The sequence below is a fragment of the Protomyctophum parallelum genome, assembly GCF_964188405.1.
Source record: "Protomyctophum parallelum genome assembly, chromosome: 3".
Lineage (NCBI taxonomy): Eukaryota > Metazoa > Chordata > Actinopteri > Myctophiformes > Myctophidae > Protomyctophum > Protomyctophum parallelum.
In genome coordinates, this window is record NC_139698.1 from 42,951,390 (window position 1) to 43,095,043 (window position 143,654).

The window sequence follows — 143,654 nt, forward strand, 5'->3', positions numbered from 1 at the left end:
GGGTACTGCTCGACTGCAGATGGATTTGGTGCTCTCAGCGTACAACACAGGCAGCCAGCGTGCTTCCTTGTTTACAAATGAAACCGGAAACGGAAGACCGCATTGCAGCTTCAGTGTCCCTCCAAACAAAATAGTACCTTTATAAATATACGTTAAACACGAAAATAAAACCGCATGAGTTTTCCTGATGTCATAAACTGTCAGAATCAGCTTTTGTTGCGTTCGTTCATGTGCTAAAAGAGTGACTTTGAGAGCTGTTTCCCCGTTACAATGTAAGTCAATGGGGCTCATTGGGCTGGTATTTTTATAAAGCTATTTTCTATAAAACTGCACAATGGAGCGAAATAACTCCTGGACTGGACTAGTTTGAACATAATAAGCTAAGAAAACAACCCAAACCTCAAAAAAAGTTGTCTTACCCTTTAACTGGAAGATGACCGTGCTTGCATCACGGTCAAAGGCTGCTGGGTGTCAAAAGCATGGTGTAAATGCATATGCCACCTTCTGTTAAAACTACAGTATTCCACCTTCTGTAAAAACTACAGTATTCCACCTTCTGTTAAAACTACAGTATTCCACCTTCTGTTAAAACTACAGTATTCCACCCCACTGTAAAGTATTTTAAATGGCTTTGTCTTACCCCTGCAAACCCTGCACTTGTTCCTTTCTGACACCTTATTGTGGTGATATGTTTTGGGTCGTAACTTTTGCTGAAACAGTTAAACAGCAACACAGACTTGTGACTGTTTAAAGTAATGGATTTCCCAAGCATAAGTCAGACGTTATCTGGCTTGGTAAGTATTGGTAAATACAAATCTGGTGTTTTGGATTTCACAATCTGGTGATATATTTTGCAATTCTACTTGAATAAGAATATCATCATCATTGCCATCATCATTATGAACTGTACTTGTTTATTTATTGTAAAATACAGTTTTGGATGAATATTTGTGAATTATAAGGGCAGCATTCACAAAGTATGGTGAATCAACTTTGGGAATAGAAGCAATACTTCCAATTATTTCATACACACAAGGAGAGCATTGTATGAATGATTTATGACCGAATATACACAAGTACAAGCCTGTGCGTTCCAGCAGTATACAAACACATTCTATTCACACACACACACACACACACACACACACACACACACACACACACACACACACACACACACACACACACACACACACACACACACACACACACACACACACACACACACACACACACACACACACACACACACACACACACACACGTGTGACAGTACAGTGACAGTACAGTACAACCCCCACACGGAGTTGCACCACTCACTTCACACAGGTGTGATTTTTTATCCTGAAATGCTAGCATGTTCAGTGAGAAACCACACACAAACACCCTCACGCTTACTATTATATTCTTTCACTTACAGATGCACAAAAGTTAACCCGCTCTCTCTCCCCCTTTCTCACACACAAACACCATTTCTGTGATATAATGATGAGCCCATCTATCAAGACAGAGCATAAGAGCATCTATTCTACTACCTCTATACCTTATGTGCAAGGCACCCACAAACACGCTCACGCACACCGTGCCTATCGCGGCTTGGCCATGACCCCGTTTTAGATTACTTATTTTTGATGCAATTACCTCCCAAGCTGCAAGGGTTATGTTGGCTTTTTGTTTATCTGACATTTGTTTTCTTTCACTCTACTCTCAGGGGCATCTCCACAAAGACTCTATGACCTTGCTTTCCATTTATCCGCTACTCTGCCATGTAAATAAATAAATAAAACACAGGCACTACCCCGACAGGGAATGCACAATTGGAGAAATGATTCCCAATGGAAGCAGGAGAATAGAAAAGGAAGAGTATTTGCTGATGTAGAGTGTGTGGTATGCACGAACGTGCAAAGCTACACATGCACTGTATATGCGAGGGCACACACACTATTAAAAGCATAGTACTGTCTGTGTGAAAGAATATGAGAAAGGATGCGAGATCTTTATGTTTCTTTTTATCTTTCTGTGATCCATGGTCATTTTAAAATTGCCACTTCTTGGGGATAGGCCACAGGAAAAGTGCTTTTCTCAGCACTTGAACAAGTTAAACAAGTTACAAAGATATACCACAAACTTTGCCACGCTTCTCTGAAAGTCTCTTGGTAGATGCCGTGGCGTGACAACTCGGTTGTGGAGAAGTGTGGAAATTCTGTTGAATAGATGTGGGTTCCTGATTCTAGAAAATGGCAAGAGGACAAATTTCCTAACCCTTCCTCTCTAAAATATAGACAAAAGACATCTCACAGAGACTACCGACTCACCGAGTCAATACATGATAATGGTTTTCACGAACCATCTGTCATTTATGTCGCCTCCCAGCGTGTCCTCACCACACTCACAGCAGTGTCCCAATGTCACACACCTGCAGACAACACGGTTAAAGTGTGAAATTGACACTTAATATTTAGAGGGGTTATTGACCTTACACATTTGCATCATCCTGACATAGCCACACAATACTGACACGCAGCATTTATATTAAATACATTTAAAACACTTCAGCTTGAAGGTACTGATCATTGATCAAGTGACTACTAGTATGTACCATATATTTTCTATATGTATGAGGAACAGATGGACGGACCTGTCAGATGAATAGACCAACAGGCAGAGAGACAGAAAAACAAGAACAAAGACAAGACAACATCATTCTTCAATGATAGTTGCTTGGCCACTGAGCCCGTTTGGTGACACATGCAGTGTTAAATCGATTTGAATGAATAAATAAATAATACGTCCGTTGAGCTGGCTAAGCCTGATAACTCCCTTAAAGATAACATACCGGAAATAGAATAGAAAGAAAGTGTGTTTAGAAAGAGAAGAGAAAATAGTGTGTGTGTGTGTGTGTGTGTGTGTGTGTACTACTTGCGTTTTACATACAGATTCAATAAACAATAGCAAGTACACACACGTCCACAATAATGCCTGGTACAAAGAACAATACAAACACTGCCAGTGCAATCAGACAATAGGAAAACAACCAGTTACACACACACACACACACACACACACACACACACACACACACACACACACACACACACACACACACACACACACACACACACACACACACACACACACACACACACACACAGTCATTAATTCTAAACCAAAACATTATTATTCAGTCACCAACAGATAAGGCAAGGATGATCCCCTCAGCGTTGTGTCACATTACAGTTGTGTTGCATCCTGTCTGAGGTCAGACTAAGTTCAACTGTGTCAAATTAACAATCACAGTGTTGATGCGTCATGTGCATTTGGCGATGGGGAAATCACACAATATGAGGGAACGGGTACATGTGTATATTATTATGTATGTATCGGTGTCTGTTTGTGTGTGCATGATTCAGTGTGTCTGTGTGCGTGCGTGAGAGTACACACTGGACTCTGTACACAAAACCACGTTAGAGCTGTCACAAGCAGAGCTGAAATTGGATTAGTGTCACCCATGATAAGACGAAAGGGCAAAAAAGGGAAGAGGAGAAAATTGGAAGAAAGGAAACGGCTATTTCAGCACCACGACACCCTCCCCCCACCCCCGCACAATAATTTCATTTCGAATTCCAAGCACTGAATGCATAAGTGCACTGCCAGGCCATTATGGAGCCGGCTGAAGTTAATGGAATATTTATATGCAGGCTGTAGAATCCCAAATTCCCTTTATTTTCAGAAAGGTCTACCCCCCACCCATGCCCACTCCTCATTCCTCCGATCTTTCACTCCAGAATTGCCTTTGTTGGGACTGACACACAATTTTTACATTTTTACTCCATGAGTACTGTATTTCCACCACCTGCAGTTGAAAAGGCCTGCAGAGAGAGAATGAATGAGAGCTGCGTTTTGTTAGGCGCTATTAGCTCCACCACACTGCACCACATAGAAATCAATGCAAAGGGAGTAACAGGCCTCCCCATGTCCACATTTTAAATGGCACCGGAAAATTCAATTACGGTAATGCGGAAAGAGGAAGGTAGAATAAGGCTGTATTGGCCAGTGATGTATTAACATAACTCTCAACAATAACATGCCCTTATATGACCACAGTGCTGTATAACAATGATGGAAGGGAGCATGTAAATGTGAGGCATGAGAGAGTGAATTTAACAGCAGATGGAAACTCAGAGAGTGCAGTGACTGAAAAGAGGAAAAAGTAGGGGGCGGAAGGAAGGATGTTGAGGGAAAGATAGAGACGCTGACAGGTGAGACTGAATAGAAAGAGAGAAATGGGAGCACAAGAGGGAGGGAGCTCAGGGAAGATATATAAATACAGGAAGAGCGAGAGGCCCTCCCCAGCTGCATAAAGCTGAAATAAGTCAACCTGGTGTCGTTAGCATTCAGCCAGGCTGGCATTATAGCCATGCCCCTACTGTGTATACTATAAAACCAATAAGAAAAGGGTATCATCGTGGGATTGTGCCGGGGAAATATGGTACACTGTTGTGCAGAGGGAGGAATTGCGCTATTGAGGAGATTGAGAGATAGGAGGCCTAGGATACAGCTAGACTTCCATTACATATTCAACCACGGACCACAGGAGTTACAGCTCTAACACAGAGCTGGCGATTTTCATTTTGCTCCATCCCGGGATTCATCCACATAGTGGTTGTGCAGTCACGTTGCTGTTAACAGCGAGGGATTTTAATTTTTTATCAGCGAGGGGGCAGTGGTCGCAAAGGAGATGCAATGAATAGACATACTGGTTCAACACCTGGTGACTTCCCAGTTTAGCACAGTGGAAATGTTTGAATAACTTACTATATGTGCTTCATGCTGATCATGACATGACATGTCACGTGACTGAATGTCTTTTTCTTATCTAAACCTGATACAAGCTTCATTGGGGCACACTTTTTGCTTGGGCTCAATAAGCTAGACTAGTATGCATAGTCTCTCCACTGCTGTCCGTGGGACTCTCCTGAGATCACATCAGGCCGTTAAGCTGGCTAAGCCCGATAACTCCCGGAAAGATAACATGCCAGAGATATATACCAAGTGTGTATGTGTTTATGACAAAGAGACTGAGAGAAAAATAGCAGTGCGTGTGTATGTGTGTGCATTATATCTATGGAAGGCTATGTATGGTATGAGTATCCATGTGGGTCTGTGACCGTGTGTGGTCGATACATCAAACAGAGGATGGGTATGAGCTATTCTCGCCAGCCGCCAGTTTGCCTTTTTTATATTCTGATGGCAGCAGCACCTTTCCAAACAACAGCCCCTCTTTCTGTCTAGGGTGGAACTTAGGGGGGATGTAATGTAATAGAGTTGGGACTCTGTGAAAGAAGATGAGTCATGTTAATGGAGGTGCCCAAGGCAACCGTGTGGAGTCGGTATATGGCACCATCAGCACATTGTTATCTCCCTCTCCGTGTCGCAGCTAAGAGCCAGCCATGGACCTCCTGGGTCGCCGCATGGCACCGTCACACAGTCACACTAGAGGCCATTTAACTAGACAGCAGTACCTGGCAAATAGGAGGCTAGGGAGAGACGGGAACCAGGGGGAGAGCAAGACAAACCTCACAGGGAAAGAGTGCTCATCATCACTCAAATCCCACACTCGGGGTTACACAGTAGAATCCATGATGTTAATTTAACTCAGCTATAAGGGTCCATTTGGTTACATTTCTTTTAGAATCACAAGCAGATAAATTGACTTTCTTTTCTTTTTTTTTCACACCAGTGGTAAAATCACTATAGTTCTATGCATGGTGGCTACCTAGCCTCATCACAAAAATAAAGAAACTTGCTCTGTGACTTGAATAGGTATTGAACTTCTTTCTGCTTCTTCCTTTTTTACTGAATTAAAATATCATTTCATAATGAGTTTCCTTTGCTTAATGTTTTATGTAAAGCACATACAATGTGCATACAATAAACATGCCGCACCTAACTTTTAGGTACTGTGATGATAAGGTTTGTGTTTATTTATGGGAGAAAATCTAAGTATCATTGGATCACACACAATTCAAGAGTCATCTCATAGCATCTTGCAGTTTCATGCCTGCAGAATATAACATTGAACAGAGGGTGTTATAACACTGCCCCCTAATGTGCACAGAGAGAAAAGATAAACTTTTACACCAACTGCTAATACAGTTTATCCACATAAGTTCACATTTGAAACTTTGCACCAATTATAGTTCTAGTGTCTCTTTTTTAACCCACCCCTCCCCTCTTTTTCCCCCATTACACATTTGCTACGCAACACACCTGCAAGAGGTCTGAGTGTTGATGAAACCAAACAACACTCAATAGATGATTGTGATTTTTCTGCTTACCCACAGTAAAATCACATTGCAATTGTTCCCGTTTGAAATGCAAACTGCAGTGAAAACTAGGGATGTCCCGATGACGTTTTTTTGCTCCCGATCCGATCATTTGATTTTGAGACATGCCGATACCGATTTTTCCCGATCCGATCTTTATATAATATACAACACTTATGCCATGTGAGAAATGTATGTCTGTCTGTTTCTGTCTCTTTCAAAATATTCAAAAGGCAAAAATATTTATAAATAAATATACTTTTATTAGAACTACTGTCATTGTGGATTTGTTATTTTTTCATGTCATATGAAAGCAAGGAAGCATAGCAAAAATAATGATGTATTGGTTAATTAGATTGAGTGAATCTTGCAACTACAGCTTATGGAACTGAAGTCAAAGTTAAAACTCTTGTAGAGGAAACACCATTTGCATGGCTTTGACAAACATTCAGAGATAGATAGTAAGCCTACGGTCAGGACATTATCATATCATGCATAGTGGGGGTTGCATTACTTTGTTTTCATCATGGGTCTATTTCACGCCTCTGTGAATGTCTTTGTTGCATGATCTTTGAGACCAAGGTGGTCTTTACACGAGAATGGTGTTCATAGAAAACTGCAAAATAAAGTATAATTTGCTGGTGTCCCGTTTAGACGAAAACTGTGTTTTCAGGAGGTGAAAACGCAACATAGTGAAACCACCTCCCAGAGTGGAAATCTTTGAGAACGCCGTTTTATCCCTTCTCCATTTAAACAGGCAAAACGGTGAATCCGCAAAACTTATGACATGACTCAGGTTGGCTCACAGGAGTGCATATTACACATTGAGCCATACATATGTGATATATGGAGTTCCTGAACAAGCCTCCCTCCTCGCCTACAAAGTGAGACTCATCAGCGATGGTGAATGTACAACCATGATGTAAATAAGATGCCTTGCGATAGGCGGCAGCAGCGTTTATGTAGCCTAATGCATTATAAAATAAATATATATAACCATCCCGTGGCGTGCTCTGCCTGCATGCATGCTCTGTGCTGCCTGTGTGTCACCTCGATGCGTTAGTAGAAAGCAAATCGAGTAGAAAGCAATATATAAACAAATATCATTGTTTATACATCTTTCTTTGAGATTTACATTAGACATAAGCCTATTTAGACACACTATTTTATTGAAATAAGAAAAGAAAATCTCAGATTTATTTCCCCCGATCCCGATCATTTGAAAATGACATGATCGGCTCCGATTTATGATCACCCGATCTGATCAGAACATCCCTAGTGAAAACGGTTATGACCTAATTGTCAGTGCAAAATGATTTAACAACAGTTATTTGGCTTTTGAGTGTGCAAATTTGTAAAGAGCAATCTGATTGAGAACTTGAGTGTAGGCTATGCTCAGGTTCACAAGCAACAGCTAACATCTGCATCAGCAGCCTGCCATATATTATCTCAGTGTCCTCCTGAAGCCAAAAACTAAACCATTCGTTGGAAGGCCATACGGGTGCTACCAGTCTGAAATGTAACCATGTTGTAAGGCAGCTAAAGCTCACAACATGCTATGTTATTCTTGTGTGTGTGTGTGTGTGTGTGTGTGTGTGTGTGTGTGTGTGTGTGTGTGTGTGTGTGTGTGTGTGTGTGTGTGTGTGTGTGTGTGTGTGTGTGTGTGTGTACGCTTGTGGTTAAAATGTATTTTTTGGAAAATGAATGTACAAATTACTGATATAGTAGATAATACAATCACTCCTATTTTCTTAATAGATATAGAATAGGCGAATGGATAGCAGGATTCCAATTGTAATGACAAAGTGAAACGAAATGTAAATTCAGGCCGAGTTTCAGGCTATCAACAATATACAGTATCAGGAAAAGTATTGTCATGTAAATGGAGTATTACTCTATGGACCGAGTGGGGCAGCCACATGCAGTATTGTATAACCTCGGGTCACAAAGATATATTGTATATCGCAATAATAATGTGTGGTTATATCAAAATCCCAAGGGACTCGTCTCACAACACACCAGTGCCTCTGCACGCCGTTTGGGAACCACTGCACTATCCCAACCTCCGCTCATTGTTCTGCTGTCATTTACACCTACTGTACATGGGAGGGGGGGGGGGGGGGGGGGGACAGCAACACGCTGAACATATCAAGCACAGGAGGTCTATGGTTTTACAAACAATTCCCATCACCTTTTGTTTGGTACCTGCCAGAAACATGCCTCTAGGTGGCTATTTTGACCCGAGTGTCAGGAGAGAGGGGAACATGTCAGCAGCAGGTGGTCTTTCTCAGCAGGAAGGAACATTGTGGCTGCGCTAGGCTGGCACAGTTGAATCCAAGAATTGTACAGAGGGACTGCAGGTAAGGGGACTTTTCTTTACATCTTCTTCACCTTAGCTCGATTACAGCTGTAGCGTAGAATTATGCAACGTGTTAATGTGCAGTTAGTTACTACTGAGATAAAATAAATTATGTGCTAGACTTACAGTTTTCTTTGTTGTGGTCTACCCTGTCCTAGGCTAGCATATCATATCAATGGGCGATATACTGTAGTGCACTGGTTCCCAAATGTTTTAGCTCGGGACCCAGATTAGTAAAAATAGCCGATCTACAAGCTCACATGTTGTGAGCTTGTAGATCTGCTATGTTCACTACTTATTTTAACCCATGAAATGTTATTTTATTTTGTGATTCTTTTTTACATCTTTTGAAAAGAAAAAAGGAAACAAGAAATAAAGGGGTCTCACAAGGTTACTCTATGTCTCAGATAAATCCCTTTGATGAAGTTGGATTGTATGGACCATTTTGTTGTTGTTTTAAGTTAAAGCTCTACTATATAGGTACAGTAATCATTGCTACAGGGTTATATTAAGATTCCCAGGCTTGTTGTGCTGTGATCACATGCGGAAGGTGTAAACAATGGAGCCTGCAGTAGCAAACAACAGACGAGAACTTCACTTTTCCAGCACTAATCGGCACTATAGTACATCGATACTAATTGTAATGTCGTCCCAATGTATATTTTGGATGTTGTTCCACACCTTTTTAAATTCCTACATTCTTTTCACTAAGCTGAGCAGTCAACCTGGACATAAATCTGGAGGTTTCCAACCCTCTAAAGATGTATGGCCTATACCTGGAGGCAGTAAATGACTACATCAATGAATCCTATGGGGAGGATGTATGGAGACTGATTGAGGCCAGAGCAGAGATCCCCCATCTCAAGTTCATCAGGCACCAGATGTACAAGTATGATATTCTTGTTTTCACATTAAGCTGTGGCACTACATGGTGATGGCAATGTTTTGCGACCTACAGGTTGAACGATTTATTTATTTATTATTATTGACTATAATCCTAATCGACCCCAAGAAATTACATCTGGCCACAGAAGATCACAGGATCTACTAATTGAGAAGGTAGCCTACTGGGGGGGAGCCACACTGTGCGTCATATGCTCAATATGTCAGTTTGACACATTCAGTAGATCCTGTGATCTTTTGTGGCCAGATGTAATTTCCTAGGGTCTAGTAGCTATAACTAAAAATACATCGCATGGATGCACCTGGGACGTATACTCAGTGATGTATCCTGAGGTCAACAGGGTTTCGGCCGATCATACCCCTCACTCATGCGACCCAGCCAGGGTGATCAAGTCCCAACTTACGTCCCAGTAGCTACCCTCAATCAGTCCCACTAGGGCAAAACCAGGGCCACACAATCTGTTGGAACTACTCCAGAACTACTCTGCCAGGGCTGGGAGCTACACTTCTGGTGCATGGAAGGACTAGGCTCTGTGGGTTGTCAACTTGTCTCCTATCCGGGTCCCTCCTACGTCTCACCAGGTCCACTCCTGCTCTCACCAGGCCCAGGACCTGTGCGTTTCACCAGAGTCCCAGCACCAGACAGTTCATTCAGGAGTGGTGGGAAATGGTTCCGCAGGGAAATGGTGCTGCGGCTCTGCTTGCTGCTTGCATGTCCCTCCTAAAGGCCTCACCGAGGGTTGTTGGGCTTCCTCCTCACGGAGGACACAGGCTGGGGCGCTAACCCATAATGCTCACCCGGGTGCCGTCTACATTCCGGCTGTCACCCGTCTCTCCAGTGGTCACCAGACTATACCTGGTTGTCACATAGTCTATTCCTATGAGTCACTATAAATAGAAAACTATAACAAAAAAATACATCTCATGGATGCACCTGGGACGTATCCTCAGTGATGTATCCTGAGGTCAACGGCGTTTCGGGTCTTCCAACATCATACCCCTCACTCAGGCGACCCAGCCGGTGTGATCAAGTCCCGACTTATGTCCCAGTAGCTACCCTCAATCAGTCCTACTAGGGCAACACCAGGGCCACACAATCCGTTGAAACTACTCCAAGGACTATAGTAAATAATACAAAAGGAAATCGCTATAAAATGTTGTAAAGAAATACATATTTAGCCCCATGTTCGAATGAACCCGCCCCCAGTAAAAAATAGCTAAAATCCCTAAAACGAAAGAAAGCAGCAAATTAAAAAGAATTAACACTCAGCTTTAACTTTCTCTAATAACAACCTAAAACATGAACCTTGGTTGAAAAAAACTAAAGTTGTCCTTTAATGTGTACAGTCAGTATATGTCTGGTCATGCCACTTTGTAAACAACAGAAGAAACTAGGCTACACATCTTCGTCTAGGTCTTTCTGTGCCCACTGCCCATATATCCTCCATTATCTATATGGACACGGAATGGAATACATTTAATTAACAGCATAAAGAGGCCTATTTTAATTTGGTTAGTCTCTGTGTGGGCCTGCATTATGGGAAGCCGTTTAGGCCATAAATGCATAGTCAACTCGCACATACATGTATACTTCTCTTGCACATACATATATATTGGTACTTCACTTGCACATACATGCATATCTCACATACACATACATGCATACTTCACTTGCACATACATACATTTAGGTACTTCACTTGCACATACATACATACTTCATTCGCACGTACATACATACTTCACTTGCACATACATACATACTTCATTCGCACAAAACATACATACATACTTCACTTGCACATACATACATACTTCATTCGCACATATATAAATACTTCACTTGCACATACATACATACTTCACTTGCACATACATACATACTTCACTTGCACATATATACATACATACTTCATTCGCACATACATACATCACTTGCACATACATACATACTTCACTTGCACATACATACATACTTCATTCACACATATATAAATACTTCATTCGCACATATATACATACTTCATTCGCACATATATAAATACTTCACTTCAAATACTTGTGCGTGTGCGTGCGTGCGTGTATGTGTGTGTGTGTGTGTGTGTGTGAGAGAGTATGTAGGTATATGCACAAAAGTATGTATATAACAGGAAGGCAATTCCTGGAACAGGAAGCTCGCAAGATCTTCGCAAGGAATTTTTTTCTCCCCGAGTTCTGTCGGTAAGGCTCAATGCTTTTGTCACATGATAGCGCAGCTGATTCGAGGCATCACATTAGGGGTAAAAAGGTACCACGTGTATATAACAATAATAATAATTACTATTATTATTATTAATAAACCATAGTATTAATTAACAGGTTACATGCAGGCATCACTTTAGGGGTAAAATGTACCTTTGCACATAATAATAATAATAAACCATAGTATTAATTAACAGGTTGCCATTTCCTTAAGGTTTACAGGTTAAACACTTCTTATTCTTATTTTTACAGGTTAAACACTTAACCATAAACATCCCCTCTTTGAATTTAAATGTAAGGCATCTGTACAATTAATAAATGGCTTATTGAAAGTTAATGCATTTTCTTGTATTTAGTATTATTTATTATTTTATTTAGTTACGGCTAGCTGTATCATTCTCTGTAGTGCACTAGATGCATCTCAATAAACTTTGGAAGAAATGTATAACAAAGTCTATTGCCATTTAAGACATTGATTTCATTGATTTCATTTTGACATTGAATCAAAACAAAAATCAAGTGGACAGTCTTCATTTTTGCACTACCTCCAGTTCAGCACCCAGCAATTACAGGCCTGTTCCTGACTGTTGCATTTCCATTAGCTTTTCATTTGAAATTCATTTGTTATGGCAAAAATGGTGTCCTGGCGAATTATGTGACCATCTTCAGGGTTTCCTGCACAATGTTGTTGGTATGGCGCTGCGCCATGCTTGAAATAAATCGCGACATGCCAAGCTGTGAAAAAAAAAAAAAAGGGGGCTAGTGAATCATGGTGTGTGTGTGATATGAAATGTCCAGTACCTCCCCAGTGCCGCCCCAAGTGCCACCCCAGTGTCTGCCCTGCAGTGTCTGCCCAGTGCCTCCCCAGTGTCTGCCCAGTGGCTCCCCAGTACCTCCCCAGTGTCCCCCTGAGTGCCTCCCCAGTGTCTCCCCAGTGCCTACCCAATGCCTACCCAATGCCTCCCCAGTGCCTCCCCAGTGTCTCCCTGAGTGCCTCCCCAGTGTCTCCCCAGTGCCTCCCTGAGTGCCTCGCCAGTGCCTGCCCAGTGTCCCCCAGTGTCTCCAATAGCAATACAAGAGCAATAATATGAATTCATCTTAATTTATTAATCTTATTAATGAATTAATTAATCAAATTAATTGACAATTGACAGCACCATGACAAAAGTTTTTCCTGCAGGAAACACTGATCTTACAAGCTTCCTGTTCCAGTAATTGCCTTTCTGTTATATACATACTTTTGTGCATATACCTTCATACTCTCTCACACACACGCACGCACACACACACTCACGCACGCACGCACGCACGCACGCACGCACGCAAGTGAAGTATGTATGTATGTGCGAATGAAGTATGTATGTATGTATGTGCAAGTGAAGTATGTATGTATGTATGTGCGAATGAAGTATGTATGTATGTGCAAGTGAAGTATGTATGTATGTGCAAGTGAAGTATGTATGTATGTGCAAGTGAAGTATTTATATATGTGCGAATGAAGTATGTATGTATGTGCAAGTGAAGTATGTATGTATGTGCGAATGAAGTATGTATGTATGTGCAAGTGAAGTACCTAAATGTATGTATGTGCAAGTGAAGTATGCATGTATGTGTATGTGAGATATGCATGTATGTGCAAGTGAAGTACCAATATATATGTATGTGCAAGAGAAGTATACATGTATGTGCGAGTTGACTATGCATTTATGGCCTAAACGGCTTCCCATATGATTTGCTGGTCAATAAAGGACAAAATATTCGCTGATTGACTGAAAGTAAATAAACATCATCAAACCACTTCGACCATTCAGGAACAGGTGTGACCTAATATTGATTGACGTTAGTTTCTTACCTTTTCAACACTTGACAGTGCGCCGTGTACTGTAGCTAAACACGTAATTTATGTTACACAAAAAAAACAAAAAAAAAGGTGATATCGACTGTTTCTCCTCCTCCCGTCCATCGCTCTCACTCGGCATAAAAACAGCACACAAGTGACAATACCAGTACCACGCATACTGACACGCGTGACGCGAAGGTTGTACAATCAATGAGTTACGAGTTAAGGACAAAAAGCTGTATGAGGGGAGTTTCTGGTGGGTTGCCAATGTCACCCAATCAGGAGAGAGTACGCAATTATCAGCTACAATTCTATGGTGTTCCAGTTCCAATTTTGTCTTTTCAATTTCACGTGTTTTATCATGTATCCTGTATGGGTTATGATGGTTATCTCTCCTGAGTCCTGATTAGACACCCAAGGTGTATTCCAACCTTAGCCCTGGTACAATGCATCAGCGACAGCGAGTCTCTCACTCGCTGACGCACTGGACCAGGGCTATCCCAACCTGAAACATACAATTTCTGTTTACTAAAGAGCTGGAGAGACAGTGAGCCCCTGTTACTGAACAAAACTCTATGACAAATACAATCAGAATATAGAGCTAACATTTAACACATATTAGAACAAGACTATCAATTTAATGTTACATTAATTCCACCAACATCATTACTTGCGCAAGTAGAGCGTGCAAATACTGCTGGGTATGTAGGTATGTCGGTGTTGTCCACCGGCCAATAAGGGACCACCATTCTTGATGAAGTAACTAAGGTACGTTTTGTGATCGGCTGGGTATATGTATTTGGTTAAAATGGGTAGGGTTTAAAAAAAGGCAAGAGCTTGCTCTGTTGCACTGGCCTAAAAGTGGGTCCTTAAAAACTGCTAAAACTTCTGAAATGTATGTATGTAGGTATGTATGTGTGTATTTTAAAAGGGGGGGCTTTTTGGTAAAAATCCCTGCCCGCAATACCTTCATATATTTAAAATTAGTCCAAAATAGGGTTACCAGTGAAGGGCCAACTGCCTATTCACTGGGGACTATGCAAGGCAGAGGCGTCCACCCCCCTGAGTCCAAGTTTAAGCTAGACCGCATACCTAAACCATACTCTAAAACCCAATGGTAAAATGGATATAAAAAAGGACATTAATAAAACAACCTAAAACCAAACAGGAGTAAAAGTTCACAGCAAGGCCTGGATACCATTTATTTATTTTACATAAAAATGAACAGGAAGGGGATATGTATGTATGTATGTATGTATGTATTGGTAGGGTTTAAAAAAAGGCAAGAGCTTGCTCTGGTGCACTGGCCTAAAAGTGGGTCCTTAAAAACTGCTAAAACTTCTGAAATGTATGTAGGTATGTATGTGTGTATGTATTTTAAAAGGGGGGCTTTTTTGTAAAAATCCCTGCCCGCAATACCTTCATATATTTAGTCCAAAATAGGGTTACCAGTGAAGGGCAAACTGCCTATTCACTGGGGACTATGCAAGGCAGAGGCGTCCACCCCCCTGAGTCCAAGTTTAAGCTAGACCGCATACCTAAACCATGGTCCGAAACCATACTCTAAAACCCAATGGTAAAATGGATATAAAAAAGGACATTAATAAAACAACCTAAAACCATACAGGAGTAAATGTTCACAGCAAGGCCTGGATACCATTTATTTTCCAAGCGTATGTACTGTACTGTACTGTACTGTACTGTACTGTACTGTACGTTAAAAGGGGGGCTTTTTAGTAAAATCCAAGCCTTAAAAACCAAAGTTAGGTTACCAGTGAATAGCAACCTGCCTATTCACTGGGGACTATGCAAGGCAGAGGCGTCCACCCCCCTGAGTCCAAGTTAGACTAGACCGCATACCTAATGTATGTATGTATGTATGTATGTATGTCAGGGTAAGAATGGTGGTCCCTTATTGGCTGTTGATGGTGACGTAACAAAGGTACGTTTTAAGGTTAAGGTATCTTAACTGAATGTAAGATACCCACTGTACCATGATGTTTTACTAAATGGCTTAATTCATTTGTATCTTTGATACATTTGGAGAGGTTGCGATGCAACAGCCAGGACAGTCTAGCAACATTTGATTCCACTGTGTAACTGCTAGTCTGATTACTGTTGTTTGAGGTTGATGTTTCATGATTGTTGTGTTCATATAAGCCCATGCTATCTCATCATCATCATGATAGGTCTGCCACTCGTTTCTTATACATTGCCCAGTCTGGTGTATTTGTTATGTATGTCTTGTTTGTCAGGTCTATAAAAAATCCAATAAAAACTAATATAACAAAAAAAGTGGTTAAATTAAATCTTATTTTTATGTCTACAGTGACAACTTGATCCTGCGGTTGGCCAAGGCGGCAGGTGAGGTGCTAGGCAAGACCCACGATGAGCTGATGTATGCTTTTGGGGTCTACATGGTCAAGAGGATCGGAAACTATGGCTATGAGAGAATTCTGAAGGTGATCCATGTGTGGTTGTTTAATTTCACAGATGGGTTGACAGTTTCGGTTCCTTTGGTGATTCAAAATGTTCTGTGAAAAATGTAATATTAAATGTCTAATTTAATAACGTTTTGAATTGTGATCAAAAAGTAAGGGCTAAAAACGAATCTCTGCTTTTCTGTGTTTCGTTTCCTCTTAAGCATTTGGCTGGTTATTGCATATATAAGCCACTGCTCATGCTAATATCTTAAAACTTCATATTCTCCAGGTTTTGGGTCGAAATGTGCGTGATTTCATCAATGAATTGGATAACCTGCATGAGTACTTTCGCTTCTCCTTCCCAAAAGTGCAACCTCCAAGCTTCTGTGTGGAGGAAGAGTGTGAGACCAGCCTCACCTTGCACTACCGTAGCACGCGCAAGGGATTCACCCAATTTGTCAAAGGTATTTGGGATGTAAATCGGGTCATAATGTTTGTGTTTGGAAGTAGGTCAGTGGATTGTAATATTAAATATTTTATTATTTAATATTTGTACCAATAAACCTCCATAGGAGTATGACACGTGGCTGGTGGAAGGCATTCCACATTTTTGTGGAATGCCTTCATTCCCATCTGCATTCCCATCCTGAATCTGGGGGGAATGAGATCAGGGGAGCTCCCTCTGGTGTTTCTCATCCTTTTGATGTAGTTTGACAGGTACATTGGTACTGGTCCCTTGAGTATCTTGAAAACCAGGCCCATTGCAATTTGCTGTACTCTGATCTCTACCCTGAGCCATAGCATAATGAGTAGGGGTTATGTGAGTCCTAGGTGTGAGGTCTGGTCTAGTAGTAGTAGTTTCTTTTGAGAGGTTTGTAGTTTTAACTTTAGTGCCTTTGAGGTGCACTGCATGAATAGTTAAAATGACATTGCTTGAGACCTTCAATTAAATCTGTAGTGTCCGTCACCGTTATGTTGGTATAACTTGGTTACACAACCCGAAATACTAAACAGGTTTGCAAAGAGGATAAGGAAAACAAATAGCTTTGTTTGTATCTGGAATAACAGCCGTGCTTCCATCCGACTCTGCTTGCCCCCTCGCTATACTCAAGACAAGACCGCAAACACAACATCACACTTTACTAAGTGTAGTTGACCTTGAACTACAGCATGTGTCACACAGCATTGGTCAAGTTCAAGGGGTCAGCGGTCCTGGTAGATATAATTCTGTGGCTGAAGAAAATGTCACTGGCAGCCAGTCATGAAAGCATGCAATCAATCAAGTATCAAATAAACCGGTTGCAACAGCTGACATGCACGCAACAGCACCAAGTACAAAACTAAACCTGTATGTCACACCTCCTTGATCGTTGCCTGAGATTTATAGCTGCTCAGACAGACGGACTCAAAGACAAAAACATAATCAATGCACCCGGCTGTTCCGCCCCAGTGGAGATTAATGAATCATATATTACAGAAAGATCAAAGTAATTCAGTGCAGTGTTCAAATTGCCTTTTTTGCTCCAATGTGTTATATAACTATTTGAATTAAACTTAAGTCGATTTGAACACTCCTGGTGTGTGTGCTCACTGTGCTGGATTACTTTGATCTTTAATGTTGCATTGTTCCTGTACTGGATGAGTACAGCACCCCTAGATTCTCCCCATAAGCCATGTTCTCCCTCTCTATCAGTTCATTGACAACACTGCATCCCACAGGACAACTCTCTCAAGTCGGAAGGCAATTCTACAACACAGACATTAAAGTGGAAATCCTGTCCAAAGAGGAAACTGAGAAAATGACATATGTGGTATGTACTATAGGGCTTGGGTTCAAGTAAATTCCTAATTATGGCAACCACCTGACTTGACCTTGTATCATTTACAATTTAGGCATTTAGCAGACGCTTTTAATCCAGAGCGATTTACAGTAAGCAAGAACAACACATGGTAATACATCAAATAAATAGAAATAGATAGTTAAATCATTCCATCTCCTTCAATGACATGCTAGTTGTGATTCTCGTTTATTCTTGCTTATTGTACAAAGTTAAGTGTTTGTTGAGTTAGAATATGGGTAGGCAGCATTTGTCACAGGGTAACTTCTGTGTTTTGCAATTTAGTACCCATTTTTATTATGTCTCACCTAGATGTGTTTGCTCAGTCTCACACAAACACTTAACGCGTCTGAGCCCAGTATTTCAAAATCTGTGATGACAGGCCTCTTTTTTCTTCTTTTAATCTATAGAGTGCTCTGTAAAGAAGCTGCATTTAATGTCATTCCATAAATAAAATAACCTTGATTTGATCACAGAAGTGTCACCCACTTCTTTTTGTCCAGGTTTACAAGATGAATTTTGACAATGCAGCCTTCAAGCACCGCATGCCTCAGCAGAAGACAGCACCTAGCTATGATAAGTTGCCCATGAAGCGAGGCATCTTCTTTGACATGTTCCCCTTCAGTGTCATCTTCCGCCGCGACATGACCATGTATCGCATCGGCGACGGCCTCAAGGAGGTCTTCTCCGACCTGCAGGGCAAGAAGGTGAATGAAGAGTTCACCCTGGTCAGACCCATGCTGGAGTTCAGCTGGGACAACGTGAGTTGGACAGGGCACTGACTCTTATGGTCAAGTTGCTTGCTCATTTATTTTGCTTTTTCACTCAACACTCCACATTTCTAAGCACACTCACTTATCCATTAATCCACCTGCTTACTTGTTTGCACACCGTCAAGGCATTTGTCATCACTGTTAAAGAACATCTTATCTTCACCTGCTCTCTTTAGATCTACACTCATCTGAATAATGTATTTGAGCTGATGTCCAAAGCAGTAGTGGAAAGTAAACAGAAGGTCATACCCAAACTGAACAAGGATGAGTCAGAGGAGAAGGAACAGGATGAAAAAAAGCAAAGGGAAGAAAGAGGTATCCACCATCTTAGAATCATACTTATTCATGTTACACTATATCCGCTGACTCACAGGCATTATCCTCTCCCTTTTTCATGAATCTGAAAATGTCCTGAACGCTCCATTTCCGCTGCAGAGCCCAAGTCAATGGAGGAGATGAAGAGACAAGATCAGGAGTATAGCAGTACTATGACACCCCAGTACAGCAGCTCTGCCATCTCTGGAGAAGATATTGAACTGCTGGCCTTCCAGACTGTCACTGGTTATATCTCTCTCTCTCTTCCTCTCTCCCTCTCTCCCTCTCTCCCTCTCTCCCTCTCTCCCTCTCTCCCTCTCTCTCTCAACTTTCTAAACAATGTTTCCCTGATCTTGGAATCCATGAAACAATGCAAGACTTCCTCATAATCCTGACAGTCCCTCCTTCTTTATCTTTCAGGGAAGTGCAGTGAAACCATCTTTGAGGACATGCGAGAGCCTCCAAAGAAGCCGCTTCATCTGAAGGGTCAGATGAAGTATGTCCCCCAATGGGACTCGCTCATCTTCCTGGGGACACCCATGTAAGGCCGTAGGCGATACCAAAACCCTGCTTGTGTGGTACAAAAGAGACAAGGAGCATAAAGGCTAAAATATAATTTGATGCATTTTCAACTGAAAACATGACATGTCAATATTACTCTCAATGAGCTGCCTGTCAAGTGAGAGAGCCATGTGAACTATAGCCTTAAGTCTCCTGTATTGGTTTGTCAGATGAAAGTATGCAAATTGGGTAAATTGAACACATCTGTTCACATTTCATTTTATTTAAAGAACAAATGCTTCTCAACTTATTCCTCCAGTATTGAGACTGTGGAGGACATGATTAAGATGGGGGTGTATGTAAACGACCTGAATCTGCATGACTCGAGCAGAGAGCTGATTTTGGCGGGCACACAGCAGTCAGCTGAACTACAGCTGGCCCTTGACCAGGTGACAGGCAGATAGTGGGCCAAGACAAATATTATTACTTTATCATATCAAGAAGAACCCGCTAATTTAAAGTATTGTAGCATGCTGCAGACCATGCATAATGCATACATATTGTATCTATACATTGAACTACATGAATAAATAAGCACCTTTGACTATTCACATAAATATATTATTAATAGCATCAGATACAAGTTTAAGTCAATATTATTTCCCTAGAATACATAGTAAAATCCTCAGTGTATTTATCCATTCATAACTGTGAAAGTGTACAAATGTGTACATTCTAAGAGTTTTAATGAACACTGAGGACTTTACTGTAGCCTATATCGTATCTCAACCCAAATCCTTTCCCATGTATGATACTCCAGGAGCAACAGAAGTATGCCCAGCTACAGGAAATCATCAAGAAGCTAGACGAGGAGAAGAAGAGAGGAGACTCGTTGCTGTATGCCATGATTCCCAAAGCTGTGGCAGACCGCCTCAGGAAGGGCATCACGGCACTAGAGACATGCCAGGTACAGGAAACCATGAATGCTGATGGCAATTAAGTGAAAATATATTATAACCAAACAATCGAGAAAGAATGTAAGCCTAAACTTTTTTTAAATAGATTTGCTATAGCAAACTTGTCTGCTATAGCATGGGTCTAAGGGTCTTCCTCAGGGGATCCAGTACCCTTAGGTGGTCCTCAGGGTTACTACAGGGGCAATCTGAGAACCCATCATCAGAAAATAAAGGAAAAACAGCACCCTCTTTTCCTTTGAATTTGTGAGTCCGTCTGCTGGAGAGACTACTACAGGGGTGTCGCCAATATTTGAACCCCAACATAATAGCAACCAAGCAAAAAATGAATAAATAAAAATATGCTCTGTGCTGTCAAACAAATGTATGAAGCCATTAAAACTATGAGACAATGAGCTAAATTTGGTGAGCTATTGAAGGCTTTCTTAAAAAATATATATATTTGAATATGCAAGACAAATACAATGCGTGATACTACTTAATCTCTCTCTACTAAGGGGTCCTTCACCTGAAACATATAAAGGCCCCCTGTTCTATAGTAGTCAAATGGACAAATATCAAGACCTTGAGAGTTCTGAAATGTAGCTTAGAAAATGTAATGAGACCTCTCCAAATCAGCAGATGAATGGATTTAAATATTATTTAAAAAATTATAAAATGCATGAGGTGCTGTTGATTATAAATAAATCTGTGCACCTTTCATGCAGGAACTGTGATTTTATTTATTAGGCAAAGATCATAAATAGTTTCAATGTCAAATACATGGTCAAAAGGTGAATAGAATAGAAGAATGCTGGATTCCTCAAACTTATTAAGCTGGCTGCTTATTTCCATTTGGGTCTATAGAAAGTAGCAGTTGCAGTTTTATGTAGATATAGCAATATATAGTATACTGCATCATTTCATTATATAGATATTCTTCTGTTACGTTCTTATCTTACGTATGTATGATTCATGATAACTACTTTTATCCAATGATATTATATCCAGGTTCTATGTTCCATATGTGTGTGTGTGTGTGTGTGTGTGTGTGTGTGTGTTCGTGTTCTAGGTTTTCCCAGATGTGACCATACTCTTCAGCGATGTAGTGAAGTTTAATGAGATCTGCATCCACATCACACCCATGCAGGTGGTGGACATGCTCAATGAAATCTACATCGTCTTTGACACACTAAGCGAGAAGCACAACGTCTACAAGGTCAGATGAGAACTGGTAAACAGTACAAGCAGCTCTAGCTTTCTTTGACTACCCTCAGTCAAAGAACTGTAACAGTAACTGTAAGAAGTCACATGAAAACAGCAGCACTACAGAAACAGTACTATTACATTTATTGAAAATCTATATGCAGTGTTAGCTTGTGCAGTGAACTCTCATTGACGACCATCTGAGACAGGATGCTACACTACAGCATCTTGTAGAGAATATAGCATAACATTATTGGCCTCCACCAACAATTGTTCTGTAGGTGGAGACCATCCGGGATGCTTACATGGTGGTGGCAGGTGTGCCCAACAAGACCACTTTTCATGCCCACCACATCTGTGACATGGCCTTGGACATGCTGAGCTCCATTGACCACCTCAAAGACCCTTCTACCGGGGACAACATTCAGATTCGAGTCGGTGAGAAGAGAAATTCAAGACCATTTTTTTTTCCTCTGGTAATTTATTTATCCTTTCATGCCAGTGGTCTGGTAATTTTAACGAATTAATTATGAGACACAGCATAGGCTACCTGACATTGCTGCTCAGCCAGCTTCCAATTTTTGTAATTCAAACTTAACGTAACGTAACAAATTAATTTTCATCTGCCCTCTGCCACATTGCATGGTCCATTTGAAGATTTTCAATTGAATGAAGTATAATGGGCCATCATGATGAGTAAGTCGGACCTGTACAATTAAAATATATCATTATCTAAATACCATTACTGGAACTCGGATTCCTGAGAAACCACTTGCTGACCGGCTGTCTTTTATAGGGGTTTATATGTGACCATAAAAAAGACTATACCAAATGTCCCACTTTAAACAAAAGAAGCCTGTCGGCTGCTATACTATAAAGATATAAATGTAAGATAAAACTAAAGCCCAAGTGTGAATGCGTGATGTTCAGTCCAATCAGTGAACTACACCTTTATTGCCACCTCAGGTGTCCACTCTGGTATGGTTGTAGCTGGAGTGGTGGGTCTGAAGATGCCTCGCTACTGTCTGTTTGGTGATACTGTCAACACAGCTTCGCGGATGGAGAGCAATGGAGTAGTAAGTATGCCGATGATAGCTGTGCTAAATAACCCTTGGTTACCCATGAATTACTGTTAACAAATACAGATTTTCTGTGTAACAAGACCGCTGTATGTGTTGCATTTTGGTTAATGATAATTACATCATTTGCTTCCCATTAGTTTTAGTAACAACAAGACAAAAAAATGTTTCTGCTTCACTATGCTCTCCAGTTTCAGCTCAACTGTTTAATTAAATGAACTACAGCGTAATGCTTTTGTAAATGTTATTAAAAGAAGACAACATCCCTGCAGTGTAATGTCATGTCATTCTAATACTGGAAATGGTGCCGGCAATTACAATTAGACTTGGCTCTCTGATGTCTATAGATAGATATATTTTCTTGACTACAATAATGATTTCTTAAAAGATTAATACATTTTAAATGTGAGTGTCTATTAACTATCTTTCGATCTAGTAACACATCCTCCCTCCCTAAATAAATGCTTGATACGTAAATTAAATACCCGAGTAGGGAACTAGATGAAAGATATTGTAGGCTATTTACAGTGCAGTCACTGTTCTGTAGGTCTTGTGGAAGTTGTCAATTACAATTACTGTTCCTGCACCAATATTATATGGCAACTAAGATGCTTCTGAATCCCTTATGAATGAATAACTGAACACTTAACAGTGACTGTAAGTTTGTTTTATCCATCTGTCCCCATGCTGCAGGGCATGCAGATCCATATTAGTCAAACCACTAAAGACCACCTGGAACATGAGCCATATATTATTGAGGAGAGGGGTAAGATCTTTGTGAAGGTGAGTGGTGTCTAATAATAGTTTTCATAGTCACAAGCCCTGACAATAATATGCAAACTATGAAGGTTTCATTGAGACATCGACCAATATGTGGACACACCGGCTGTCCATGTTGATAGGGGCCTTATATCGCACAATGGGGCTTAAAAAACAAAGGTGACAGAAAGTTCACTTTGTTGAATTACCAATCTAAAGCAAGATTCATGTCTAGCTATGACTTTCTTACTGTAAATGAAATAAATGGAAACCAATGGCTTCCTTCCTTGTCAATAAAACAAAATACAAAAATATGTATAGTTTATATACCTTTGGAAACAGACCATCTCCTCCGTAGCACTGTCTGCAAATTGTTGTATGGTCTATCTACACATACAGTACGCTTGCTGGAAATGAAAACAAGATGTAGTGGGGGTACATGTCAGCATGTGTAATAATAACCATTCTTATTGCAGCAAATATGTATTAATCTATGCAATTGCAGGGTAAGGGCTACATGAAAACATATTGGCTGAAAGGGAAGAAAGATCTGTCATTCAAGACCCCAGCAGAGCTGCGCTACAGCAGTGAACAGCAGGACTTTGAGGACAAGAGCTCTGAAGAGGGGTGAATATGTATCAATATTCACTATTAGACTTACTACACTATTAGTATTAATATATAGAACACAGGATGCTGTTATTTGAGTCAGATCTGAGTCAAATCTATGGCACTAGACAGTGAATATTGCCATTTTCCAGTGTTGTAGTGTTTCATGAGAAAGAAAAGCACCTGCTAAATTATTCCTTTATATTGTGTATTTTATTCATTTTATTTTATTATAGTTCCACCTGCAATAGCAACAAGCGCTCTGTGTCCAACCTAAACTACCCCAGCGAGGAGAAGACGTGGGACAAGCCTACCCCCAGACCCAGTGAACTTCACATGGATACCCTGCTTACACCAGAGGGCACCACTGAGCGTCAATCAGCAGATCCCCTGGAGAAGGAAAAGGCTAAAAAGACTAAGAACAGCAGGGGGTCCAAATTGGAAGTACTTCAGGTCAATGCAGTACAGGAGACAGCACCACCTGCTGTTGTTGTGGAAATCCCCTGTGCCCAACTCAACAACAAGAGAAGCAACTTCAAGCTGCAGTACGGTAGACTGCCCACCAATGTGCCTTTACGCAGCACCACCTGTTCCATACTCTGATAGGTATATCTAGGGTTTGACATGATGACACGTGATTATGACAGGGTGCTGTTGTAAGATTCCACCAAACCCCTGCTCAAATGTGAGTAAGGTATGATGCCAAAGGTATCATGGGGATGTAGTACAAAGCAAGAGAGTGGCAGCATCAACCCACATCAACATGAAGGACTTACGAGTTGTAATATCTGGGGACTAGTTCTATGGACTCTTATCAAAGCTCGACACCTGAAAACTATTGCTTTTATATATACACACCTGTCTTTTCTCAGTACACCACCTGACGAAGGCCACGGAGGCCGAAACGTTCTTTGACTGCTCTATTATTACATTACTTTTGGAGCATGACATAACTATGTCATTAATATACCTTAGAGTTGTGTGGAAATATATATATTATATATATATATTATATATTATATAGTCCCTATCTTCTGTGATGAACCTGTGGTCATGTGATCAATGTGTCACTGATCACAAGTTCTGTGTAGCCTAGAACACCAAGTTCCAGACTACACAGAACGGGGGGAACTTTTTTAAATAATTTCCACACATCTTTAAGGTATATTAATTACATAGTTCAATGTTGAAAATGAGTGGTTCCCCTTTAAGACGGTGTGCAGACCTACTTTTGTTCAGTTTATCTATTTTGATCCAGCACCCGTCAAAATGTTTGGATGTGCGTGTACCTCTTCACCAGTATATATCACACCTGAAAACCCACAATGCCTGTGAACTGAATTTTCTGTCCATGTGATTTAACCACCATGTACCCTAAGATCACATAGTGACACACATGTCTTACTATAAAGTGTAAGTGCAGCATCCTCTCCGCAAACTCACTACACATGTAGAGCACTGAAGACGTACTGTATGATAGCCTATACATATTGTAGAACTATGATGATAATGACTATCTACCTTCTCATAATGACTATAACCATAATGATTGTATATACTATCCCATGTACTACTGTACAGGTTTATACACCATTTATGAGGCCATTGCTAATTTAACTATTCTGGCATAATGTGTAATTACAACTACAGTGATAATTAAAATTAAATTACCCCATTTTGTAACATGGTTTATGGGATTTTCAGTTGCTATGGGTGCTTCTGCAGAGACTAGATACAGTACCATCAGACGTTTTAAGTAGACTTGATAGGCATTTGGCTGGTTATTCACTACATTGTTCATGAGTTTTATAATAATAATAAAGCTATATTTATCTACTGTATGTGAAGGATTGCATTTTTCACTGTTATGCTAGATTTTATTTATATAGAACTATGTGTATAGTCATTGATGTTTTTTTATTAAGAAAATGAATGAACATATATTTGTACATATCATCAAAAGTAGGAATTGGAAAAAATCCCCAAAAGGTAGCACATAAAAATAAAATATATAAAAGGACAAAGTAGCCTACTCACGTTTCCACTTTTTGGCACACACCAATAAACAAATGCGTTTCAGCTGGGTCTTCAAAAGTATAAAAAACTAAAAGGCTCAAGAGCTTCATTATTTCCATTGTCCCCAACATGTATTGTGTCCAACTATGATTGTTTATTCTAGTGAGGAAAACGACATCATACCTTCTCCTTTTATTATCATTGTATTATTTCAGTCTTAACTGTATTGCTACCATTGATTGATTGATTGGAATTGTAGAATGGGTACATTTCAAACGAAAGCACAAGTCAATACAAAAATGTCTACTTTGAGGACGAAACCATGAAAAGCACTAGACTTGTTTACATCAGGGTCGTCCATTTTCAATTAATCTGAACATTTAAAGACGTACAAATATACACTTCTATGAAAAACAGGAAATCATCAAGAAAGTAAAAATGGAAAAACATGTAGCCTACTAAAAGGGGTGAGGGGGGACTTTTTACAGGGGCCAGTTTCAAATTGTAGCCGTCTATAGGTGCTCTTTGAGAGTGGTTTTGAGGGAGTCAAGGGATTCACATTTCTTAATGGCTGTTGAGGGCATTGCACATTTTAGTGGCATAGGAGCCAAATTAATGTAATCCCTTGTTTGAGCCAAATCTGGGTTGGATGTGTTTTGGGTAAAATTATTTCTTGAACAAGTTCCCAACATTTTCAGTTTCAAGACTAAAGACTAAAGTAAATAATGGAGTTGAAGGGGCATTCCACTCATATTCAACATTTTACTATGTCATTAATATACCTTAGAGTTGTTGTGTGGAAATAATAAAACATGGTGTTTCACCATGTTAATTCTTTTTCAGATCTCCAGTTCTAGGAAGCACAGAATGGGGGGACTTTTTTGTTGTTTCCACAAAACAGCTCTAAGGTATATTAATGACATAGTAAAATATTAAAAATTAGTGGAATTCCCCTTTAGGAAACTAGGTAAGGTAACTCAGAATCTCAACAAATGACAGTGTCTAAAAAGGCAGGGAGCAGTGCGGCAGGGCATAAAGACCACTGTGACTGTGGCTTCAGGCAGGGAATATATATTTTTGAGGGGCGCCAGCCCCTCCAATACACAGGTTGAATGTTTGTCTTTAGTTCAATGTTTGTTTTGTAAACGCCATTGAAGGGAACATTTACATCATAATGTGCCTCATTACATCATATTGTCTCTTTATTGTTATTGGCGTTTAATGTTTGTTTTACATCACCATTACATCAATAAAATCAACATGAGTAGTTTATCAAACACAGGATAAGATGTAAATTCCTTTGTGCAAGCACATACCTAAGAGTTTAGGTTAGTTAGCACATACCTACAGTAAGAGTTTAGGTTAGTTAGTTAGATATTAGCGTCCCGCACTTCACACAGGTGTGATTTTTAAGAGATATGGCCTAAGGCATAAAGCCAAACTATGGGGTTATGGCCTTCTTGAAATTCCTGCCGTGGTAATGGCCTACTATTTTATTATAATGACAGTTATTCAACAAACATGGTCAACTCTATAGTAATGTTGAATTTATTGAACACTATGGAAACCCATTTTCTCGTTTATCGTGGTGTTATTTAGCGAAGAATTCTTCAGCAAACTTGTTTTTCATGGTACACTCTATAAGAACAAAATAATGTTATCCATAAACGTTTTCAGTCAAGATTTGTTGGACATTCTTGGGAAAGAGTTTGGCTACTGTCATATTTCTCTCTTTCTTTTTTGATGAAAATGTGTTGCAGCTATTATCCAACTAATTATTATTTGCAGGAACTGATGTAAGTTGTGCTTTGGAGCTTAGAGAAACCCTGGTACATTCACTTTGGTCTGTTCTTGTCAGAGTAAATTATTATGATTTATTGCTGATCATGACTGTCTCACATTACTTCAGAAAAGATTATTGTTTGAATATGGCAGGAATTAATCTCTGCTCCCAGTTCCATTTGATTAATTTGCTTACCAAACCAAATTTGGACAATCCGAACACCATTAACTTCTTTTTGTATCGTTACCTTTATTTAAACAAATAACCCCATGTGAAGTGAGGGGCGCTTTTATCATCTTACAACATGATGATGTAAAACAAACATTGAGAAAAATGAAACATTAAATTCTCTTTATTGTCAATGGCGTTTTTAAAACAAACATTAAACCTGTATATAGGAGGGGCTAGCGCCCCTCAAAAATCATACAATAATATAAAAATCACACTCATGTGAAGTGAGCGGTGTTATGATGATCATAGCCCCTCCTATGCCCAGCTTTCCGGGTTTATGTAAACAAACATTGAAGACAAAAGTGAAGACGTGTGTAAAGTGATGCAAATTGTGATTGGCCAGATTGAGATTATGTATTATGATGTATAATTATAAGAGCGCCTGGGCATGAGACAGGGTTATGTCTGAGCCATAGTGACAGTTAGGGATCTTTTTATATGGGCATGAGACAGGGTTATGTCTGAGCCATAGTGACAGTTAGGGATCTCCAGCGCTCTCGATCTTCTGCTGTGCAAAGCAGAGTTTGGAATCTGCAGCCAATTCAACGATTGTAAGCAACGTTCAAATTGTGACTTCAAATTCCTTTATTATAAAAAAGTGATTTTTCAAACATTATAGAACATTGTGAACAAAATGTTATTTAGTGGCAGCGCGCACAGAAACTATGGCATAGATTTGGCGCTGACAAGGATTTGACATCATGTTCATGCAAAGGTCTCAATTAGCTGGCCTCCGATGGCCTCCTCTGAACCAACATTCCTTTATGCAGAGACTTTTCACTGCTGCATATTCATCTCATAATAGCCAGGTAGAGGGACAGCACAAGCTCAGAGAGTAGCCTAGCTTAACCAATCTATCCAATTAAGGCCCCAAATCTTCAGCCACAATTCACTGACCTATGAGGTTGCTCAGGGCGATAACACAGTGCCATTATGTTTGACTGTCATTGTCAGGTTTTAGGTTAGAAAACCCTTGTGATCTTTTAATGAAAGATAAGTGGCATAATTTGTGTTCCACTTATGATCTCATAACCAAAAATAGGTGAGTGCGTAGCTGTGCACTCACTACTGTGCAGGTGGCATGCAGGTAAGAGCTAATTTCAATGAGAGTGCACCTTCTCCACACACACAAGCAAGCACACTCACAAATACACACTTGAACTCTCCCTGTAGACATTTCCTCATGAGATGTCATTACATGATAAAGAGGAAGTCATCAGGAAACCGCTTAAGCACTATACTTCCTGTCTGTTGCCATAGTGACAGCTAGGCCTCATTTTGCAGTTGCACAGTTTACCTTCCCTACCCATGTTGGAGAGAGTGACAAGAGCAAAAGGCAAGACATAGAGGTCCGCTGTATCCTGTCCAGTCCCTCCTACGCTATGCATGTGGTCCAGCCGGGTCTTGGCTTCACCTACAGCATCACTCCAACATCTGACAGCAATTACTGTCTCTATTCTTTGGCCTGATTGGCTAGTTCCTTTGAATGAATTGACTCTCGGCCAGCGGGTTATCATTCACAAAAGTACTGATAAACAAAATTAAAGTGTTATAGAATCAATGGTCTGGCTGCAGACAAATGAATCAGTGCTTTGCCTCAGCAAAGCCATGCAGGTAAGGTTCAATATCGGTTACTTTGGAAATTGTCCAATATTACCCTCATATGTGTATTTATGTCAAATAAGATAAGGAATTAGAAGAGTGATAACTTATATAGCAACCAATGATGTCATACAAGGGTATACTTTAATATACTGTAGCTCCCATGCAAAAGACCATCTCCTCAAGTCCAGCATTTAAAGCACTTTCATTACAAATTGTGTGATGTTCGTGCGTATGCTCATGTGCTTATCAATATGTGCATGAGGATGAGAAAGAGCTTAGAACAAAACCAAGACCCTTGTGTGTATTCATAGATGGAAATAGAGACACAGGGAGAGACATGGTGCTCATGAGCACCATGTCTCTTCCTGCGCTGCAGCGCTGACATGAGCCACATTCCAACAAAGGTGAACACAAAAAAGGGTTAAGCTGCTCCCCTTTCAAATGGCTGCATCACTGGATTATTGTTAAATTCTTTCTGGGCTGTTCACTTGTCAGAACATGCAGAGGCACAACGTCAGCATATGGAGACAGAAAGAGAGAGAGAGAGAGAGAAACAGAGTAAGAGAGGGAGTGTCAAAGTCTGGGGAAGGAGAGATACTGTAGTTTGAAGTCAGTATTTGAATTTCAGAAGAAAACAACAGAGAGAGAGGGAGGGAGAGAGAGAAGCTCACTGAGGGGTGTGTCATAGCAATTTAGTTCCTCAAGGAAGTACAACTGAGCATTATCTTGAGTCAGGGTGGCAAACACTGATACAGGCGCCATAGGAGGGTTGTTTTTATTTTTCTGGTGTTCCTCGTGGTAAAAAAATGAAGGGATCTCATTAACCGACTGGCCTGTACTGTCAACCTGAGGCACGTGCAGAGGGAGAGAGAAATCTGACACAGAAGAGGAGGGAGGGGGACTCCAAACACACACATACTCTGTACACAGGTGAGTTACTGTTCCTGTTATTATATTATTTCCTGTATGACAGCTACCCAACACTATATGTGCACAGATATTTTTGCTGCGTTGAAAATATGGTTAATTTTGAGTTCCTGTAGGATATAAAATGAATGGGAGGATGACTGAAACAAATACGTTTTAACTTTTCTACACTTCCCCTTTTTTGAGGGGCACTAGCCCTGTCCAGCTTTTAGTGTGTGTAAATTGTAAACACAAACATTAAATGCCATTGAAAATAAATGGCCAGTTTTGAGTGTTTGTGTAAACACAAACATTGAAGACAAAAGTGAGGACGGAATTTGTGACTTGCCAGAATGAGATGATATATGATAAGAGCGCCCCTGACTTTTTATTCTATTCTTATACTGTATCTATTTTATGATCAACACTTTATTTGGGTTTAAACATATAAACATGTAATACAATTATTATCCAATGAAAATCAGAGTAAGTAAATGTACACTCTTCCCCTTGCACACACAGTCATGCTGGAACAAGTACGATGCAATGCTCAAGTTCCGAAACTTTCTGGAGTTGAAATGTTTCAACTGCTGGAAGTTGCGCAATCCAAACTTCATCACTGAGCTTTCCCTTCGCTTTTGCCCTACTTTTATTTAGGACTTGAACGGTTCCATTTGTACACTATTTAGAGTTGCATGAACACTAAAGGATATTACTGTGTGAAAGGTGGTGGTACTGTGGTAGATCAGGCTGATAGTTTCAAGGCTGTATTGATAGTTACAAGGCTGTAGTAGGCCTATATGCTCATCAGACACAAAGCCAACTTCTGCCCGTTTCGCTTCCCTTTTGATCCTTACAGATGGGCAGCAGACCATCTGTGAGAACAGTTGCTCAGAATTGAGCAACCTTGGAAGACCATATTTCAAAATATATTACTGACTTTCAGTTAATGAATGTATAGATGACAGATTGGAGGCAACAGATGAGCAAATTTTATATGAAACCTGCTGACATTATCCAAACTTGTAGAAGTTCAAGCATGTTAGAATATTGACAGTAACATTATAAATAAATAAACAAACAAACCATAGCATTGACTGCTATAGAACCACATCTTAAGTGGAACTTCAGAACAATACCCACCATCTGTATGTCATTGCCATCGCTGAGAGGACACTTGTTTTTATCCTTTTCTGTACCCCTAGGCGTCACAGAGAAACGATACACTGGCCAGCCATTCATGCATGGGCTTAGAACACACTGTTCCACACTTTTACATACTATTCTGTTGTGTTTTTGAACATGTGCACTACCAGCTCAGTGCTGCATTATCCAGAACACCCATTTTAATAGTTGTGTTCTGAATAATCACCTGACACCACAACCCCGCCCGTGGCCTAGTGATGACAATGTGACACAAAGCCTGGGACATCTGTCTGTGAAGCTTGTCTCAGCAAAGTCCAACAGCCCTGCAATGACAGCAGTACAAGGCACTGGCCAAGTCAAAATAACTCACTTCAACCCCCTGCTAAGCCCTGTGAGTTTAGGGGGATTTACCTCGACACCCTCGCAAGAATGAACATGACAAAATGCACACACATACATATGCACACACAAGCCAGGCAAACACAATATGAAACACATTGACACTAAAATACACATCTGCATTCACAAGTACACATGGACACAGATAAACACACACAACCTCAGGCTACACCGTGAAGTAATCTGTGGAATGCTAAATATTTACTTCTCCTGTCCCAGTCCCACCAATCAACACTCCCCATTTCAGTGTTCATCAGATGAACATACTTTGCAACTTTCAACGAGAAAAGATACCTTTTACAACAATAGGTCGACAGTATGCTTTAGTTAGTTATTCTCTGTTAGAGGAAGTGTTGGATTCTAGTAGTCACAAGGAAATATAATGTACTCCCTCGGTCCCTCCATAAGCCGTCGCCTCAAACTGAATGCTCAACATTAAAAGCATCCTTGCATGGTTTTACAGACTGCCCTTTACAGAGAAGTGGTTTTGTGGAGCTGTGCATTGGTGACTCCGTTTTATTCAACATAGACATATACACCCCTCTCTGAACAAATTCAACCTCCATAGGTTTGTGTAAAGCAAACAGCCACAATTCTTTGTTCAGTGCAAGCCAAACCATACTGTCTCCAGCTGTAAATTCATATTTCACTGTGTACACTATTGGCAGACGGCTACACAATACACACTACGCAGTACACACGTACCTCAAATCACAAGTCTTCTTAGCAAATAAATGAGATTGGAACCCAATCTGAAATAGCTATCACGCTGCTCCATTTCCATTATCACCGTTATGGAAAATTAATCTCATGAATGTTCTTTAATTCCCTGCAGGGAAACAGAAGCTTTGTATCGAAGCAAACCATTAGAAATGTGACACTTGTTCAGAATGAATGGCTGTGCATGTAATAAAGAACCTAGTAGGATGTCCTATAAAATGAGCATTTGCTTATTATGCATGTTGCACCCAGGGTGGGGCCCACACAGGGGGATGGAGAGAAACACAGCTAGCATAGCCTATTAGCATGGAATGATCATTAGTGTGACTGTATAAAAAAATCATTAGTGAGCCATGAGGTCGTTTGGCAACAGTGCTGACTGAGCATCATGGAAGTCAAATAGTGAGAACATCGTCATTTGAACAGCAGTCCCCAAAATGCATAAAAGGCAATGAGAGGGGAAAGTGCCAGCATACAGAGAGACATTCTGTTTGGCAATGTGTCACTTCCTGTTGGCCAAAACATACTCAGTGAAGGTCCCAATCTCTACCTTAATTATAGTCTGGAATCTAATTGTGTCCTACAGTGTAGGACCAGTAAACAAGGTAGACATTGGGATCAGAATACTTGACTTCCTCGGTTAGCCCTGGTGTTGCAGCAATCTGGAAACATCAGGTATGGGCTTGCCTCAGCTATGCAGCATCCCTGTCTCTCTCTTAAATGCCTGTCCACACAGGCAAAAAGTGGGATTCAGCATGTAACTTTCTCCAAATTCTGCTACTACACCAGCTGGTGCATAGGGCAGTTAAAACCCCTCCACTTCCTTCCGTCTTTGGCCACATTGTGTAGTGTTTAATGGAAACCCAGTCAAAGTTTTAGTCTGACAAAAACCAAAATGACATGTAAAATAAGTTGTTTGTGTTAGTTGTGTTTTCAACATTTAGGCCCCCCCCCCCATCTCCTCCCTCCCTCAAGAGAGCTTGTCTTTTGCCTGGGTTACTGAGGATTTAGAATAGATCATCTGCAAAAAAAGGAAAAACAGCGCCCTCGTTCTGTTCTTCATAGATTAACTGTATCATCTGTATGGAAGATTCCTACTGTATATTTGAGTTTATTTTATTATTTTGTCTGGTAATTTGCTAATCTCAACGATGTACTCCAAAACTATGCAAATCCATTTTGGGAATACAGCCCGCTGTGCAAAGTGGTCTACTGTGTAACAATTGTCTGTGTACATACAGTACAACACCAGTCTCCCAAGGGGCAGGGGATGACTCTTCCCTCTACTGCTGGATGCTAGGTGTGGAGAAAAACCCAAAGGGACAACAATGATGACTATTTCCGTTTGGAATTATGCGTCATGTGTGTTTGTATGATACACATTAGTCATGATATATTTATGTTTGATAGAAAAACAAACATTAAACCTGACATTACACAACAGCACAATAGAGCTTCTAATGTGAAATTCTTAAAGGTTTTATGACATTCATTTTCATTTCTTTTTCTTTTTCTTTTTTCTTTTAGGTTTTATGACCTCAATTACACCCAAAAAACCTGAACTTTGAACATTCAGTGGATTTTCTGTGGTCTGAAGTTTTCTTTGGGGTTTGGAAGGCCTTTGAGCTACAATGAAAACAGGCAACACAGTGAAACAGTGACATCTGCTGGCAAATCCCATTGACATATATGGGATTTGCAGTAAGTGATGTCACTTACTGCCGGCAAATCAGAGCACCTGTTTGAGCCAGAAAACCCCAGATCACAGAAAATCTACTGAATGTTAAAAGTTCATGTTTTTTGGGTGCAATTGAGATTAGAAAACCTAAAAAAAATAAGAACAATTCCAAAACCTTTTTTTTAATGTCACAATCCCTTTAAAGGTTGAAAAAAAAAAAACATTTGAGGAATGAAAGCTTTCGTAGCTTTCATTTGGTCAGGACAAATATATTGCTGTGCATAACTACTATATTCACTAAGTAGGGGGTGGTGGAGGGATGGTATAATTGTGGGAGAGACAACCTGAAACCTTGAGAAGCACTATTATGACTGGAAGGTGTCCAGTTCAAACCCTGCACCAGCTGGGAAAGCTGGATGAGAGAGATGGACATGTGTTGCTAAATCCTCTGCCTCCATTAACTACCAATGATTTGTCCTTGAACAAAAGCACTTAACCGCCAAATTCTCCAGTGGAGCGGCCAGTCATCTGGGCCAGAGGTTCTCTTTCATGTCTATGACCCCCCCCCCAAATGGATGTGTATTTGGGGTAATTAAAATTAATGTAAATTTTCCAACTCTTTCCAGATATAAAAACATTGTTAAAAATTAGCAGATGTACAAGCTTGCAGCTCTGCGAATTTAAAAGTATCTGCTATTAAAAATTTATTAGTGAAGACAGGAAAGTGGGAAGGAGAGAAGGGGAGCAAAGGTCGTCATGAATGAGACTCGAACACACAACGCGCTGTCAGGCCAGAGCCTATATGTGGCATGCACCTGGACCACTAGGCCAGCGGGCACCCATCGGCCCGGCTGGCTGTGCACGCGCGAGCGTGCGTGTGTGTAGTTCTTCATTGCCATCACTACCTCTGCCAGACTGTAGCTATAAACAAGAATGTATTCTTGGGCCCTTATGAGAATTTAAACAAAGTAATTCTGCACCAAAACATCAAAAGCTTTTTAGTTGGCTTGAGGCAGTTCCTGAGTCGTTCATCAATAGTGACCTCATGCCATGATCACCATCGGTTTAACTCTCATTTACTCTATTATTTAGGAAAACATGGAGGGCTTCAGCTCCAAGGACATGGCCATGAAGGCGCAAAAGAAGATCCTCAGCAGCATGGCTAACAAGTCATCTGTCCAGATGTTCATCGATGACACCACCAGTGAGATTCTGGACGAACTCTACCGTGTCTCTAAGGAGCACTCAGGCAATCGAAGTGAGGCCCAGAAAGTTACCAAAGACCTCATCAAAATAGCAGTGAAGATCGGCGTGCTGTTCAGACACAACCGCTTCAGCACAGAGGAGCTGGGACTGGCCCAGGACTTTAAGAAGAAGCTGCGGCAAGGGGCCATGACAGTTATCAGCTTTTATGAGGTAAGCATGGGGCTCTGGTCTTTTATATAGTTTATAGTTGCACAACAGGGTCTGACAACCATTATTTACTGAAATAGAATGTGATCAAGCCACAATTCATTGTATACCGTAGTATATCCCAAGCTAGTGCTTAAGAGACACATCTCTGCTTGTTCCAATTGTCATTTGTGGCCCTTTTGGGACATGTTTGTTATGACTGAACAACTAGAACACTTGACAAAATATATTATAGTAATTAATTATGCTGTTAATTATCTCCCTCCACAAATGATGCAGGTGGACTTTACCTTTGATAAGGCAGTTATGTCTGAGCTTTTGAGCAGCTGCAGAGACCTGCTGCTGAAGCTAGTCAACAGCCACCTCACTCCCAAGTCTCACGGCCGCATCAATCATGTCTTCAACCATTACTCTGACCCAGAGCTGCTGACCAAACTGTATGACCCAGAGGGACCATTCCGCCCCAACCTCACAAAGATCTGCACCGGACTCAATAAAATGGTGGAGGAAGGGACATTATGAGAAATTATGAGTGAAGCAATGTTGATAGACACTGGGAGATCGACAAGGAGAGTTCTTACTGGCTTACCGGTTAGTAATGGGGCGAGAAAACAGTTTACAGCCATTGAGAACTGGCAAGATGTTTGAAACGTTTTAACCTCAGTGGTACAATGCTGTACAAAGGACAAAAGGGAAAGTGGGTAAAAAAAACTTTCCATGATACCCGATCAACATTTCTAAGGGAAAGGTCTTGAATAGTTGATAATTGAGGTCCATATACTGAAAAGTGATGATCAGACTTAAAAATTGGTTCCTTTATGCTGTATCACCAGGTTTATAAATAATTATAATAATATAATTAAATATTTTATATTTGAGACCTTGTCACATTTACAACTACTGACGTAATGTATTATGGGGAGGAGTCATTGTAGAATAACATTTACAACTACTTAGTATATGAGGAGTCAGTGCAACTCAATAAAAAACACTGAGAAGAGGGACAATGCAATGTAATACAGCACTGCCATCTGGTGGTCAAAGTGATGTTCCAGCCGCACAAATTTGTGCACAGCTACTGAGATGCCAAAGAGTAATAATTTACTTGTTTTACTTATAATTTTTACTTATAATAATAATAATAAATATAATGATAAGACGGATGATCCAAAGTTTTTCACTTTGTAAACATGTTCTCAAATTTTAAACAGCATGTTAAAAATGTTACCTTTTTTATTACATTTATTTTACTTGGATGTCAAGTCTCAATTTGATGTTTACTGAGTATTTCATTATAGTTCTTGGCAGAACTTGAGAAATGTTTTACTTCTGACAAAAACTAGTATGTTTTTTACAATAAAGTACAAGATTACATTTCAACAATCAATGGAAGGGGTGCACCGACTACAGTACACAACAGCTGACGTTAACTACTCCTACTACTTAACTACTTTCTTCCTCTAGCCAAAATGGGGACAAAGACCAAGTTAGTGAGTCTACAATGTAGATTACATTAATTGATTAGCATACACTAAAATAACAGATTCTCACTTGTTAGTATAAAACCGAATGTCCACATGATCATCCTCTGCTAGAGGGTGATCATAATGGTTTCCGTGTGACATCAATCAGCCATGAATTAACTTTTGTAAGAGCCAATGTATGCGAGTCTGAAAATGAAAAATAATGTCCAGTTGCATCTAAAAATAGACTTGCAGATGTATTTTTTATTTGCCATCCAGATGTCATTCCATTCACTAAACCAAATGAAAATTGTTGAGTAAAAACTAAATTGTGTAAAATGTAAAACTCTCTCAAGTCTATGGCAGTCTATGGCTTTGACTAAATCAGTAATACTATAATTCATCAGCAGTAACACAGACAAGGTTCTACTTGTTGGCAGTTCAGTGGTCTATACATTCTTACAGTGAATTTAACTAGCATAACTAAAAAGGAAATGTTAACGGTCGACTTCACCACTTTGCAACGCATCTTCATATAATTGGTCCTCACTAATGTTCATGATAAAATAGCAAAATCTTTTTCTACTCGGTCTGTGTCTCATGTGTTGTTTTTGTTTAAAAAAAAATCTGCCATGGTGAAGTCTAGCCTGGCTAATAAGCCAGACCGAATCAGCCGTTGGCAAAAACGGCCTGCCGGCGGATAGACAGTGTGATTTGTGTCTGGGTTATTAGCCAGGCTAGGTGAAGTCATCCTTTAACATAAAATAGACTGTCCATGGCTAAGGATTCCAGTGAAAAGAAAATGTAGAAAGATCCATACTCACACTATGAGGTAGCATTACACATATGCCCCTGCTCAGCTGACCACATGTCAGCAGTCATATGATTTTATGCTCATATTGACTGTGTGTGGAAATAACCCTAACCCAGAACTGTAGACATGATTTTCTAAACTTTTCTCAAAATAAATAAATAATGAAGCATTTGGAACACATTATGTGCTTGAGAAGTTAGCAAATTTACATACTTTGACCAAAGTAAGATGGCCCATCATATCGCATTGTCAATTGCATTGTCTTCAAGTCTGAAGTCCACATTGTAACAACTGATTTGTAAGGGGTTTACAGTTCCTTTCATTTGGCTTAGTAGTATTTCATCATCAGACTGAAATAAGAGTAGAAAAATCTCACAACTCAAAGATGTCATCCTCCGTTTCTCTGAGATTTTTGGTACGTTTTGTAATGGTAAGGGGAACCGCCCCCAGCACAGACTGGTGCATTCTATGAGAGGAAATGGTGAAACTCTGTGACCTTGTAAGTCGATGCCTGTCTGGTGACAAACTGGTACAAACTGCTTCCAGGTCAGCAAACCTAAAATGGGTGAAGAAAACACAATATAATAGACAATTCTCTCTGAATGTGTGTCAGTTCCCATAGGCGTCATACAATTCGGTGTGGCTTAGGTGGAGATTATGGCAGAAGAGGTTGGGAACTTGGGACCACAACGGCAGTGTCATAAAATAACATGGTTGAAGCTGGACATGCTAGGGACTTAACTCCGGGGGGGGGGGGGGGGGTCTTCACAAGCAGTTCATAAAGCACAAAGTGTTTAAAACATTTTACATTCCTACTGTGAACCTCCAGTTGCATGTCCCCATTCTCAAGATTCTTATAATTATGTAAGAATGCCGTCAGGCGGATGAACCGACATAATATGTCTATGAAAACAATTAATGAAAACATGCTGTGGGCCATATAACATTTAATATACCTTTTCTCTCCCTCCTCACATCCTTTGACAGCTGCCTGCTTGGATACGCTTATCGAGTGATCCATTCGTTTCAGGAAATCCATTGGGGAGAGTTCTGATTCCCCATCGACTTGCATCCTTTTAGAAGAGCTTGCAGATTTTCCATTTTGAACAGGGACATGGTTTGGGCTCTCATCCGAGTCATCTCTGGCCATCTGACCACTATAAGCATCAGTGTCTGACAGCAGAGGTATACACAGGGTCTTCTTCAGGAATATTGAGTCATTGGTGTACAGTCTGTTTGTCCTTTTGATTCCCTCTGTCTGAAAGAGGGGAATAACTTGTCAATACAGAATACAGATATACGGGATTCCGGGAACCCAGTCAAATTTGGTTGACAAATAGTTGAGATGAATGAATGAATGGTTTATTTCGATCTATTCAGTTTAGACAATTACAAAACATTGTACTTTTTTTTTTTTTTAAACACGATCGAAAAGGAATAGGCAGAAGCTTAAAGCTTATGTATGCCTATCCTCCTTACATAAGAACGTAGTTCAGAAACAATAGTAGAACATAGAACATGTACTGGGTCTACAAAACAATCAACATTTGGACGAAACATAAAAAACAAAGAACAAGACCACAAGAAAAAAGAACAAACAAAACAAACAGACAAAACAGAGAAAAACAGAGATAATTATGTAAATTGATATTTTAGATGCTGCTGCTGGTAATCACATTTATGGGTAATACTAAAAAATAACTTACAGACACTCCATATTTTAGTGCCAGGCCTTGCAGTGTGTCTCCAGGTTGCACTGTGTGTTGGATCCTTGTCTGCCGTACCGGACTGAGTGACGACTGGACCAGACTACCGTAGGACCTCGTTCGGCTCCCCCGGAGGAGGTTGTTTACACCGGTTTGACCATGTGCCCCTTCACCGGCAGCCATCGATCGTGGCGGGGAAACTATCTTTCTGTTTGCAGCTGGCGTTAAACGTTCGTAAAGATCACATTAACCAGAGTAACGAACATCGTTATCGTTTGTAACACAGTTACACATAGCAGCGTAGCTGGGTAAATTAGGTTAACGTTACCTTAGTCACAGTGTTCAACTCTTGTGAAGGTAGTCGATTTACTTACTCTCAGTCCAAAGTAACCATGATCAATAACGACATTTAAGTTCTCCAGCGATTTAAACTAGTCCACTGTCCACTCAAGTCCAGTCTTCACTAGAGTCATTTGTTGTCGCCATGACTGCTGTGTTCTCTTCTTGTTTGTTCTGTTGTAGTGAGTGACTAATCCCATGATTCCTTCCTCTGCGTTCAAAAGCAGGAACTTCCCAGGAAGCCTTTACAGTTTGGGTAGACTCTGGGGTCAATTTGCTTTTCATGTTGCACATCCGGTCTAGAGCGGATACAGCAATGGCTTTGTATACGTGTGTGCATGCCTTTTGACCGGATATGGTAGGCGGGTTCTAGATCGGATCAGCACTGAACAGAAACCAGCAGTTTAGTGCGAGGTTGCCGTGAAGTCCGCGAATCAAGTCCCGACACGCATGCATGTTTGTCTCTTGACTTAAGTTACACATACCGGTACATTAATTAGGCACGTTGTTTTAAAGTGTGCCTATTTATATACAATATTTAAGTGTATATTTCCGAGTCCTCGCCGAGAGAGTTTTTCTGGAAACATCGATCCTTGGAAACAGTAATGTTGGTGAATTGAAAATGGTGGGCCCTATTGTAAACAAGTGTAATGCTTTATGGTGTCGTCCACTCAGGCACTCACAGTTAACAGTTGTTGTATTGAGTTGTACTTGAAATGTACTGTAATTCTGCAAACTGTTAATAAATCAATCAATCAAAAATTGGCGTTACAGGGCAGATCTGAGATGAAACTGCATGCCCGACTGCCCGTGTGAACCTGGTGTGCGTTAAGCGTTTTGATTGATTGATTAGTTTGTAGAATGGGAAGAAAGTACAGGTCAATACGAAAACGTACTCTTATCATCAAACATCACATTCCGTGCTCAGCCAATCGAATCATCACAAATGTCTTCAGCTTAAACATGGAAAGCTGGGCACCCTCAAAAATCATCAAATAGACTACCAATATTAATTATTGGATGTCCTGTCTCATAATCTGCTTAAATTGAACTAATAGTAATAATAAAGCCTGTTCCACTCTTTCAAAGCGTAGCCTAGAAAAGGCGCCGGTTTATTAGTTTCACGTTTAACGGAATTAACACCATTTCAAGGGTCTCTTTGAATGACGAACAGAACACACATGCACCGTTTTAAATCATGCCTGGGTTGAGAGAAGCGACACATGGTCTTTTGTAATAACCTCTGTTGCACTGAGTGATGGGTATGCACTATATGGACATATTTGTCTTCAGAAGAGAACATTATCAACTAGTGCATGCATAGTCAAAGAAACCTACGAGGGCTCCTGTTATGGTCTTCAATGTGTTTTTGTTGACCAGTGAGGAGATCCTGTAAAGTAAAGGAATCTTGTTATTTGGTTGACTTTTTTGATTACGTTGGTGGCCATTTTATCACCGGAAACATTAGCCTCCAGGATGGAACCTAGGTAGGTAATCTTTTCGTATGATAATATTTTCACCCACTCTAACCAAGAAGCCATCTGCCTTGCGAACAGGAACAAGTTGCAGTCACAAGCTGATGTCATGACGTTTACATATATTAAGAACAGTAAAGGCCCTATAGTATGCTTCCTTGTGGAACGCCACAGCTCACTGGGAGGGGGGGGGGGGGGGACAGTGTTCTGTTCACCTCCACCATCTGTTCTAACTTCTGTGAGGGTTGTTGATTAACCCCGATAGCCAATTAAACGTCCTTTGTCCCAGAAGTTTCTTTATTAAAGGATGACTTCACCCATTTTCAACCTTTTCAATCTTCATATAATTGATCCTCACCAATGCTCATGAGAAAATGGTATACCATTTCTGTCTACTTTGTGTCTCAGGAGGGCTGACTTAAAAAAAAACACCTACCACCAGTGACATCATTAATTTTTCAAGCATTTTTTCCTGTTCACATCTGCTACAGAAACAGGAGCTGGGTTCCTGCTATTGGCCACATAAGGCTGTACAGTGTGGGCAGTGTACTAAAGTTGTACATTTGCCACTGCCTGTTGACTGTGAATGTATGCTTGAAGTTGTCTTGTATTAGCCAGTAATGTCATATTACCACTGTAGTCTAGTTCAATGTTTGTTTTAAAAACGCCATTGACAATGAATGGAAAATGTACGTCATCTTGTCCCGACCCTAACACAAACGTTAAATCTAATACCATTAACAATAAAGAGAATTTAGTTTTAGTTTGTTTTGTCACCGTTTGTTTTACATCCCCATTACACCAGTAATAATATAATAGCAACATGAGTTAAACTTTAATATATTAGCGCCCCTCACTTCACACAGGTGTGATTCTTTAGGGAGACAAACGGGTTGACGAAACAGATCAGTAGGTGGCGGTAATGCACAAAATAAAGGTGACATCCGCCATGAAACATGAAAAAGGAAGAATATGTTTGTTTACTTACAGCACTGTGGGACAGTGGCACTGTTAGTTTGCAGTTTATTATAATAGTAGGCCTATTATAGTACGAGTGATGTCCTTTAAAAGGGAAGGTGATGACCAGAGTCAGCTAAATATACTGAAGGTACTTTTCCTCCCACCTTTTACTTGGTTCAAGTTGGTTGTTTTATTCAGCTGAGTCCTTTGTTAGCTTTTAGCCAAGTAGCTCTTAACTAAGAACTCACCAATCAAACAAATGTTGTGTTTTGATCGATTCTAGAAACGACGGGTAGCGGATCTCCTGTCTCATTTTATACCAGAGGACGAGGCTGCGCTGTTGAAAAATGGAAGGTGCCGATCCACCACACAAAATAGTCTCCAGTCCATATTGTTAAAGCCACGTAATCGTATTATTATTAGCTACGCATTTAAAGCGATGTTTATTTACTTCCAGGTACACTTGTCTCGTGTGCTCCTACCGGCCCGTGTTTGATACAGTAGATATGCTGACAGTACACAGGAAAGGGAAACGGCACCTAGAAGGTAGGCTATACTGTAGCCGCAATTTGCAACTCTAGATTTTTTTACAATCTGTTGAATCTAGAGTTGCAACACCCTCCATCCACTTCCTATTCATGATTTTCGGTTTCTGATCTGCTGGTCTTAAATGACGTTAAACTCACCAACATGGCAGCTGTAGTCCAAGCTTGAATTATCCTCTTTCAATCTGCCGAGCTTGTTTTTCATAAAAATCCCCCGTAGACATGTTATGAGTTACTTTCTGTCCAAAATATTCCAAGAGTGACATTTCCGAGCCGCCATTTGTATTTTTGCAACGTGCCGTAAAACAAGATGTGAGGGGGAGCGCTTGTTTAATAGAATCTTACCTGCGCAGGTAAGACACCCAAAGAAGAGGCAGACACAGTGCGACGCCCCATCACACACAGCCTTCTATTAAACAAGCGCTCGCCCTCACATCTTGTTTTACGGCACGTTGCAAAAATACAAATGGCGGCTCGGAAATGTCACTCTTGGAATATTTTGGACAGAAAGTAACTCATAACATGTCTACGGGGGATTTTTATGAAAAACAAGCTCGGCAGATTGAAAGAGGATAATTCAAGCTTGGACTACAGCTGCCATGTTGGTGAGTTTAACGTCATTTAAGACCAGCAGATCAGAAACCGAAAATCATGAATAGGAAGTGGATGGAGGGTGTTGCAACTCTAGATTCAACAGATTGTAAAAAAATCTAGAGTTGCAAATTGCGGCTAGCTATACTGTAACATCCATCTTCCAGGAAGAGTGAGTGGCCAGGAAAGTGTCAACAGAAATGCACCAAATGTAGCCTAATATACAGACTTACCCTCCAAGTCAAGAGGCCCACTGTATTAGTCCGTAGATTTTCAACGTCTGTGTCCGAACGCCATTCGTTAACTTCCTGTTTACATTTAGCGTAATTCCGGCCTTCACCGGATGCGCTCCCTCACTACTGCCATTTATGGCCATTGGGAACTTTCGACAGAATCGGCCACAAACTGGATTAAGACATTTCTTTATGAAAACTACAGACTAATACATTAGTATACAACCCAGTATGCGTCTCTAACATTTGGGGCAACAGGGTCAGCACCTTTATATTTGGCATTTGTACATTTTTGAATCGGAGCTCTGCGGGGCAGCTGGTGCCATTCTCCCTCAGGGAAATGAACACGAAAATGTCAAAATCGATCAAACACGACAGTCTAAATTTTAGGCTACACCAACTGTTTGTTTATCAAAACTACTAAAATTGTAGCTCTACAATTGTTTCTTCCACTTTGCACTGGCCTTGTTCAATGTAATATTAGCCTGTGGTGTATGCTTTCTACCTGCTACATTAAACTTACCTAACTAATATCACAAGTCTGCAAATGGTCCATTAAAGGAGTATAACTTGGAAGAAAACCACTACGCTTCCTAATAATGTTTTTTTTTTTTTCAGGATTAAAATGGTTTTATGGCAAGAAAACAGACCTGAAGAATGAAATGACAAAAAGGCAACATGAACAATATGTCCAAGAGGAAGATAGCAGACAGGTTGGTAAACTCTATCACAATGACTCTTAGACGTATAATAAAGTATCTAAGAGTCAATGTGTTATTTAATTGTTGCTGCAACAAGATCTTCATAAAGTTCTTAAAGGTCTTTAATGTGTTTTCAGGAACCATCCAGTTCAGCCCCTTTATTAACACAGACGAAGAAGCTTACACATCATGCTTTATTGAAGACTGTACCATATAACAGTTGTCACAGAAAGCCCAGGTACTGAATGATTTCCACTGCTGATTTTTGAGGGGCCCCTCCTGTATATTCCTAGTGTAGATTTCAGTCCTACACAAACATTAAATTCCCATTGAGCATTGACAATGACTAGAGTGCCCCTCACTTCACACAGGTGTGATTTTTCAACTGTTAAACGGCTTTTAACACATATTCCTTATACATTTCAAGCGCAATGTTTGAAAGAGGATCAGTGAGTAATGGCTCAGGCTCCAAAGGAAGCAGTCCCAACTTGATGGCAACTGAACAGCATACAACCACAGAGGCAGACACATTACCACCAGGTATTTATTGAGGCTGCATAGTCTAGCGATGTTGCCTTTTTATGCTTGATTTGAAACCAATCAAGCCCTCATTATGTTATATAGTGTTACATGTTTTGTCTTCACCAGCAAATAAGCAGTTACACCCATCCAAACATAAAAACGGATCTCAGCCAGGAGTGGTACAAGACGCAGAACCTCTAACAGCTCAGAGGAGACAAGAGTTGGAGCACTACCTCAAACTGAAAAGGTATTTGGTAGATATGTAATGAGGAAGTTTACAGAGGCAGTTCAGCTCAAAATACAAAACCTAGTCTGTCCATCCACACATATAGTTTGGGTGTGATTTACTGAGGTTTGGCGATGTCTCTAATCATAGATGACTTGTCAATGAGTACTTGCAATTTCCTTTGTAGAAAACAGTTATTTGATCAGAACAAGGTATGTGGATTATCATAAAGCCATGTCTTGATTTCTGGTTTGTGTTACTTGAACTGCCCCTTGATTAGGAATGATGCTGCAGTTGTCTACTGAACCCACTAGATGTCAGAACAATATCTTTGAGTTTATTCACATTATGATTCTTTCTTAACTCTATCCTGCATTGTGCTTTTCTTAGTGATGGGTGGATACAAGACAAGAGTGGCCAGTGGATTAAAGATGAAAATGTGGAATTTGATTCAGATGAGGAGGAACAACCTCCTCTTCCCCAGTGACTGACTACAGAGGAAGAGTAGCAACATTAAAATAATATGTAATTGTTTCTGGAATATCGCTTTGTTTTACCTTGCCGGTAGCACAACGTCTGTGTGAAATAGTTAGTATCCTATTTCATAGCACTTAACGTAAAGTCACTGTTTGACTGAAATACCCCCACTTAAATTAGATTATTTGTATGTGGCAGATTGGAAAATGTATGCATGATGCATTGCACAGTATGCAATTCACTACTTGTAACTTGCTAATCACGTGGTCCTAGTAAGTGATGAGTGTCATAGTGGCATCTGAATGAGACCTGTGAGTATACCGTACATTTGTACATACTGCATAAAACAGTGCAAGAGACATTGTGACTGATTATTTAGTTTAATATACCTGTAGAGGTGTGGGGACAGGAGTGCAGACAAAGGGGGATAATCTAACATTACTGACACCACTGAATGTCAATGGCTGCATCCCAGAGCCCTGCTCTATATGCCTATATTTGGTGTGCTGTTCAATCTCTGCCACTTTCTGTCCCGTACTCAATAGGCCATTACTCTTAAGAACTCACACAGTAAAATGAGATACTTGCAGATTGCTGGCCATTGGATAATGTAAATGGATATTATGTTTCCATGTTGACTTATGTCGGGAAAACTATGGAAATGCTGTATCTGGACATTGCTGGCTATGAATGGGATGATCGGAATGCACTGCTGATCTAATGCATTTGTTTATTAGTGAGTATGAATTCAGCAGTTGGTATGAATTTGATAACACTGTCACTGGTGGTTTAGACTGGATAAAGACTTGTCATGGTTAGTATTGAAGACATTAGAAAAAAGTGTCTCCCTGACACTATTAGGCCTATAGATCATTTTCACAGCAGACATTTTGACAGGTAAACAGTTTATACTGTTGTTTCTTTTACATTACTGGCACTGCATGCTAGAATAGGCAGCTCCTGAGCAGTTAACTTCATAGTGAATAGAAGCCATTAAACATCCACACCTTAACATTATTACATTCAGCAGTGTTTTATCTGTCAAAATGTCTGGAAAAAAAGGGTCCATTTGAGGGTACATGACACAGAAATTAATTTTTTTGATGGTGCCATATCTGGAAGTGTATTTTGTTTTGTGGAGACGAATGGTTGTGAACAGGCAATAAAAAAAAGCAATAAGCAAGTTTTTATTATGTGTCATACTTTTACTTTATGTTGGTCTGATTAACAATGCACCCCCTCCCATAGTAGCCTACATTACGCAAGTAGTGTAGTACATTATACTGCTCTTACGGTACTATGATTGGGTTGCTAATATACAACATGTCAATCACACAACGCATCACATTGCACCCAGCATTACAGTGCAAAAATATACCTGTAGGGCAGGCCTATATAACTGGAACAAAGATCAAAGGGGAAAGGATTTGCTACATTAAAACTGACCTTATATCATTAGAACATGCCTTCCAGTGCCAAATGTCACCATGATGAGCATCACAGCTAACACCAACATGTTTGATAAATGTGACCTTTGGGAAATATGTGTTGTTTATTACCAGTGCTCTTGTCAAAGTTGACGTTATGCTATAGTGAGATTTAACCATGCCCTTTATTTGAACACTTTAGTTTAGAGAAACCAAGAAATGTATTAAAGGTCTGTTGAAAAGGAGTGGAGTCACACACCCTTGACCGTTGGAACTCCTACGAGGTTAGCAGCTGCTTCTATAAAGGCTCATAAATCTCCTTTGCTGCACATTGAATGCCCACCGCCCCTCCCCCTTCTAACCCTATAAAAGTTGGTAAATATATTTGGAGCAGAGTAACTGAAGCTTTGAAGACTAGGTTACATTTGCCATGGCCAGAATGGGATACATCATGGCTGAGTGGGATACAGAACTAGGGCAAATGCTTGTAGGAAGTTTGAGGATCAGGAGACTCATGGGTTATGTAGTTTCTTTATTTCTTTAATTCTGTATAAACAAATAATTACCTGAACCTGCATCATTCAGTATTTATGAACGAGACAGGATCCTCCATAAAAAGGACATCATGTCTACTATCATACGATAACATATCTTTTCCCCCCTCCTTTTTCTTCATAAATGGCGGGATATATCAATGAGGAAGTGTGTAGAGAGCTTTAACAAAACAGATCTACAGTATCAGGATTTGCTCTAATCGACGAAATACATGAATGTAATACTTTGGTGCAGGAGCGTGCCTATGTTACCCTCAGCCCTACGTTCCCTGAAAACTAACACTAATCCAACACTAACACCAATAACATAAGCACGACCCCCTTTGGTGTAATAACTGGTACTGTAACTGGTACATGTACATGTAGCACCATCATTTGTAAATAAATATCCGCATTTGGGTATAAAATCCTCATGTTCACGTGAGCTGTGGAAATGACAAACTTGAAATTGCCACCCATTTAAAACAACAAATATATATACAGCATATATATATTTATATTTATTTAAAGTATTTACAGTTCTTTTTTTTAAAACATTCTATGTATAGCACCACATTGAAAAAGCATGAATGAATCGATCACTTGTTGGGGTGGATGTTGCCATTGTGCACACTAGAAGCACAAAAAAAGACACTTCACATTTTGTTTTGCTTGTGACCTAATACATGCCTTTATGAAGAATTCATCAGTCTACAAAAGCTGGCTGTGGTTAATGAAATGAAATGCTTTGACATTATACATTATGGTTTGTAGGCTACAATGCATGCTACAAATTGTAGCATGCAACAACAACCCAGTCTTGTGAGGAAACATGAGGGGTCAGTATGACGTTTGTTGCGCCCCTTTGAAAAGATAGCATGAGGCCGTCAATGGTGGTCCTTTGCTCACATAAGCTCCAAGGGTGATGAACTGAGAGGAGAGCTTGGGTCTGGTTGCTCTTTATTCCTCTCATCTTATTCTCTGCTGGCGAACTGGATGAGGAGGAAAGAAAGAGGCCATAGAGAATGTTATCATCCATTAGCTGTGGTATATGTTTTCTTGAATAATTAAGAACAACGTGTGTACAAGTATTACAAAACTGGACAGACAACGCAAATCGTTTCTAACATAGTGTAAATACGCTGAAAAATGTTTACATCAGCGTGTTGGCACAGGAAATATATGTATTGTAAATTGTGTCTGAATAATCCCGTAAATGGGCTGTGAAAGGCAGCCAGACATTCGTACATAGCACCTTGTGGTTGAGTAGCTCCTCCTGATACTTACTCATGTCATTGTTTCTGGTGATGGCCATGGCGGCCCTGGCACGAGGACCCTGTTGGGTGAAGTGGTAGCCAAACTTAAGAATGCTGGAATTGTTCTCCAACATGGATGCAATCTCCATCTCTACTGCGTCTCCCAGCTTTTGACTCTGTAAGAGGAAGCAAATCATGAGGTAATTAATCTAGACGTCCTCAAATCTCTACCATTTGTATAGTGTTCTAAGAAAATAATAATCATAATTATATTATTATTATTATAATAAATAAACCCACACTAAATAACAAATACTACCTGCCTCCATTTATACTAACAATGTTGTACCTGTGTTAATTACGTCTTGGAATAGTAGGCTACAGTACAACATAACCACATTTTTTGTACGTTATGGTTTCTGACCTGGTTATCGATCTTGAGCTCCACCAGTGTAGCATTTTTGGCCACGGCTTTGATGATGGCCATAACGCCGCCAGAGGTAATGAAGTTAGACTCAATGTTAAGACTCTGCAGGCAAGTGTTCTCCTGCAGCATCTCGGCACAAGCCTGGCGAACACACATACACACACGTATTTTATACTGTATACTGTATTATATACTGTATTCCAAACATGAAGAGAATTGCACCAAGCTTGCTCAAACAGAAACATAATAACCCTTGTTATTCAAAGATATTATATTATTTAGAGATTACACTCACATAGGCCACAGGGTCATTGCTACGGGTTGCAGCAATGCTTAGAGACTCTACATGAGAGTTCCCCTTCATCACCTCAAAGATCTCTTTCAATGTTGGGATGGGAATGTCCTACGGAAGTAAGGGACATTAATCAATGTGTTAGACGTTGTTGTTTATCACATAGGGTGCATTGTGTGGCGTACCATAACCAAAGCCACGGGTGAGTCTTAATTGGCCACATATGTCAGGCTAACGGGACGTTGGACTAACACGGCCGTGACCCCTGGGTAAAACTAAAAAGACAAAAAGGTTTAGCAGAGATTTACTTTTCATTCAATTGTTCAAATGTGACATTATGAACCAAATTATGGTCTAAATATTTGTAAATAATTTACATTTCTCTCCTCTTCCCAAAACTACAGTAGCTATATGGCAAGTGTTATCTATCCCCAAAGTCTGTGTTGCCTGCCTGCCTGCCTGCCTGCCTGCCTGCCTGCCCGCCTGCCCGCCTGCCCCTGTCCCTTTATGCCAGAGATTTCGATTCTCCCATGTTGGTGCGTGACTGACGTTATAGGCTGGCCTCCAACAGTACTCTGATAACAAGTACTAGTGTGCGGTACATAGTAGCCTATACCGCTGACAACGGACCTGCAGCACTAGTGTATATAATACTGATATGGCTTGGTTGCGTGCCCAGTGAGCTGACCTTGATGTTGTTAAGGTTGACCTCTGTCAGCTTGCTGTCATTATTGTGAATCCTATCGAGGGTGTCCTCCACATTGGTGGTGTTAGGTGGCTCCTCTGGGAAGATTTTGAATGGATCTGGTTTTACTACACCTGGAAAAACCACAACATGTCAAATGTTTCATACGTTTATCTAATAAAGACATGTACAAATTGGTTCCCATATAACAATAATGGTGTTTTATTTATGCAGAGTGGGTGAATATTGGTTACGTACTGTTGATCCCTTCTGTGTTTGCGATCACACCAGTGGAACCCAGAGCATCGTAGTACTGCTTGTTGCTCATCAGGGTATACATGCCCAGGATAGCTGCAAGCACAGGAAAACAATTCTTAGGACAATTTATGCAAACACAATCTCCAATATTTTTGTTAAATTCCATATTGTCGCTTGTAGGCTATGTCTGGAATTGGAGCCAACATGCATGTCAGTATACAGAATCACTATGTGAATTTAAGACAGCCTATTTCCTCACTAACGGCATCTTGACAAATTGTACTTATTGTGCTTAGTCAATTCATTGATTTTGACTGATGGCCGAGCTACACCAAGCGTGTGTATGCGTAATACGCAGACACGCGAGCCTCGCCTACACACAGACTTTAAAATAGGCCTGGATCTAAAAGTGCCTGTGTGCATTTGTGCGTATAAGCCCACACACGCTTTGAAAAGCCTGGTGTATATAGCTCAGCCGTTAACTACATTCACAGGCATTATGAGTTTGTTTGAACAATAGACACCCTCCCCCTTTATATAGTTCTACTATGTCTGCTTGACCAGATAAGGATATTGTTGACTACGCACTGTACGCAGTCTCCTAGAGACAGAATATCACTCAGTCACTGGCCCTAATCACTCATAGTCCAGGGTCCCCAAGGACGTCATAATGCCATGCATTCATGTGGGTGTGGCCTGGGTGAAATGTTTTTAAAAATGATAATACAAAAGGGAACACCTCTAAGTCCAACAACAGCCAATTAGCTACTACAAACATTATGCAACGCTCGGCCAATCGCAGCCGAATTATTGAGTTCATATTATTGACAGTTCACACTTCTTTGGCAGTACTCTTTACAGCCAGCAGGAGGCACAATGTTAAATGCCTCTCTGTTCTGTCATGTTTCAGCCAGCCAGCCATTCAAAACCAAACTGTGTCACAGACCACCTGCTGTGACAGCACCCCCCCCAACCCCCCGGCCCTGGAGCCGGGGGGTGACCTGGAGCAGGGAAGGGCCTTATGTGAGGAGAGTGACACAGGGGAGACAGCTGCCTGCTGGGGGGGAGGGGGGGATGTGTGCGTCACATCATCCAGCTCCGCCCTGAGAATAACCTTTGGTAGCTACACTAGTGCAAACTAGACCCCTGATAGCTAAAATACACAAAATACTTTAAAGTATTAATACCATGAATAAAAAGAGCCAATTAGGTCTCCATGGTGACCCTCTCTCTGGCCTCCACGGAGCTGACTAGTCAGGCTATTGTGATCCCATCCCCACTTAGTCGCTTTGCCAAAGAGCCCAAACAAAAGACAGACAGACAGAAGCTAGCTGCGGTTTAATCCTCCACTGGACTCTCTCCAGGGTTAAAACGGTGGCCTCCATGAGAGTCCACTGACAGGATAATCTAGCTAGCTGGATGCACTGGCTACCCGACTTTCCTCTTCTCCCTTTTCAGATGTCTGCTTACCCCACTTGGACGTTAAAGGAAGTTTGTTTTCCCGTTATATACATTGCTTGCATGAACAAAATGTCAATGTTCAGGTTTACTTTGCAAGCACATCTCTTTCATGCAAAGGATTGACAGTGAAATAATAATAATAATGCCGTTATGTTTTTCATATGCCCACTAATTAAAAATGTGTATTTCCTGGGAAACACCGGGAAATCCTAAAATAATCTGAGGGGGTCCCTGAAGCTCACTGTTAAGAGACACAATGCTTAGACCAAGGGTTCCCAAACTGTTCTGGCCGCGTCCCCCACATATCTGAACTGGGGACACCCCCACCCTGACAAGCATGTGGAATTGTAGGCATTACATTCCGTTTGACTTGGTTCCACCGATAAATATAGCCAAACTACAATAGCAACTAGCTACTATGATAGCATAATAACTACTAGCTCACAATGCCGTTGTGAGCTTGTAGATTGATCTTTGCATCTTTCTTACCTAATAAATATTTGACAATTTGTTGAATTTGGTTAAAAGTCATTACATTGTAACTTTCAAAATGTGCAGATACCCTGCATACAGTATAAGTGTACACTTATACTGTATGTTGGTTTGTTTATTTTTGAGTGAGAAAACAATGTTGCATGTTCTTTTAGTTTTTTTGGTGGCTTGTCTGATTGTTTTGATTTTCAGTAGGCCTATGCCTTGTTTAATAAAAAAGAGAGAGGAATTCTGTAAAGTGATAATGTGTACATTAATTGTCAATACACAAATCTTTAAAAAACAAATTAAACAAATCATCTGGGGACCGCCCAAAATAATTTGGGGACCCCCTGGAGGCCCAAACCCCCAGTTTGGGAACCATTGGCTTAGTTAGACTGTAGTGGATGAATGAAAATCAATATAAATTGGAGATATGAGATATTGAAGAATGTTGATACTATAAATGGTGAGACTACAGACAAAATGAAATGGTAATTTATTATTATGTGATCAAGCTCAAGATCTATTGTAGCCCAATTCTGAATTAGATATTTCACAGTGAGCTATAAATAGATCATGTTTAGATCACATTATTTATCAGTTCCTATGGATATAAATGAAGCCAAAATGTTGCCTTTCTGGTTTCCACAGTATGAATAATAATCAGAAAGATTAAAAAAGTTCAAGAAATGTGTAATGAAAATTGAATGACTCGTTTATCTTCCTGTAACTTCCTCTAGTTTGGCTTAAAAAGATAAGTCTGTGCAGGGCCGCGCCCATTCCACTCCTTAGCTTCAATAACTCGTGGCCAAGCATATTTATTTTTGTGTTGCTGAGCATGGAGAATTAGACCCCAACTATGCCATGCTCTATATTTGAAATCTGTCCATGTCTGTTAGCATGTCTTGAGGTGCCAGTTAGACGACACAATGCAGCACAAATTAAAGCTACATAATAGAACTATGTGGGTCAGAGCCACAATAATTAAACACATAGACCTCACTGCACTATGGCATGTCATGTTGTGACAATAGGACCTGCTACTAGTGACACATGGTCAGTATGTACGGTGACAGAATGAGTACACTACATAATAGGAAATATAGTGTTGCATCACAATGGAAATTGGTTTACATCACAATGACTTTTGTTATCAAGCCTTACTCAAAAATAACAGATATACAAGCTCATAGCGCCTCACTTCAAGCAGTGCTGCGAGCTTGTACATCTAGTATTTTTGAACATTTTAGAAAAATCTTTGTGAGAACAACTGATTTAGAAGGTATTTGTAGAAACGGCCTCAGGTCTTAATGGGTAACACTGCATGCATGTATGGAATCAAGTGTGTATAAAATGTGGATGTATTAACCTGCAATATCACACATCTCAGCATCGGTGGCATTCTTCAGAGCCTCCTCCAGCTCAGGCTCCAAGGTGATCTGCTCACTCTGGGGGATCTGGCCTGCTCCAGCCTTGGGTTTAAAGGCCTTACCTGGAGACCAATAGAAATACATGTTTGAGTCTAGAGAAAGTTAACAACATGAAGAGGGTGGAAACAGAGAGAGAGAGAGAGAGGGGGGGGGGGGGATTGATTGATTGATTGATTGGAATATTTATTAACAGTTTGTAGAATTTACAGTACATTTTAAGCACAAACTCAATACAAAGACTGTTAACTGTGAGTGGACGACCCAATTAAGCATTATACTTGTTTACAACAGGGTCCACATTGTTCAATTCATCAAAACATTTAGAGACATACAAACATTTAGAGACATATACAAATAGACATTTCTATGTAGCTAAAGAGGAAGGTAATTGCTCAATAAAACAGTTTTCAGCGTTTGGTTTATATAAGAATGAAATAATTGATCGATCAAAAAACAAGTATAAAGTCTACTTTCCACTGTTGTTTTATTATTCATTTACATTTTAATATTCAAATCATCATTAATGCATAACTCACTAGAAACACAAACTGACTTTTAAAACAACATACCATTTTTTTGCACAGTCGAACCAAACACATCTTAAGCCAATGCTCTAGAAATAGGCTATACTTAGGTGTCTGAACATGTCTACCCACGCAAATGCAATGGAAATGGAAATGGCACCTGCAGAACCCAGAAGAAGTAATGAGCCGCAGAAACCCCACACAGACCTGTAACTAAAAGTAAGCACTGCTGTGCAGTGGTGCATTACAGAGTACTATTATGTACCTTGGAGCTGCCTAGAGTCTTTCCAGTCATTTAACAAGGCTGAGCTAGCATGCTTAAAGAGCATAAAGTATGTCCGATCTTCAGCGAGATCTGGAGAGCAAACATTACTGGTGTAAAGGAGATCAGTCTATGCATGAATCAAGCACATAAGATACTAGGGCTAAAATTATGGATCAATATGAATGTGATTGGGGCACGGTGGCACAGTCGGTAGTGCTGTTGCCTCACAGCTAGAAGGTCCTGGGTTCGATTCCCGCTGGGGACGATGTGGGCGTGTTCCCCACACCTGAGGTGGGGTTGGCGAAAGGGCCTTTCTGTGTGGAGTTAAACATGCAGTAATCCTGGTCTCTAAAACTACCTCCCCCTGGCCAGCCGGGGCGCCTGATGGAGGGGAAAGGAACTGGTCGGAATAACGTGTTCCTTCCACACGCTACGTCCGGCCAGGGAAATTCCCCCCCCTGTCAGGTGAAAATAAGCAGCTTGGACTCCTCATGCATAGAAGGAGGCATGAGGTCAGTCCGCTGCCCCCCCCAGGTTGGCAGAGGAAGTGTAGCTCCCAGGATTACATTAGATAATTGGCACTGGGTGAAAAAACTGGGTTGCAAAATCGTGGGAAAGAAAATATATGAATGTGATCCATAATGTCATTATAATAAATCTGAGGATATGCTATGCTACACTTGTATTGGCTCCAAATCCCAACAAGCTTGAATGAGAAGTTGAAAAATCTAACGCTGAATAGAGACTAAAGTTGGACAATGAAACAAATTGTTAAAACTGTGAAGTCAGTGTGCATACTATGTGCTCATTTGCTTGTAGTTCCATTGGAGTTTTCCACAAAATATTTGTAATCTACTGTATATCTCTAATAGACTTCAATTGGGTTTTGTCTTTAATCTTTTTGTTATTTTTTAAAGTAAAAAAATCACACCTTTCACACCAAACCTGGAAAAGACGCAAACTACATTTTCCTCACCAGGTGGAATGATGATGAATTTGATGAATTGAACAATGTGGACCCTGTTGTAAACAAGTGTAATGCTTAATTGGGTCGTCCACTCACAGTTAACAGTCTTTGTATTGAGTTTGTGCTTAAAATGTACTGTAAATTCTACAAACTGTTAATAAATATTTCAATCAATCAATCAAAGGTGGGCGGGACGTTCGCGCTATAGTTAGTTAGAGTCCACGTGACGACAGAGGCGCGCCGTCTCAAGCGAACTTGAGCAATGAGAGACACAGAGCGAACTAAAGCGACCAAGTTGCTGTGCCGAACGTTGCGCTGTTCGAGTTGTAACACCAATAGTATTGAATAGTAAGGAAGGAAAAGACGAGCTTAAAGGCTCGCTAACACAAACCTCCGTTAATTCTTTCAAGCTGTAAGCAAGTATTATGCATCAAAACAATGGATAGCCATTATCAGTTAGTTTTCTTAATATGTTAATGACATGACATCAGCATGCATGTAACTGCAATTTGTTCCTGTTCACGGATGACTCGGAGTTATAGCATGGGTTCCCAAACTTTTCAGCCCACAACCCCAAAATAATGCTGCCATATTGACTCGAGACCCCAACCTAACCCTGGAGATAATTTTATGCACATAAACATGCATGGTTGGTGCTCATTTGTCCGCACATGTAATGTATTAAGCCTATAGAGCGCCGCAGTCCCTCCCCCTTTCAGAACAACGAGTGGCCCAGGAAATGATTCTCTATTCATTTTCTCCATAGGTTTTTCCTAAAGTATTTATTTAAAGACGGTTACGCCGCGGACAAACCAACTCGGATCGTGAAAAATCATGACAATGAACACAATGTTTTGGGCCGATCGAATAATTTATAAGAAGAAAAACAACAAAAAAAGTGTTGTAACCTGCCGTTTTTTTCTACTTTCTAATTTGTTTGGCCCAAAACATTGTGTTTATTGTCATGATTTGGCACGACAAGAGTTGGCTTTGTACGCGGCGTAAACGTCTTTAAATAAATACTTTCTCAAAAGTCTATGAGGAAAATGAACGGCGATTTCTTTTCCGGGTCTCTTGAGGGGGCGGGACTGCAACGCTCTATAGGGGTTTGTAATTGTAACAAGTCAGTGTCCCACGAGTCACGACCCCCATGTGGGGAACCCAACCTTGTGAACCCCTGTGCTACAGGTCTATATATATATAGCATAGTAGTAAAGATGTATAGTTTATATGTATAGTGTATGTATAGTTTCACTATATAAATATTCCACTGTTACTTTCTTAGCTTACGCATGTTTCATGATAAATGCTTTTTATGTGATGTATTCCCATGCTTTGTTCTTGCTTAAATGTAAGTCGCTCTGGATTAAGAGCGTCTGCTAAATGCCTAAATTGTAAATTGTCTAGGACAAATTGCAGGTGCGTCTTTAGTGTGAAAGACGCCCATAACCGGCAGAGCCAGAGGGAGCTCCCCGGACCTTGTCCCCCTAAATTCTGCACAAACATGAGGGAAAATGCATTATTATAGCCTACTGCCACAAAAATGTGTAATGCCCTACCAACAGACATGAAACTCCTCAATTACCCAACCAGATTGAAATCTTACCTAAAACATGGCTGTTCTCAAAATATTATTTGACTTTATAGATACATTGATCCACTATACAACTTGCCCCCAGAGATGCAAATCTCAGGTAGCTCCTCAGAGGGAGCCCCTTGTGAGTGACATCCTCTGCACACTTTTTATACACACTGGATGGCAACAAATCATCCGCCTTGCGTAAAAGGTCTTTCAAGAGAACGCTTGTTAAGATAATTGTTTCATGTGCTGCAGCCTTACCTTTCTTTTGCCCAGTGAAAGGCACCAGCTCCTCTTGGTCTTCAATCTCCATGGCTGTCTTCTCCAGGTGATCCATCAGGGCATCACGGTCATACGGTCCGGTGGCACTCTTCTTGGTCTGGTCACGCTGTCGATAACCAGCTGGCAGCATAGCATTCTGGGAGAAGAGGGGGTCAGAAAATAAATAGAGGGTATGCGCATGCATAAAGTGAATGGCAGATCGAGTGGCAAAGTGAATTTAATGTTGTTTAAAGTCGTTTTATGCAATCAGATAGGACTTTTCTGTTTTGGATGTATATGGGCTGTCAAGGCCAGAAAGTAGTTTTTTGTCACTCAGTATGTGTTTCTGCATAACTTCCAGGGATGATGATGTTGTCATGCGCATACCCTCTATTATGCATCATCATCATCTTAATTATCATCATCACCAAAAATCACAATAACAAAAGTACTGTATACATCCTTAAGACAGCAGAGAGAGGTGAATCGTTGATTTGACACATACTGATTTGATTTGGCAGCTTGTAGCACTAGAGATGTACTGTAGGAATTCAAACTCATTGTGTGCACACACATATAATATTAAAACTAAATTCTCAATACCTCAGGGTCCAGCTCCTGGAGATCATACTCCAGCTGATCCAACTCTGCAGCGCTGAGGCCCTTGAGGATGGCATCCTCATCGATGTCCCTGGGGTCTGACATGGCTGCTGGGGGTCTGTCTCACATGCACACACTCACTCACACGCACACCACTCAACCCTGGGGGGAGGGCACTGTGGAAGGGAAGGAAAGGGAAAGGGTTTGTTACTTAGGATGGTATGACTCCAACAACATTAAATGTGCTTTTTCTTTCTTTTCATTTTCAACCTAGACACAGGATCTGACACGAATTTTGACCTGAAGGACAATTTATCTCGAGCAAGGAGGCAGGCTCTATATTGACTTCTGTTTTATACTGGTCTTCAAAAGTGCAATAATGTAACACATTCTTAGTCATTCAAAATTGTGCAAATTTTGTGGTGGCCACAGTCCTTTATTTCATGTATTTCACTTCCCCCATTCAGAGTTACTAGAATAATCCAATGATAATAGCTGCTTTTCCACTGATAAAGAGAGAGCAGAGCCCATATCAATATACTGCAATATATTCCAGGTTGTAATAAGTACTATTTTGAACTTAAAATCTGAGAATGAAAATGAATAGCCACCCACTGATGTCATTAAAGGGGACAGGCAAATAGGGGAAGGATTGAAGAAAGCAAATGAGAGCTACAGAGAGCATAAGTTCTTTGCTATTCTTAGTTGAAGTATGGTGAGCTAGGGGTTTAGAATTACAAATAGAGAGAGGAGAGGAGACGAGAAACAAGAATACTCAAGACACTTTTCTATGCAAAGCCTGGTCTGCTCAGAACAGGAAATACCACAACAATAGCATTCGTATACCTCAGGGCAAAACTGATGACAGGGAGACAGGCTGTATGAATAATAGACCTATCAGGTTTAGGCTCACGTATTTTCATGTTCAGTCCAAATTCCATTCAAACTTGGCAAATGAAGAGAATCCATTTAGGTTAAAGTCATGGAACATTCTTTCATTTTGCTAATCTAGTGGTATGATGTCATCAAGGACTGCCATGGTAATCCACCTCATCTACTCAACATCAATGGTTTTATTGTATTGTGTCTGGTGGATAGAAGTAAAATGTGATTTTGTTTTATTTTAGTTGTATTGCATTGCAAACAATACAACTTCTGTGTGTTGAATGCTTCTGTAATGCAATGCATTGGTGTCTCTAACCTTGTTCCTGTCAAGGTAACACTTGTGTGGTTTGTATCCCCTGATCATATTACACAGTCAAACTTTATTTGAGGACACACACACACACACACACACACACACACACACACACACACACACACACACACACACACACACACACACACACACACACACACACACACACACACACACACACACACACACACACACACTATCTATTTATCTATTATTAAAATCACAGCCCATGTTATTCTGACCATCAGTCAGTCATCTTGGCATTAATTATGAAAACAAAATAAACATGCATAGTCAGCAGATAAATAAAATCACACCTGTGTGAACTGAGCGGTGCAACTATACATTTATTGTTATAGTTACTGTACTGTACTGTGCTTTTACTGTATTGTAGTGTACTGTGCTTTGATTCATTTTGGAAAAAATCTTTGAGAAATGGCAGAGTTACCATGTGGGGGTCCCCAGGGTGTCCCAAACATGTACTACCAACCCACTGTTTGGGAAACGCTGTTCTAATGTGCGATTGTCAAGCAAGATGGAGAGTATTTGAACCAAGAAGTACAGAGATTTTAGAGCGATGAAAGCAGTCAAACATTTTCATGTGAAGGACCCCTGAATTCATGTGTATTTGGTCGTTGTTATGAAGACCTTTATCTGCTTGCCCCAGTACACACATCATGGTGAATCACTCATCTATATAAGCATAATTAGTGTGGTTGCCCGAATGGGCAACCAGACTCTTGTAACTGTGACACTTTATTATTAGTGTGGTTGCCCTGAGGGCAACCATACTATTGCTTTAGTGACCTTTTATTTCTTCTTATTATACTAGATAAACTTTATTTTGCCGGATTATACCTCCCACAGTTTTTGTCGCACGCACTCGAGCCATATGTCAAAACGACGGGCTACATCGGGAATCGTGTGCGTGTATTGGGATAAGACATTTGTTGGATAGTTTAATTGATATGAATTAATTAGTGCATTAAATTTCCCCATAGACATGAATGGGAAAATGCAAAAACTCACTTTCAAGTATTTTTTCCTCTGAGACCGTAAGGGCTATACTTACAAGACTTGGAGGAGAGATTCATAATAATTACTAAAATTAATTACCTTAGAAGTATAACGTTCTGCCTCATGGTGGCGCTATAACAGCCAACTTTACCTTTTGGGGTATAACTCTTGAACCGTAGGTCGTAAAATCAAAAATACTTTTTCCCTGGATTCCTTGGGTCATGACGCATCTCCCCATATAGGCCCCGCCCATTTGCGTCTAGATAGATTTCCCGCCATTTTGAATTTTGTTCAAAACACACTTTTTGCTCCTCCTCCTACAGATTTTGTCCAAATCTCACAAAAATCGGTACACATGATCTCCGGACCTATCCGATTAAAACAGCACAGTCAGAATTTAGATATTCTGTATCGTTCGGCCGTAATCGTCTTCCGAAGTTAGTGGGAGGGGCCTATTTGACAAAACATGCCACAATTCACGCACGGAATGTCCGATCCATCCCAAATCTGAATCACATGTCGAGGGTGGCTTAATCAACGCAGAGCCAAAAGCGATTCCATTTTCGACGGGTGCGATGTAGGCAACCACACTTTGCAATTTCCCAGAATTGCCTCTTTCTAGTTCTTTTTATTATAGATAAACTTTATTTTGCCGCATTATACCTCCCACAGTTTTTGTCGCATGCACTCGAGCCATATGTCAAAACGACGGGCTAAATCGGGAATCGTGTGCGTGTATTGGGATAAGACATTTGTTGGATAGTTTAATTGATATGAATTAATTAGTGCATTAAATTTCCCCATAGACATGAATGGGAAAATGCAAAAACTCACTTTCAAGTATTTTTTCCTCTGAGACCGTAAGGGCTATACTTACAAGACTTGGAGGAGAGATTCATAATAATTACTAAAATTAATTACCTTAGAAGTATAACGTTCTGCCTCATGGTGGCGCTATAACAGCCAACTTTACCTTTTGGGGTATAACTCTTGAACCGTAGGTCGTAAGATCAAAAATATTTTTTCCCTGGATTCCTTGGGTCATGACGCATCTCCCCATATAGGCCCCGCCCATTTGCGTCTAGATAGATTTCCCGCCATTTTGAATTTTCTTCAAAACACACTTTTTGCTCCTCCTCCTACAGATTTTGTCCAAATCTCACAGAAATCGGTACACATGATCTCGGGACCTATCCGATGAAAACAGCACAGTCAGAAATTCCATATTCCATATCAGTCGTCCGTAATCAGCTTCCAAAGTTAGTGGGAGGGGCCTATTTTACAAAAGATTGCACAAATCACGAACGGAAAGTCCAATCCTCCCCAAATTTGAATCACATGTTGATGATGGCCTAATCAACACAGAGCCAAAAGCAATTCCATTTCCATCCATAGGGGGCGCTACAATTGCAAAAACAATTACCCGTTTGTTGCAAAAACACGATTTTGGGGGGGAAATCCCCTTTGAATGACTTACGCATGATCACAAAGGGTGACTTGACATTGTAATTGGCTGGCAAAATTACTGGGAGGGGCCTATACCCGTTTGTTGCAAAAACATGATTTTGGGGGGGGGAAATCCTCTTTGAATGACTTATGCATGATCACAAAGGATGACTTGACATTGTAATTGGCTGGTATAATTACTGGGAGGGGCCTATATCAGCCAACCTATCCGATTAAAACAGCGATCTTCTGTATAGTTCGGTCGTAATCGTCTTCCCAAGTTAGTGGGAGGGGCCTATTTTACAAAAAACGCCACAATTCACGCACGGAATGTCCGATCCATCCCAAATTTGAATCACATGTCGAGGGTGGTTTCATCAACGCAGAGACAAAAGCGATTCCATTTTCGACGGGTGCGATGTGGGCAACCACACTTTGCAATTTCCCAGAATTGCCTCTTTCTAGTTATTATTATTTATGTTTTTATTATAGATAAACTTTATTTTGACGCATTATACCTCCCACAGTTTTTGTCGCATGCACTCGAGCCATATGTCAAAACGACGGGCTACATCGGGAATCGTGTGCGTGTATTGGGATAAGACATTTGTTGGATAGTTTAATTGATATGAATTAATTAGTGCATTAAATTTCCCCATAGACATGAATGGGAAAATGCAAAAACTCACTTTCAAGTATTTTTTCCTCTGAGACCGTAAGGGCTATACTTACAAGACTTGGAGGAGAGATTCATAATAATTACTAAAATTAATTACCTTAGAAGTATAACGTTCTGCCTCATGGTGGCGCTATAACAGCCAACTTTACCTTTTGGGGTATAACTCTTGAACCGTAGGTCGTAAAATCAAAAATATTTTTTCCCTGGATTCCTTGGGTCATGACGCATCTCCCCATATAGGCCACGCCCATTTGCGTCTAGATAGATTTCCCGCCATTTTGAATTTTGTTCAAAACAAACTTTTTGCTCCTCCTCCTACAGATTTTGTCCAAATCTCACAAAAGTCGGTACACATGATCTCCGGACCTATCCGATTAAAACAGCACAGTCAGAATTTAGATCATCTGTATCGTTCGGCCGTAATCGTCTTCCGAAGTTAGTGGGAGGGGCCTATTTTACAAAAAACGCCACAATTCACGCACGGAATGTCCGATCCATCCCAAATTTGAATCACAGGTCGAGGGTGGTTTCATCAACGCAGAGACAAAAGCGATTCCATTTTCGACGGGTGCGATGTGGGCAACCACACTTTGCAATTTCCCAGAATTGCCTCTTTCTAGTTAGTGTGGTTGCCTGAAGGCAACCATACTATTGTTTTTGTGACCTTTTATTATTATTATTAGTGTAGTTGCCCTGAGGGCAACTATACTATTGTTCTAGTGCTCTGTTTATTTTGACGCATTATACCTCCCACAGTTTTTGTCGCACGCACTCGAGCCATATGTCAAAACGACGGGCTACATCGGGAATCGTGTGCTTGTATTTTGCTAAGACATTTGTTGGATAATTTAATTGATATGAATTAATTAGTGCATTAGTGCATTTCCCCATAGACATGAATGGGAAAATGCAAAAACTCACTTTCAAGTATTTTTTCCTCTGAGACCGTAAGGGCTATACTTACAAGACTTGGAGGAGAGATTCATCATAATTATTAAAATTAATTACCTTAGAAGTATATCGTTCGGCCTCATGGTGGCGCTATAACAGCCAACTTTACCTTTTGGGCTATAACTCTTGAACCGTAGGTCGTAAAATCAAAAAGTTTTTTTCCCTGGATTCCTTGGGTCATGACGCATCTCCCCATATAGGCCACGCCCATTTGCGTCTAGATAGATTTCCCGCCATTTTGAATTTTTTTCAAAACACACTTTTTGCTCCTCCTCCTACAGATTTTGTCCAAATTTCACACGAATCGGTACACATGATCTCCGGACCTATCCCATTAAAACAGCACAGTCAGAATTTAGATCTTCTGTATCGTTCCGCCGTAATCGTCTTCCGAAGTTAGTGGGAGTGGCCTACTTTACAAAACACGCCACAATTCACGCACGGAATGTCCGATCCATCCCAAATCTGAATCACATGTCGAGGGTGGCTTAATCAACGCAGAGCCAAAAGCCATTCCATTTTCGACGGGTGCGATGTGGGCAACTACACTTTGCAATTTCCCAGAATTGCCTCTTTCTAGTTAGTGTGGTTGCCCTGAGGGCAACCATACTATTGCTTTAGTGACCTTTTATTTCTTCTTATTATACTAGATAAACTTTATTTTGCCGGATTATACCTCCCACAGTTTTTGTCGCACGCACTCGAGCCATATGTCAAAACGACGGGCTACATCGGGAATCGTGTGCGTGTATTGGGATAAGACATTTGTTGGATAGTTTAATTGATATGAATTAATTAGTGCATTAAATTTCCCCATAGACATGAATGGGAAAATGCAAAAACTCACTTTCAAGTATTTTTTCCTCTGAGACCGTAAGGGCTATACTTACAAGACTTGGAGGAGAGATTCATAATAATTACTAAAATTAGTTACCTTAGAAGTATAACGTTCTGCCTCATGGTGGCGCTATAACAGCCAACTTTACCTTTTGGGGTATAACTCTTTAAGCGTAGGTCGTAAAATCAAAAATAAAAATTCCCTGGATTCCTTGGGTCATGACGCATCTCCCCATATAGGCCACGCCCATTTGCGTCTAGATAGATTTCCCGCCATTTTGAATTTTGTTCAAAACACACTTTTTGCTCCTCCTCCTACAGATTTTGTCCAAATCTCACAAAAATCGGTACACATGATCTCCGGACCTATCCGATTAAAACAGCACAATCAGAATTTAGATCTTCTGTATCGTTCGGTCGTAATCGTCTTCCCAAGTTAGTGGGAGGGGCCTATCTTACAAAAAACGCCACAATTCACGCACGGAATGTCCGATCCATCCCAAATTTGAATCCCATGTCGAGGGTGGTTTCATCAACGCAGAGACAAAAGCGATTCCATTTTCGACGGGTGCGATGTGGGCAACCACACTTTGCAATTTCCCAGAATTGCCTCTTTCTAGTTATTTTCTCACTGGAGTAGTCTTTATTTTGACGCTTTATACCTCCCACACTGTACGCTGTACGCACTTGAGCCATATGTCAAATTGACCGGAAAAATCGGGAATCGTGTGCTTGTATTTTGTTAAGAGAAATGTTGTATAGTTTAATTGATATGAATTTATTAGTGAATTAAATTTCCCCATTGACATGAATGGGAAAAGGCAAAAATTCACATAAAAGTATTTGTTCCTCGGAGACTGTAATCACTATAGTTACAAAACTTTTAGGGATATTTCAACATTATCACTAAAATTATTTAACCCTAAAATTTTATCGGTCGGCCTCATGGTGGCGCTATAACAGCCCACTTTACCTTTTGGCTTATAACTCTTGAACCGTAGGTCGTAAAATCAAAATTATTTTTTCCCTGGATTCCTTGGGTCATGACGCATCTCCCCATATAGGCCACGCCCATTTCCGCCATGATAGATTTTCCGCCATTTTGAATTCTGTCCAAAACACACTTTTTGCTTTTCCTCCTACAGATTTTGTCCAAATCTCACAGAAATCGGCACACGTGATCTCTGGACCCATCCAATTAAAACTGAGCCGCAGAATTTTGAAAGTGCGTATCGTTCGGCCGTAATCGTCTTCCGAAGTTAGTAGGAGGGGCCTATATCACAAAAAATGCCATAAATCACGAACGGAATGTCCAATCCATCCCAAATTTCAATCACATGTCCGGGGTGGTTCAATCAACCAAGTTCTAAAAGCAATTCCATTTTCATCCATAGGGGGCGCCGCAAATGCGAGAAATGTAACCGTTTGTCGCAAAAACATGAATTTCGGGGGTTAAATCCCCTCCGAATTACTTATGCATGATCTAAGGCGTGACTTGAAATTGTAATTGGCTGGCAATACTAGTGGGAGGGGCATATGTAAGCCACTGCGGCAACCACACTCTGCAATTTTTTAAAATTGCGAATTTTCTAGTTAGTGTGGTTGCCCTGAGGGCAACCATACTATTGCTTTAGTGACCTTTTATTAGTGTGGTTGCCTGAAGGCAACCATACTATTGTTTTTGTGACCTTTTATTATTATTTTTCTTTTTATTATAGATAAACTTTATTTTGCCGCATTATACCTCCCACAGTTTTTGTCGCACGCACTCGAGCCATATGTCAAAACGACGGGCTACATCGGGAATCGTGTGCGTGTATTGGGATAAGACATTTGTTGGATAGTTTAATTGATATAAATTAATTAGTGCATTAAATTTCCCCATAGACATGAATGGGAAAATGCAAAAACTCACTTTCAAGTATTCTTTCCTCTGAGACCGTAAGGGCTATACTTACAAGACTTGGAGGAGAGATTCATAATAATTACTAAAATTAATTACCTTAGAAGTATATCGGTCGGCCTCATGGTGGCGCTATAACAGCCAACTTTACATTTTTGGGTATAACTCTTGAACCGTAGGTCGTAAAATCAAAATATTTTTTCCCTGGATTCCTTGGGTCATGACGCATCTCCCCATATAGGCCACGCCCATTTCCGTCTAGAACGAATTTGCAGCAAATTAGCATTTTCTTCAAAACACACCTTTTGCTCCTCCTCCTACAGATTTTGTCCAAATCTCACAGAAATCGGTACACATGATCTCGGGACCTATCCGATGAAAACAGCACAGTCAGAATTTCGATATTCCATATCGTTCGTCCGTAATCAGCTTCCAAATTTAGTGGGAGGGGCCTATTTTACAAAAAAATGCACAAATCACGAGCGGAAAGTCCAATCCTCCCCAAATTTGAATCACATGTTTAGGATGGCCTACTCAACACAGAGCCAAAAGCAATTCCATTTCAATCCATAGGGGGCGCTACAATTGCAAAAACAATTACCCGTTTGTTGCAAAAACATGATTTTGGGGGGGAAATCCCCTTTGAATGACTTACGCATGATCACAAAGGGTGACTTGACATTGTAATTGGCTGGCAAAATTACTGGGAGGGGCCTATACCCCTTTGTTGCAAAAACATGATTTTGGGGGGGAAATCCTCTTTGAATGACTTATGCATGATCACAAAGGATGACTTGACATTGTAATTGGCTGGTATAATTACTGGGAGGGGCCTATATCAGCCAACCTATCCGATTAAAACAGCACAGTCAGAATTTAGATCTTCTGTATCGTTCGGTCGTAATCGTCTTCCCAAGTTAGTGGGAGGGGCCTATTTTACAAAAAACGCCACAATTCACGCACGGAATGTCCGATCCATCCCAAATCTGAATCACATGTCGAGGGTGGATTCATCAACGCAGAGACGAAAGCGATTCCATTTTCGACGGGTGCGATGTGGGCAACCACACTTTGCAATTTCCCAGAATTGCCTCTTTCTAGTTAGTGTGGTTGCCTGAAGGCAACCATACTATTGTTTTAGTGACCTTTTATTCTTTTCATTATAGATAAACTTATTTTGCCGCATTATACCTCCCACAGTTTTTGTCGCACGCACTCGAGCCATATGTCAAAACGACGGGCTACATCGGGAATCGTGTGCGTGTATTTTGCTAAGACATTTGTTGAATAGTTTAATTGATATGAATTAATTAGTGCATTAAATTTCCCCATAGACATGAATGGGAAAATGCAAAAACTCACTTTCAAGTATTTTTTCCTCTGAGACCGTAAGGGCTATACATACAAGACTTGGAGGAGAGATTCATAATAATTACTAAAATTAATTACCTTAGAAGTATATCGGTCGGCCTCATGGTGGCGCTATAACAGCCAACTTTACCTTTTGGGGTATAACTCTTGAACCGTAGGTCGTAAAATAAAAAATATTTTTTCCCTGGATTCCTTGGGTCATGACACATCTCCCCATATAGGCCACGCCCATTTGCGTCTAGATAGATTTCCGGCCATTTTGAATTTTGTTCAAAACACACTTTTTGCTCCTCCTCCTACAGATTTTGACCAAATCTCACAAAAATCAGTACACATGATCTCGGGACCTATCCCATTAAAACAGCACAGTCAGAATTTAGATCTTCTGTATCGTTCGGCCGTAATCGTCTTCCGAAGTTAGTGGGAGGGGCCTACTTTACAAAACACGCCACAATTCACGCACGGAATGTCCGATCCATCCCAAATCTGAATCACATGTCGAGGGTGGCTTAATCAACGCAGAGCCAAAAGCCATTCCATTTTCGACGGGTGCGATGTGGGCAACCACACTTTGCAATTTCCCAGAATTGCCTCTTTCTAGTTTCTTCTTATTATACTAGATAAACTTTATTTTGCCGGATTATACCTCCCACAGTTTTTGTCGCACGCACTCGAGCCATATGTCAAAACGACGGGCTACATCGGGAATCATGTGCGTGTATTGGGATAAGACATTTGTTGGATAGTTTAATTGATATGAATTAATTAGTGCATTAAATTTCCCCATAGACATGAATGGGAAAATGCAAAAACTCACTTTCAAGTATTTTTTCCTCTGAGACCGTAAGGGCTATACTTACAAGACTTGGAGGAGAGATTCATAATAATTACTAAAATTAATTACCTTAGAAGTATAACGTTCTGCCTCATGGTGGCGCTATAACAGCCAACTTTACCTTTTGGGGTATAACTCTTTAAGCGTAGGTCGTAAAATAAAAAATAAAAATTCCCTGGATTCCTTGGGTCATGACGCATCTCCCCATATAGGCCACGCCCATTTGCGTCTAGATAGATTTCCCGCCATTTTGAATTTTGTTCAAAACACACTTTTTGCTCCTCCTCCTACAGATTTTGTCCAAATCTCACAAAAATCGGTACACATGATCTCCGGACCTATCCGATTAAAACAGCACAATCAGAATTTAGATCTTCTGTATCGTTCGGTCGTAATCGTCTTCCCAAGTTAGTGGGAGGGGCCTATCTTACAAAAAACGCCACAATTCACGCACGGAATGTCCGATCCATCCCAAATTTGAATCCCATGTCGAGGGTGGTTTCATCAACGCAGAGACAAAAGCGATTCCATTTTCGACGGGTGCGATGTGGGCAACCACACTTTGCAATTTCCCAGAATTGCCTCTTTCTAGTTAGTGTGGTTGCCTGAAGGCAACCATACTATTGTTTTTGTGACCTTTTATTTTTGTTATTATTATAGATAAACTTTATTTTGACGCATTATACCTCCCACAGTTTTTGTCGCACGCACTCGAGCCATATGTCAAAACGACGGGCTACATCGGGAATCGTGTGCGTGTATTGGGATAAGACATTTGTTGGATAGTTTAATTGATATGAATTAATTAGTGCATTAAATTTCCCCATAGACATGAATGGGAAAATGCAAAAACTCACTTTCAAGTATTTTTTCCTCTGAGACCGTAAGGGCTATACTTACAAGACTTGGAGGAGAGATTCATAATAATTACTAAAATTAATTACCTTAGAAGTATAACGTTCTGCCTCATGGTGGCGCTATAACAGCCAACTTTACCTTTTGGGGTATAACTCTTGAACCGTAGGTCGTAAAATCAAAAATATTTTTTCCCTGGATTCCTTGGGTCATGACGCATCTCCCCATATAGGCCCCGCCCATTTGCGTCTAGATAGATTTCCCGCCATTTTGAATTTTGTTCAAAACACACTTTACACATACACACACGGTACACATGATCTCCGGACCTATCCGATTAAAACAGCACAGTCAGAATTTAGATCTTCTGTATCGTTCGGCCGTAATCGTCTTCCGAAGTTAGTGGGAGGGGCCTATTTTACAAAACACGCCACAATTCACGCACGGAATGTCCGATCCATCCCAAATCTGAATCACATGTCGAGGGTGGCTTAATCAACGCAGAGCCAAAAGCGATTCCATTTTCGACGGGTGCGATGTAGGCAACCACACTTTGCAATTTCCCAGAATTGCCTCTTTCTAGTTATTTTTTCACTGGAGTAGTCTTTATTTTGACGCTTTATACCTCCCACACTGTACGCTGTACGCACTTGAGCCATATGTCAAATTGACCGGAAAAATCGGGAATCGTGTGCTTGTATTTTGTTAAGAGAAATGTTGTATAGTTTAATTGATATGAATTTATTAGTGAATTAAATTTCCCCATTGACATGAATGGGAAAAGGCAAAAATTCACATAAAAGTATTTGTTCGTCGGAGACTGTAATCACTATAGTTACAAAACTTTTAGGGATAATTCAACATTATCCCTAAAATTATTTAACCCTAAAATTTTATCGGTCGGCCTCATGGTGGCGCTATAACAGCCCACTTTACCTTTTGGCTTATAACTCTTGAACCGTAGGTCGTAAAATAAAAAAAATGTTTTCCCTGGATTCCTTGGGTCATGACGCATCTCCCCATATAGGCCACGCCCATTTCCGCCATGATAGATTTTCCGCCATTTTGAATTTTGTCCAAAACACACTTTTTGCTTTTCCTCCTACAGATTTCGTTCAAATCTCACAGAAATCGGCACACGTGATCTCTGGACCCATCCAATTAAAACTGAGCCGCAGAATTTTGAAAGTGCGTATCGTTCGGCCGTAATCGTCTTCCGAAGTTAGTAGGAGGGGCCTATATCACAAAAAATGCCATAAATCACGAACGGAATGTCCAATCCATCCCAAATTTCAATCACAGGTCCGGGGTGGTTCAATCAACCAAGTTCTAAAAGCAATTCCATTTTCATCCATAGGGGGCGCCGCAAATGCGAGAAATGTAACCGTTTGTCGCAAAAACATGAATTTCGGGGGTTAAATCCCCTCCGAATTACTTATGCATGATCTAAGGCGTGACTTGAAATTGTAATTGGCTGGCAATACTAGTGGGAGGGGCATATGTAAGCCACTGCGGCAACCACACTCTGCAATTTTTTTAAATTGCGAATTTTCTAGTTTATACCTGTGATACAATGACTATCAACTACTTTATCAGATAGACTGATGTCTGTGCACAATGATCTTCAATCTTCAAAATGTGTAGATAAATCTAAAATTAGAGTAATTGCCTCCTTATAACAATTTATTAATCTTTTTAATTACTTTAAAAATCGTAAATGAAGTGCAGAATAATGGAGAAAATGCCTGATTTAAGACATAGTTAGATAGTTACACCCTGGTGTGGTGCGGCGGGGCCTCATCGAAACACTATCCTATAATTCTACAGCACCACCTTGCAAGCCTTTGAGCCTTTGAGCTGAGGCTGTTTATGTTAATACGTTGACTAAGGCTGTTTTATCACCAGCTACCTGAGAGCACAAGCTGAGACAATGTGTACCATGAGCGAACATTTAGTTTTACAGCACAAATCTGGAATTAGTCTACGTTAGTACAGCACACAGACCCAGTGAGTTTCATATTGTGCCAATTCATATATATTTTAAGTTGACAGGTTTTGCCATGGTTTTATGAGTAGGATGGGATCCAGTTTCTTACTAAAGAATGCATCAGTGTGACTAATGCGTGGTCAAATTTAGGCTCTGCTGTCCATATACAGTAGGCAGCATTGAGGCCTGACAAATCTGAAGACTAAGATACTGTACAAACTAAAAACAAATCCTTATTAAAGAGTAACATAATTGTCCGACAAGCAAAAAGAAAATCACTTTTAATAATTATGTTTAATTTACAATGCCACACATTGCCACAGCCTGCTCTGGAATAATAGGGCATGTGAAGTTGGTGAATGTAATTGTCCATACAACTCCCTGCTGGGTTTCTGTGTGAACCCAAACAAAATGGGAGAGCAGGAGCAGGGTGACGGCCACCTGCCACCTCCAGCTGGCCCATGACATTTTTTTCCATATGTCTTTTCAAATATTTTCTGCACTTAGCTTCCAGTCTCACTGTACACATGTCTGGTGATTGACAGACCTTTCACCAGAGACATTAATAAAGCACTTAAGAAGTATTTGTTGAAGAACACCAAACAAATAAAGTAATAGTAGTTACTAAACTCTACTGTGCAAGTGGAGTGAGACTTTCCATTCCACTGTTGTGATAATAGAATAGAAAGAAAGGTTTTGGTTGTGAGTGTGAAATTCAGCCACACAGTGTATATAAAATTTGTATTACTGTTACATAAACTGATAATAATGTAATAGAAGTCTGTGAATCAAGAGAAATGTATCTAAAACACAGAACGTCTATGCCAAATTATCTTTAGCATGATATTTCATGTATGCAAAGCCTTAGCCTATAGCTACACTGAGCAAATTAAGACATGAAGGATGATCAGGTGATTTTATTCATACTCACATTCTCATTCTCATTCAAAAGACATACAAAATGTCTGCAGTTACTGCATGTGTGCATGATCTATAATTAAAATCACAGACCGTGTTATCCGATTATCAACCTCTCTAATGTTGTAATGTTAATGACTCAAACAAAACATTGGATCTAACAGCTGAGTGTTGAGTAAGACGGAGTACATATAGAATGGATATACTACTATACAGTATGCTGTACTAAACATCTTAATATTAGGTAACAATCTAAACTAGAAAATGGATCACTACAGTGCAACAAAATATTATAAATGGTAAATGCATTATGCATTTATAAAGCACCTTTCTCCAAAGTGCTTTACAGTGGGATGCATACGCCAACAGCTGAGGAAACCATGCCAGGCACAAACTTGCTCATTGGGAGCATTTAGGGATTACAATGGTCTTGTTTAAGGATACTTCGACTCGCAGCCGGATCCAGGATCGAACCGGGAAGCATCCAATTCCAACACTGCCACGCTACCTCCTGACCCAATGCTGCCTTTCATCAAAACGTGTCTATAAAGCTAAAGCTAAAGCTAAAATAATATTAGGCCTATTCCAATATTTTTGTTTTGTTAGTGTATAGGATGTTGACCATACAATGACTGCCTCCTCATAATTATGGTTAATTTATATTTTTAATTACTTTAAGGATCATAAAATGATGTGAAATGCAGACCTGATTTAAGATGTAGTTGCCCCCTGGGGCCTCATCCAAACAAGGATCCTGTAATTTGACAGCACCGCCTTGCAAGCCTTTGAGCCTTATGAGCCTTTGAGCTGAGGCTGTTGTTTATATAAATACACTGACTAAGACGGTTTTATGACTTCCTACCTGAGAATACATGTTGAGACAATATGTACCAATGGCTTCAATTGTCAATTAAAGACAAACCAGTGAACATACAATGCAAATATAATAATAAAATAATTACATTTTCATGTCACCCAGAGTTCTTCGTAATGACACATCAACAGGACACATGACTGGGTTAGTGGGTTGACATTGTGCAGCGTCAAATGTATGTGTCCATTTATCTCTCTTTAACATGTAGGAGCTAGGCCTCCCAATGTATGAATGAATGAACCATTGTAATGCGCTTTGAGTACTTGGAAAAGCGCTATAAAAATGCAATTCATTATTATTATTCTGGGACTCTGCTGTCCATTGTGGCCTGACTACAACTTAGAAGACAATAGGCCTACTATTTAATTCATAAATATCAACTAAACTTTATTAAAAGAGGACCACAATGGAAACAAGTCCAATACTTTTTGTGTTAGTGTTTTACTGTAACTGTGTTGTTTACATTTTGTTACTATTAAATTATTCAGTCAATCAATCAATTCAAAGAGTGAAACATCAGTGGCTGAAAAGCAAAATGTCACATTTTATTTTCATGCCCCAATCTGAACTGGATGCACTGTAAAACCAGCAATGGTTACTTTACCTATTTGTAAATCAGAGTGTACAAATGTAATGAATTGGACAAAGAGTACACTCTCTGAGTTACTTTAAGGTTCAAGATTTTACAGTGGGTGAAGTTGGTGAATGTATTAATGTACATACACCTCCCTACTGGGTTTCTGTGTGAACCAAAACAAAATGGGAGAGCAGGAGCAGGGTGACTGCCACCTGCCACCGCCAGCTGGCCCATGACATTTGTTTCCAGGCGGATTTTCATTTTTTTGACAGACTCACCGTTCAGAATACAAATACTAATACTAACATACAATTAATAAGACATTAACGGTGTATTTTGTGTATTTTTCATCATTTATAATGCTGTCCGGAAGAAACCACTTAACTCCATTTTCCCATAAATCAATGCTATTGAACACCCTTTATGTCTGTGTGTTGGTTAAAAAATATTGAATGAATGGAAAGTATTAAAAAGTGCTTTGGTGAAAACCTCCTAACTCCAGCATTTTTTCATAAATTAGTGTTCACTGCTATTGGACACCCTAGGTCTGTGTGTTGGTTAAACAAATATTGAACCAACGAAAAGTATTAAAAAGCGCTTTGACAAAAAACAACTCTTGTCTTGAGCTGGATGTTTTTTCATTTCCTGAAAAATGAACATTTTGGTGTTAGGTGGTTTCTTCCAAACAGCAGAGATATATTTTTTCTTGATTTAATGTATTGTTCTTATATCTCATGAGCAGGTTTTGAAGAATGAAGCACAAATAAAGTAATACATTATAATGACTAACACTTTTCTGGGAATCAGAGGGCCTACAATTTCAAACTTATTTGTGAATGTGAAGTTTGCCAAGAGTTATTTTCATTAACACCGTTGTGATAGTAGAATTAGAGTTTTGTTTGTGTGGTGTGAAATTCAGCCATGCAGTGTTATCAATAATTAGAATTGAAATGTACCTAAAAGGTCAGAACCTTTAGGTGTCATCTTATCTAACCGTCCTCCTTTTAACTAAATGTTATGTCTCCCCTTTTGTTGAATTCCTTGAGCAGGTGCATACAGATACACTGGGAAAATATATGTGGGCATGGGGTTTTGTCATAGTCACACTCACCAAAGTATTCAAAACCTTAACTTGCAAGTGTGTGCTGCACTGCTGTTCCTATAAATTCCATTGTGGGATCATATCTCTGGTGAAGGAGGGCCTATTGTAGAAATAAAAACTATTCAAAGATACACTGGTCTAAAGCCAGATTCAAATCAAAGACAGAGTGTAGTGAATATACACAGCACATTATCAAGTTGACCCATGCACTGCAGGTGTATAGCAGAGTGGCTCAGAGCCTCAAAAGTCTAATATCTCCCCCAGTCCAGAGGGATATCCCTTTGGTCTAGTGGTTAAGATGTTGGACTTTAATGCGGGAGGCCAGAGTTTGAATCTCGGGCGTTACACAGGGTACCCACTAACCAGGTATTTAAGCTGTTTCACTTTCTTGCCTACTGTCTTTTATGCCTTTAATGACGCACACAATGCAGTCGTGACTCGTGACGCAAGTCAGGTATCTGATATTCTATGATATGATACTATACTGGACTTAATTAACTTAAGAAGAAAGAACCTAAGAATAATTATTTTAGTTTCAAATCACATCTGAAGATCAGTTCTATAAAAGAAGGAGACCAAAGTTTCCAAACAGTGAGTCACCCCTGAACAACTTGACATGTCAAAAGTTTTCACGCCATTTGCAGGTCGCCATCTCTGGGTCTTACCGCCTGAGTGAAAAATTCCCTCCCAGCTTAATTTTAGCTTCACAAGTCAGCTACTTTCAGTGGTGTAAATCATCTTGGCTTGGGTTGCGCACCATCCACCATGCATTGGAACACCATTTGAAGCCTAAGAACAACTTGAGTTCAGATGGTTACCCCCATGGAAAAACGAGACAAAGCTTCAAAAAGAGAAATTAATTTCAGCAAATTGACAAGGATTGCTGATGATATCGATTATCGATTATCGAAACACGATTATTATCGTGTTTGAGGGTTTTGTGATGGTGCTACTTTTACAATGGTGTGCAATTCATTGTTGTCAGAAATATAATTTACAAGAAAATGGAAGCACTTGAAATGGAAATGTTCACAGAGTGCGTATAATAATAAGAAAAGAGTAACTTTATTCTCACAAACTTCATTCACTCCACCTCATAGCCACACTATAACTAAGTCAATCCATTGTATTATCTCGTAGAGAATTACGGACTTTTGGTGATACAACCTGTGTGACAAAGTATAAATTAGCCTTAAATGCCTGCCAAATTGGACTTGATCCCACAGCATAACTATACAAATGCCAGGTGGTCCAGTAATACCAGTATCTTAATTTAGAGTGAAAATACTACCCCCGACAACATCACTAAAGCCCCATGTGAGGAATCAACTGCAAAGCAGTGGTGAGATGACTTAACCCTATGCATACCAGCTAAATAGCTCCATTTGAATGACAATATTTCAGTTTAGACTATGTGGACCATGTGGAATCTACCATTGGGAGAAGGTTCAGTGGTTATTGTCACTCTGTATAATACAGCTACAGCAACAAAGGCATTGAAATTGTTGTAATTCAAGACCCCACTATAAAGTCATTTATAGAAGTATAGTAGTAATTTAACCTGACAGCTGTCAGACCCAAACCATGATATTTGATCCACAGGCACCAACAATTCTACATGAAATCAACATCATCTGAATAATAAAGTAATTTGGTCAAGTAAAGAGTTGAAGACAAAAGTTCACCGACTTCTCATTTAACCAAACACATTGTCCAGGGCAAGCTCATACCCTCCCCACACACAAACTGCACTCTCACAGGGGTGCATTTGGCAAAGCAATCACCTCCCCAAACATATAACCCTGGGGGAGAGATTCTATAAGTTGTATCACTCTAAACTAAGCGAGAGAGAAACAGCCTCCCACTTACCTTCACAGAGCTGAAGTACTGGAGCCCCTCAGCAAGGCAGATCCTGCAGTTAGAATGAGAGAATGCCCACCCCATCTGCTTGCTTTCTCTCTCCCTCCCCTTACCCCCTCTCTCTGTCTATGGAGTGTCAGGCTTCAGGGCAGCCATGCTGCTGAAACAGGGATACTGGTGGCACGCTGGTATGTCAGCATTTTATTATTTTGCCTTTGCTTGTATGACTGATGTATGCGTGCACACGGTCACGCACACACACACACACCTCTCTCTTTCTCTGTGTGTGTGGGTGTGTGTGTGTGTGTGTGTGTGTGTGTGTGTGTGTGTGTGTGTGTGTGTGTGTGTGTGTGTGTGACTGTGTGTGTGTGTGTGTGTAAGAGAGAGTCTCCATTATGTGTATCAGTCATACAATTAAAACTGGAGTAAGTCAGGAGCAGTAGGCAGTGACATCTACTGGTGTAAATCATGCAAATCCTGTACTTTGCTGAACATGCAAACTAAAGCATGCACTCAGTAGAGTGCAGATCTCCTCCTTAAGGGACATGTGGTACCTCCTTCCGTCTATCTGGATCATGTGATGAGCTGATGACAATGTTGTGTGGTGTTGGGTGCCAAACCAATAAGGGAAAAAATAAATGCACAGGGCAACCCCACACAGGGAAATTCAAATTATGACCCAGGGGTCATAACAGTGATAGAAAAGGACTGTCGTGATGGCATTATGGTGTAGCCACAGTGGCAGGCTATATGGAGATACATCTTTGGACAATGAACACGTTGAGAAATAGTGTGGCATGTTGTCATCACTAGGACAAACGTGATGTTACAGTACAACATAACATAACCTAAAGTCCAATTGATAGTCCAGACATATTTAGTTGATTTGTCGTATGGTAGTGGTTACAGCACTGGGTACTGTGGGAACGGTTGCACGGGTATAATCTGGCAAGTACAACCAGTAAAATAGGTATCGCATAAACGGTGCATGTATGCATTCCCAACTTGCATTGTTCCCGACTTGCATCATTCCTGAGTTGGCCAGGGAAGGTTTATAATTGTGTTAACCACACAGGTACCACACTGGCGTTGGTACTCTGATCAGTGCATCGACTCAGCGAGTACCTGACAACAAGTACAATGGGTAGCCTATAGTAAAACCGATTGGGGCATAGAACCTTACATTGTTCCTGATTTACATCGTTACTGGGCTGGCCTGGTAGGCTGTCTAGTTTATATAAATACTAGGGAATAGGTTATGATAAAGCCAAAGCACATCAAGCAGCTGATCTGTCAATGTATCACAAATTAAAGGGCCTCAGCGTGTCAGGGCCAGCCCTGTGCCTTGTTTTGAAAGCCAAGTATAGTAACACCAGTGTGTTACTTACATACTGTAGCCGTATGGCCTATTGGAATCTGTGACCCCAGTAGTTCCCATAAAATGTAACCCAATCTGTTAAAGTGACAACCCATCTGGATGGAATTTGTGCTCCTGATGGTGTCTGAGACTGGAGTCACAGGCTTAGTATTCCCTTTTGGTGTATTTAGCGACCAGAAATCCTCTGTATTCATTTAATTAGACTGTACAAATGAAATTAATTGGACCAGTTTTGGGTGAAGACAGCCTGGCTGGCCTGGTGGAGACAATTATTAATATTGGCTATAAGATTCATGGTGAAGGATAAAGGCGTAGTAAAGGAGTATTTTCTATCAATTACACACCCCATGCAGTGTTGAATTCATGGAGATTTCCTCCTGAGCCAATAATCTGATGACCGGCGCGGGAGACTGACCAGCCAGGGTAGGGCACCAATCTCTAGAAAATATCCCATTCTTATTTTTTTAATTTGAATTTAATTTCCTTTCATTGTACTTCCATTCTATAAACTGTAAACCGGTGTTGTTTAACCTCAGTTACACTGATTTGTTTTTGCTACTTTCACTTTCAAAGGTTTTGTTTACCTTTTATCTCAGTCTTATCCTGAATTCTTTCCTCATTTAATCTCCTGTAATGCTTTACTTTCTAATCACCCAAGATTTGGCTTTGGCCTTTGGGTGATCAACTTTTAACATTTCTCTTGTTTGTTTGTTTTTTGTTTGTCATGTTTATTTCGAATATGCCAATAAAACAGAAACAATTCCTTGCATTTCGCATCACAAAGAAAAACTATTACAATAAATAGTTAAAATATAGCAAGAAGAAATAAAAGGAAAAAGAAAAAAGAAAGAAAGAAATCTAAGCATATCCGAAAAGGAGTGAGAAGAAGTAAAACTCCCACCCCTCTGTAACTGAAATTACTCACTGGATTCTGTGCTAATTAAGCTGCTCTTCTAAGAAGAGTTCTCTTCAGTTTTTTTTATACACAAAAGTAATACAAGTATATATATACTATATATATACATATGTACACCCTAATACTATCCCATATAATTACACACATACATCCATATTATACATATCAAAATGGTCTATTTTAATTATATAGACAACTAGAACTGCACTCTGTCGAGTGCATACTTGCTTGTTGCACACTAGTAGGCCATAAATGGCCTACTAGTGCGCAAGCAGAGCATGCAAGTACTTTCGACCGCTACAAACTGTCAAATCTCAGTAATGACTACTTGTGCCTGATACGGCAGTGGTGCCAGATTACATACATAGGTATACATAGGAGCATTACCTTTAATCCTCCCAACACTAAAACATATAGTCATTACGTCACTATCGAAAACCAATTACACTCTGGCATTGGGTCCTTTAATCCACATAATTCTTATGTCATCATTGAGAGCTAGTTATACATATACTATTTATATGTATATGTAATTTGTAAATTGATTAGCGGTATACTGTGGTTACTTTGCGCATCAAAAGTGGCGGGTTGGCTGGGACGGTGCATACGAGCCGGGCGAAACTATTACTTGCGCACTCTGCTTGCGCAAGTAATTAAATACAATGTTACTGTACATGTCACATGTACTGTATATCTTTCCCCATATCAGCTATTTTTCCATCTTTCCACCTATAACCTCCCTCAGGGAAAGAGGTGGAGGGAGTGGGCTGCAGACAATTTAAGTCTTCCTCAAGGAGTTGCAGAGCAATTTTCTGAAAAGCATAAAAGCATTCAACTATACCAAGGTTATGCTTAACCTTTTTTTAAATTAATGTGTACTTTTACTTTTCAATAATTACAATAACAACATGAGAACATCGGATTCTGAAATGTGCTCTTCTGCAGCAGAAGTGAGAAGATTGTGGAGTTTAATAATAGACAACTGCTACCACACGATGGCAGCAAACTGGCATAAATAGGGAGGCCTGAACTTAATGCACTTATGAAATAATTGCTCAGTAATAAGCAATTCTGTGCCCTCCAGAATTTGGCACCATAGGCAGAGATGAGCTAAACATGCTGGAAGAGATAAACAACATACAAAATCAACTATTGTGTGTGTGTGTGTGTGTGTGTGTGTGTGTGTGTGTGTGTGTGTGTGTGTGTGTGTGTGTGTGTGTGTGTGTGTGTGTGTGTGTGTGTGTGTGTGTGTGTGTGCGCGCGCGCACGCGCGTTTTAAACTATATGTCTAGGCCTATTATAGATAGATGTAAGCTACAGCACATCACAGTTATTGGTCCCATGTGTGCAACAACAATATAACACCTTGTGCAAACAATATGCAATTGGAATCAAACTTACTTGCAGTTACCTATTGCAAATACCAAATGGACCTCACCTCAGCAAGGTTGCATACCTTGTATATTGTTCATACACAGAAGAAACCATGTAGCAGCCTGACTGCATTCTGTTCATTTTATCACGACCGCTCTCGGCACCAGTCTATAGATACACCTATGACTGCACCTTCAACCTGTTCTCGTCTCTGTTGTGATATTGCATTGCTTCTATAACCTTTTAAGCTGAGAGATCAGTTAACTTCTTTAGTTGTCAAGTCAGGCTGTTTCAGTCTGATATGCCTACTAAAGTCAAAGTGACATGAGTTTGTTTATTCCAAGGTCAAGTTTGCTCTCTTTCCGTTTCCCTAAATTAATATGTGATGTATTTTGATCATTCGTTTGATATAGCCTACAAACCATCATTATGTGGGCCCTTGGAATGTTGCAATGGAAACATTTGTGCTGCATGTGCAAGTGTGTATGCTGATAAAGATTCTGTGGCCAAATATGGAGTGGGGGAAGTGGTCAATCTCGCACGCACACAGACACACAAGCATGCGTGTGTGTGACTCCATTATGGTTTTTAAAATATTTACCATTGAACTTTTTACAAACTTCAATAAAATAGAGAAGTGTAAAGACTGAGCTGTGTCTAGGATGTATAACTGCTTCCTCATTTTTGATATAGGAGACAGATGGTGTACTTTGTGAGAAATGTAAATTTATGGCATTCTTGGTGTCTTCTCTGCCAGGCCACTTGGTGGCTCCTTGTAGGTTATAAAGAGAGACAAAACGCCTTTGTTAAAGAAAAGAATGAAGTCCATTCTCCTGGAACTTACTTGTCTGTGTACAGTGTTACGACAAGTAAGACAGTACGTGTGATCAGAGTAGGAGTACTGTACATGAGGGAGTGTTTACAGCAAAAACACAAGCAAGCTCTGTCCTTAGCTTACTTCACTACTCTGACATGTTTGTGATGTCTCAGACTCTGCAGGCCCTTTCCCCTGCTAGCAACAGTGGGTAAAACAAACCACCAGAACATTCCAGTCAAGCAGACACAAAGTCAGCCCAAACCTATCTGACATGCCTTTTAAAGTATGTACTCTGTGGTATGATCACAATGTCTTTCAAGGCGTCAGTTCTGCTCTCTGTTTATCAAAACGAAAACAACTCAACGCAAGATTGTACACATTTTGTGTACAAAATGTGAAGAAATATCCCTACTATTTATTTCCAGCTCATCTACAGAAATTAAGGGGCTCAGGAAACCACAATTAGTTTTACTTGTGAAAATAATGTAGTAAGTAGGGCAACTACCCCACTATGATTTACCTATAAACAGTTAATAGCCAAGAATTGAATTGTTGATGTGAAAAAGATTAATCTTGGCAAGGCTAAAAAAGCATTTCAAGCCTTATCAAATCATAAGATACTGTATCAAATCTAGGTGTGGCTTGAACAAATATAAGTCAAAGGTTTTTAAATGACAGGATCATATACCTTTGAACATGCCACTCCCTGAATAAGTATGAATGAGAGTGAATTTCTCCACAATTCATTTTTCATTGTGGAATATTGTCCAATCATTTCATACCACTCATTACTTGTTCTTTTTAATGAGTGTCTACTGGATACCTGCATGCATGGGGAAACTTGAAAGCAACACCTGGTGATGGAACATTATGTTGCCAAGATACTTACAATGGTTAACATCAATTGAGTGGACTCATTTTATGTATCGATTACATGTCAACGACAGCCAAACTGGATTCTCAAGCCATTTTGAATTGTCTTGGATATTATATACCAGTGACAACAAGCAATCAAAAACAAACCCACATTCCAACTTTGACATCCATACTTAACGTGTTAATCAACAATAGTACAAATGTGAACCTAAAACCAATCAACTATTAGTAAAAAACTCTTTATGTCCTAAAGTCCTTGTGTTGCCCCCTATGCTAGATAAAGATGAATGGGGGTAAAAGCTGAATGGAGCCAGACAGGGAAGCATGTGCTATGTGTGAGTGAAGCTGCAACGTCCACGGTCACATGGCCGATCACATTTCCTTTGTCCCTGAACCCAACAGGCTGCTTTGTCTCTGAGATGGGGATCCGATTTCCCCTCCACGTTTGATGTCTCCTCCTCCCACGCTCCACCCCTCCTCTCTCCATCCCCTTGTACCCCCTCTCAGCTTTGCCCTCTGTTGAAGGAAACTTGATATAAGACTGCATCTGCTGGAGGTCTAAATCTTAACCAGAGGTGTGGGCTCCATCATAGACTCAAACCAAAGAAGCTCAGAAGCTGCTGAGGGGAAATGTTGCGATAGTTTTCGGGCAAAACAGATTGTAAGTATATCTACATAGTTTTTCTTTAATGCCAATATTCTTTGGGACACTTGGTACCCAAACAAATTACTTGTCTTTTTCTTTACATGTGGCTCCCTTTTCCTTTTTTGACAATTTTGCAAAGCATAATATTTACATTCAACATGTGACCTAAATTTCCATATGCCCCGTCTATGAGGATAATCCATCTTAACGATCACACAGCATCTTCATCTAATTTATACCGCAAAACAACATGTGGTATGTAAAGCATCCCTTTGATTCTATTGTTGAGGGGGATTCTGCTTTCAGCGCTGGTGGAGGCCCCTACTCTGCGACGGTCCGCCAGCCAGACTGCTGGGGTCACGGGGCCTCTTCCCGCACACAGCCCCAGTATTGAGGAACACAACAAGAGCCCACCCTCTATGCTACTCCCAACCAGCATCCTTCCTCCAGCCAGGCTGATGTCAGGGCTGTGGAATGCAGAAAACAGAGAGGATTGGGGGCCTTGTTCTCCCCGAGTGAATAGTTCTTGGGCTGGAATCCAAACCACATGCCGCCCCCCCCCCTCCCCACCACCACCACCACACACACACACACACACACACACAGACAGTCTGACAGAACTGGGGGGGATTTACTGGAAACTTGAAGTAGTTTGAGGGGGAAATAAGGGCAATTCAATGGATGCCAAACAATTAAGAGAAGTAAATGATTAAAATGAAATACTATGCCAGAGAGGAAACAAATGAAATGAGAAATGAGAAACTGAATGACGCCGAATGATTGGAAAGGAAAGAGAAACAGAGGATAAAAGTGAATTGAAAGCATAGTTATTGTGACAATCGGGAAAACCCAGAAATCTAAAGTGAGGGAGTTTGGATTTTTGATCGAAACCAAAAACCAAAAATCCAAGAGGGGATTGCAGAGGACTGGTGAAAGCAAAAGATTTGTTTTGGGTGGGTCAGATCGAGAGAGAGAGAGAGAGAGAGAGAGAGAGAGAGAGAGAGAAAGATTGAAAATGAGAATGAAACTGGAAATTCCATTGTCTAAAGACTGATGACATAAGCGGGTGACACTAACCCTACATTTAGAAAAAGAGATCATATCACAAAATAAGTCAACATCATAAGATAAACACTGGTATTGTAATATTATAATAAGTACAACTGCATGATAACAGAGAGCAAATGAGACCCTTGATGGGGTGGTGTTTAGCGAATGCTAATGGCCCATAGAGACAAATAACGTCATCAAAATAAAAGGGTGCAGTCTCCTCCCTCCAGTTCTCATGACCTAATTCTCTTTCGATGTGTCGTTGCTCTGTCATCTTATCAGACACTATAGCCTACAATGTAGGCCCTACATCATCCTTTGTCTGGGACAAGATGTTTCCATTTACATGACCTACTCATCGGACACACAGTGACCACTTCAGCATTCAACTGCATTGTCAAGAAGAATGCTTTTTCAAATACTCCATATATACACTATAGATATCAACAGTTTATAAAACAGATGCATTGGATTGGTCTGAAGCAGTGAGTGTTATAAAGCATTAATAGTGGTCTGTTTCTGTGGTATGTCATCGGTCTACGCCTTGGACAGGAGTCATGCCGCTTTCCAGCCAGATGAAACACCCATGTTATTGTAAGGCACATTCAGTCACGTCTGAGGAGATTACATCTTCTTCTTATGTAAGGTTTTCCTGAACAGGTCCAGACTTGCTTCTATAACGAGCCCCAGTCCAGTGCAAGATTCCTAACAACTTCAGTTCACAACATAATATTCTAAACAAAATGATGCAGCAGTTTTTCAGTAGGACAATATCATGACAACAGACATATCCATGCCAAGTAGTCCCGTCTTTATACTCTACACTACAGTGTGACATTCGCCTCCAGTGCCCTTTGACACTCGTAAAATGGCATGGCTGATAGTAGTCTGTGAATTCTTTGAAATCACTTTGATAGTACCTGTTCTTTCCCGGCTGCATTTGCTTGTATTTTAAACATTATTGTCTCCGCCAGGCGCCAGGCTGAAGGCATGGCAGAGACTATATTTTGCACCCTGTCTGTCAGTGTGTCTCTCTGTCTGTGTGAACAGCCAATCTCCGTCACTCCTGGCCCGATCGAAGTGAAACTGTGCACACACACTCCCTGGATGCCAGATTTGTTTGCATGGGCCCATTACAGTGCCACCAGGAGGCCGATGTTGAACATATTTTTATATTACTCCGATTTTTTCCAAACATCACGCAAATCAGTAGGCTACATAGCATCTCTATAGTTATTCATCGTAACTGGTCTGTCGGTTGTTTCATAATCCTGATTGGCCTAGATGGTCCATGGCCCATGGTCTCCATTTGTTTCAAAAAGTATTCCTATAAATATCTGTTTTTCCCTGCCTTTTTACTGATGTTGTGATATCGTGATTTGCTTAAATGTTTGCTTAGTTCTTGTTTATTACATTTATTATTATAGATCATCTTATTTTCTTTATTTATCTATTGTGAATTTTCTTATTATTCCTGAGCATAATTTATTTTTAATTATTATCACTCTGAAGCCCCAAATAGCTGAGCAAGGTTAAAGTGTCTCACTGTACCTTGTGCCATTTATAACTAATAAAGTATTCTAACAATGAAATATGATTTTTTTTTCCATATTCCATCCTCATATCACATGCCTGTTTAGCGCCACCAGAAGGCCAATGTGTTCCTAACTGGCCCACAATAACCTACCTGACCTGGCGGAGGGTTGTGATTCAAGGAGCACAGGTCTCTATTATGTCTACAGCAGCAGCCGCACACACACACACACACACACATGCACCGCTCAGTTCAGACAGGTCTGATTTTCTAGTTCTGTTATGTTTTCTCATGCTTGCACGCATGGGACATTATTGATGCCAATTTGAGGGCACAGAGCAGGGCATCAGTGTAACTTGTTTAACAGCATTACTAATTTAGATAAGAAAGTGGGTCATATATATAGTCATTTCAAGTGACTTTTACATCCAGACATTCTGGTTCCATTTCACTGATGAAATAAACAGCATCTGCTGAACAGTAAGCCATATAAAACAGCAAATAAACACCTATATAACCCGAAGGCTTTGTGACTGGTTGATGCAACCCAAAGGCAGCACATTCTCTTCTTCGTCTTTATTGCAAAAAACAGCTCTCTTTATTTCACCAAAATCCTACAGAAATCCCCTCATAATCCACGAGACGCCCCAGAGACATTCAACAACTCTGCAGTAAAAGGATCTCCGCCCACAGCCTTTTGGCTCCATTGAAACCATTTGAGGCAATACCTTATGCATTTTGGTAACATGTCTGCTTCCATGACCATGGATGTGGGATTTAAAGCAGTGGTCGTCTTGTATGATGCACAACAGAGAGGCTATCAAAACATAAGAACCACATTCATTTGCATTTGTATTGGTGAATTTGGGTCAAGCTGCATGTTGCCGATGCTCCATTCACGAAGAGTTTGATTATTAATGTTTATTATTATTTTTGGGGGATTTTATTGCCGTTACTTACAAAACAGTATATAACATATTAGAATAAGGGGTTTTTAAACATCCAAAAATGGTTTTAGAATGAAACCTGTAGACATTATTTTCTCTGTAGCTTCTTTCCACATACATTGTAACCATTATGAAGTGTAGACGGCATAGTATATAAAGTAATATACTGCAAGTGTGTATGCATGTAACAGTGAAGACTAGCTCATGTCACATGGCTATGACCCCAGTTGGCCTGATGAGGACACTATAAATCAGGGATGGGCAACTTTGACGATGGAGAGGGCCACTATATTTCCACACTCACTCCAGGGGGCCCCATTGCTGTTGTAGCAAAAATAGCAGATCTACAATATCTGTAGATCTGCTATTTTTGCTATATTCGAATTGAAATCTTGAATTATTTTTTGCTATTTTTGAATTGGAATCCTGAAAATTAACATTTGTATGTAATTTTCAAATGCCTTTAATTACTTGTGTTGAGCATTGAGCTACTAATTTAGTAAGTAAGTAATTAAAGCGGGTCATGCTTGCATGTTGTGGAATTGTAACAGCTGAAACCAATATTATGTACCTGAGGGCCACATTAAGTGAAGGTGGGGGCCGCATGTGGCCCCCGGGCCGCCAGTTGCCCATATATGCTATAAATAGCCATATATAGTCATAACCCCTGCCATGTCTGATTTACATTAAATTAGCTGACTATCAATGATCATCTATCATCAGCTGATCGATCCTCATAAAACCTTTAGTTAACTTTAATACACGTGTTTGGAACTTTTGAAGACCTAGTCAGTGTAGGCTTGAAGCCCAGAATCGCTGATTTACTGCTATAATGTAATTTATAGGGACGGTGGCGCAGTCTTACATTTAGCAAATCATTTTGTTCTTTATTCTTGGCTCTTCATTCATGCAAATAAAAAAGGTTGCTGTTGGGCAGTTAATAATGGGGAGCAAAGTCCACACCATTCAATTCATGGGGACGCGGATCTGGACACATCTTTTTACATCTTTTTACATCTTGCTTAATAATTACCCCTCAGAGAAGATTCACAGACAGTTGTGCAACTGCTGGAGAGAGGACTACACCCAACCAGCTGGGGACAAGTCAGAGAGTGGTGAAGGGTGGTGCATGGTAGAAGGTGGCAAAGAAAGGTCAGAACATCTGGCTCATCTACATTGGATGTGTAAACACTTCATTATATATACATATATATATACATATATATATATATATATATATATATATATATATAGATAGTATAATTATTTATTTTTTTGCTTTGTTTGATTTAGGCACTGTGATGTGATTTTGTCTAGGTTATAATGGCAGTAACATGCAACAAAATATAGGAATAAAGAAAATCCATTCAAGACGATTAAATGTGACTCAAACATTGTTGCCCAAAACATTGCCAGGTTTAACTCTGCCTTTAGACACCTGGTAAACATACTGGTATGAAGCAATGACAACAACCATCATAATGTGCTTTTGTCATTGGAGCAATGGACGAGCTGTAGCCACATGACTAAAGTGTACAGTACAATGCTCTGTTTAATCCATCTACAGCCAGGCTGTTGCTGTTTGTGGAGATGAAATGCATTTTCCATTTTTAGCTTCACCTTTAGGGTGTGAGGTGTGCACAGAGGTGACATTGTGTAGCACAGTATAGCACTGCACTGGTAACACGGTGTACCCAGGAAAGAACACAGCAGGGTGGAGTGCCAGCTTAAGTTCAGGACCCACCCAAAAGAAGGCATGCAAAAGGTGCATGCAGGCACACTTTCACGTCAAGAGGCGGCAAGAAAACACCTAGTCCAGGCGTCTCTTCCGGGTTTTTAAACAAGGTGGTTGGAAATTACGCTAGTGCGCGGCTTCAACTTGTAGCGTGGGCAAAAAACTGAAACGCTTTGACACACACACACACACACACACACACACACACACACACACACACACACACACACACACACACTAAGGCTGAGCACAGGCTCATACGGGACCAGCATATTTCAAATGTAACTGGGAAAAACCTTTCAATCAATCCTGAAACTGTTGCGTGGAAGGAAGCCAGGATTGGTGTAAAATGGTTCTTTTAGTCTAGCTGCAGAATTTTGCACCAGTTGAAGATGGGAGATAACTACTCTCTGAGCCCAGAGTACAAGGAGATACCGTTATCTAGGCATGATGAAATGGAAGCACGGATGAACTTTTCAAGGTTTGCAAGTGATAAAAACAGCAGAGAAAGAGAAATTTGAATGGCAGAAATCTTTGGAGGAAAATTAAGAGGGGTAGATAGCCTAATGACTAATGTTTTGTGTATGAAACATTGAAAGAGCTGGTAATACCACACTATACCATTACCTTTCTTCATGACTGTAGGTAGGTAGACATTTCACTGCATACATTATTTACTATTATCAGGGCATGCCTCCTGGCAGAGTGCTAGCATTGGCCTGATAAGCGCAACCAAAAAGTGTTCATTCACCAACATTTTACAAATGGCTAAAGACATCAGCAGCAAAAGGTGGAATGGTGGCATGCAGCTATCACTGACTATAAAAACTGAGTGTTTGTTCCTGGCAGCCATTTATACTCAGCTGTGGACTCTATCATGTTACAGGTAACCTTGAAAGCTGAAACAATTCTAAAACTAACATAACCCACATTACATAACCGTAAATATATCAACTACACAGGTAAATAAATATAACAATTTTAAACACTATTCCAAAATAAACCATATAACAATATCCTTAGCAGCTTTCAATGCACAATACAAACCCTCCCTCTGCCATTCAACTGTGGTCTAGTCCAAACCCATATATGGTGCTCGGGCACCCTGGGGACTATTTAGTCCGAACACACTGGAACAGACAGATCATATTTTAACTATTCAAGAATGTTTTTCAAAATAGTAAAAATAAATAAAAGGGCTAAGTAGTTTAGGGATAAGTTTAGGGATAAGACGAAAATAGAGCCTTATTTGTGGCAAACATTATTTGACACACATATATATATTTAGCCTATATATTCTGTACTGTCTGAGCTCAGATATTACACAAAGTCTGAAATTTTAAATATACTAAACACCACCTTAAAGTTTAAGGTAGTGTTTAAGCGGAACCGCAGTACCATGACCCTGCGGAACCATTGCCCACCACTCCTGAATGAACTGTCTGGTGCTGGGACTCTGATGCAACGCACAGGTCCTCGCTCTGGTGAGAGCAGGAGTGGACCTGGTGAGACGTAGGAGGGGCCCGGACAGGAGACAACCCACAGAGCCTAGTCCCTCCATGTGCCAGAAGTGTACCTCCAAGCCCTGGCAGAGTAGTTCTGGAGTAGTTCCAACGGATTGTGTGCCCCTGGTTTTTCCCTAGTAGGACTGATTGAGGGTAGCTACTGGGACTTGATCACTCCCGGCTGGGTCGCCTGAGTGAGGGGTATGATGTTGCGAGACCCGAAACCCTGTTGACCTCAAGATACATCACTGAGGATACGTCCCAGGTTCATCCATGCGATGTTTTTTGTTATTTAGTATATTTTAAAGGATTTCAGATCCATGGTTTAAGGCTTAAACCATGGAATCCAACTGATATGGCGAGGCACAAGGTTTTACTGAGCTATGAGTCTTGACGTTGGAAGTTGGTAGTTTGAATCCACAACTAGCTGTTTCGCTAGCTGTTTCATCTACAGCGGCTGATATTCCCTCGATCAAGGCAGTAACTGCTACAATTGGAGTTGCTCAGTGCCAGCTGTTACTTTAGTATAAATATGACTGAGACTGTGAGATATGAAATAGGTTCTCAACATGGAGTCTGGGGACCCCAAGGAGGTCTGGGGGAGTTCCAGGGGGTCCATAACTAAATGTACAAGTAAATAGAGAACAGCTATTCACTTGAAACAAAAACACCTCAATGGATAAACCCAGACAAGAGAGGTTCGAGGAAGTTCACCAATGTTCCTCAGGGAATTTAAAGGCCTACTGTATATGTAATAATTAAGATAAAAAACAGAATCTTGAGAGTAGAATTAATCAATGTGATTTCCATCTATCCATGTGCAAAAAAGATGCATCAAAGTATCACCATTATTACTCTGTTGTTATATACTGCAATGTTCTTGTTATTGTAGGCGTGCAGAACATGTCACACAAGCATTCCACAGCTTGCACCTGTGTGAATCCTCAAATCTTAAAATACAAAATAAAAAACAAAACCACACCTGTGTGAAGTGAGCGGTGCAATTGTACCGTGTGGGGTTTCCCCACGTGCCCAGGGGGCCGGCCCGGTTCCGGCAAGCATGCCCGTGTCCGAAACGGTCGAGAAATTATGGAGTTATCGTGGTGCAGCTTTCTGTGCCTTGATACGTACATATTAGAGTCGGTTAGGGATCCGCCAATGGTGTATGTCATTCACTTCAGAGTATAATTGTGTTGCTGCATACGCAGGTTGTGCATTAGTGTTTCAACAAAGTTTGTTTTGTTGTTTAGTTGATCTTCGACTAACACATCTCAATCTAGTGTAAGGCTTTTAACCGCTGGCAATATCTAGGTACTTTCCTCTTCAAGAAAAAGCACAATTTGATATGGGTCCACCCCAATGAAGTTTTGTGTTTCGTTTGTGTGGAACTGCATTAAAAAACACTTGAAACAGCCCCTATAGTCTTTCACAGTGCTCATCTACTTTATAACCAGTCTGTCTACTATGTATTTCTGGATTATTTTGATTTCAGTCCCTTTGTGACTATGATCTTGTCTAAATTGTGATTACTATTATTACTATTAGTGTAGATAGAGAGACCACCTGGAAGTTACTGAGACACCACGGAGTGCCCACTAAGATAGTGAACATCATTAAAAACAGTTATTCTGGAATGACCTGTAGAGTAATACACGACGGACAGCTAACAACCAGTTTGAAATCAAGACCGGGGTCTCTTATCCCCATTCTTGTTTTTACTAGTCATTTACTGGATTATGAGAACAACAACAGAAAACAGGAAGAATGGAATCAGGTGGACATTATGGACACAGCTGGATGACTTAGATTTTGCAGACGACCTGGCACTACTGTCACATACCCACCATCAGTTGCAAGACAAGACCAAAACACTTGCAGAGACTTCCTCACAAGTAGGACTTAACATACATCAAGGAAAAACCAAGAACATGAGGATAAATACGACCAGTACCGAACCAATCACACTAGGCGACACCACGATAGGAGAGGTAGAGTCCTTCACCTACCTGGGAAGTACTATCAGCCACCAGGGTGGTACGGATGCAGACGTAAAGGCAAGAATAGGCAAGGCAAGAACAGCTTTTATAATTCTAAAGAACATCTGGCGCTCTAGGGAGATACAACAAAAAACTAAAATCAGAATATTCAACTCCAATGTTAAATCTGTCCTGCTCTATGGGGCAGAGACATGGAGAATTACAAAGACCACAATAAGCAAAGTGCAAACATTCATAAACAAATGTCTGAGGAGAATCCTAAAAATTCACTGGCCGGACAAAATAAGCAACAACGATCTCTGGATGAAAACTAAACAACTCCCTGCAACAGAAGAAATTGGACTAAGAAGATGGAGATGGATCGGGCAGACACTGCGCAAGCCAGTATCAAACACCACCAGACAGGCTCTGACTTGGAACCCTCAGGGAAAGAGAAGCAGAGGCCGGCCCAAAAACAGCTGGCGGCGGGATCTCCAGGCAGACACCAAGAGGCTGGGATGCACCTGGTCGCAGATAGAGACGAATGCCAGTGACCGAGAACTCTGGAGGATCCTTGTCGACGGCCTATACCCCAGTAGGGGTGTCAGGCGTAAGTAAGTAAGTAATTATTACTATTATTTAATTTGTGAATAATAATTTTGTACAAGCATAAGAAACTCCCTTTGGGTTATATCCATGGGTTATATGCATGTGCATGGGTTATATGCATTGGTTATAGGCATGTGTATGGGTTATATACATGGGTTATAGGCATGTGCATGGGTTATATACATGGGTTATATGTATGTGCATGGTTTATATACATTACATGCATGAGCTCTCTGGTGGTGGAGCTGTTGCCCCCGCGACCCGACTACGGATAAGCGGTTGAAGATGGATGGATGGATATGCATGTGCATGCGTTATATGCATGGGTTATAGGCTTGTGCATGGGTTTATATACATGGGTTATATGCATGTGCATGGGTTATATGCATGTGCATATTAACATACCTGTTGTTTGTAAATGCCTAATCTCATATGTTATATTGTCTTAATATAGTAATACGGTAGAGCTCAAATAAAACTCTTCTCATCTTCTGCTTGTAAAGACTTGGGAGTCGCTTCCTGAAACTTGATCAGTTATTTGATACTGTCATGGATAATGAGATGGCTGTGGGAACATTCCATTCTACTGCGTTCTCACCATAGAATGTATTTGGTAAACAAATACTTGTATATGCTCCTGCATGCATAAACATGTACAGTATGCAGTGTACACAAAAACTAATATAGATATATAGGCCTATATATGTCATGTACGCACGCATACTTTAAGCACTTTGTTTATTCGCAACGTAAAGTTCAGTTTCATGTCAACAGCTCTCAAAAATGTTAAGTGATGTGCATGGTGCACACACAGGCTCGTATATTTTACTCATGGCTCTGTTTACCCTCATTGTCAGCTGATCCTGTTTTTCTTTGCAGTGCTGAATGCTTACAAGGCTAGATTACCTGGAAAATGCGTGGGAACATTATTGGTGCAGGGGCAGCTGTAACCGGCTTGTGGTGACCTCATATTTACTTCACATTGCACTCAAGCTGCTACCTGCCTGTGGGGAATACTGTTCAGAAGGTGCCGCCTACTTTCCTCTGCACCCAAAACAAAAAGGAAACTGGAAAAACCAAAATACAGGTAATTACAATGAGCAGAGCATGCTGGATCTTGACAGATCCAACAACGGTAATGCATTGCCAACTGCTGGACAGATCCTCTCTGCTGACTATCACTTCAAAAGAAAGAGAAAGGCCCAGGTTGAAAAGATCTGAGGGAGTCATCTGTCTATTAAAATCCTCAGTGTCCTTATACAGGTTGATTTGGTATATATTTTCACACTGAGTTGACACTCTGGTTTAACTGAGTACCTTGAAGCAACCAATGCCATGCATGCCAACTCATTTGACTTTATGACATGATAAAGCAACCAGAAGGATACAGTAGCCCATTGACAAATAGGTAAACATCATGTTCAGAACTAAATGTTCCAGAGTCTTTTCCCGGCTGCGTGGCCTGGTCGTGGACAAATTCCCGGATTAGAATGCAGCTTTCTGCCATTCCAAGCATTACTCAGACAGAGCAAACAAAGTTATCCGACAGCCCCAAGGTCTACTTTGTTTTTGGTCAGAGTTAACAGGGTATTTTAAGTCTGTCTGGCCAGTCAACGAAAATAAAGATGCTGTTGTTTCATGACTTGTAAGCTGTACACTGACTGGATATATGAGGGAGAGAGGAAGTTGTGTGCTAACACACGTTTACAGGTATATGGCTTTGCTGGAGACAAGCCTGCTCTTGTGAACTGGGTTGGTAAATGCAGCAGAGTAAATTTGCTTTAGGAGGAAGCAAACACAGTCAGCTGATAGGAGGGCTGAGAAAGAGATGGAGACAGAATAAACAAGAGGACACCCATTAGAGAGAGAGGTTGAGAGAAAGAGAGAGAGAAACATAGACACTGAGTCAAAGAGAGAGACATTAAAATATAGAATTTACAGGATAACACAGAGAGAAAGAGAGAGAGAGTCAGAGAGAGAGAGAGAGAGAGAGAGAGAGAGAGTCTGAGAGAGACAGAGAGAGATAGAGATATAGAGACATCAACAAGTCAAGAATGATATAATTTACAGGATAACTGAGAGAGATGAGAAGGAACAGTGACAAGGCAAATAGCAATGAAGCAGTGAAGCGATGAAACAAGGGTGAACGGGGGTCAATAAGGAACACAAGACTGGCAGTAGCTGGTCTGGCGAGTCACGGGAATGCACATGGTGACATTGTAGAGTAGAGTAGAGGTTAGTAAACAGGAAGTAAACAGAATTTCTTATCCCAACCTTGCAAAAAGAGATATGGAATGCATAAGAGCCTGACTCAACAGGGGAATCATGCTGCATTTTAACATTTGTTTGGTTTCGTTGTCTTTATTTTATGGTAGAATATAGCTCCACGTACCACAGCAAATGATTCATGCATTTTTACTAGTGGAAGTGCCGTAGGGGGCAGTAAAAGGACAAAGATCACATCCTGTCACCAGGACACATCATGATCGTCCTAAACCCTGATATAATTAAAGGCCCTAAAGGGTGAATCACAAAAGCGTGACCTTGACACACAGTGTCTCACTTATCAGTGGGACAGCTGAAACCTGCGTAGGAGTTGAGTGGTTATCTCATCTGAAGCATTGAAGTTTGAAATTCAAGTACTGTTTCTTTAAGAGATGGTGCGTGGGCGCTCAAAGAATGTGGAGAACGAGCCAACAGATTTCTGTAAATGCAGACATGTATTTCCCCGTCCACAGACTCCAGTATACTGTGGCCTTTAATCAAAGAGAATGTGTGTGGGAGGAAGAAAAAAGTCAGAGGTAAGAGATACACAGAGGTTTTTCAAACAGGTGAACAAGGGATTTGTTTTGGAGGCTTGATAGTGTGTTTTTCCTGTCATTGTGAACCACAACACTCAAGCCTGGTCTTATTCAAGGCATTTTGTTTGCTGTGGAGCCATTTGAGGGGCTGGTGAAGGGCTCTCTGCATTCCTTCTACACTCATGTTTTTACACACTCTGAAAAACAAGGCTGTACTGAAGCCTATTTTGTACTTTATTGTATGCCTATCGCTCACAGAAAAACTGTTACTTTCAAAGAGTGGTCATTAAACAAGGTATAAAATATAGCTGCAAGCAGTGATAAGACGGTACCAAAGCAACAAGACAAATCACACCCGTGTGAATTGAGCGGTGCAGGCTGCTCAACAACACCGCTGGCTGGCTGCAGTTATAGTTAGTTAGTTTAATTTATTGTCCACATTGTGACGGACGGACGGACGGACGGACGGACGGACGGACGGGACGGACGGACGGACGGACGGACGGACGGACGGACGGACGGACGGACGGACGGACGGACGGACGGACGGACGGACGGACGGACGGACGGACGGACGGACGGACGGACGGACGGACGGACGGACGGACGGACGGACGGACGGACGGACGGACGGACGGACGGACGGACGGACGGACGGACGGACGGACAGACAGACAGACAGACAGACAGACAGACAGACAGACAGACAGACAGACAGACAGACAGACAGACAGACAGACAGACAGACAGACAGACAGACAGACAGACAGACAGACAGACAGACAGACAACTGTATGAGTTATGCCTGTTCAAAGTCAATCTAAAGGTCAGAGGTCAAAAGTCAGAACACGAATGTTGTTCAGCACGAGTAACTAACATGACAGGATTCATGTATGATAAGATATGGAGTGGCCTCACTCCATTGGCTACCTGTGGCCCTTAGATCAGATTTTAAAATATTATTATTTGTTTTTAAAGCACGGAATGGCCTTGCATCTGCTTATATTTCTGACCTGGATGGCACAAACAAAAAAGCATTGGGAGCTTGTTTGTTAAAGAACCACCATGAGGCCAATTTTGAACATTTGGGGTGGAGTGTCTTCCTTGGCCAACTGGCAGCATTAACGACACCATGTGTGTTTGCTCACCGACATGCACGCACGCACACACGCGCACGCACACACACACACACACACACACACACACACACACACACACACACACACACACACACACACACACAGAGAGAGAGAGAGAGAGATGCGTAAAATCTCCCAGACTCCCACCATGCAGCCTAGTGGCAGAGATAATGAATATATACGGTACAGTACATCAGGATGAAAGAAAAAAAGACAAGCAATGTGTTATCCGGAAAAGAGACATGTATGATTCAAGGTGAGCTGCCTACCAGTTATAATCATCAGTCCTTCAGCTGCATATAGGGGCCTTGATTTTGTAATTTGTCTACAAAGGAATTCCTGTATTGTTTACTGTGGAGACTGGAGAGAGACAGGGAAGAGCAACACAGTTCTTGAACCACATTCCACCCAGGATGTTGAAGATTATGTGGTAAACACGACAACTGGTTGAGCCACCAGATCGCTAGGAGTGTTCCTACTTGACCTTGAATGGGTGTCTTTGAGGCTATTTTAGGGATTCCATCTCTATTATTAATGAGAGTCTGATGTCGTTCTATGTCATCGCCACGTGTCAGTGTTTTCTGCCAGTATCCACAAGGGAATCTGATATGGTCTTGGTGGTGCTGTTATTTCCAGCTGTATCTCAATGGTTTCCTAATTAAGTAGGCTTTACTCTTCCCTTAATTAGGAAACCATGTTATGTATCTATAGGCTACTTTGTAGCACGACGAGTGCCACACCAAAATGAACTGGTATGGTTTTAAAAAGCTTACAAGCCGTACGTCTTTTATCTGTCTCTCTCTCTGTCTGCAACAGGGGCGCATTTACTGCACAATCCTGTCACAGCTTTATTGACATTGGAAATAAGCCTTCAATGTAAAGCATCACAATCGTTTTAACCACTGTATCCATATATCTTATACGTTGGCTACTCAGAAATAGCCCATATGCAAGCTCAGCGCACGTTACTTTGTGCCGCTGTGAGCTTGTTTTTTTAAATGACTTTTTTTTTAAACACTTCTTCTCTTCTTGGGGGGGGGGGGGATCCCTGGCACAAAACCTTTTCAAATGGGAGTCGACATGAAAAGGTTTGAGAATCACTGCTCTACCATACAGATTGGTTAAAACAAATGGTAAAAGACCATGGGTCCTGGACTGTAGCTTTAACTGCATGGATGGGTTAAATTAGTACATGCCTTGAAGCATGGACTCTGCACACATCAGTTGGTCTGATTGCTCCAGGGAAATCATTGACTGTATGTAGTCTAATGATGTGTTCCAGAGGCTACAACACATCTGCTGACACATTGCTGGCACTGTTATCAAAAGAAGGTGGGCTAATGTCATCAAGATGTTATCATCATAAGTAAGTGTAAGTGCCATTCACGTGGACAACGATGAGCTCTGAACATATTGATGATGACTGACTCCAACCAGAACTCCCCTGCAAAATGTGCATAGGTCCTAGGACAGCACAGAACACATACCTGGTGCAACATTTGACCCCTCTAGTAATGGGCCTGGCTATAGGCCACACTGCTCCTCGAAACTACACATGACCTCAGGTGAAAACTGTGTTGTAAACAGCAGTATACTGTGTATTCTGGACCATGGCATAGATAGATTTTCTTCCGATCTATGCAAATGTGGGGAAAAACAACACTGGTATTATCCTTTATGCTAAGTGTTTAACGGTCTGTATAGATACTGTATCTTGATCTTTTCTTAGGTTCTCTTTGACAGGTTCTCACAACACCAGAGGAAGTTCAACAAACCACATCCAACCCAGATTCGGCTCAAACAAGGGATTAAATTAATTTCGCTCCTATGCCACTAAAATGTGGAACGCCCTACCAACAGCCATTAAGAAATGTGAATCCCTTGACTCCTTCAAAACCTCTCTCAAGGAGCACCTACAGACGGCTGCATTTCGAAACCGGCCCCTGCAAAAAATAAAGTCAGAGTCCCCATACTGTACATGTTTTTCCCTTTTTTAATTTATGATAATTTCCTGTTTTTCATAGAAGTGTATATCTGTACGTCTTTAAATGTTCTGATGAATTGAAAATGGAGGACCCTGATGTAAACAAGTCGTGCTTTTTGGTGTCGTCCTCAAAGTAGCAGTTTTTGTATTGACTTTTGTACTTTCAACTGCCACTTCTTTACATGTATAAACCAGTGATGAGTAATTATTTGAGCTGCAACAGTGGCCATGCAAATAGAAGTAGGAATAAAAAAGAAATCAGCAATAGCAATCATATTCACATTGTATCATATTCAATGTTTATGCTTTGAAAACCCATCATTATTATCACATAGAAAGCTATTGGATATTGCTTCCGGAGTCATCATGCTCTGAATGCTTGATCTGTTCATAAAGGTTTAAATAGGCCAACTCAGTGGAGGGATGATCCTCTTCCTGTATCCTTGGGCTAAACAGGGTGTCAGTGACACTTCTATTTCCTGAACTCATGCAGTCATGAGATGTTTGTTTGTCTTTTTCCTCAAATTATTTCTGTGCCTTCTGGGGAAAACGGGGTATGTTGATGACAAAACTGCCTGTGTGTATAGGACTTGCAGATGGTGCTGAATAAAGGAAGCAGTGAATACAGTTTATTTACGACTTCCGTTCCTGTTAATAATTATGAAAGACATTTGAGATGGCACAGTATAAGCTTCATTTAAGGGCAGTACATGTGGATCACCCTCCAGTAAAATACATATCACGTGTTTGAGCATGCCTTACAGTATATAGCTCACCGTATAAGATGAGCAAATATACACATAATTATGCGAGAACCTTCACAAACACATTCAGATCAGGTGACATAATCACATGGGTGAATTCATCTATTTTAATATTCTTCTTTGTAACCTAGCATCACATGCAGGAGATCAGCTGAGCCTTTAAGGCTGTAGGGTAAGGGAAACAAACTGTTCACCTCCTTTTGATTATACCACATCATCAGGCATGCTAGGTCAAACTGTAGACAAACAAGTATACCGTATAATTAATATATGCCCAGGCCAGTATGTCCGGGTAGCTCAGTCGGTAGAGCTCTCGCCTTTGAACCACAAGTTCATGAGTTCGATCCTGGGCACCGCCAACTCAGCGTATGAGTAGCACGTCTTGGGTGCGGAAAGTCGTGTACTGGGATCGTAAGGTGTGGCACTCCACCTCAGCAATCCATCTCCCAGGGGTCTAGCGCATTGTTACGGGGACAGACTCCCGCGTGTTACCGGCTGATACCAACAATAAGCAACTCCTGACCTACTTCTTCAGTATGGGAAGTTGTAAGTATGCAGGAGTATTGTATTGTATTCAGGAGTAGAGACCTCCTTCTGCTTATCACAGCCGCTCACTATCTCCTTATCAACATCACCTGCCTTCTCTCATTGTTTGACCAATCCCTGTTACAACCACCACAGTATAAATACACCGGCGAGCTGTCACTTACACTACAGTATTTGTTCTTACTACTTATGTGGTCTTGAACAATCCCCCCCATCAACCCTTACCACCTCCTTCGTTCCTCATTCTGCCCCTTCCTACTCTTTTCTCTATCTCTTCCAGGAACCCGGGGCAGTATCGGAGGGAGATGACCGATCCCCAAGCAAGCATCGATCCGAGACTACTCCCCCACCCTGAGTCTCACCCTACCTGGGTTCTCCATTCAATACTCATCCATCCCTTTTTCTTCAATAAAAAACGTTAAAACTTTAAGCAGAAGGTGTGGTCTCTTACTAGTGAAATGGGCATATATAATGACAGGAGCAATCTCCATATATGGGTATATAATGATGACATCAGCAATCCCACTAGAATACTGTTGAACATAATAAACTCACTATGGACAGGAATGTATTCCCCTAATCTGCTTACTCTTCCCGATTAGGCAGATAAGCCTTCTTATTTCCTCACGTGAAAGCAGCATGTTCCATGTTCTAGTAAAGCAAAAAAGAAGCAAACTTCATTAGAATAGACTACTAAGAGTTGGTAATACTTAGTACCTTCTGTTAATATTAATTCATCCCCATGAACTTGACTCAAGCAATGCACAACTTTACCAAAGATTAACATGGTACTATGTGAAAAGCTTGTCTTGGGTATTTAGGAAATTGTTTGTTGGACCTATCAAAATTTTGGCTTATGAGAACATTTTAGGAATTCGGCAGATACTCTAATTTAAGTAAATTAAAGAGTGTCAGAGAAATTGAGAATCAGTGTTCTGCTCAAGGATTCTTTACTATGCTGTTGATGGACACTCATTGGACTTTTTGCCACTCATACCCACATAACTTCCGCATATGATGATGTCACGTGCATACCCTATATTTCCCCCCTGGAAAGGTTGTGGTCCATTACCCTGGATGAACAGCAATGCCATGGTTCTATTGGGAGGCATACTTTGGTTAGACATAGCATTGGTTAGCATTAATTGGTCCGACTGGATTAAGGTTGGTGAGGGGTGCGTTAGGAGGACCGGATTAAGGTTGGTGAGGGGTATTGGTTGTTGTTGGTAAGGGAGACATCTGGACCAATCAGGATTTCTGAAACCAGGAGGGGGAGATTAAATGGCGAATTGTATTGTGGTTTAATTTATCATGCTTTGGTGCAGATCAATGCACACTGGTGGGGATATTGTTACATGGTGGCTATGTTCTTATTAAACAGTGGAGAATGCTTATTTGAAAAGTTATTGGCATTGAGATGAGGGAATGATTCAGAATTTGCTTTGAGAAATTTAAGATGTTAAGCTAGACATAGTTGGGGCATGCACACCCCCAAATATAAATTATAATTCCTAAATCCTTATCCAAGGGGGCTTTACAATGTGCATTAGATTCACCATGTTCCACACACATGTTCACATCTTATCGGAAGCAGTTGTTAGGGTATAAGTGTCTTTCTTTCTCTTCACTTAACCCAGGGAGAGCCAGAGATCATCAATTCCCAAACGGCCGCTATACCACCTGAGCCCTTTTATGGAAAGGACAGACTGGGGCTGGCATGGCCCTTTGTGCAGGCCATATCAGCAAAGCACTTATTTTGACTGTGTCGTAATCCCCGTCTCATCTATGGGGGAGGATGAAAGACTTCAGCCCTGACCCAAATTCACATATACGTAGACCTTGAGAGACAAAACAATAGCAAAGCATATAGAGGAGACCCTAATTATGTTTTTTTTCCTTCTTTTTTTTCCGGAGTGTAAGATCCACTTAGGAACACGCAACAGGGGAGACCACATGCTGAGACAAGCAAATTCCTACAGTTTGTGTGCTTTTCAAATATTTAAAAGTCAGCACGCAACCCTCCTGACTCAGTACAGTAGGTCATCTAAGTGAACTACCACTGCTGAAGAGGTATGGCAATATTAGGTGCTGAATTGGCTCTAAATAAAGCCCCCAATAGCTCTCCTATTATATAGCACTGCAACTGCATATTCCATTATAATACGGGTGACAGCCACAGAATGGTTTAAAGCTAGTGAACTACTTCCTTAGATGCATGTAACTTCCTTACATGCTACTGCTATTGAAGCTGGATTGACAAAATGTGCATCTACTGTACCAAGTGGTACTAGAGACTGATCAAAGCTTTGTGAGATTCATCATTCAAATGCAAGTTTGTTTTTTGTTGGAGGTAAGGTTTTTTGTGTAAATCACCACAACTAATGGGCTGGAGTCTCGCTGGCATGACGCCATACTGTTTTCAAAATCGTTTCCAAAGTCATTTTATGCAATTTCCAAACAAGTAGTAATATAAGATTAACAATTATAACGATCTATTTTGTGGCACTTGTGAATTCAGTGTGGCTGTGTAAGGATAACACGATATAACCAAGCTATATAAATAGGGAACGAAAAGATGTGTTCCAAAAATCTACTGCTTCCCGTGTTCTGTGGATATACATATCTCAAACGAGAAATGGCCCAAACTTAAGCCTTATATTTGCTGTACAAACTTTCTGGATACCTGTTTTTCACACTACTACATGGGATGTGCATCTAAATCCAAAGCCAATTACTGAGGACACTCAGGACAGCACCAGTCTATGCAATTCGCAGAGAATGTGCATGGATTGGATAATGTCTCAAATACACTGGGCAGTCGGGATAGCAAATTGCTCACCAATGAAGTCATCAGATTAGGTGAGTTCTGTCAGGGCTAACACGAGACTATGTCAGGGCAGGCCTAGTCGTTGATAAAGACCAGGGCTGAGCCCAGACCATCAGGGTTGGGACCAGACAAAATGTTTTGGGTGGCTTGTGTGCAGCAACATTTTTTGGGGGTGGCCCCTGCTGTTCTGAGCTGAACTCCTGTATTGTATGCGACGACTGCAAACATTATATTTAATTTGAAATGTAATGTTTGTTTGCATTACATTTCACTAACACAGGCTCTGAAATGTCTTCAGAAGTTTCACTCTCCTCCACCAGCAGGCTAGATACCCCTAAATAAGAGAGGGTGACATTGATTATGATGTCACCTCTTGGACATATTGGCTCATCAAGTCATCATCCTTTGTTCTTGAGTCAGAAAAAGGATTGCAACACATTCTGCTATTCATACTGGGTCACAGTAATAAACATGTGATACAAAGAGATATGATGGCACATTTGCCATAGCTAAAAGAAGGGTGGCCATATGAATTATGTCGACCGCTAAGCTTCCTCAAATTAGCACATTTACAGCTGATTTGGACAGCACTGTTGTTTTTTTTTTAACCATAATGCCCATTCAGTTGTGTTGGATGGTTTAGGCCTGGTAAGATCCAGTTTGCGGCAGAGAATGTTGGAGGCCACAGACTCAACAGTCCTCCATTGGCTGGATACAATGCCTGACTGGTCTGCAAACACTCAAACAAAAGGTGAGGGGTTAACTGACTCTGGCCATTTGATTCCCACACCCATCTGACCTGATGATTTTTCCAGACATAACAACATCACACCTTTGTGCTTTCAGGCCAAACAAGCCCAGGCCTGTTAAAATCTGACCCAGAGATACCAGAAGTCAATGGAAAAGAGAAAGCACACACCCAATGGGGTCACAGCTACAATGTCTCTGCAAACACAACACAGGGGGTAAAATTACTAATGTTTTCTGTCACAGTTCATATGAGTTCATCATGTTTGGACAAGCGGGTGGGTGACCTACTTTTCTACAGACATATTTTACACAGTTTTATGGTTTCATAATTCCATAAATAGTACATTGTCTTTCAGGTGTATGTACTACTGTATGAAAACAATACATAATATCATAACATTATTTTATCCATATTCATTTCCTTTGTGACCCTTTTGACTTTTCAACATAACAAAGACTTCAACAAGCCTATGCAGATCTAGGTTAAAAGCGAACCACACTGTGCATACATTTGTTCTGATATACCAAGAGTCTGACAGTCATTAGTCCGACACCCTACCCAAACACTAACCCTAACCGTACACGGACGGAACGCAAGTCAAGAGCATAGGGTGATTTGTGCATGTCAGACTATTGGTATGTCGAATAAACGTCTGCAACCCTGTTACTTTGATATCAGTTAAGCCTGGGACTGTACTAGATACTTGTTGGTACCTGGCCTCACCGCTGGAGTGTGGTTTGTGGCTGGATACTGCTGGCCTCGTGGAGCCTGGAGGTAACCTGGTCATCTCCCAAGGGCTGCTGGAACCTGTTGATAGCCTCTCCCGGAGGCTGCTGCTAGCTTGGTGGGGGAGCCTGGTGTTAGCCTGGTCGTCTCAGGGCTGCTGGTAGCCTGGTGGGGGCCTGGTGGTATCCTCTCCCAGGTGCTGCTGGTAGCCTTGTGGTGGCCTGATGGTATCCTCTCCCAGGTGCTGCTGGTAGCCTTGTGCTGGCCTGATGGTATCCTCTCCCAGGGGGTGCTGGTAGCCTTGTGGGGCCTGGTGGTAGCCTCTCCCAGGGTGCTGGTAGCCTTGTGGGGGCCTGGTTGTAGCCTCTCCCAGGGTGCTGGTAGCCTTGCGGTGGCCTGATGGTATCCTCTCCCAGGGTGCTGGTAGCCTTGTGGTGGCCTGATGGTATCCTCTCCCAGGGGGTGCTGGTAGCCTTGTGGTGGCCTGATGGTATCCTCTCCCAGGGTGCTGGTAGCCTTGTGGTGGCCTGATGGTATCCTCTCCCAGGGGGTGCTGGTAGCCTTGTGGTGGCCTGATGGTAGCCTCTCCCAGGGTGCTGGTAGCCTTGTGGTGGCCTGATGGTATCCTCTCCCAGGGGGTGCTGGTAGCCTTGTGGTGGCCTGATGGTAGCCTCTCCCAGGGAGTGCTGGTAGCCTTGTGGTGGCCTGATGGTATCCTCTCCCAGGGGGTGCTGGTAGCCTTGTGGTGGCCTGATGGTAGCCTCTCCCAGGGGGTGCTGGTAGCCTTGTGGTGGCCTGATGGTAGCCTCTCCCAGGGGGTGCTGGTAGCCTTGTGGGGCCTGATGGTAGCCTCTCCCAGGGGGTGCTGGTAGCCTTGTGGGGCCTGATGGTAGCCTCTCCCAGGGGGTGCTGGTAGCCTTGCGGTGGCCTGATGGTAGCCTCTCCCAGGGGGTGCTGGTAGCCTTGTGGGGCCTGATGGTAGCCTCTCCCAGGGGGTGCTGGTAGCCTTGTGGGGGCCTGGTGGTATCCTCTCCCAGGGGGTGCTGGTAGCCTTGTGGTGGCCTGATGGTAGCCTCTCCCAGGGGGTGCTGGTAGCCTTGTGGTGGCCTGATGGTAGCCTCTCCCAGGGTGCTGGTAGCCTTGTGCGGGTCTGATGGTAGCCTCTCCCAGGGTGCTGGTAGCCTTGTGCGGGTCTGGTGGTAGCCTCTCCCAGCGGCTGCTGGTAGCCTTGAGGAGCCTGGTTTGCTTGTTTGTTAGTTATAATGCTTTACCATACCCAGGTATCTGGGTTCCCAGTAGCCCTCCAAGCAGAACCCAATGGTACTGAAGTTTCTGACTTTTTGACGACACAGACCATTGGGTCCTGTTCCAGCAGTATCCTGCCACCTGGTACGCAGCCATACATAAAACATAAACAACGTGTTTATGGCCTGTCTGCGCTCTTTGACGACATTTTTTCGTGTGAGGGTTTCTGAATATGTATAGTATAGTAAAGTATAAGTACCCATACATGCCGCTGCGAATATCTCCTGTGGCGCGGAAGCCGTTAAGTATTTTTTATCTTTGTTTGACCGATTTGGTCGCTTTGATTCTTCTCTTCCTTCCTTGTTTATTGACACCTCATTGTACCGCCTATCTGGCTAGCTAGTGGCGCTATAGCTATGACAGAGCAGATCAGAGGCAGGGACGTAGCCGGCACAAGCCAACCGCACACCGGGAGGCGGTACAATAAACGGTAAACAAACAAGAAGAAATAAAGAGACCAAATCGGTCAAAAACAAAGATTAAAAATACTTCCGCGCCACAGGAGATATTCGCAGCGGGATGTAAAGGTACTTAAAGTTCCCGAATTCAGAATAACGCAAACAAAAAAAGGCCGTCAAACGCCGCAGATTCGATCTTAGAGAGCATGTTTATCATCCGCGTTCCAGAATTCCCATACGAAAATATAGTCATGAACAGGGACCCTACATAAAACTCATCAAAATTTCAGAAAAGCTTTATGTAGGGTTCCGAGAGGGGCTAGGTTCCCAGATACCTGTTCCGTGTGTATACCTGTACCGATTGTATTCATTAATATTATCGATGGATAAACAGTTGCCTTGCTCATAGAATGAAAGATCATGTTAAATTAAATATAGTGTCTTTTATTGTACACTGTAGCCCTGATACGTTCCCTCAGTCCCTACACTCATTCTGTAGCTCGACGATGAGGTCACGAATTCAAGCCCTCCCATTGCGTTTCAGAAACGGCGCATGGTTTCCACAACTTATGCTGCTTACCCTTTTCTGCAGTTTTTATCCAAAAAGTGAAGGTCCGATATCGAGCTAAACAATTTTCATTTAGGAGTGGCCAATAAATTCCAAGTTGCGGCATGAAACAAGCGTTTAAATCGGTTGTTTTATTGTTTATAGTCAGTCCATGTTTTTCAAAGAAGTTGAAAAGCTTCTGTGTCTCCCCGGCGTCTCCCCTGGTCGAATGTGGAATTCGATTTTCCAACTGTCTTCAGTTCAGTCGACACGCACACGCAGAACTTCCTAAAAAAATAGAGACTGAGGGAACGTATCGGCCTATCGGGGATTCGGGGCTATGTACACTGCAGAAACAAATGAACAGCTCTAATACATTTCTATTTTGATCTACTCTAAGTGGCTTTTTTGTTTTTGATGGGCACTAGCCCTCCTATGCACAGCTTTGTGTGTATCCATAGCACGGACTGTGATGATTTGATTGGCTGAGCATGGATGTGATGATGTATGATGATAAGAGCGCCCCTCACTTCATATGAGTGTGATTTTTTTAAACATCATGTTTGTCATCTGCAGTAAAATAAGAAAATTAACTAAAATAAACAATGCCCTGAGTACAGTACGTCATAGTCCTGACAGACAGCTCCATGGACACATTGTTCTGGTCTAGTGCTTATTCTTAGAAATCTCCCTCCACCTCCTTCCGGTCTATAATGAGCTGGGAATTTTGCCGGGAACACATTTATCCCCCCCGCCCCCCTGTTAGGGTCAATCTAGTTTAAGGCCTAAACTGTTATTCTCAGTCTGACCAGCTGAAAACAGAGTGAGCCGTCAGTGTTGTCATGCAGGGTGACTGTCCTGTGGTTCATGTCGAACAAAGACGGAGCAGACAGTTACAACAGCCGCTAGTTGAGCAAAAAAGAAAACTATTATGTTGAAGGCAGCTTCTTCATCGTAAAGTAAACCCACAACATTTAGTAACATTTTACAGTGGCTGCAGTCTGGTATAGTAGCCTGTGCAACAGTACTGCATGTGCCTGATAACAGACTACTTCATGAAATGTGTTACATTTGTGATATGGACTTATACACAGTGGGTATCATGTACAAGCACCCCAGCAAGCATTTTTGTTTTTGGCTATTAGCACAGTAGATGAACCCTGTGTTCACAGACAGAGACAATATTAAACATGTTTTGCTAAAGGTCTAGAGAGATGTGAGCTGTTCTGTGGGTAATGTATCAAGCTTTTGAAGATCTTGAGTGTGTGGACGTATCTATTAATATTGCACTATGGTCATCAGTCCAAGAATAGGGGATGACTACACCAAACTAGAGGACATGACACATCACCCAGTGGATTAAGTGTGATCTCTGAACTGTAACCTCATACCACCAAGAGCTTATGGTTCAGTGGTCAGGCTGACAGTAGTCCTATGATCTTGCACTATTTTTAAACCTTTAAACAGGGCAGTGTTGATGACCACATGTTTTATCAGCAATGCCTGAAACAGTTACAAACATTGGTCCTTATAGTCCCTAGACATGCACATAAAGCCAAGTAGTTTTTTCAGCATTCTGCTTACCTAACCAGTAACCATTTACTTTTCCCTCAAAGTAGAATAAAGAGGGCTGAGACTTTAGCCTATCTTATGAAGCGATACTTTCTTAATCTCTTGACTTGTTTAAAATTTAAAATAACTGTTGTCTGTAAAGTCAGCTTTTCAATGTGCTGCTGGAGTCATCATGCTCACATGGTGACCGAATATTGAATGTACTGTATACTATTACTAAGCTACAGTATCGTGAAGTCCACGTTAGGCCTTGCAATGTCCCTTTGCACTGCATGTAAAATCCTGAATGTGAAATCTGTGTGCACTGTAAGAATTGCCAATATATGCAGCTGTCTCTGCACCAATGCCACTAAGTAATATATTTATTGTTAGTAGGTCTTCCAGTAATTGTCTTAAAGTGTCTTTTAACCATTTTAAGCCCCATTTTATATTTTGGCCATCAACAAGCTCATGAGTTGCATCGTGATGTGTTGTGAGCTTGTAGATATGGTATTTTCAAAACAATTTGATAAATTTTTAATTATTTCGTTTATAGAGCATTTCATCCTTAACTAAATAATCAACTGCATTAACTCCATCACTGCAGTTCAGGTCATTTAAATTCCAGAAATTCTGTACGTAATTGAGTTAGAAGTAACACTGTGTAGACTAGAGTAACCCTTCTGTCAAAGATAAACTTGTGCGTCAGCTGACTTCCCAGAAACTGTTGCTTTTTTTAAATTAAGGGGCGGGCTGTTGCTATGGGGAAGTTGAAGAGCTTTCGACTGTTAAACGGCTATGGAAGTCAGGCCCAGCTCAAATTACCCCCGTTGAGAAAATACTTTTATCTAGCAGCTATGAGGAGATTGACAAACTTTTAGGCGTTCATGACAAAATCTGAACAATGAGCTTTTGCTTCTGCCAAGGCAAAGTTCTTCCAAAATGGTTCCAGAATGTTTACATTAAGAGATTGACTGTGTGTGTGTGTTTAAAGTTGACTATATTGTTTCTGGTTAATTTGTGTGACCAACGATAAATTGATCAAAATCAAAACACCAATGATTACAGAATGGGTGGTGTAGTAGAGCTCTTGTCCAATGTAGTATCTGGTAGACTGCCACTCCTTCAACCATCCCATGAAAAGAATGCAACTAAGCTGCTTGAGCTTAGTTGCATTCTTATGCATAATTAATTAGTATTATCTTCTCTGATAAGGTACAGTAAGCTAGTTTACTACTAGGTAGTTTAGTGTTGTAGATGAAGTCAAGAAACAAACTGCACAACATAGAATCCTTAAATTATAAAGATTTGTGACAATTCAAATTATTGAATTTGTGATAATTAAAATCAGTGGCTTAATACTATACATATTCAGCTATATACAATAATGTTGTGCAGCTATTATGTCGTGCCTCGGGTTGACAGCTTAACATATCATGAAAATTATCTCCAGGTTCTAGAGAAAAAATGATATGCATGTGCTTGAATAATATATCAGTCCAATTAGCCAGCTACTAACATCAAGGTTGCTTAGAGAATTAGCACACTTTGCATATCTGCCCCAAGACACTACATTAATGCCTGTTTTCTACACCCCCAATCCACTGGTGTATGGCGCAAACAGTTCTAAAGATTGCCTCAGCTCCAATTCCCCACTGTAGCGCAACCTGTTCCTCACAATGAACTTGTAGAATGGTAACCACGGTGGCAGCTAACGTCAGTAGCTGCTGGAGACCATTAGGTGAGGGCACAGACTAAATGAAAGCCTGGGTATCGAGGCTAGGTGAGGTCTGGTGTGAGCAATCTCCATAGAGAGCCATCTCTGTTTCCTCCCAAGACCTCAATGAGTGTTTGTCCTGTAACCCAAGACAACTGGAGGATCTGAACAAACAAGGACACTGACAGTTACTTCAGTACTAAGAGCAGAAGTAACATTTGGAAAGGATTCCCATCCTGACAGGCATCTTATATAGCATAGTCTTATATAACTAGTACAAATGTTACTGATTTACATTTTCTTATACCGTTAACTTTTGATTTGAAGCTACATAAAATGAGATCAGATGCAGTATACATAAACGCAGAGATCAACACCCATCACACTGAATAGAGGTTCTAAGATCAGGTAGCCTGATACCTAGACATTTTTCATCCATCTTTTGTCTTTGATAGAAGGTGAGGCATCAACATATTTACTGAGTATTCTAATTTATTTACAGGACTACAACAAAACGAACTGGCTTGTCAAGTTAATCAATAAAATAAAATAAAATCAACTTCCCACACAAGCCTTCATGACCTATTCAACCCGACTGTAAAGGGCAAGCATATCGCTATCCAAATATACTACTCAAAATAAATTATGGGAATACGCCTTTGTTCCCCTTTTCAATTATTAGTGCTCATGAAAACTTTTTCTCCTCCACTATAGGTGAAAGATAAATGCCATGATAGGCACCGCATTTATGCTACTGTAAGATCTGTTTTAGTTTCAAGTAATGTCAGATCACGATTGTCTTGAAGAGTATTGTGCAGACTGTGCATGCTTTTCTAACATTTTGTCCAGCACCATCCTTTTAATTTTAGAATATGCATGCATCTCTCCACAGTCCACAATTGAACTGGTCTTCACCCCAGTTTGATAAGCAGCGAAGCGCTTGCAGATATGTGAAGACGGTGAGATCATGAAAGAGTACAACTCACAAAGCTCAGCAAGCTGTGGCCAACTATGAGGCATGTGATGTACTAGACCAGGCAATTTCTAGGAAATAGCAGCCACAGCTTTCTCTATAGGAAATAAACATATAGACCCAGTTATACAGAAGGGAAATATCATTTCAGAGCAGGGGTGGTTTGTGTTCAGCACAATCAAAGTGTGGTTGAAGCAACTGCTGACATCTGCTGACTTTGTTTGTTTTTTTTTATCTGAGAGGACAGTTTCAAAGTTCAGACTAGTTGAACAGCTTCTGCTTTGACTAGTGAAAATAAACTGCTAAACCTATTTTAATATTGGAAGTCATACACACAACATAACTCATTGGGCACTTAAGGTATGTATTATCATAAGTCTGGGAGTTTTCTTTAATAATGTACATTAAATATGTACCAGATCATTCCATCTACATCTTTGTTTCATCATGTCCTCCGAATTATCTAGTCCATTGCTCTGCCAGTAATCCTCAATGTGCTCATTCTTCAGGCCTTGTACAGATACATTTTCCTAACAAGGAAATTAAGCTTGACTGATGCAAATTACAGCCCTTCACTGGGCATGCGTGGACCATCTATGCTATACTAAGTACAGGATCCAACAGTTGGGAATAGATATACCATATAGGGAATAGGTTTAATGCCTGTGTGGAATTAACATACAGTACAGGGAACCATGCTTCAAACATGGCATTTAGATTTACAGTGCATAGAAACAGTGTGCAGTTTTCATAGATTTATTAGAAAAATAAAATGTGTACTTTGTACATTAAATAAAAGATGATTCAGACTGCACAAACTTAAGCAACCTCTCAAGCAATTTCCAAAATAAAGTGAAATTGCTGTAGAAAAAGAAAATCAAAATATTCAAACTCTTTCACTCGTGGAAAGTTATCTTTCCAATTTCCCATTTATTTCCTCACATCACCCATTGCCATCTTCTAACGGTTTCCATTGGAAACAATGGAATCTTTGAGCATGTGTCCCATTTTACGTGGTTCAGGATAAACAGTCTCTTGAGTCCAACAATTTCACCTGATTAACAGGGCCAAGGTCGCCCCAATCCCAGCAAATCCAGCAACTGCCATCAGTGTGTTCCTCACTGTGGACTCTGGGTCCGTTACCCGAAAGAAATCCACAAAACCATCCTAAAAAGAGGGAAAATAAGTTAGATTTAGACAGGACTGAGCATGCACCCTTTGTTGCACAACGGATTGGTTATGCAACTGACCCCCTCACTTGCTCATACCATAATACATAAAACAGTTTTATGACTCACCCATGAATTGTTGTTGATCAGCCATTCCCGTTGGTCATTAAGGAGATACGTGGAGATTTCGTGGCCCACCAATCGTACACACTGGTCCCTGTCCTTCTTCTTCAGGCACTGACACACAACTGCCCCAAAGGCCACCAGGCTGGCAATGCGACCCCAGTTTGTGGTACCATCACTGAAGAGGCTCTTTGCTACCGAACTCATGAAACTCATGTCATCTCCTCGTTCATCCAGCTCGAGTTTGTTTATCATACCTTTAAAGAAGAAAAACACATGTCAGAAATCACCCATAATTAATTAATTATGCATGCAAGGTTACGTATCATGAATTAATGTAACTGCACCGAGTAACTGTTACCTGCATGCATGTGCATTCATACACATATATATATATATATATATATATACATATACACACACACACACTGTAACGTTAGATAACTTATCAGTAGAATTGGCACGGCCTCGTCTCTGCCGTCTGGGTGAACTACCTACCATTATATAAGTATCGGTGTTTTTCAATGACGTCCTCCACAACTCTTTGCATGGTTGAATGGGCTTCGCTTTGCTTCCTGCGTGGTTGAGATACACTTACGAAGTCCACTAGGAAACTGCTGATAAGATGTCTTGTGTCCTGTTCGAAGACCTCGTCCCCCGCGGAACAACTAGACAGGTCGATCTCACCGTCCAGCTCCGGCGTACACGGTAGAGAGCCCTCGTCGTTGTCGCCGAGGTCATTTTTTGAGACAAGATGTGACAGAAGATGTGATGTGAATTTCTTAGGCCGCTGTGGCGTCTCGCTGGTGACGACGGTCCCGTGTTGAGTGTCCCTGGTCATCTGAAACGAGGGATTTCCTGCGCCATAGTGCATGGGCCCTTCCACGACTCCGGTAACGACTCCATTTTGAGCAGGGATGAGAAAATGCTCGACGATTGAGGCCCGTTTCGACCACTTCGCCGAAAAATTCATCATGGTTGTCGACTATGAAAGTTTACCTCAAACTAAAAGTGAAACTATAGTACAATATGACTTCGTTGGTAGCTTAGCTTGTGAGAAAGAGGGACAAAAAAATCTTAGGCTGAGCTGTATCCCATGGCGGACAAAAACTGCAACGGAAGTGAAGCCGTTGACGTAGTGTATTTGTATTATGTATATGGGCGGAACCAGAGCTGACGTCACGTCAGTAAACGCCTCCTTCGCAGCGCCATGCCTCTTCCGCTGGAATAGGCAAATAAACTAAAGTCAATATAAAATATTATGGAGATTTGTGACAATTTGTACATCGATGTCTGCATACAGTGTGTACATCAATAGTCACAAATCATGTCCAGCGGATTCCTGTGCATTAAACGATAGTTTTCATATATTTGTTGTATAATTTATTTACCATTACTAAGTTGTTTGGATTCTTGCTAGACAACTAGTGGACTTTTATAGATTACTTTGTTTTTATGTGTAACTTGTAACTGCCATTAAACTAATTATACATTTCCACAAACCTTATGTAACTAAACTAATAAAATGCATTGATTAACTATTGTCTGCAATAATGCTAGGATGTTTAATTCATTTTTTGGTGAAATTTGTGTGCCATTTATATTTCTTCATTATACATATTGACTCCTTATTGCTGTTAAAATAGTGATGTCAAACAATAGGACTGTTGTTTGTAAAACAGTGCAGAAGCTGCAGGAATCCAATCTCGCACATGACTTTGCTACCCCCTAGTGGTAATTATACAAGTATACACCATGTATGTCACTTATGTCTGCCAAATGCAGAGCCCCTTTTCCCCTAACTGAGCACCCAAAAAATGGATGGAAAAGGCTGGCTGGAGGGTGACGTTTATAAAATACACTTGTTTTGATACTAACCACTATACTATAGTCATATAGTGACTATAGCAATGATTGTCAGTCAAACAAAAACAGCAACTAAATAATTCTTATTCATGTAAAAGTTTATTTCAAATACTGACAAAAATCCTCTCACCTACTCCCACACAACCAAAACATTCTAAGTACTCTTGGTACTTTCTGATGTCTTTAAAAATCAATCCTATGTTCTCCACACAGACATCCTATCCTGTAAACCCCCTTTGTGAAGCAAGGGTGCCCCTGATATCCCTGCAGTTGTCTTGGGCTAGGATGCAATATAGTAATTACGCAATAAGAGAACACATGAAAAAAAATCCTTACTTTATAGGCAAAACAACAAGAAAACAGTTAAGGTAAAAGCAGCACAAAGTACTTTAGAACAAGGGTTCCCAAACCTTTCAGGCCGCAACCCCCCAAAATAATCATATTTGATCTTGGGACTCCCTACCAACCATGACAAGCACTTGGAATTGAGGTGAAAGAGTTGAGGCATTGTATTTAGTTTGACTCTGTATCACAGCACAGATACATAATATTTAACAATTTGGCAATGTTTTTAATAGTATAGTTTGTTGGTTACTTGATTTAGTAATGGTCTTATCTTTTCCTTTTAGAGGTATTAAAAAGGTCTTAAAAGTCATCAACTTTAGAAAATGTGCAGATACCCTGTATACACTTATACTGTATGTTGGTTAGTTACGTTTACTGTTGAGTGAGAAAACAATCATCTGGGGACTCCCCCCAGTTTGGGAACCATTGCTTTTAGAGCACACAGCCATCATTTAAATTTGTATACATTCTGGCACATGTTTGAACAGGAGACACATTGTGTCACGGTATTTAAACATACCCTACTATATCCCTCTCATCGAATTGCTCTGTACAAAGCCAGTGCAGTATTTTTCAAGAACTCCTGTCCTGTGTCTGTGTGTGTAATAACCCAGCATCTACTGATATACTTTTCATTAGCTTTAAGCTTGCTATTAAGTTTTTTTCAACAATGAATTCAAATTCAAGAGTGAAAATTCAAAATATGGATAGAATTTCCTTTCATGTTTTCCAATGTCTTGAGCTGAAATTTAATTGACCCTGCCACAGAAACTTTTAAACAGATATTCAGAGAAGAGGGTCAGATTGTTAGCATTATTCAGGACAGGTGTTCTTTACAGAGCGTCGTCTCTTAGATTTGTCATCGACTGAATCAGCAGCATTTACACATATATATATATCCATATTATACAGATTCACAGAGCCTCTGCAGTACAAATATAACAGATAAACAAATGTTCAACTAAAAGGAGAGAGGAACCACTGAATCACAGAAATACCTCAGGCCATGAAATTAGTGGAAAGCAGGTGAGAAATAATTGATACACACAAATCTCTCTCCCCTAAAGTGTAGTTACAATGGCTAGTAACAGGGGGAAACAGTGCATTCATACAACTCCAGCACAAGCACACTCAAATGTCAGTTTCTCTGACAATTTGACACATTCCAGAGTCTCAATGAGAAAAATATGTTTCATTTTTCAACCAGGAGGATGCATGCATCGTATTGTCTAGAGTAGACTACATGGTGGAGTGTGTACGTTTTTGATCATTCCCTGAAGCACTAACACAAGTAGGAGAATTTGCATTACCTTTGCATTCTAGTTCAGCTCTAATCAGAATGCAGAAATTCACCCAAGTGTGGTTCCTACCTCTTTCAGAGGGTGAACCACAACAGGTGTGAAGTGACCTAACCACACACTCACACTTTGCCCCCTCTCCTCATGCCATGATATCCCTTTCCTCTTTGCCAAGTCTAGGAGTAAGCACATCTTGCAAGCATGCAGTGCCCCAATTTAAGCCCAGTGATGATCTTAGGAGCTGTGTTGATACCTGACGTTATCAGGTTACCTGCCATTTACTCTATGACACCAGTGAGATCATAGATTTCTGTTTGTTTAGCCTGTCATTATGGGAGAATGATTTGCCGTTTAGCAGGACACTAGAGGCATCCAACCTTATCCAGAGAGACACTTCTAGCTAGAGTAACAGGGAACCAACTGAGAGCCATTACTAGTTAGTGTTTAGCATAGGAACACAATCTATCAGTAGCATGGACATGGCTTAATGGTTGTGATATACTATGGATAACCAAAAGCCAAATAAACAGCCCTGTGAAAAGAAATAAAAGAAAAAATATATATTTACACAAACTTAAACTTAATGAATGGTGCATGAATCTCTCTACAAATCTTTTAGGCTTGTGGTTAACTCACCCTGTGATGCAACTCAACCACTAAACAAAGACTTAACAGAGATTGACATAATTCCCAGCCTTTAAATTGATACAAGGATATATTCTGCTGGCTCTTGCCCAGGGCAACATACAGAACAGCGTGTATGTGGATTGTCAAGACAGCAAGAGTGAAGGAAGAAAGCGTGACCATGAGCTTTCCAGGAGCTTGCATGGTTGCTTAACTTGCTTTAATACATCCTATAACTTGGGGCACCCACTCCACTCCGTCCAAAAATGTGTTGGGTTTTGTTTGTCATATGTTACAATCATGCAGCATATTTATAGAGAAAATAAGCAATGGGAGTCAAGAATTAAAGCAACATGAATCCCTTTTGGTTGAGCTGTAGCAGACCACCCCAGGATTTCTTTCAACAAAATAACCGAAAGACAGGATAAGATGAAGCCTTGATTCAGTTTTCCACATTTGTCTGATACAATTTCAGTGAACGCTTCCTAAAAGATAGGTAGTGTAGTCAACCCTTAAAGATTTGGTATGCAAGCAATTGTTCACAAACATCTATCCCACCACTAGCAATAATGGAGGGGTTAACAGTAACACGACTGCTGAGGAAAACGGCGCAATCATGGTTCCTAACTCCCTTAACATACACACATTTTGGTGTCATTTAGGATGCAAAAAAATCACTCTTTTTTACATTATACAAAGTGCATTAACTCACCCCATCCAACACGCTGCCTGATGAAACACATCTACCAGGATGCATCTTGGAACACAGAAAACCCAAGACATAAAGGAGGTGGCAGAACAGAGTGTGCAAGGGAGGGCAGAGATGTGTGCGGTGAGAAGGTATAGGATATTGCAGCCATGGGAGCCACTAAACCTCCAACCCTCCCACCCCACCTCACCCATATACAAGCAAATGGAGTTTAACTTATACAGCTCTGTCTGATGTGTTAAAGCCAAGTGTTGTCTGAAGATGAACAAGGAAGGGTTAGATGAAGGTGGACATCTTGGGGAAACAGGTGTGTGTGTGTGTGTGTGTGTGTGTGTGGGGGGGGGGGTCGTTCTCTGTGAGCCCCGGGTGTGGGGGAGTCGTTTACAAGTTGACTGAGGCTAGCCGGCTAGCTTGCTGGTTACCAAGGATGACTTCCTCTGAGGCAGATCTTGAGGGGTGGGAATGTGGTCCCCAGTCACCAAGTTCTTGTCAGGCCCCGCCACAGGCAGCTGCTTGTTCTTCATCTTAGCCTTAGCCATGTTGTAGTCTCCCGAGTCAAAGTACTTTTGCTGGATAGGAAGAGAAAGACAAGACAAACTCATATCCTTAAAGAGACCTGAGGTAGTTGTTTCTGTCAAAAACCAAAGCAGGTGTGTTTTCTGTCGGGATGCACACGCAGATTGGACACACCAACGGACCGACATGTGGACGAACATGCACTGCTCTGTGCTTGCGGTTAGGGTTTGAGGTCATTTTATTCTGTAATATTGAAAATATTTTTTTCTCATCATCATAATTCCAATTTTGTATATATTCTGTATAGTCTAGTCTACCATCCAGGATGTAATTTAGTTCACAATTCCCCCAGCTCACTTACTTGGCCTCAGTTACTACATTTGATGTCACTGTCTATCATTACATTCCTGGATATTTAATGAAGTGCAACGCTTTGATTAGTGCAATAATGTTTGGATGGAAAGTATTGACAATATGTGCACAGCAGCCATTTTGCGCCGTCATCATACTCAGTTGGGAAACCCCACCCTGTCGTCACCCTGTATTATCTAAGAGAAAAATGGCATTCATGCAAGTGAATATGGTCAATGGTCTCCTAGGTAGGGCTCTGTGATCACAGTTATGGACTACAATGGAAACAAGCCTTTTAGCATAGCTTTTTTTTACTGTACTATCGCACTGTTTACACGCTTGTTAATAAAGCATTCAACCAATGTTAACAATCAAATCAAGATTAAAGAAAATGTCGTACACATAATTGTGTTTTAGCACTTAACATATAAATACAAATTGCATTTCTGTTTGTCTTTTAAGCTTCATAAACAAATTGCACAAGGTAACTTCAAATAACTTGAAGTGACATTTAATAACTTTATACTAAAAACTAAAAGAAAACTGAAATAGACACTCTACAAGCTCACAACACATACATCTGCTATTTACATAGTGGTATGGGATTATGATCATTATGATGATTATCTAAAAATTTTGATTCTCTGCAATTATGTAATAATTGTGACAGGCCCATATCATCGTCACGTACCCCTTTTTGTAGTCTCTTCATAAGGAAGTCAGACCCTCCAGGCTTCTGGCCCAGGCTGGGGTACTTGGCCTTGAGTTTGGCCTCCTCAACTTTTACTGGGTTACCATTTTTCTCTTGAGAGTCCTGTAGAAACAAGAGCAAACCAACATATGTATAAATTATTACTACATTTAATTTCATGACTGTGCCCTGTAAACTTAAACACAAAATAACAGCATTGCTGGAACCTGAAAACCATTCATCACAACGACAAACGGCTTAAATGAATAGCTTAAATATAATAGTGTGCTGCAAGCGATACTGTACCACATCAAAATGCAACAACCCCCAGTTAAGATGACTACCAACAGGTTCACTTCACATTCATTGCGATTCAAGCTCTGGGTAAACTCTACTATTGGCGCTATAAACGGCTCTGCAGGCTCTTTTTCCAGTAAATCTCAAGATTACTACTACTACTACTTATCTGTAAATAATGTGTACAGGTTATTCCATGTCTAACATACATGTTTTTTATATTGTTGCTACTGCCAGCATGGTAACATGGTCAAACTGGTCGGGCAACTGTCGTATCTGAAAGTAGGGAAGGAAAGCAGAGGTAAAGTAGGTTAATGGGACACACCTTGTTTGGGTCTACAGTCTCAGTTATGGAAGTCAAAATTGCATACAAAAGTTCAGTGAGCATACACCAAATACCATTCAGCATGCATAGACATACACTCCACTATATAAAGGTCACCAGGGCTTGGATAATGTGAATCAGGACACAGAAACCACTATCCAGATTCCCATTGGGAGGGCTGCCTAACCTGCCTTGGATTCATGATGAGAAATGTATGGGCCACTATGTTCAGCCCCTAGCAGAGAAATTGTGGAGCGAGCAGACCATTATACAAAATTGCTGTTTGCATTAACAAGATATGATGTTGCCTATTTTGCAGATATTGGTTTTCAAGAAATGGTCATTCTTTGAAGGTACCCAAAAGGATAGCGATCCTACAGCATTTTGCATTACTACAGTAATGCAACCAGCGCGACAGTATCTATTTTTTTCTCCAAATGTATAGTATGAGTATTAGTGACCAAGGTTATCAACAAGACCTTCTCAACCCACAGGGAAACCTGTCAGCACCCTCGTCGGGAAACGGTACGATATTATTTGACAGTAGCCAAACTAGCCTACGTCTCTGGATAATGCAGCAGCAGAACATTAAAAAAGCAACTGCCAGAAACGAAATGGGGGCATGCAGTCTTACTGCGGTTGATGCCACTGGTTCCTGAGGTACCGATTAATTTCAAATGGTATATTCTAAGCATCATTGCTGTTGTTATGACAGTATAGTCTGATATATTGGAATGCGTAGTTAGTTACATGTTACAATGCAGCTGTTGACAGGATATACCAAACAATGAGGCCCAACCTGCTGTGGAAAAGCAAACCAATGACAAACCAAGAGGCAATGGGGAAACAAAGCGAATCAAACAAATGCTTTGAATAACATACGCGACACACGATTCCCTGGTTATTGAATGGCTAATTCAATACTATAGTACTACTGTTCGCGAGCCCTGCCCCTGACCACTCAGCAGAAGGCAAACACTTCACTTGTGCTAGCTAGTTAGCAACATCTAGCTAACATGCTCAGAGGCTATGTGCTAACAAATACTGCCTCTGCTCTTACATCAAAACCCACCTGTTTTTCGTCCTCATAGTCCACCTGAGTGTCTGAGTCCAGGTTTTCTGACGACATTGTGTTAATGTGACGGACAAGTAGATGTCCCGGCTTGCAGAAAAAAATAACCCGCAAAGAAATGGATAATTCTCTGCTCAGCTCAACTCCAGTACCTGTGGTAAAGCAACCCTCCTTTTCTCATGAACACTACTGACTGCTTGCTCCTCAACAAAAATGGCGAAAGGATTTGTGACATCACCACTAGGGATTTCCCGGTTGTGGTAGACATTTACAGTAACCAATAACAAAACGGAGGCGACAGAAGAAGCCTATGAAAACAGCCAATGAAATACCAGGTGAGAGTACGATCATACTACGCAAACCACACTAGCACCTCGCAGATGAGTACCGAGGCTGCACGAGCACCCATTATTGTATGAATAAAAATAGCAGTCAGTGCCTTAAACTGTGTTTAGGGGGGGGGGGTGTACATTGATAATGTTTGTAAACATTGGAGTAAAACTACTGTCATGAGCGTCATGTGAATATCAATATGGCTAGAGTAAAACATACGTATCACATGTAGATTTATGACGGGGAAAGAATCATCGTATTTTCCATTCCATATTCTACAAAAATGAAAAATGTGAATGTATAACTTTATTAAATGTACAAATCACTAACAGGCTGCCAGACTGGGGCTTCTTCACCACCGGTTACTCACACCGGCAGTCCGGCACCACCACCACCGCCCCACACCCAGTCGTACAACGGTGTCTCGCATCGAAAATAGCAGATCTACACGATCTACAATAGCAGATCGTCAAGTTTGTGGGCTTCTTGTAGATCGGCTATTTTCGGCGCGTTAACCTTGCACAGTGGGCGGGTTCAGGTGGAGCTTCGTGCCTTTTGATTGGCTGTTTTTCGTTAAGAGGGACGGTCACGTCTACGGTCACATTATGTTCACTCATGTCAATCAAATAGACAGCGGGAAGTTCGGGAACTTTCTCACTATTCCACGGTTTACTTAAATGCTTGCTAGCTGCGGTACATTTAATAAAACACCATCGTATAGTTGTCATGTAAGTATGAGATTAATTTCCCATTGCTAGTATAACAATAAAGTGACACGCGAACGTAATTGACATTTATTTACCATTGAGTGATATATATATATCACTCAATTTAAAATAGTCTTGCGTGGCCGCGTGGGAGTAATCAATGTTAAGTTTATGTAGCTGGTTAGCTAAATGTGAAATTAGCTAGCTAGCATTTGTGTCTTGAATTAGCTAATGTAGTGGTTCCCAAACCTTTTCATGCCAAGGACCCTCAAATTGACACTTATTAGCCTGCGGACTCCCATTTGAAAAGTTATACCAGAGATCTTTTTTTATGGCTCTAGCACTATAGCAGTGATTCTCAACCATTTTAATTTCAATGACCCCCAGATTGACCGCCATTTAATAGCATTTTTATCTCTGGGACCCCGATTTATATTGTTAACCCATTACCCAATGTTAACTCTGAGAGTGTGTACAAATTTCGGGTCCTTTTGGTTCCATTTGTACACACACTCTCAGAGTTAAATTAACATTGAGTTACAGTTTTACAGACCTAGAGGGTCCATTTGGTTCCATTTGTACACTCAGAGTTAGAGGGTTACAGACCGGCCGGGACCATTTGTTTCCAACTATCTATCATTTAGTTGGGACCGTGAACCCTGGAACTTCCTCAAGGACCCCTGTGAGTCCCTGGACCCCACTTTGAGATGATGATCTAATGAATTGACTAATTCAGATGAATGCTGAATTGCTGATTCAATTATTGAATCAGCATCGGCATTTAATAGTCAATTCAATATAATATAATATAATTCAATATAATTTAAATCAATCATATTATTTTGGTACCATGCAGTAACTTGAGCAGGTTTTCATTTTTCATTAAGCAGTGTCAATTGAGACAACTGGCGGCAGTCTACTGTTTATCATAACCATGGCATGTGCAGTGAAACAGGTTTGTATTTAAGTACAAGCCACAAGCATGTTTAAACTGATTAACGGAGTTAGTGTGTGATTATGGATTTTTGCAATTTTGACCTGGACTTATCATTCAATCTGTGAATATTTTGTACTCCTCCAGAGAACTCAAATAATACCAAATGTGGTTGCCACAGAACAGCAATCCTTGGTTGTTGTAAAGAAACTTCTGGCAATTGCAGTCTCCAGCATAACCTACCTCAGGGGGCTCTTCCCAGAGTCAGCTTATGGGAACAAATATGTTGGAGGTAAGCTGTATGACTAGCAGGAGACAGCCAACCGCAAGCCAAATTCTGTTCTATTATAATAAAATATATGTTAGCCCTGATGATTAGCTCAGTTATATCAGTATAGTTAACTAGAAGCTCGACCCGCCTGTGGCGGGTCAGTATCTTTGCCCACTAACTGTGTGTTTTCCATGCTTTGTGTTTGTGCCTGCGTGCCGAAACGCGTTAATTTATCTAGTCTAGGTGGATTGCTGCTGCATTGTTTTCATGAAATAAAGAAACTCAAACTTTATACAAGAGAGTGCGGATATTCCCTTTTTCCATTGTTTTCCATGGTTGGCAGGTTGTGTTGTTATTCTTCCGGTCTAAATGCTTCAAATTGTTTCTAACAAGCTCCTTATTTCCCTTTTCCTCATGCAGAGCAGAAAGTGATGATTCTCAGGGAGCAGCGAAGCTGTCCTGGTGCTACTCAGATTGTTCAATGGTCAGTATCCCAAAAAGTTCCCCATGAGTGTGGAAGTCCTAATTATTAGACCAGTGGTTTTGTTTAGAAATGATACACTTAATTGGTGTATAATAACTGGTTAATAGCCAGTTCGTAGGCATGAGTGAATAATATTGTCAGGAAAATTTATTTATTTCCCCGTTGTTAGTGATATAGTTATTTATATGGAATGGACCCAGCATTTCTGCAGAGCTTCTTTAGTTCATGTTATTATTCATGTTAGTGGGCAGTTGGGGAATTACCTTGGTTTTGTTCAGTTTAAGTTAACCAAAATAAAGATGTGTTGTTTGAACTTTATTATTGGAGGATTTGGCACTGGAGGATGTCTGAATACCCTTCAGTAAAGAAATTGCAGCCATTGTCTATTATTGTTTGTTATAACCTACACTCAAAATACTATACATCTATTTAAAATGTACCTGGAGGCAATACGCCCATATCATATACAGTATGTAGTAAAGGGGGAAATTAAAACCATGCCAATTTGTTTAGTTGATGAATGAACTTTGTAGTTGTAGTTACTAGTTACCTTTCTTAAAAGGTTGACTTTTGGATCAAAACTTTGCTCTTCAATTCATGTTGTTATTTTTTAAAGGCCAGGCTCTCTTAGGTCACATTACCACCTAATACTTCGGTAGACTCGATGCGAATGGGCTTCATTTCCTTTATTTGCTGCGGCTTGCATTCCTACCTGCACCGAATCGAAATCAAGTGCGATTGGAAGAGAAGCGAAACCCCTGTTTTTGGGTGGAGTAGAATGTGGTTCTTTGCTGCGCATTAGGATTCGAATGAGCCTTCACACCTGCCAAATGAAGCGAACTTTAGGACAATGTGCAGCAGGATTCGTTTTAATCGCAGTAAAGCTTTCTGGTGTGAATGTCACCTTAGTGTTATGCCTTTAGTTTAGACACACACACAGTCACACACACACGTGAGGATGTCAGCATGGGTTCAGTGTTGATTAGTTGTATTTCATTTCTTCAGGTTGCAGGGAAGCTTTGATGCCCTTCAGAGAAAATATGTAAGTCAGTTACCCCTTTAAATATTATCTTTTAATTATGAAATGTTCTTCAAACTGGCAAAACATTCAAAATACTGTATATTCTCAATTATTTGTTTTGACTGTTAACACACATTTCCTTGCTTTTTGACCAGCTGCGAGCAATTGTCCTGTCTGTGAGTATTATCATTGACAAATTATGTTAGTCCATTATGGAATTCAATACAGTGGGCTAATGTTTTCTCTTTTCATCACATTCTAGATATACACCGATCCAGAGAAACCACAGGTACTTCCACAGCATCTGTTTGCATTTATGAATGCTTTGCACCAAATTAACAACCAGATTAGAATAGAATAGAATCTTATTGTTCATCTTTACGTTGGTCTGTCTTTTTTACTTTTAGAAGGTGACAGAATGCTACCAGTTTAAGATTCAATACACTGAAAATGGACCCAAGATCGACTTTGAAAGGTACAATTATGTGTGTGTGTGTGTGTGTCTAGTTGAAGACAGATGTCAAGGAATAGTTAGTAAGGTCACTATTAAGCAACACTACAGGTATACACTTGATAGCATACAGGTGTGCTCAAAGCTGCTTATAAGATGCCTCTTGTTAATCAGATAAATCTTTATAGCAAAAAAAAGACCATCACATTGTGGTTGTTTACCTACCAATGTTGCAGCTTCTTGATAGCTTCTCAAGCCAGGAATGTGCCAGTATCAGTTAGTGGTTGGTGATTTTGTTAATTTACTGCCCTGCTTCCTCCTAACCTCAGCGAAAACAATAAAAAGACAGTGACAATGCCATGCGCCAACACTATGAAGGCCAGCATATTGCTTGTGAGAAAGCTCTACACCTTGATGCAGAACCTGGGTCCCCTGCCAGACAACGTCTGTCTCAATATGAAGCTGTCCTACTATGATGATGGTACAACATACATATGTACAGTATACACACGTACACACAACTTTCTTGCAATATAATACCCCAAAGCAGAGTCTTAAGAGTTAATTGTTACACTCAGTTACATTGTTCAGGTATTTAAATCAAATCAAAATAAGTTACATATAGTACCCCTGTCCTGGGGAGAATTTGTGTCAAACCGATTGTCTGCTTGTACAGTATGGTTTGTTTTGTCTTAGTCACCCCACTAGCCTACCAGCCACCAGGCTTCAAGGAGGGCGACAGTGACAACATGGAGTTTGAGAATGAGCCAGTCAAGCTGACCCTGGGCGAAGTGGTCACCCCATTCCACACTCTGAAGGTTGATTTGACCACAGAGAGACAGAGAGTTGAGCAGGTGAGCAGATGGAGCGAGTGTATCATAAGTGTAAGTTTGCAATGTATTAGATTACAGAACATGTCTGGTATGGCCATGTTATGAGACAAGTAAGACGCGCAAACGCGTGAAGCGAACGCAGCTCGTAAATTGCAATAACAACAATTAGAATAAATTACGTACTTTTTTTTTCTTTTTAGTTAGTAATTTTTTTAAAGTTTTCTACTGTGTGTGTGTGTGTGTGTGTGCTACAGCTGCGCCCTCTGGTGGCGGGCGGGTGGTGTCACAGCGGGACAGACACACACAGACATGATCTGCGTTCGCAATTAGTACTGTATCTACACTATACAGTTAGCATGGACAGTTGCCACCCAGTTCAACAATATTGTAGCATATTATATCATTGCTATACACAACGGATTGATGGGTGATTTCCAAAATGCACTATTACTTAATGTGTTTCATCAGCAAATAGCAGTTGGTAAGACTAGAACATGTCATAAACATCACATATTTAATGACCACATACCTATTGTATACAATACACCTACAGTACTTACGTGTGATCAAAAATAAAACAAAAAAAATGTAAGGTACAAAGGAAGATTTAACACATTTTGTCTCTCCCAGCAAATAAAACATAATTTTCCTCAGCCATTTGTTTATACTTTATGTGACTTCAACAGGGTGCCGAGAGACTTCTGATTAATAGCAGTCATGCAAGTAAGACCCCGGAGGGTTATTTTGATTGACATTGATTGGTCTGCTGTTCACAGGTGGAGGAGGAGCAGGCTGTGACTGTGAGGGACACGAGTGAAGGTGTGGAGAACACCGTCAATGTGAATTCATACTTGGACAACACTGGTAAATGTTCTATGTATTTCTCTTTCATCTGTAACACTGTGGTTTGGCTTTAGCGATTTTCTTTATACAAAACTTCCTTGAATGTATGAATGTTTACATTTTTATCATGGATTACTCCTGAGGAATAAAACTGCTAACTCTAGCAGTGTAAAAGTTAGAACTCTACCCATTAAAATATGAAGACCACTTTGTAATAATTTGTTGTACTTTAAGTTGATGTCAAGGTGAAGGCCTTATAAATCCTTAAAATTTGCTATTATAATTTTTTTAGAAATCCAACTGAGCTGTCGGGAGACAATTCTGTACCCACCAGAGGTGGGTACACCACAGGTGGGTGTTACAATACACACACACACACACACACACATAGTGCAGTCTATTTAATTATTGATCCATTGTGATTACCACGTACATTTAAATCTTGTACAATTTCCACTCTAAAATAGTCATATTACCGTAAAACCTCAAAATCCATTCAAGACAAATTGTATTTGGAAATGGAAAATGTGTAGGAAGTACAAACGGAGTGTAAACCTAAATGTTAGGTGTGTTGTCGTAATTTGGCATCAGTCGTTTAATAATGATAACAGACTGACCAAAATGTTACAAATGGTTACAACCTGAAGCTGGGCAGGCAGCTCTTATGTATTGGATATGAGGGTCTCTCCAGAGAGTTGTCATGGTAATACTCAGCATCTATCCCCTCTCAGGGCTGTCACGATCATTACACTTTACTTGATGATAATTGTCTTACAAATAATTGCGATTAACAATTTAATGGTACATCTTCTAGGCTTTGTAAACCAAAAAAATCCAATAAAATGAAATGAAATAATGTACTACAGTCAAAAGAGGCCATATGTAATAATAAATTATTGAATCAATCAAGGTTTGTTTTAACACGTTGACGGTATAAGCACGCTATTTAATCCAATATCCAATGCTGCCGGGATTGTTTAATTACCTTTGGAGCATACGCCGAAGTATTTGTGTCTTTGATCCGTGAAAAACACTAGTAAACACTCCCAGCATTTGTTATTGAGCCGACAAAAAAGCCACTTCCTTGATCCGGGTCACAGACAAAGAGCAAAGCGAGCCAAGTAGATTGTCTCTACCCCCTCGTTCACTTTGTATTGGAAGCCCTTGTAAGCCGGCGGATGTTTGTTTTCCGGTTACGTCATCATAACACGACCGCCCCACAATGTCCGCGACAAATCCGGATTTTTATCATAATAATCAAACGGCGAATTAAACACAAAAAATAGCAGGTTTAGCGTGTTAGGCGTGGCTACAACATAGATTAAATAATTTAAAGTGTTAAATACAACGCATTGTGAGATTGTAGATCTGCTATTTCCATTATTAATGAGAATGTTTAAAGTGTATGAAAATGTTTCAACAGATGAATGTAAAATTCATTGATTATGCAAAAATAATTGCAATTATCTCAATTAATTGCCGAATTATGTAATAATTGTGACTGGCCTTCTCTCAGATTGATACTTTGGTGAACATAACCTCTGCTCTGGAGGTGGGCATCACGAAGACCAGGAGTGGGAGAGTCATCAAGTCGAACATGGTCTGTTAACCTCAAAGTACTCAACAATAACTAGTTATTGTTGCTGTCGGGTGTAAAATGTGTGGACTGTATGTCCAAAGACCCTTCCTTTATTTGTTATTTACAACAAAAAAACTATTTAAAATAGTGAAAATAGCCAATCAACAAGCGAAATGCGATGCAATGTGAGCTTGTAGTAGATCTGCTATTTTCACTACTTTAGTGCGACACTCTGATGATGAAGTAGTAGGGCATTACTTTACAGGGGAGGGGCTGCATAAAAATGTGAAACAGGCACACAGTTTCTGCCCAACAGAAATGTTATACTGTTGATAGTAAAAGGACTTAAACACTGCAATGATGTACTAATTCAATACTGAAGTATCGAATTAGCTGCAGAATGTAGTAATTATTTTTGGTACAATACCATATAATATTTGTATTGATTTCATCCCTTTATTTCATTTCATTATTTCATCAACATTTTGAGTATTGTTTCATACTTTTTGAGTCTTGTTGTAATATCCCTTTGATTTCTTTTCAAAAGCTGTGTGTATTGACTTTAGAATAGATCAATACATTTCTGGTACATGGCGTATCTGGGGTACACACTAACTTCAAATTGTGTTAAGAGAAAACACGTTTATGTGGAATGGTTATTATGAAAATATCCCAATGAAAGATTATATCAAAACACAGTGTGTTAAGCGAGTTTTGATGAAGATAATGATAAAATATTGTGAAGATAAATTGCTCTTTCCAAAGGTAATATAACAGATTAAATACAATACAAAGTTGATGATCTCAATAAATTAGTCATACAGTACTATCACACTGGTCTATATGGTGCATAACAATGTCAAGGGGAGGGGTGAAGGCAGACAGTATATAAAAAAGAATGATGCATTGTCTCATGTTAGTATCTCAAAGAAAGCTGATGACTCACCATTGTTGTGTTGCAGGGGAAGAAACCCACCAAAGAGGTACAAAAGACTGCCAAAAAGATCTCTCCCATCAAGGAGGTGAGAAATCGTGAAATACATTTTGTATTCTACGCCAGTGGTTTTCAACCCTTTTCATATCAAGTACCATTATTTATTCAGCATTCCATGCTGTATTGATGTTGGTACCATAGGCGAGATAACAGGCAAACGTTGATCAAAATCACTTTACAATTACTTTACATTCTCTAGCCTAATTGTGTAGACTTCTTGTAAATTAAGTAATGCAGATGTTTAACAATAATTTAACTTGAGAGCGTAAAATGAAACCAACTAGACCTGTAGCAGACCCGTCTGGAACAATGTGAAGTCCAACTGATGAAAAATAAAAACAAAGCCCAAAACACGTAATCAATATAAACAAATACATTTCCACATGACCAATAAGAAGTGCATACCCACATGAGAAAGTACCAACCACAACAATAAAATGACAGACAAACCAACAACCATAAAATTACATTCCAGCTAGATGCTATTAACAGGTGCCCTTCCCAGGTGTTGACAGGTATTGCCCACCTGCCCCTGGCAGGTAAATCAGATTTCCGGGCGGGTGGAGTTCTGGGGGGTGCTTTCAGGTTGCCCAACCGGGCAAGTGCTCGGCACTCACTTTGCTCCATTTGGTGGTCCGTCCATCCATCCCGTTCCTCAAACAATGTTAACGTTCATCCTTTCCGTCCATTTCAAACACATGACAAGCAAACATTTCCTCCCAACTCACGGTGGGCTGGCTTTATCTGTCATTAGGCCTCAGTCTGTGAGTGTATTCCGGTGCACAACCTTTCAAAATAAAATCCTTTCCGTCCCTGGGTCTGTTACAGTCCATTTGGTGTCATTTTACGCTCTCAAGAGTTACAATATCTAATAAGGGTCCATTTGGTTACCAACTCTCCATCATTTAGCTGTAGACCACCTGGAACCCCCTCATGGACCACTGGTTGAAAACCACTGTTCTACGCTAATGAACTGTCGCTTATCACTACCATATCAAGTTGTTCATCATGACCATGTCATCGCTGTACTTTAAGTAGGATTTCATTTCAGATTTGCTGTAGCCAATAGCCATAGACTGTAAAACAAATCAACTCCATTTGCTAATTTATGAGTCAAGAACGAAGTGCATCTGTACTATACCTGTATATACTGTAATTATGTTCATTAATCATATCACACATGTACCCTTTGTTTTGTCCTATTATTTGACTAAAGTTTCTCTTACACTGTATTTCCTCTGCTCTTTGCAGATGTGTCCGTTCAAGTACCCCAACAGCCAGGAGGAGGTCTTGCCCTCCTCAAAGCCAAAGAAACGCAAATTCAGTGAACCCAAGGAACCCTATGACATCTAACCCCGCAGTACTGTTGAAATGTAATGTTTTTTTATTATACATTTTTATGCCACTTTTATTTCAACAAGTGGTGTTATTATTTGGAAAGGGAATACCACATTCAGTGTGAAAACGTTCAGACTCTGATTCGGCAATGATTTCACTGTCCATCGATGACACCCAACCCCGCAGTACTGTTACATTGGAATGTTGTTGTTTTCCTTTTTGTGATTGTTTCGAAAGGGTGAAAATGTTCCGGCTCTGTTTGGGCTATTATATTTAACTGTCCATATGAGATTGTTTACTTGTAATATTGGTATTTTACTTTGCATGGATTTGCCTGCCTTTCTTTACGTGTTATACTTTATACTTTTGCATTATAATTGTGTTGATATTGCGTTTTTGAAATACCGTAGTAATTTGGGGAATAGAAATAAATGCACATTATCAACTCAACTCTTGAGTAGCTCAGTGATAAAAACCTCTTATACACCTGCATTTATGTTAAGGTTGTAAAAAATAAATAAGCCATACATACTATACCTGTGTATACAGTATATACCTGTATCTCGTACGACAATAAGAAAAACAGCTGATCTACAATAGCTTGCAGTGTGTTACATTGCAAAGTGTTTTGAGCTTGAAGATCTTCTGTTATTGCTATTTTTGAAAAAATAAGGTTTGCCCAAAATAAGACGCCAGCGTTAAGGTGGTTGCACTCTGGTGTGTTTTTTTCACTGCGTTTTGCGGATCCGAAAGTATAGTAGTAGGCTATAACTAGCTGTCAGCCTGTCACCAACACCCCACTAGACAGCTGCAGTGGAAAACTGATCAAATCGACCCGGTAGGGAAAAAAACTACGGACGAAATATTCAGTAGCAATGTGCATACCGGTCTATGATTGACAAAGTGAGGTTGATTCTTTTGTTTCGCTCCGATATTTTCACACCTATAGGCCGTCCTGCTTTTAAGCTTTAACAGCTTGCTATCACTTTACAACAGACAGAAATGTAGCTTTGGACTCCTCTTTCCTTTCTGAAACGGCCCTAACGCGGAAACATTTGCATGTGAGGTGCCTTAAATGAAGCTGTTAAGTGAAAGTGGATTATATCTGTACACAGTGACCTTTGGGCCCAGATAAGGGGCCATCAGCAGCCTCCCGCCCGGCAGGCTGTGTGTTTTTAATCTCCTGTTGTTTTTCCCAGAGAGGGGGACATTTGCTGATAGACTGCCTTAACCCACTGCGGATCAATACTGCAGGAAGCCTTTGTGATGCATATCCAAGCAGGCCTCTCTCTCTGTCTGCAGCAGGCCAGAGGGGGGAGAGAGACTCCATCAAATCAACCCTCACATCCTAACATAGGCATTGTCTTGGCAACTGCATTTATTTCATTGTCTTTTTTATGGGTATTGCTGATAACAGTCAAACCTGTGGTGGACAATACGCACACACCCGTTGACAATGTTTATGAGCTGTGAAATGAATAAGGGTTACCTAACATCTTAGCCTGACTGGTGGCATTTTTCAACATTTCTTTTTACTTTTTTGACAGCAAGGGTTCTCTGAGTATTGATAAGTGATGAAATACAATGGCAGTAAAGGCCCCTTTGTATAGGCCTAGTCATGTACTTGTGCCATTGTAGTTATCAGTATCTTGTAGACATTATAGAAACCCTATATCATCGAGTCACATTTATGAAATTTAAAGACAAAGAACACCCAAAAGGCAAAACATATCCACTGGCACGGAAAATAAAGAACCATATACAAGCAATACAATTATTGCAAATTGTGTGCTCCAGGAGATTCTAGCACACACAGCATTTTAACTGAAATCGACTACTGCAAGGCTATGATTTCGACCAATATAGACCAGTTTCATATTTCTGATCTGAAGCACAGTCAAATGTGAGAAAATACCTCAAGTTTATGTCAAGCACATACCAATATCTACCATTAGCAATGAAAGGGGCAATCTAAATTGCAATTTTATTTCTCCCTTACCCTCAATCCTTCACTCTGGTCCTGGGACTCTACATCATTTCTGTGCACACACGTCTCCCAGAAATGAATTCTGAAATTAAATTCAGGGACACACGGCCAGCCGCTAGTGTTAACAGATCAATCAGCTGGTCAAACACCAGGCCGGATCCGCCGGACGCCTCTACAGGCCAATCACAAAGCGGAGATCCGGGTTGTCTGAGTCAATAGCCCAGGTCCAGGGCCGTCCGGACCACATTCGATCAGGGCAAGCCCTCTGTCAGACAGAGAGACTGACAGATTGATGGACAGACAGCCGTAGTCCATCCCTAGGCTCTATATAGATTAAAGCCAGCTTCTGTGAGCCTATAGTCACGCTGCGGTGATTGTGCCTGCAGGGCCTATGGGCCCCAAGGGGGGGTAGGGCTTTACAGCAATAGGGGGGAGGGGTGAAGGTAGGAGTGGACATCCAGCCCAGGGACCGTGACCTCTTTGACCTTGCCAGAAGGGCAGCAAATGTTTCAGAGCTGATTAGCGTTTTCACAGCATAGAACTGCGCACTGTTAACCCTTTGGAATCAGATAACATGAGGGAGAGAATGAGGAAATCCAAGGGATGTGTCATTCAAATTGTTTAAAAAATATATAAAAAACATCATCAAATTGGTCAAAATGTTTCTATTTAATATAATTGTGTAGATATATAGGAGACATCATATGTTTAATGTAATTACACCAAAGAGCAACAATTGTTATCTAGTAAGTACAAAGAAGCAGCAGTAGAACAGTAGAATTGCTGCTTAGATGAAATACCTAAACTAGCCACAAAGGGGTGGTAAGTGGCCATGGAATGACTGCTCAACTAGACCCCCTCTAGTCTGGATAATTCAGCTTGCTTCATATCCTAATGGAGAAGCATCTCCCTTCCCTTACAAATATTTACTTTGTTTGTACAGTTGGCCTATACAGAGTACACTATTCCAAAAAGCATACAATTCTACTAATAGCCAACACAAGACTATTTAGCATGTCCTTTGACTGACGCCAGCATGGAGTCACAGTATTGATCCAAATTAGGAATGTTAAAAGAAGAGAGGCAGAGAGCAGGTGGTAGTGGGCTAGCAAATGTAGGGATTTAGTCACTCACCGGGCATATTATATGGCCAACACTGCTGAGTGGCGAGGGGACCAATACCTAGTTAAAACAGATGCTCAAAGCAATGGGATGTGCCCCATTGTGATCGGAGTGGACAGCTGAATTGTTTACCACCAAAGGGCCCTTTTCTTCAGTGGCAGGCCTGATCACAATGGGGCCCCCGCAGTACTGACACACTGAGGATTTCTGCTAGGGTGGGGGGGGGGGGGGGGGACTGTAGTGCACGTGCATCCAGGGTCGAAGTGGGCTAGGGAGGAGGAGGCATAGTAGGGGTTTAGTAGGGTGAGCTTCTGACCGTACCCTCTTTTTTTCCTTTCTCTGTGCTCAGATGGACCTATGTGCACCCCCCCCCACCTTCTCCCCGACAAAGCCCCTTAAAGCCACCGGAGGGCAGGGGTTTAAATGTCACGCTTGGCCATCAGAGCGCCCGGCCCCCAGGCTCGTGTCTCTGGGGGGAAGCATGGAGAGAGAGAGGCGAGGGGAGGGAGACACTTGCCCTCGCTCCATTGTCCATTACGATAGGCATGAGCTACTAACTGACTCCAAATCAAGTGTATCCTCTCGCCACGCGCCCAAGCCTTGTCCTGCTCTTGCTCAAACACAATAGCCCCGCATTTTGTACTATCCATAGGTGAATAGTAGGTTTGGTCATGGTATGCTTGTCAGAGGAGCTTAAGGGGGCCGTACAGTGGAAATTCAGCTGGCCATTGGGCCAAGTGCTAAACACAGTTTGTCATCCAGAGACACATGAGATCTGTCCACATTGCACTCCGGTGTTTTCTTACATGACAAAAATCAATGCAAACTTTTTACATTCAGTCACATAAGAGGGACTTCAAAACATTACGAGGTGGAAGGAGGACGTGTGTGGGGGGTGGGGGGCCTCTGGGTGACAGAGTGTCACACTGAAATACAAGTACAGGACAAAATATACGAGCTGCTGGGCCGACTTTATCCCAGCCCAAGGTCCTGGCCCATACTTTACCTACCCACAAGATTGAGTGTTTTATGTATCTATTTGTTCTAAATAGTGGCACACTTGACCTTGAGGCAAGATGTGTGTGCTTCCAGCCTGGCCCGGGAATCATCCCTCCTGTCAGGGACGAGAGGGAGTGACCTTGAACCGGCGAGGCGCAGGCGTAGCTGAGTGCACAAACTCATTTAACTCCTGGGTTTGCTATCGACATGCTGTAATCGTTAACATTATGGATGATGAATAACTACTGACTGCCGTATACCTATATACTATACGTCGCCATGCCGACCCGCAGCCTAGGGGTCCACAGCAAGTGCTGATGGTCAGGTGCCTGAGTCACATCACTTAAACTTGTTTTTCTATGAAGCCACACTGACAACTCATCAAGGGTTCAGCACAAACACACTGTCGTGCTTGAAGATATATTTCACTTTAGTAGCTCACACAACACTGTACACTGTACAATACAAGAGTGTTAATTTAACTCTGAGAGTGTACAAATGGAACCACATGGACCTATAATGAACGCTGAGGATTTTACTTTGTCCTCCCCAGAGGATCTGCTGACATAACCACTGTTTACTTATTATGTTGAACATGTTAAATAAGAACATTTATTTTCTGCTCTAATAATAAAGTTTTCCCCCTGTTTAACAGTGTTGCCTACATTATGTGTATATATATATATATATATATATATATTTATTTATTTTTGTGAGAGAAATATATATATATATATATATATATATATATATTATGTGTATATATATATATATATATATATTTATTTATTTTTGTTGTGAGAGACATATATATATTTCTGATAGAATTAATGTTCCAACAAAGTAGGCCTATCTTTAATTGTGTGTTGGTAATAGAGTCCAGACTGACTTAAAATGTTTATGAAAACAACCCACTTTCTGCATGTTGTATGTAGTGCTTCAAATACAGAAATAAAAGTAATATTGCTTTTCTGACCATTTGACATTCCCTAAAAGCATTCAAAAGCAATATATAAAGGGCACAGAAAATTAGTCTGCAGATGGACATTGCAGACAAATGGGGATGGGGAATTTGAGGATGAAATTGATCAATTTAATAATAAGAGGGAAAAAGACAATAGAGCATACATACACTCAACCAGGTTAGTCAGTCCAGTCAGTCAGTCAGTCAGGTTGGTCTTTCACCAGTTGACTGGAAGTTCACCAAACTGCCATGGACAGTTCACATTCAATAAGTAAAGTTTTCACACCAGGTTCACACTTTGACCAGATGCTCATACACTATGCCAGCGGGAAAGAAGAAAAAGTTTTATAGAGATTCTCTCTCTCTCTCTCTCTCTCTCTCTCTCTCTCTCTCTCTCTCTCTCTCTCTCTATCTCTCTAAGGCCTGGGGAGTTTGACTTCTGCCCTGTTAGTGTTTTCCTACTCTCCAGGCTGCAAGGGCTTTTCATCTCACTGAGGTGCAAGGGCAGACACTTTGCACTTCTCCCAGCCCTTTCCTCCCATCCACATGCACATAAACACACAGCAGATTTCCATTTCTGCTACAGTGTGCTAGTTTAGCAGTTACACCACCCCTAGGCTGGCTTAAGACATAGCGGATATCCAGCAGTGTTGGTGGGATGTATGTGGGGGAGAAGGCCTCCTGAGACTTGTTTGAACCCACTCTAGATCCTATGGATGGATTCTTATCTAAGGTATACATTGTCGTACGACCACGTCGTTCACCGAAAATAACTGAAAATCTGTTGTTTTCATACATTGCATTGTGAAGTGACAATATTAGTCACTTTACAATATTCTCCAGTTGATTGCCGGCCCTCATCCATTACCTCCTACATAGTGTGTCCATACGCGAAAATGCAAGCTTTTGTTCAGGCAAAGTACTGCGTTTGTCGTTAAGTAAAATTATAACATAAGCCAATAGGAACTTTAATTATTGAGCATAGTGTGCCACTGTGCATCCTCAAACATAATTCCCAAACCTCAGCCTCAGTTTGACCATTAGTCAAACTACAATGGTTTCAAACTGAATGAAACTAAAGCCTATCAAACAGAGCAGACATACAGGCATACATTGGCAACAGTGCCCGTTACAATTGACCCGTAACATGTGGCTCAACTACAACTAAATTGTGGCTGAATTATTGATACAATGGTGTTGGCCGCATTGTGAGTGGGGGCATGAAAGGGAGCCAACATGGGAATGGTCTGCTAATTTCATATGGGAGCCTCAGGGCACATTCCTCCTAGTGAAGACCAAACATATTGACATGTGTGTTGAGGCCAGGGAGAGACTGTATATTATACACACACACACGCACGCACACACACACACACCCTCACACGCACACGCACACACACACACACACACACACACACACACACACACACACACACACACACACACACACACACACACACACACACACACTTCCTCCCTTTTTCTGTAATTATGACTAAACAATCTGTGAAACTGTGTGCTGAGATGGTGCATGTATGGAAAACCTGGCATGTTTGAGTAAGAATGTATTATGCAATATCCTATTCCTTCAAGTTCCCTGCTTTTTGCGCCATACTCTCTGTGCTCGACTGTTATCTTCACACAGAACTATCTCTTTTAAAACTATTTGTCATTGTAATATCAATGAGCTGAAGTGAGAAATGAATATAATTGTTGAGGAGTTGATGAACTATGATATATGGGTTCAAGCTTTAAAGGGCACGAGCTGTTTGTAGGCAGCCAAGGTTGTTGACCATCACCCGGCTCCTCCGCTAATTTCTCTAGAAGTGTCCAAAAGCCTTTGTCCTTCGTGTACTTTTATTTCCACCTCTCTAGGAATTGTGATGACCGTGCCTCGGGGCGACAGAGACACCTTGAGGAGCACCCACCTTTAAATCCGCCACTCCGTGACTTCAACCATGACCCCTAGCTGGAGGGTTCCCTCAGGCGAGATTTAAACGAGCTCCCCCAGGTCTACAGCGGCTCCTCTTTCACCGTCACGTTTAAAAGACTCTCTAACGGTTGATTATAATATTTATTCGAATACAAAGTGTAGATTTGGATACATGGATAAAAGAAAATAAGGGTAAATGCACCATGACATTATAGGTAAATAGTGTGCCAGAGGAAAAGGAGTGATTTTGGAGTGAGAGTGACAGAATGACAGTTGAAATGGTGAAAGGGCTGTGCTTGTGTGCCTGCATGCTCATTCTGCCTTTTTGCTAAATAGGCACGCATTTCATTCATGGAAGAGGGAGTCCCAAATGCTACTCAAAATAAAAACGCTTCACTGCCTTTAATATAATCAAATTCCAGCCATTTTTTCCCTTCTCACAACAAGAATAGTGCAAAAAATAAAATACTATCACTTACATTTTCCAATTATTTCTTCTCTCCTTTTTGCTATTATAGAAGACGGAAGGCGAGAAAAGCATACAATATCGGGCTATTGATCCACGCCCATCACTGCAGAAAAAAAGTCGGTTCAGGGGGCTACACAATTCCGACTGGACACAGCGATCGATAACATACTCTATCAGCCGTTTCCATGGCAACTCGCAGAGCGCGAGGACAGAGGCTGCAATGTATTTTGCACCTGTCTATTTCATATACCTATTGTGATAATGAAAGTGTCAGGGAAATGAATGCAAAGGTGATGGGGGTCTACCCCACGTCAACGTCCACAATTAAAGAAATTACATAAAGGTTAATTGCGTGCAGAAAGGAAAGGTGACAAATGGGAGACCGTATTCGTTTTTGGTGACCTTCCTGTATGGGTTGAAGGACACGGGCAAACCAGGCTTCAGTGTAGTCAGTGTCCACACAGGAGCAAATCGAGGACATATCTCTGTTATTTTCAGGAAAACACGCACAGATGACGGTTGAAATCGGCAGTTGTTTCCTGACACTGGAGAAGGGGGGCCTCTTTTGTGGTTGACCCCAATTTGGAGGTTGAGCAAGCATGATCAATGTGCTGGCCATTAGCTCACCATGAGCAACTGTAGGGGCAAAGCCCGAGAGTAGGGAAAGAAATACAAGTGGGGGGGGATAGAAAGAGGGGGCATAAAAAAGGGAGAGAGAGGGAGTTGGTTGAAGGATCGCCTGAGTTTACTTCTTCCCGCTCAGCAGCAGCAGGGCAGATCAAAATGCAGCAGGCTGAGCCAGACGGAATGTCAGGAGAACTTGACACCCAGACAATCGCAAGACTCAATGGCTGTTTGTCTGTCTGTCTGTGATGGGCATTGAACTTCTACTTTGAACCAGAGGCTCATTGGCCTTATAATGGTGGTGGCGCTGGGCTGGGCTGGCCCTAAGTGAAGGGGATGGATATCATGATCTGGGGCCGTGTTGATCATGTGTTACTGTATTGATCGCCAATCGAAACTACTGCTGAAAACGCAGGGCCGGGATAGAGGGAGGGGATGGTCTGTGGCTTCTCACTCCGTTCAGTGGCTCTGTCGCTGCGGTCACCGACAGCGTTGCAAAATAGGAAGCAGTGGTTTTGAGAGGAAATGTACATTCAGTGCATATATTAACCTGTTTAGAGGCCCTCTCTGTCCTGATTTGTGTTCCTGCAGATCACATCAATCCTGTGTTGTTTTCAAACAAACCAACTCAGTCACACAGCAAACACAAACCATTCACAATAAACTATAGTCACTACTCACTATACTGTTCACCAATATTTGCTAAGCACATTGATTGTAATTTGAAACAATATCAGGGTCTGTAAAAATACAATGATGTTTGTATTCCTATACAGTATATAGCTACGAGTCTCTCGTAAGAGTCTCTCGTAAGGGTCTGAAGGATTGTAATTTGTATGTGCTTAAATGTGCTAATTTTGTGCTTTTTAGCTAGAGCAGATCAGAGGACTGCAGCACAGACGAGGACAGTTGCGCTCCAGCACCACAGGGGTGGTCTGCTTTGTGAGCTGTGACAGAGAGCTATTGATGGGCACGTGGCTCTGCAGTGCTGTTCAGGGGCCACTGGCCACTGCATTGCCCTTTGACCCCAACCATGCACGGGCCTTCATTGTGAGGGAGGCCGAGACAAGAGGAGGAGTTAGGAGGAGGAGAGAGGAGGGGAACGGACCCCCCCCCCCCCCCCCCCATATAGACGCACTCTCAACCTCACCCTCCCATCCCAACACCTACATCCATCCGACTACACACCCTCCCTCCTCCCCCCTCCACCCATCCTCTCCTCCCCCACCCCTCCTCCTGCTCCACCTTATGCCGATCAATGACAGTTTCATGTGGCTTCTCAGGGCCCCGCAGTGACGTGTGTCCTATTGATTTATCGACATTACTCCAGGCAAGCGAACCCAGAAGCCCCCTCTCTCAGTAGGCAGCAGGGCTCCAGCCCAGCGGAGGCATACGTCCCCCTGCGCTGCGTGCATGGGCCCATGCCAAGTCATCCAACTGGACTGGATTCTCTAGGATGGGCACATTAGTAGCATGCATCAGGATTGTGTGTTTGTGTCACTGAGTATGCTTTTAAACCCCCCCCCCCCTCCCCCTCAAACACACATACACACACACACACACACACACACACACACTTCCCATTCAGTATCATCCGGAACTGTCTGACAATGAGAGAGACACCCAAGTACACACAAGCACGCACACACAGATGTACGCATCCACTCACACGTACACACGCACGCACACACACACACAGAGTTTACTGTCGCCTCCGATTTCCAGAGGCAACTACTATTCCACTTTTATGGTTAAAAGGTTCTATTCTTTTTCCTGTGTCAATGTCATGCTTCTATAGCCATGGCTCATCCTTGTGGCTACTGGAGGGAGGGAGGGAGGGGGTACCCCCCCCCCCCCCCACCCCCCCCCCCCACACACACACACACACCCTCAGGTTCTCTGGTGTCCAGTGAAAGGCCGGTGTAGTGGGAGTGGAGGGGCAGCTGGACACAGGATAGGGAGGGGGGAGTACACCACCATTAGGATGGGTCTGAGCTGTTTTGATGGCAGCTGGCCCTGAATAAGGGGAGGGGGCTCAGAGATCAGTGACCTGGCCACAGTGTCCAGCTGGGGGGTCATTTCACGGCCCATCTCCAGCCACGTGCTGGACGGCCATCTGGGGCTCCACTGCAGCCCCATCATCCTTGTAGAGGCGGGGATAGGTTGGTTGACGACAGAAGTCAAGAAATCTGTCACCGTATTCTGGAAGAGAGAAAGAGAGAGAGGAGATTGATACTGCAGCTGCCTGTTGTTTAAAATCACACTAATGTGAAGCGAGCGGTGGCTTTGGAGTCACGCACAGTTGTTGATGTCATAGAATGTTCGACCTCTGGTGTAACGCAAAAAAACTACAAAAAATAAGAAGAAAAAACGTACTCAGTCGACATACAGACAAACACAATGACAATTATAGCTGCGCATTGGAGACGTTGTGCCACCGCTCAAAAACAAGTGTGGAGTACAATTGTCATTTAATGCAATGAGATTTGATGTCACAATACATAACCCCCCCCCCCTAAATATTACTTACAAAATGTAAATCTACTTTGATCTGTTGTGTTTGCATGTATTCACCATTGACATCAACAAAAATGTGGTGAAGAATAGTGAAGTGGTATTTCTTCCAATCAAGTGTAAATCAGTGCGGGAGTAAAATCAGCCTCACAGATGGACCGACAGATCCTCCTTTAGCTTCAGCCATTCAGGTTGATTGCTCAGATCGGGGAACAGATTAGCACTAGTTTGGTGTCTGTGCTGACTTCACCCCTCCTCCTCCCCTTCCTTCTCCTCCCTCCACCCTTTCTCCACCCCCATCCTTTCATCGTCCTCTCCTCTCCCCAAGCCTTCTGTCTTAAACTGTTTAAGGTGATCGAATTTTGCCCATCCTCCCTCAGTGGTCGGAGGGGATCAAAGGTTCCTGACCCATGGCTGATTGTAAAGGTTGGGTGGAGGGGGGAGCTCCATAATAAATAGAGGTCCTCCTAAAAAGATCTGACCTTCACAAGACTTGCACAAGCTTAAAAATTTATTCGTTTTTTATTTTTTATTTTTGGGATTCCGTAATCCCTTTAACATTTAGCATTGCTCTGCTAATGAAAGTGATCTTTGTGTTCATGTCTGATCGGTTTCTAATTAGATTCACATAGACCCATGTGGAAATGATCCAAAAGGACAGCCACGAAAGGATTGGAGTGGTGGTCCCAGAAATACTGTATGATACTTCAAGAAACTGCAATGTGCTGAAAGAAATTCATAAGCGGCTGTGTAGCGGTGGTGGTGGCAGTGGTGGGGTGGGGCGGGGATCTTGCACCAGTGCAATCTTTGGTCAGCACTTCTTCATGGCCGATACCCTGATAGGAAAAAATCCTCCTCTGAAATTTGATTAATTGCTGTGCCCCCGCCTCTCAATCCAAACATTGGTGGAAATGGAGGCCGGTTGACAGGGCAGATACATCAGTTCGGAATGTTGCAGGCCCCTGGCAAGCAGAGGCATTTCTTATCCTGTAACAGGATATCCACATACAGCGAGGTGTGGAAAAGTGAGAACTGCATCGTCTTCATTTGGCCATAACAAGGAGAGGGGGAGGAGTGGGGGAGGGGAGCTAGCCAGCCAGCCAGGCAGCTCGCTAGGTTGGGCCGAGGCGTATCGATTGATTTCCCAATAGCCTCTGGTCCATGAGCCACGAACCCTGGCCTCCGTTGCTAGGTGACCACACCGTCCAAGATGGAGAGCGGGATGATGAAGGGTGACAGCGGAGCTGAGGGTCAGCGGGGCCACTGGTCATTCTGTGGCCCCTCTGGGACGCCTTGGACATGCAGATAATGCAATGAAACTGGACCTAGGCTTGCAGGGAGATGGAAGCATAGCAGGAATTGGTTATGTAAAGAGTATATTGAATATAATATTGCTGTGGAATCAGTCACTGATATTCACTTCTCTTTGGGGTTTTTTTTTGGGGGGGGGGGGGTTTACCTCAGGCTGTGTGTATTGCAGGGTTCATCTATTGCAGAGTATAGGCCTAGATATAAACACATTATGGTCAAATGAAATTGTAGTGTAGTGTAATGGTTATTGGTATGACAATATATAGATGGCCCCAGTTTGAGGAGATAGTATATTGAATATTCTACAAAACAAAGCATGCTTGAAAACATTTGTGGAGCCGAGATTGGGTATAGGGGCCATTGGCCACATATGGACATATTGATTTAAAACAAAAGCCTATTCAAAATATTCATTGTAAAATTAAGATACGATGGAATGGGAGAGATTCTGTTTTCAAACACAGCAAAGCATCATGTTATATTCAGCACAGAACCACTATAACACATTTAGCACTATAATCAGATTAAGACAGGGGCAGAAGCACAATTAAATATGGTTGACATTTAATGGATCCCCTTTTTAATATCATCAATGAAATGTAAGTTAGTGTTCCTAAATGAGATATCTATTTGATAAAATGGACAACCATGCGAAATGATTTGTGGCATGAAAGTAAAGCACCCTATATGGATTATTAATTATTATTTACCAATGCTTTCCTACATGGTCCACAGTGTCATTTTTTGGAGATCATGTATGTTTTGGAAATATTGATTGATACATTTACGGTAGGATTCTTTTTAATTCATTGTTGTTTGTAGGTTAATATATTCCAGTCCATTTTTGTGTTCATCCTACAGTATTGGATCACGGATAATGAATACAAGCTTTTCACAGACTGTCAACAGCCTTGAATCAGAACAATGTGAAAGAAAAATATTGTAAACATGAACTGGCCATAATCTATATCACATATTCCACAATGATACATGATACCATAGCGCTTTTCTACATATCGATTGTTCCACTGTGCGAGTGAAAAATGATATGGAGGGCAAAAGGAAGGGGAGGAGGGGGCTGAACAGGGAGACAAATGTAAAAGGATCTACATCACACTGTACGCTCTGCACAGAGAAGTTACCAGAAGGCAAAAAAAAAGCACATACGGGAGAGGGGTGGGGTTGGGGGGGGGGGGGGGGGTGTTGAGGGTCAAGGGGAGAAACCCAACCAGTCAGCCCTGAAAGGCCACCTTGCATTCTGGCTGTTGCCTGTGTTCTCTCTGTATGGAGGATTTCCCTTTATCCTCTGCCATATCTCTCATGTCTTCCTCAGAAGGAGCCCAAGCGTTTTCATGTCTCTTGGAGTTCCATATCCCGAGGAGGGTATAGTCGACTGTGTGTGTCGACTGTGTGTGTGTGTGTGTGTGTGTGTGTGTGTGTGTGTGTGTGTGCCTTTTTATCCCTCTTATCTATTAATAATATTGGAAAGAGAGAATGGGGATATGTGTATTTGCTTCGGTAGAATGTTCTCTCTTTGCTCTGCGTGCAGAGCCCTAAGCTGTAGGAGTATACAGCTGTTAAATATTCCTATCCCTTCTGAGACTGAAACAATCTCTTGCCCTAAAGCGTTGCGAGGACCTCCCTGGCCAAATATGATATCCAAATACCTTTAACAGCCACCAGCAGCCAAACATTTTAAATAGTTATGGGTTTTGAGGGCTACGGCTAAATAGGCAGTGAAACTATAGGCAAAATAAATCACACACACACACACACACACACACACACACACACACACACACACACACACACACGGAGGAAGAGAGTGAAAAAGACAGAGAGCGCAAATTGAGTCTATAGTCTTTTTTCACTGGGGATAATTAGATTGATGTTAGAAATTTGCCCCAAACATTTGGAAAATAATCATCTATTACAATTACCACTGAGGGCCCCTGTAGCTAAGGGTGCTTGAACTGTGAATGTATACATGTCATTCTGTGTGTGTGTGTGTGTGTGTGTGTGTGTGTGTGTGTGTGTGTGTGTGTGTGTGTGTGTGTGTGTGTGTGTGTGTGTGTGTGTGTGTGTGTGTGTGTGTGTGTGTGTGTGTGTGTGTTTAAAAGGGGAGAGCGAGGGGGGTGGATGAGATGGTATCAATCGCCAGGCCAGGCCATTGAATGTATTGATTAGTTACCTTTCTTATTAACATGCTGATTAAAGAGAGAAGCGAGAGCGAGAGAGAGAG

The 143,654-nt window shown here is 41.0% G+C and overlaps 8 protein-coding genes across 10 annotated transcripts; 4 read left to right on the forward strand and 4 right to left on the reverse strand.

Annotated features, from left to right (window-relative positions):
• Positions 1-8,623: 8,623 nt before the first annotated feature.
• On the forward strand, positions 8,624-24,728 carry LOC310856689 (soluble guanylate cyclase 88E-like; the record flags this gene model as incomplete). Its single annotated transcript, XM_083762160.1, has 17 exons — positions 8,624-8,686; positions 9,398-9,574; positions 15,999-16,131; positions 16,382-16,556; positions 17,812-17,903; positions 18,434-18,691; positions 18,880-19,018; positions 19,139-19,264; positions 19,439-19,559; positions 19,839-19,968; positions 20,340-20,486; positions 21,545-21,691; positions 21,960-22,116; positions 22,645-22,754; positions 23,451-23,540; positions 24,022-24,143; positions 24,362-24,728. Exons 2-17 carry the CDS (start codon positions 9,447-9,449, stop codon positions 24,726-24,728), a joined length of 2,442 nt encoding a protein of 813 aa, XP_083618286.1. The 5' UTR covers positions 8,624-8,686; positions 9,398-9,446.
• Positions 24,729-30,398: 5,670 nt separating this feature from the next.
• Positions 30,399-37,179, forward strand: tnfaip8l2b (tumor necrosis factor, alpha-induced protein 8-like 2b). The gene is made up of 3 exons (XM_083761976.1): positions 30,399-30,690; positions 35,702-36,025; positions 36,302-37,179. The coding sequence occupies exons 2-3, from the start codon at positions 35,708-35,710 to the stop codon at positions 36,542-36,544; spliced, it is 561 nt and encodes a 186-aa protein (XP_083618102.1). The 5' UTR covers positions 30,399-30,690; positions 35,702-35,707; the 3' UTR covers positions 36,545-37,179.
• A 552-nt stretch (positions 37,180-37,731) lies between these two features.
• lysmd1 (LysM, putative peptidoglycan-binding, domain containing 1) lies at positions 37,732-40,765 on the reverse strand. 2 transcript variants are annotated; one of them, XM_083761975.1, is made up of 4 exons: positions 40,334-40,765; positions 40,006-40,223; positions 39,256-39,557; positions 37,732-38,855 (listed from the first exon to the last, which is right to left on the reverse strand). In XM_083761975.1, the coding sequence occupies exons 2-4, from the start codon at positions 40,186-40,188 to the stop codon at positions 38,672-38,674; spliced, it is 669 nt and encodes a 222-aa protein (XP_083618101.1). In that variant the 5' UTR covers positions 40,189-40,223; positions 40,334-40,765; the 3' UTR covers positions 37,732-38,671. The 2 variants fall into 2 exon arrangements, with proteins under 2 accessions (XP_083618101.1, XP_083618100.1); XM_083761974.1 differs by having other exon boundaries at positions 40,006-40,765.
• Positions 40,766-42,698: 1,933 nt separating this feature from the next.
• scnm1 (sodium channel modifier 1) lies at positions 42,699-47,260 on the forward strand. 2 transcript variants are annotated; one of them, XM_083761972.1, is made up of 8 exons: positions 42,699-42,927; positions 43,063-43,133; positions 43,237-43,325; positions 44,767-44,861; positions 44,987-45,087; positions 45,277-45,389; positions 45,474-45,618; positions 45,988-47,260. In XM_083761972.1, the coding sequence occupies exons 1-8, from the start codon at positions 42,877-42,879 to the stop codon at positions 46,082-46,084; spliced, it is 762 nt and encodes a 253-aa protein (XP_083618098.1). In that variant the 5' UTR covers positions 42,699-42,876; the 3' UTR covers positions 46,085-47,260. The 2 variants fall into 2 exon arrangements, with proteins under 2 accessions (XP_083618098.1, XP_083618099.1); XM_083761973.1 differs by having other exon boundaries at positions 42,708-42,927; positions 45,498-45,618.
• A 758-nt stretch (positions 47,261-48,018) lies between these two features.
• Positions 48,019-77,086, reverse strand: tmod4 (tropomodulin 4 (muscle)). Its single transcript, XM_083761971.1, has 10 exons — positions 76,933-77,086; positions 58,517-58,689; positions 57,914-58,070; positions 54,257-54,379; positions 50,953-51,045; positions 50,698-50,828; positions 50,013-50,120; positions 49,715-49,858; positions 49,322-49,466; positions 48,019-49,026 (listed from the first exon to the last, which is right to left on the reverse strand). The coding sequence occupies exons 2-10, from the start codon at positions 58,616-58,618 to the stop codon at positions 49,004-49,006; spliced, it is 1,026 nt and encodes a 341-aa protein (XP_083618097.1). The 5' UTR covers positions 58,619-58,689; positions 76,933-77,086; the 3' UTR covers positions 48,019-49,003.
• Positions 77,087-111,055: 33,969 nt separating this feature from the next.
• mcl1b (MCL1 apoptosis regulator, BCL2 family member b) lies at positions 111,056-112,739 on the reverse strand. Its single transcript, XM_083760279.1, has 3 exons — positions 112,106-112,739; positions 111,614-111,864; positions 111,056-111,482 (listed from the first exon to the last, which is right to left on the reverse strand). Exons 1-3 carry the CDS (start codon positions 112,581-112,583, stop codon positions 111,366-111,368), a joined length of 846 nt encoding a protein of 281 aa, XP_083616405.1. The 5' UTR covers positions 112,584-112,739; the 3' UTR covers positions 111,056-111,365.
• Positions 112,740-113,553: 814 nt separating this feature from the next.
• Positions 113,554-119,899, reverse strand: ensab (endosulfine alpha b). The gene is made up of 3 exons (XM_083760449.1): positions 119,702-119,899; positions 118,008-118,130; positions 113,554-117,018 (listed from the first exon to the last, which is right to left on the reverse strand). Exons 1-3 carry the CDS (start codon positions 119,756-119,758, stop codon positions 116,848-116,850), a joined length of 351 nt encoding a protein of 116 aa, XP_083616575.1. The 5' UTR covers positions 119,759-119,899; the 3' UTR covers positions 113,554-116,847.
• An 87-nt stretch (positions 119,900-119,986) lies between these two features.
• On the forward strand, positions 119,987-129,504 carry hormad1 (HORMA domain containing 1; the record flags this gene model as incomplete). The annotated part of the gene is made up of 14 exons (XM_083762161.1): positions 119,987-120,036; positions 121,823-121,967; positions 122,367-122,430; positions 123,436-123,472; positions 123,607-123,627; positions 123,714-123,740; positions 123,859-123,926; positions 124,232-124,383; positions 124,599-124,756; positions 125,512-125,599; positions 125,871-125,929; positions 127,095-127,178; positions 128,120-128,179; positions 129,403-129,504. The coding sequence occupies exons 1-14, from the start codon at positions 120,025-120,027 to the stop codon at positions 129,502-129,504; spliced, it is 1,077 nt and encodes a 358-aa protein (XP_083618287.1). The 5' UTR covers positions 119,987-120,024.
• Between the last annotated feature and the right edge of the window lie 14,150 nt (positions 129,505-143,654).

What these genes read in the sequence shown, in the direction of transcription:
- tnfaip8l2b (XM_083761976.1), top strand. Translation starts at nt 35,708, where the DNA reads ATGGAGGGCTTCAGCTCCAAGGACATGGCCATGAAGGCGCAAAAGAAG. An exon ending in CAGTTATCAGCTTTTATGAG is followed by an intron (nt 36,026 to 36,301) that starts GTAAGCATGGGG and finishes CAAATGATGCAG; the next exon opens with GTGGACTTTACCTTTGATAA.
- lysmd1 (XM_083761975.1), bottom strand. Translation starts at nt 40,188, where the DNA reads ATGGCTGCCGGTGAAGGGGCACATGGTCAAACCGGTGTAAACAACCTC. An exon ending in CACTAAAATATGGAGTGTCT is followed by an intron (nt 39,558 to 40,005) that starts GTAAGTTATTTT and finishes CCCCTCTTTCAG; the next exon opens with ACAGAGGGAATCAAAAGGAC. An exon ending in TGTGAGGAGGGAGAGAAAAG is followed by an intron (nt 38,856 to 39,255) that starts GTATATTAAATG and finishes CACCCATTTTAG; the next exon opens with GTTTGCTGACCTGGAAGCAG.
- scnm1 (XM_083761972.1), top strand. Translation starts at nt 42,877, where the DNA reads ATGTCCTTTAAAAGGGAAGGTGATGACCAGAGTCAGCTAAATATACTG. An exon ending in AGGGAAACGGCACCTAGAAG is followed by an intron (nt 43,326 to 44,766) that starts GTAGGCTATACT and finishes TTTTTTTTTCAG; the next exon opens with GATTAAAATGGTTTTATGGC. An exon ending in AAGAGGAAGATAGCAGACAG is followed by an intron (nt 44,862 to 44,986) that starts GTTGGTAAACTC and finishes ATGTGTTTTCAG; the next exon opens with GAACCATCCAGTTCAGCCCC.
- tmod4 (XM_083761971.1), bottom strand. Translation starts at nt 58,618, where the DNA reads ATGTCAGACCCCAGGGACATCGATGAGGATGCCATCCTCAAGGGCCTC. An exon ending in TGAGATGTGTGATATTGCAG is followed by an intron (nt 51,046 to 54,256) that starts GTTAATACATCC and finishes CTGTGCTTGCAG; the next exon opens with CTATCCTGGGCATGTATACC. An exon ending in AAACACAGAAGGGATCAACA is followed by an intron (nt 50,829 to 50,952) that starts GTACGTAACCAA and finishes TGGTTTTTCCAG; the next exon opens with GTGTAGTAAAACCAGATCCA.
- mcl1b (XM_083760279.1), bottom strand. Translation starts at nt 112,583, where the DNA reads ATGATGAATTTTTCGGCGAAGTGGTCGAAACGGGCCTCAATCGTCGAG. An exon ending in ACACCGATACTTATATAATG is followed by an intron (nt 111,865 to 112,105) that starts GTAGGTAGTTCA and finishes TCTTCTTTAAAG; the next exon opens with GTATGATAAACAAACTCGAG. An exon ending in TGATCAACAACAATTCATGG is followed by an intron (nt 111,483 to 111,613) that starts GTGAGTCATAAA and finishes CCCTCTTTTTAG; the next exon opens with GATGGTTTTGTGGATTTCTT.
- ensab (XM_083760449.1), bottom strand. Translation starts at nt 119,758, where the DNA reads ATGTCGTCAGAAAACCTGGACTCAGACACTCAGGTGGACTATGAGGAC. An exon ending in ACTATGAGGACGAAAAACAG is followed by an intron (nt 118,131 to 119,701) that starts GTGGGTTTTGAT and finishes TTGTTTCTACAG; the next exon opens with GACTCTCAAGAGAAAAATGG. An exon ending in TGAAGAGACTACAAAAAGGG is followed by an intron (nt 117,019 to 118,007) that starts GTACGTGACGAT and finishes CTTCCTATCCAG; the next exon opens with CAAAAGTACTTTGACTCGGG.